The sequence below is a fragment of the Panulirus ornatus genome, chromosome 11, assembly GCF_036320965.1.
Source record: "Panulirus ornatus isolate Po-2019 chromosome 11, ASM3632096v1, whole genome shotgun sequence".
NCBI lineage: Eukaryota > Metazoa > Arthropoda > Malacostraca > Decapoda > Palinuridae > Panulirus > Panulirus ornatus.
This window is the reverse complement of record NC_092234.1, coordinates 5,010,747-5,120,302: the sequence shown is the minus strand read 5'-3', so window position 1 is coordinate 5,120,302 and position 109,556 is coordinate 5,010,747. Positions and strand designations below refer to the sequence as shown.

General features: G+C 39.3%; 1 protein-coding gene across 9 annotated transcripts; it reads right to left on the bottom strand.

Annotated features, from left to right (window-relative positions):
- Positions 1-11,866: 11,866 nt before the first annotated feature.
- bur (GMP synthase burgundy) lies at positions 11,867-85,286 on the bottom strand. Of its 9 annotated transcripts, none has more exons than XM_071666460.1 (17): positions 84,859-84,994; positions 78,206-78,290; positions 77,280-77,507; positions 56,465-56,700; positions 55,613-55,707; positions 52,296-52,413; positions 50,262-50,415; positions 41,474-41,617; positions 38,462-38,627; positions 35,953-36,104; positions 32,196-32,411; positions 27,693-27,872; positions 25,459-25,584; positions 22,859-22,974; positions 18,852-18,966; positions 17,539-17,727; positions 11,867-13,171 (listed from the first exon to the last, which is right to left on the bottom strand). In XM_071666460.1, the coding sequence occupies exons 3-17, from the start codon at positions 77,307-77,309 to the stop codon at positions 13,070-13,072; spliced, it is 2,139 nt and encodes a 712-aa protein (XP_071522561.1). In that variant the 5' UTR covers positions 77,310-77,507; positions 78,206-78,290; positions 84,859-84,994; the 3' UTR covers positions 11,867-13,069. The 9 variants fall into 9 exon arrangements, with proteins under 9 accessions (XP_071522561.1, XP_071522562.1, XP_071522558.1 ...); XM_071666461.1 differs by having other exon boundaries at positions 77,250-77,507; positions 84,859-84,993; XM_071666457.1 differs by lacking the exons at positions 77,280-77,507; positions 84,859-84,994 and adding an exon at positions 85,089-85,286.
- Between the last annotated feature and the right edge of the window lie 24,270 nt (positions 85,287-109,556).

The following is a 109,556-nucleotide window of genomic DNA, read 5'->3' as shown; positions in this document are numbered from 1 at the left end:
TAACAGTTCTATACTTGGGATAAACTCCCTATAAACCACAAAAGCCTTCTCCCATACGCAAAAATGATACACAGAAATAAGCAGCATTAAAAGCACCTCAGACACTGTCTAGATTTAACATGGAAGATAAGTTATATATTTATATATAAAATTAGGAGAGAACAGGTTTTCCATAGCTATTCATCCAAAAATCAAAACAACCTGTTGAAAATGTGGTTACTCAAGCTGAGTCCAACTTGTAAATATCTTTCATAGAAACGTGAAACATGTGCCTGGTCCAAAAACACCATAATGTAGCACAGAAGTAAAAATTAATAACAAGGGTTTTTCGGGGAATAGCCAATGCTGCTGTGTATCTATTAATCTTCACTTTTTTAATATAAACATTTACAAAGGTATATAATACTAAATATCACATTACTCTTAATTCTGTAAAGACTTCAAAGAAGTGTCTCACAGCAAAAAGGAAATCTGAGAGCCAACAGAAGAATTTTTGGATAACTCAAGTACCCTCCCAGGACACTAAATAGTTACTGTCTTAGACATTCCTTAAAATATATAAAAAAGGGGCATGTACTAAAAAACTTGGCATTAAAATCAATAAAAAGATATGGAAGAAAGTAGAGAACTATTTTTTCATTATTTATATATAAGTAGATAATTATTTCTTCTTCATTATTGTAATGATAAACATTACAGTGCAATAAGGCAAACTCCACGGAAAATAAGGCACTTACTTTTCTTAGCAGTTCTGAAAAGATTTAATTCATACTCAGGTGATTTTCAATGAATATCTGACCTTATATCTAATAGGACTCTTATAAAAGGTCTATTTAAGTACTGTATTATACAAATTGTATATCAACATTCTGCAATTAAATTTTTGATTAATGATAAGTGCTTGGATGGAAGAAAATGTCTTACCCAAATTCTAGAGTAATATCCATCTTGTAACTTGATATCAAATTGGGTGTTTCCACAATATGTGGTTCTAAACAGGCGGTAGTGATGCTTTTCCCTGTGGGGTGGGGTAGTGACAAGAATGGATGAAGGTAGGCAAGTATGAATACGTACATTTGTATATATGTCTGTGTGTGAGTATGTATATTTATGTATATGTTGATATGCATATGTGCGTATATGGGCGTTTAAGTATATGTATGTATGTATGTATGTATGTATGTATGTATGTATGTATATATATATATATATATATATATATATATATATATATATATATATATATATATATATATATATATGGTTGTCTAATTTGTTTATGGATGGGGTTGTTAGGAAGGTGAATGCAAGAGTTTTGGAAAGAGGGGCAAGTATGAAGTCTGTTGGGGATGAGAGAGCTTGGGAAGTGAGTCAGTTGTTGTTCGCTGATGATACAGCGCTGGTGGCTGATTCATGTGAGAAACTGCAGAAGCTGATGACTGAGTTTGGTAAAGTGTGTGAAAGAAGAAAGTTAAGAGTAAATGTAAATAAGAGCAAGGTTATTAGGTACAGTAGGGTTGAGGGTCAAGTCAACTGGGAGGTAAGTTTGAATGGAGAAAAACTGGAGGAAGTAAAGTGTTTTAGATATCTGGGAGTGGATCTGGCAGCGGATGGAACCATGGAAGCGGAAGTGAATCATAGGGTGGGGGAGGGGGCAAAAATCCTGGGAGCCTTGAAGAATGTGTGGAAGTCGAGAACATTATCTTGTAAAGCAAAAATGGGTATGTTTGAAGGAATAGTGGTTCCAACAATGTTGTATGGTTGCGAGGTGTGGGCTATGGATAGGGTTGTGCGCAGGAGGATGGATGTGCTGGACATGAGATGTTTGAGGACAATGTGTGGTGTGAGGTGGTTTGATCGAGTAAGTAATGTAAGGGTAAGAGAGATGTGTGGAAATAAAAAGAGCGTGGTTGAGAGAGCAGAAGAGGTTACTTTGAAATGGTTTGGGCACATGGAGAGAATGAGTGAGGAAAGATTGACCAAGAGGATATATGTGTCGGAGGTGGAGGGAACGAGGAGAAGTGGGAGACCAAATTGGAGGTGGAAAGATGGAGTGAAAGAGATTTTGAGTGATCGGGGCCTGAATATGCAGGAGGGTGAAAGGCGAGCAAGGAATAGAGTGAATTGGATCTAAGTGGTATACCGGGGTTGACGTGCTGTCAGAGGATTGAATCAGGGCATGTGAAGTGTCTGGGGTAAACCATGGAAAGTTCTGTGAGGCCTGGATGTGGAAAGTGAGCTATAGTTTCGGTGCAGTACACATGACACCTAGAGAAAGATTAATTGCCACGTACCCCCTGCATGTCATAGAAGGCCACTAAAAAGAGGGGGAGAGAGGGGCTGGAAATCTTCCCCTCCAGTTTTTACTTTTCCAAAACAAAGAACAGAGATGGATTACAAGAAGATTTTTTCCTCTAAGGCTCAATCCTCTGTTCCTGATGCTACCTTGCTAATAATGGAAATGATGATTATGTACGACAAAAAATATATATTTTCATACATATATAAAAGATGATTCCACCATGAATTAGGGTAACAAGTTTAGCCTCAAGGAACAAGGAATAACTGCCATTTTCCAGCCCAAGGACTTGAGGCTGCAAACCTTAGTACTGCAACATAGAACCCCACAATAGTTGCATACCCTACATGTGGTCATTCCACTAAGTGGAATAAGATGTTAATGATAACAGACAGAACTTGATCCTTCCAACCCTAAGACCCCTTTTACTGGGCTCCTGCAGCACTCATGAAGTCTGCCACATCCACCAGCCACGACCACAAGCCATGAAGTGTGGTGAAATGTTTGTCCAGGAATGATAGCTATGTCCTTAGTGCAGGAGTATATGTCTGATGGTCTCATTTTGGAACATGTATCTTGGGCATAAGAAAATCTGTGATACGTTGAATCAATGTTCGAAGTGGCTATGGGACAAACATTCAAGTATGAGTCATGTCTGTCAAGAAAATGCAGTTCCAGATGGATGCATGCCTGGTGGAGTTCAACAAAGGGTTGGGTGGATAGGTGTTCAGTGCCAATGTTTTATCAAGATGGGGTTCACTGGGGTTGGGTAAGATCTGTGAGTACAAGTGATTTTTGTGCGAGGTGGGCTTGTGGGTAATAAATGACTTCAATGGAAAGTGGCTTATGATGTTGCACAAAACTGGTTATCATCCATGTTAGAGGTAAGATTGCACTGGAAGTACTTTTAATCTGTTATGCAGGTGTTGAATGTATGTTGTTGCTCAGCAGCTGATTATTCTACTGAGAAATCTGTAGCTATGTTATACTTGCTTTTGAATGAGTAGGTGAAAAAGGTGAGGAATAACTTAAGAGTGATGGACACAGGGGGATTCTCTTCCCTTGTCCAAAATTAGTGCAAGTAAGTGTTCTGAGGGCATTTACTTTCAAGACTTTGTTAATACTGTGATGTGGGGTTCAAATGTTGCAAGTGATGCCTAGGTGTTCTGTTGAGGGGTAGATCATTCAGGGTGATGAGTGTGTGCAGGTCAGATCCATGTTTATCAGGGGTTAACATGGTGAAAGTGGATACCAGTCAGCATGTGGTCATTCTGATTTGAGAAAGCCAATATTCTCACTACATTATGTAACCTTGCACATTTTCTGTTGCTTGTGCGGTATTAGGTGCTGAAATGAAACTGAGGTCATCTGCATATGAAAGGACTTTCATACTTTGGTTTACAAGGAGCAAAGGGAGATCATTTAAGTAGAGACAACTACTTCCTGAGGGACTCCAATGCAATGCATGAGAGTTTTGGAAATCTTACCTTTGTGGATGACCCCATCATGTCTGCATGTAGTGTAATTCTAGTGTCTAGGCCTGAAACCAGTAGGGTGAGTAAGATTGGGATGTATAATGCAGTTGTGAATAAGTTTTTCAAGGAGTGTGGATACTGATAATAATGCTGATATTGCATGGTAGGAGGAAGAAGAGTTGGGGGCTTGGGGGGCTTCAGGATGGGTATCATATTAACATGTTTCCTAATGTGAGTGATAATGTTGTGTATCTACAAGTGGCTGAATATATAAGTGAGTACTTGGATTGCTACTGTGCTGAAATGTCACATTTGAAAGTTTGATGTGTTGTCAGGGTCTACAGTGGAGGAATTCCTTTCTTTTTTAAATGATTATGAGGAGGAGGAGGGTTAGAGCAGATATGTTAGGAGAATATTTTGTGTAGGTTATTAATTATTGGTAATATCAATGGGGTATAGGAAGTGTGTGGCTGATTTTGAGAACTGCTTTGAGATCATTTTTGTGTGATCTTTGGGAGGTGTGATGGTGTCGTGTTGGATTAACAGTGCTCCATGTGTTGAGGATAGAGTGGTGTGATTTCTTTCTTATCATTCATCAGAGTCAGGTGCTATTAGTTCTGTGGTTCATTGTGTTGATACAGTTTTCAGTAAGTTGATGAAGGTGTTGCTGAGAGTTTGGAATTGCTTGATGTGTGATGTTGGCGTGGTTCTGTATAAAGATAACATCTGGATGCAAGGTGGGTCCTATGATGCAATAATTCTGTTCAAGTATGAAATCTTGAGATATTCAAATATGTACCACTTGATTTTTTACCTTTTCGTTGAAGTATTAGTTCTATTTCTTATCTCTACTTCCCCAGTAATTAATTCAATTTCTGGCAATAAGTTACTGAATAATACAGAAACAAGGAGGCTTTATCATTTCGAGAGGAAATAAAACTGCCCTTCAATTGTAGTCATGCTTTTTTCTTCCATATTCTTAACTCTTTGGCCAGAGAACTGAATTCCAGCTGCATTTCCGAGGAGTGAGAATCTTGAGTAAATTATGAAACTAACTGGTCCTTTCATACTATTTTTTTCTCAATGTAAACTATAAAGGTTCCATTTCTGGCATTGTTATTTCTTACAAACATTCAAGGAACAAAATAATCAAATGGTCTGACACCTGCTGCACAGCATTAACTTCAAGTGAATCAGATTTCTTATTATTATTATCATTTTTTTTTTTTGCCGCTGTCTCCCGCGTTTGCGAGGTAGCGCAAGGAAACAGACGAAAGAAATGGCCCAACCCACCCCCATACACATGTATATACATATGTCAACATACCTACACAGCTTTCCATGGTTTACCCCAGACGCTTCACATGCCCTCATTCAATCCATTGACAGCACGTCAACCCCGGTATACCACATCGATCCAATTCACTCTATTCCTTGCCCTCCTTTCACCCTCCTGCATGTTCAGGCCCCGATCACACAAAATCTTTTTCACTCCATCTATCCACCTCCAATTTGGTCTCCCTCTTCTCCTCGTTCCCTCCACCTCCAACACATATATCCTCTTGGTCAATCTTTCCTCACTCATTCTCTCCATGTGCCCAAACCATTTTAAAACACCCTCTTCTGCTCTCTCAACCACGCTCTTTTTATTTCCACACATCTCTCTTACCCTTACGTTACTTACTCGATCAAACCACCTCACACCACACATTGTCCTCAAACATCTCATTTCCAGCACATCCATCCTCCTGCGCACAACTCTATCCATAGCCCACGCCTCGCAACCATACAACATTGTTGGAACCACTATTCCTTCAAACATACCCATTTTTGCTTTCCGAGATAATGTTCTCGACTTCCACACATTCTTCAAGGCTCCCAGAATTTTCGCCCCCTCCCCCACCCTATGATCCACTTCCGCTTCCATGGTTCCATCCGCTGCCAGTTCCACTCCCAGATATCTAAAACACTTTACTTCCTCCAGTTTTTCTCCATTCAAACTTACCTCCCAATTGACTTGACCCTCAACCCTACTGTACCTAATAACCTTGCTCTTATTCACATTTACTCTTAACTTTCTTCTTTCACACACTTTACCAAACTCAGTCACCAGCTTCTGCAGTTTCTCACATGAATCAGCCACCAGCGCTGTATCATCAGCGAACAACAACTGACTCACTTCCCAAGCTCTCTCATCCACAACAGACTTCATACTTGCTCCTCTTTCCAAAACTCTTGCATTTACCTCCCTGCCAACCCCATCCATAAACAAATTAAACAACCATGGAGACATCACACACCCCTGCCGCAAACCTACATTCACTGAGAACCAATCACTTTCCTCTCTTCCTATACGTACACATGCCATACATCCTCGAAAAAACTCTTCACTGCTTCTAACAACTTGCCTCCCACACCATATATTCTTAATACCTTCCACAGAGCATCTCTATCAACTCTATCATATGCCTTCTCCAGATCCATAAATGCTACATACAAATCCATTTGCTTTTCTAAGTATTTCTCACATACATTCTTCAAAGCAAACACCTGATCCACACATCCTCTACCACTTCTGAAACCACACTGCTCTTCCCCAATCTGATGCTCTGCACATGCCTTCACCCTCTCAATCAATACCCTCCCATATAATTTACCAGGAATACTCAACAAACTTATACCTCTGTAATTTGAGTACTCACTCTTACCCCCTTTGCCTTTGTACAATGGCACTATGCACGCATTCCGCCAATCCTCAGGCACCTCACCATAAGTTATACATACATTAAAAAACTTACCAACCAGTCAATAATACAGTCACCCCCTTTTTTAATAAATTCCACTGCAATACCATCCAAACCTGCTGCCTTGCCGGCTTTCATCTTCCGCAAAGCTTTTACTACCTCTTCTCTGTTTACCAAATCATTTTCCCTAACCCTCTCACTTTGCACACCACCTCGACCAAGACACCCTAAATCTGCCACTCTATCATCAAACACATTCAACAAACCTTCAAAATATATATTTCTTTATATATATATATATATATAAATATAGTGTGTGTGTGTGTTTAATTTTCTCAGCTGGAGGAAAGAGAGAGTCAAAGTGATGCTATGCAGCCCTACATTGCAAACTCATTAGTACATGCCACAAACATTACATAATTATATATCATAATGATGAAAAAACTGTTAAGGGCACAAAAAAATCAAAGTGTTGGCTTCAAAGGATGATAAACAGCCCCATGCTGCCAGCTCATAAACACCCATGAAAAAATATTATCCATCATCCTTATGTATATCTTTCCTTTCACAATATAATACATAATACCAACAGCATTTCTTGACATTATAATGTCCATAATTTACCTAAATATGAGTCAGAATAAAGTTGAAATAGGTAGAATAGATAAAAGTACCAAATAAATAGGTGGCAGTAGTCTGCTAACCACTTCATTGCTCCTATATGAAATTTCAGCCAGCCATCTTCTGGGGGAAGCTCCTTAAAGGACCATCATCATTTCCTGGTTTGGGGAAGTTTAGCAAACTGTGTGAGATGTAATTCTTTTTCCGACAGCTGTAAACTTTGGTTATGGTTGGCTGTTTAGCAATGAGATGGAAGTTGTGTTTTATAACTCTCATCATAATTTGCACCCAAAGCTTTACTCTTTTCATTAAATCAGTCAGCTTATCTTCTAACAATTCCATAAACAATATCATGGGCACTGTGAATAAATTTCAATTAAAATTTGTTTGAGAAGCAGAGGTATTATCACCAAATTAGTTATCTTGAGCAAAAATTTATGGATTGAATGACATTAGGTAAATCTATATGTATCTGTGGCATATAAATGCTTAGCTTTATGTACAAACACTGATCTAACATAAGGCCCATTCTTGCCTTAACATAATTCTTACTATAAATCAAACCAAATTTCTGAGAGTAAATAACAACCTTCTTACTATAAATCAAACCAAATTTCTGAGAGTAAACAATATCAAAAAATCTACTTGAATAAAATGCTAGTGTCACAAAATCAAGAGCAGCCTGTTAGAGAAAGAGGTTTATCATTGCTGAACAGGATAAAAGATTCATGCTAAAATCCAAAAGTGTTACAAAATCATCATGCCCTTACTGATCAGTAAAGTTAAGGAACCACTTTATTCCCATTACTCAAACTATTATGATGTTTTAAGTTAATACCCAATTAACACTATAATATTATGCTATGAAGAACCACTGAATTTTAATCTGAAATACCTAGGTTTGCAATCACACAATTATTACCTAAACTAATCTGGAATAAAATCATCAAAACCATTATCTTCATATATGAAAATAAAGTGAACAACGTAAGCAGATTTAGCATATGACCTTGCCATAAAACCATGTCTTCTTTCTGTAAAAAATGTACTACTGTATAATGTTCTTCACTCTACTTCTCAATCTATAGCACTTCCTCACTACACAGAAAACAGCAAACAAATATGAAAAAAAGAAAAGAACATGGATAACAGAACCCTTGTTCCTTAAAATCTACTCTCCTGTATTCAAGAGAATATCTTCCGACAATCATCAAACAGTGGCTCACATAGAATCATCATGCATGAATGAATACGACGACAACAGACTTTTTCAATACGTACAAAAAAATTTCATAATGTGGTTATCAAATTCATGGTGTACGCTATCAAAGTGAAAAATAATAAAGATTCAACAGGCTAAACAGCTAAGTAACACAGTCTAGCCAAAATAGTTAATCAGCTGACAAACATTTTCTTTTCGTGAGCTCGAGACCCATAGATGAATGAAAAAAACAGCAAGAAAAAGCTTTACTGCGTAAATTCAAAATGCATTTGTGACTGGTAGAATACCGAAGTAAAAAAGATACTAACATCATACAACCAGCTGATTTTGATTTGCAATAATGATCTTAAGAGTAGTAAGATGGTACAAATGGGTGATGAAAAAGCTGTTGTGGCTCTGAAGAGTTTGCATGGAAGCAGTGTGCCTGATGACTGCAAAAGTAATTGTAAAAAAATAGAAATCACTCATTCTCAACAAAAAAGGAAAGGCATATGACAGGACAGTAGCTGAAAAACTGGGTTCCAGAAGTGAATAGCATATGCAGACAATATTTTTACACTTACACATGGGAAAACTAAATAGTAAAAAGAAGCGAAGCAGTATTTATGGATCTAATACATGTATATGATAAAGCATACATGAAAGCTCTCTCTTTATAGGGTGTATGGATGGAAAGCTTTTGAGTGTTGTGAAGAACTTTTATGATGGAAATTGCACTTGTGTAAAAATTAGGGTAATACGAGTAGGTGGTTTGGAATATGTGGAAAAGTATCAAGAATGTGTGATACCAGCTGTTCATTCTATTTCAAACTACTACACTCATATATATTTCCTGTACCAGCCAATCAGCAAGCATACTCTCCACATGACCAGCCCACTTTAAGGCATTCTTTAAAACCCGTCCATAACAATATACCTCATGTCTTTTCTCTCTCTGACATTCCTGATCTCTTAAGCAATTGACCATTTGTTATCCCATCCCATCTACTGGCACTACAAACACCTCATTTCACCAGCCTAATTAAACAACAGTCAGTTTCTTTCAATGTTCATATTTCACAATGTCCTTCAGTCCATTTTGTACACTCACGGTCACATTTTTCCCTTTCATAATTCTTTGTAAGGATTCAATCATCTCCCTCTCTTAGAAAGCTTTCTCCTTTACATCTTCCTTCATTGAGCTTTGAATGCATGTACAGAACAGAACCTAAATATCTAAATTCTCTACCAATCAAAAACATATCTTGTACTTCAGCTCATTCTTTATATGTATTCAGAAAGGCATTGCAGAAGTCTGCATCTTGCCTTTCCCTATTTTCAAAAAACATTCCCTATTTTCAAAAAAACAATCATCTTAACACTACTGGTACTTAACTGCAACTTCCTTCTTTTACACCACATCACAGAAAAATGGTGAAGAATTGGAAATTGTGGATGTGTGAGGGTGCTTTGGAGTTAAATTCAGTAAAGATAGTAATTGAAGAACAAGTTTAGAGGAGATTCTTGCATGGGAGAAAATTCAGAGATGCTCTGAAAGCTATGGGAACTGGAAAAAACTTGAGTGTGCAGAGTGCAGGAAGCTTGTTGGAAAGACTTCTTATTTCAACTCTGATGTGTGGGCATAAAGCTCAAGATCTAAAGTAAAAGCAGCAAAAAGTGTTAGTCTATATAGTTGATTATTTGAATTAAAAGATCAGGGTCCTGATTGGTGTGAGGACGATATGAGAAAAAATTATTAGCGAGACACAAGAATGTTTTTTGGATGGTACAGCTATTTAGCAAATATGACAAGTGATCTGTTGGTCAACAAGATATGTGGTAGTACAGATGAAAGTACAAAGAGAAGAAGAAAGCTGGAGAAATGGATGGATGCAATGAGAAGATAGGCTTGGGCAAGGGATACCCAATTTGAGGATACCAAGGTAATATGGGTCTAAATGATGTCAAAGCATTTTGCGTATAATGGTGTGAAAAGAGACACTAGTCTCACTTGATTATTACACTTATTGTGCAAGTGAAAAAGCACTTGCACACAAGTGTGAAAGTTCATTTTTGCCTTAGAAAACAGGGCATGAGTTACAGTGGTGGCAAAATACAAGAAGGTAGCATTTCAACGAAAAACTGCCATTACAATGCTTTCAGGTGCCTGGGCACACTACTAAAAGAAGATCTAATTATTTTACCATAAGTCTTTAACATATAAGATATGTTCATAGCTTGTGGGTGACTAAAAGCCAAATCTAGGCCCAACACATACTGATTCATGCACAGTCTGACATGATATATGTCTGGCACACTCTTCCTGGGAATAAAAAGTCATCTGCAAAGTCAGCTCACTAAACAATGTAAAAAAAAACAGTTCAAATCCTATGAATAATCTTTAGCTCAATCATAATCTACAGCTTAAAATTTACTGAAAAAGCTGTAATAACATACTTATGTTTTTCACTTTAGCAACTAAAGTGGCATGACTCCAAAACACTGGCAACTTTGCTTGGAATCTTGCAAAATGAGTCCCCAGTTTGCACCAACCACAGAGGACTAAATTTTCAAGTTCTCAGGACCGAACACATACATTTCTTTCTTTCGTACATGTTCACCATTTCACGTATTAGCAAGGTTGTGCCAAAAGCAGACAAGGAAATGGCCTCATTTGCTTAAATCCACTCATAAGCTGTATAATGCACCAGACCAACTCTCCCTATCTATAACCAACGCCCACAGATCTTTCTGTGGTTTCACCTGACTGCTTTACAAGTCCTAACTCACTCCACTGACAGGAAATCACACTCTTGACATCACATCACTCCAATTCAGTCTATCCTGTTTAAGTCTTACAAACTCCTACATACTCAAGCCCTGAGCTTTCAATAACTTTTCACTCAATCCTTCCATATCCAATTTGGTCTTCCCCTTATCCCCTCAACTCTGATGCATATACCCTCTTACCAAGGTTTACCCCTACAGACTCATATGAGCTAGCTCAGTCTACTGACAATGTCACCCCCTGTAAACCAAATCATTCCAATTTGCTTCATCCCTTGCATGCCCTGGGAATACGGGAGAAACAATTTTACTTATTCATCTTCTGTTTGTCATAGAATGTGAATTAAGGGAATTTATACCCTACTCTACTGTATTACTACTTTCTAAATGAAGGAGTGGAGGAGACAGCCAAGCAAACATTTTTTCCTCTAAGGCCAAGCTGTACCTTAAAAATGCTACCTTGCTGAGCCAGAAAATGATAAGCACACATGACAGAATGAATACATAATGTATCTTACCTTACATGCTACTGCACTCCATCAGTAAGTGGTTACACTGCAGATGTGAAGTCACCTTTAGGAAGGCTGTATTATCATCAGCAAATGGAAAAATATACAGTCTCCTCAAGGGACTTCTTGCTCCAAAGAAGTATATAATTTCTGCTCCTATGTGGAAAGCTGCCTAAAAGCTTTACAAGCTCCATAAATGGGTCCTATGGTTGTGTAATAATAGTAAAATCATGTATGAGTAGGTGCATTTGTGCATGCGGTCCAGACATGTGCACAATACATTTTTGATAACATGCTTTCATGGAATAAAAGCTTTTGTATAAAAACTAAAACAGTTGCATTTTCAGTGTATACCATCCCCTTAACTTCTAAGATATCCTTCTGAACACAAGACACAATTATGAATTCTAAACAATAAACATTTTTAAATACTGCCTCTCATCTAAATTACTTTTAACATCAAACTTTATATACATTCCAATGAACATAATGGAAACATATTAATGTTACTTTTCACACAAGAAAAATTCCATATAAAATGGCTGCAGCCATCAACAACCACCAATGTTTTACAGAACACTATATGTGTCCTTTTAGCCTCTTTTGCAACTCTATCAAATATCTTGCAAAGATACATATGTTAAAAATATTTGACATTACCTTGTCAATAAGTTGATATATATCTTGGTAAATCATACACTCTTGATCATTAATTTAATTAAATTTAATATTAATTTCACCCAACTTCATAGTTCACTGCTGTTCCCCCAGCACCTGCTTCATATTTGATGGCAACCGGCCACGTCATCACAGCCATGTTGAGCTACCAGCACTTTCCAACATCACAAGCCAGAGAAAAATTAGACCAACACTCTCCAGTCATCACTTCTGGCCGAACACACATCAAGAGAATCACCAATATAAACTTATTAGCCAAGACATCAAGTCTGTGTGCTGAAAATAATTGGTAGCAGATACTATAAGTCAAGCAGAAACAATGAATTCACTTGTTAGCATGAGGAATCATTTGAGGCTATGGAGAATTAGGGTTCAAATTTGTAAGGTGACCATGGCAATATACTGTTTTGTTTTGGTAATATTCTGCAATATGGGTCACTAAAAATAATGATAGGGAAAAGTTACTTTTCTTGTCTTTTAAACTCCAAATAAAAATCATAGTACTAATATTACTTCACTTTTGGCAGTCATTTACTCAGTGAGGTCATCCCTGCTCTTGCACACTAAGGTTTGGTCAGTCATGCTGGAATAGCTCTGATCCTGACCTGAGTTTAAAATGATTTCACCTTGACCTCTTCCTTCTACTCTATCTTCCATTCTTCCAAGGCAACCAGTGGATTTTGTTACAGAGGCAAAAGTTATGACTGCTTTTCCTCTATCGTCAGCCACAGCTGATAGAAATGGTCCAACACTGGTCACTCCCACTCTGTTGTTCCAGGTGGCTTGGAGGTTAGGTCGTACAATACTCGACTGATGCCTGGAACTCCAAGAATTTCTGCTACCATCTTGTTTACCAGCTGTAAGCAAGACAAAAGTTATATTTAGCATATAAATGAAGGTTTCTCGTAAGTGAAAAATCAGTTAATTCCAGTTTCTCACAGCCTTTTCAAATGCAATTCCTTTCACACATAATCTATGATTTTACAAAATGTAACTAATAAATGGGAGAAACCTTACTAAACTTAGCTAGTATAACACTTAATTTGTTTTCTGGAGCACCTCTTCATTCCTCACTCATAAGTAATAAAAAATTCTAAGGGGGGACTGAACATGGTAAAGTGGTCAATAAACCTGACAATACATATCTACAAGTACATAGAACACTAGTCTCCTTGAAGCTCGGTTACCATGTTGTAATCCCCTCAATGCCTTTCTATACTTAAAACAATATCATCTGCAGTTACACGTATTTTATAATTGTCAACCCTGGGTTGATCCAGCACTTCCTTTACCCTTTCATCGAGACTCGGAAAGTTTCAGTTCTCATTCCATTTGCATTTCTAAACTTAATGGGCAAAACACTAATTAATCTTCATTTTCTTGTTGGGCTCTATATCAATTTTATTCTATGCCATTTCATTATAAAGTTATCATAAATCAACCAGTTTACATTCTTGAAAATCTGTCATTATTTGAGTAACTCAAACCAATTAGTATATATAGTGAGTTATCTAACTCTTATGTATGGTACATCTTTTTTTTTTTTTTTTTTCCGTTGTCTCCCGCGTTTGCAAGGTAGCGCAAGGAAACAGACGAAAGAAATGGCCCAACCCACCCCCATACATATGTATATACATACATCCACACACGCAAATATACATACCTACACAGCTTTCCATAGTTTACCCCAGACGCTTCACATGCCCTCATTCAACCCACTGACAGCACGTCAACCCCGGTATACCACATCGATCCAATTCACTCTATTCCTTGCCCTCCTTTCACCATCCTGCATGTTCAGGCCCCGATCACACAAAATCTTTTTCACTCCATCTTTCCACCTCCAATTTGGTCTCCCACTTCTCCTCGTTCCCTCCACCTCCAACACATATATCCTCTTTGTCAATCTTTCCTCACTCATTCTCTCCATGTGCCCAAACCATTTCAAAACACCCTCTTCTGCTCTCTCAACCACGCTCTTTTTATTTCCACACATCTCTCTTACACTTACGTTACTTACTTGATCAAACCACCACCCACCACACATTGTACTTAAACATCTCATTTCCAGCACATCCATCCTCCTGCGCACAACTCTATCCATAGCCCACGCCTCGCAACCATACAACATTGTTGGAACCACTATTCCTTCAAACATACCCATTTTTGCTTTCCGAGATAATGTTCTCGACTTCCACACATTCTTCAAGGCTCCCAGAATTTTCGCCCCCTCCCCCACCCTATGATCCACTTCCGCTTCCATGGTTCCATCCGCTGCCAGATCCACTCCCAGATATCTAAAACACTTTACTTCCTCCAGTTTTTCTCCATTCAAACTTACCTCCCAATTGACTTGACCCTCAACCCTACTGTACCTAATAACCTTGCTCTTATTCACATTTACTCTTAACTTTCTTCTTTCACACACTTTACCAAACTCAGTCACCAGCTTCTGCAGTTTCTCACATGAATCAGCCACTAGCGCTGTATCATCAGCGAACAACAACTGACTCACTTCCCAAGCTCTCTCATCCACAACAGACTTCATACTTGCCCCTCTTTCCAAAACTCTTCCATTTACCTCCCTAACAACCCCATCCATAAACAAATTAAACAACCATGGAGACATCACACACCCCTGCCGCAAACCTACATTCACTGAGAACCAATCACTTTCCTCTCTTTCTACACGTACACATGCCTTACATCCTCGATAAAAACTTTTCACTGCTTCTAACAACTTGCCTCCCACACCATATTTTCTTAATACCTTCCACAGAGCATCTCTATCAACTCTATCATATGCCTTCTCCAGATCCATAAATGCTACATACAAATCCATTTGCTTTTCTAAGTCTTTCTCACATACATTCTTCAAAGCAAACACCTGATCCACACATCCTCTACCACTTCTGAAACCACACTGCTCTTCCCCAATCTGATGCTCTGTACATGCCTTCACCCTCTCAATCAATACCCTCCCATATAATTTACCAGGAATACTAAACAAACTTATACCTCTGTAATTTGAGCACTCACTCTTATTCCCTTTGCCTTTGTACAATGGCACTATGCATGCATTCCGCCAATCCTCAGGCACCTCACCATGAGTTATACATACATTAAATAACCTTACCAACCAGTCAATAATACAGTCACCCCCTTTTTTAGTAAATTCCACTGCAATACCATCCAAACCTGCTGCCTTGCCGGCTTTCATCTTCCGCAAAGCTTTTACCACCTCTTCTCTGTTTACCAAATTATTTTCCTTAACCCTCTCACTTTGCACACCACCTCGACCAAAACACCCTATATCTGCCACTCTATCATCAAACACATTCAACAAACCTTCAAAATACTCACTCCATCTCCTTCTCACATCACCACTACTTGTTATCACCTCCCCATTTGCGCCCTTCACTGAAGTTCCCATTTGCTCCCTTGTCTTACGCACTTTATTTACCTCCTTCCAGAACAGAGAATGGTACATCTATCTATCTATTTATCTATTGATATATCTGATGCCTGTTCCCCTCTCAAACTCCGACAAGGGGTGGCTATGGCAACAGTCTCCATAACTAGTGAACTCCAGTGCTGCTTCTCAGCCTTTGCTAACCTTAACAGCCTACTGGCAGGGGGTAAGTCTAGCGCAGCATTTGCAGAGGCTACTACCTAATTTTCCTACTGACTATTTCTACCTAAAGGACCGCCTAATGACCCTACCTACTACTTCTACCTAAAGGGCCGCCTAATGACCCTACCTACTACTTCTACCTAATGGTCTTACCTACAACTTCTATCAATTATTCCTACCATTATGCCAAAAAGCAAGGCTAGCACATAATGCTCATCACAGGAAAACCTAGAATTATGAAGAATGAGCTGAGTAAATTAAGTGTTGTCAAGTGTTATGCATGACAAGGACAGACTGCATGTTTGTTGACAGAATGCAAGTAGTTCATGTGTGAGTGAGGCAGAAAGAAAAGACAGCTACCTGGGTTTAAGGAGTGTAACTTGGCAACCAAAGACGTGCTGGCTCACTAAGCAGCCATCACTAACCCTGCCAATACCCAAGCTGGTAGTACTGGTTTTATACCTCCATGATAGCTGGCTGCCTACTAACCACTACCCATTATACATACAAATGACAGATATTGACCTTGCTTGCCTCCATCCATTCCCGGAGCTATCCAAACCCACAGGAAACAGCATCGCTACACCCTGCTTCAGTGAGGTAGTGCCAGGAAAACAGGCAAAAAAGGCCACATTCATTCACACTCAGTCTCTAGCTCAGGTATAATGCACCAAAACCACAGTGCCCTTTCCAGATCAAGGCCCCACGGACCTTTCCATGGTTCATCCCAGACATTTCACATGCACTGGTTCAGTCAACTGACAACATGTTGACCCTGGTATACCACATTGTTCCAATTCACTATATTCCTTGCAAACCCCGAGTGCTCAAAACTTTTTTCACTCCACTCTTCCATCTCCAATGTGTGAAAGGAGAGAACAGTATCTCGGAACAAAAATGGATATGTTTGAAGGAATAGTAGTTCCAAAAATATCATATGGTTGAAAGGCATGGGCTATCAAGAAGATTGTACAGTGGAGCGTGGATGTGTTGGAAATGAAATGTTTGAGGACAATATGTGGTGTAAGGTGGTTTGATCGTGTAAGTAATGAAAGGGTGAGAGAGATGTGTTTAAATAAAAAGAGTGTGGTTGAAAAAGCAGAGAGGGTGTGTTGAAATGGTTTGGACATATGGAGGATGAAAGAGGAAAGGTTGACAAAGAGGATATAAGTATCAGAGGTGGAGGGAGCAAAGAGAAGCAGGAGACCAATTTGGAGTTATTTCTGATGAAAATAAAATCAATAAAATACCTATCATGGCATATGACATGAAACATTACTAGCAATCAATATATTACAATATCACTTACGGCCATAGCAATGGGCATGTCTCAAAAATCTTTCTCTGTGGTGTCGAAGCATTTCAGACAAAAAGTTGTAAGATGTTTTCTTACCGTACGTACATGAAAGTAATATGGAGGTTATACTGCTTATGTGATCAGAGAAAAAGCACAATGAATGAGACAAGGAAAGCTTGCAAAGAAATGAAAGTAAAATATTCATGCTTTCCCCAATGACCATCAGCCTCAGGGGCCACAATGAAGTTGTTAATCAAATACAACCAAATTCTGAATATATCAACATAACAAACCTCTACAGGGATGTGTTTGCTTGGCAATGCAGGTATACCAGTCATAAAGTCGTGAGTGATAAAAGGTCTGAGCACCACCGACCGCTGGCAGGATGGCAAACGTGCTACTGGATCCCGGTCAAAATGAACTGGTATCAACACAACAGGCATTTGTGCCAGCTTCTCAGTGAATCCCGATTCTGCCAGTACCTGATATAAAAAAAATAAAAATTAGAAGAATCTGCAGACCTCTCAAAGACATTTTAACATTCCTGCAGCTTTCTTTATCAACGATGAACACCCAAAAAACAGTTCTTTAAAATAGTATTCTACCTTATCTTTGATATTCCTCTTCATTATTCTTGCAAACCTAGTTTGTATAAAAACTTTGTTTCCTCTGCATCAATTTTAGCTATCTTTCAGTAACAATCAAGACTTTCATCTTTCATCACAATCACCTACTCTCTTCGACAACAATCCTGCAGATGAAAAAGAGCATAGCTCATCAAAGGACCACTCACTCCAAAGGAATCCACCTTTTCTCTGCTTTGTTGTGCAACCTTGAAACTGTAGGAACCCGTGAAGGGCCTCCTGGGGTTATATAAATAATGAAACATTTGCACTATCTATCTACATCTCTGATACCTATTCCATCTGGGAATGCCCTCAAGGGGGTGGAAACAGAAAAAGAGTTCACAGCTGGTGAACTTCAGTGGCATTTTTTAGCCTTTAGTGCCTCACTGTTAACAAGATAATGGTAACAGGGCAACTCTAGCACAGTGTTTCGGAGGCTCCTACGCACTACTTCCACCTAACGTTCTTGTCTAATGTTCTAATTTACTACTCTTACCTACTGCATCCAACTAATGTTCCAACCTACTACTACCTAATGCTCCTTTCCATCTATTGCTCCTACCATTTTGCCAAAGGGCAGGGCTAATGCATGGTAATTACTGAAGGAAAATATAGTTATGAAAAATGAGGTGTGTAAGTTGAATTCTGTTAAGTGGTATGCGCAACAAGAAGAGATTCTAATTCAGTAGACAGAAGGCCAGCATTCCACTACAAGTGAAACAGAAAGAATAAGCAGATACCTGGGTTGAAGGAGTGCAACTTGACAACCAATGAAGTGCTAGCTCACTACACAGCTGTCACTATCCCTTCCCAAACACAAGCAAGTAGTACTGGTAATATAACTCCCTGGTCAGTGGCTGCCTACCAACAACCTCTAACTAACATAACGCTAATCATTTATTCTACAGAAAACTTGATAAAATGTCTCTAAGTTTTATAGTTCAAACTACTACAGCCTTTTGAAAATGATGTCTGCATACCTGATTGGCTAAAAAGTCAGCCTGTCGTAATGTGGATAAAACTCCAGGAGTCAAATTTGTTTGAGTAACATCTTGCACTAAGTCTTTTACAGCACCACCAAATACAAAGCACACCCTGAAAGATGAAGGAATATTTAAAAATACAGGTTCCAAATGATGAAATCCATTTTTCCACTGAAAGAAAATACCATAAGCAACTGAAAATGATGTTTTCATGAAGATTCATACTAATTAACTATAAAAAACACCCAAGACCAGCACACTCTTATTCACAGAACTCGAAACCATACTGCACAGCTACCCCTCCTGACATATGATGGCAAGATATAAATATGTGGAGGTGCAAAGCAACTCTTCACATAAATTCATTCAATGATTGCTGGTGATTAAGCCTCTGACCTGTGACTGTCTGGAATCGAGGTGATTTTTTTGAAGAAGAGAGGGGAAGGAATGGAAGGGAAAATAAATGGATGATCACTGGGGCTCTAGTCATAGTAGAGAAGTGGGTACTCATTCTTCAAAACACATATTTCTGACATTTGTACAGAGCCCTTTGAACATCTGACAACATACTAACATAAAAGCAGGGACTTAAGAAAACTTAAAGAAAACCAAAAAATGGTTCTACCTTAAAACAGCAGCCTTCATCTTATGACTCTTCCTCAGGAAATGGCAGGTGTTATCCAATAGAGTTCTTAATATTTCCTTACTCAGTCAAATTATTCAAACGATTTATTGTATGCTGCCAGGTAAGTATATGAAAAAATGCAGCTTGCTTCAGGTACCCCTATAATCACCATAGTAAGTACACTTCCAGTGACTTCTCAGGTCATGTGTACAGTGACCCCATGGATGAATTATGTGAAAAGGAGGAACAAATTACTCAAGAGCATGTGAAGAGGGTGAAAAATCACATGTGATATGTGAAATAACTGACACAGAAAGTACTTTTAAAAGAGACCCACCATCCTTGCACTTGACTGTGGAAAGAGAGGTTACTATCAGGGAGGGTGAAGATGTACATGTATATGTGTGAAGATACCATAGTCCTGATAGTGTTCTATGGAGGCAAGGCATGGGCTGCAGATGAGAACGTATGGAAGGGGGTGAATACATTAGAAAATAAAAAGACTGAGGACAACATTAAGCATGAGGAGGGTTGAACAAATAAGGAATGCCAGCATAAGAGAGATCTGTGCTAATAAGAGTATGACTGAGAAAACAGAAGAGGGTGTACTGAAATAGTTTGGAAATATGGAGAGAATGCATGAGGAGAAGCTGACAGAGAAGACACATATTTCAGAAGTGAAGGGTGCTCTGTTCTCAACGCTACCTCGCTAATGCGGGAAATGGCGAATAGTGTGAAAGAAGAAAAGAAATATAATATATATTTTTTTTTTTTTTTTGCTTTGTCGCTGTCTCCCGCGTTTGCGAGGTAGCGCAAGGAAACAGACGAAAGAAATGGCCCAACCCACCCCCATACACATGTATATACATATGTCCACACACGCAAATATACATACCTACACAGCTTTCCATGGTTTACCCCAGACGCTTCACATGCCTTGAATCAATCCACTGACAGCACGTCAACCCCGGTATACCACATCGCTCCAATTCACTATATTCCTTGCCCTCCTTTCACCCTCCTGCATGTTCAGGCCCTGATCACACAAAATCTTTTTCACTCCATCTTTCCACCTCCAATCTGGTCTCCCTCTTCTCCTCGTTCCCTCCACCTCCGACACATATATCCTCTTGGTCAATCTTTCCTCACTCATTCTCTCCATGTGACCAAACCATTTCAAAACACCCTCTTCTGCTCTCTCAACCACGCTCTTTTTATTTCCACACATCTCTCTTACCCTTACGTTACTTACTCGATCAAACCACCTCACACCACACATTGTCCTCAAACATCTCATTTCCAGCACATCCATCCTCCTGCGCACAACTCTATCCATAGTCCACGCCTTGCAACCATACAACATTGTTGGAACCACTATTCCTTCAAACATACCCATTTTTGCTTTCCGAGATAATGTTCTCGACTTCCACACATTCTTCAAGGCTCCCAGGTCGCCCCCTCCCCCACCCTATGATCCACTTCCGCTTCCATGGTTCCATCCGCTGCCAGATCCACTTCCAGATATCTAAAACACTTTTCTTCCTCCAGTTTTGCTCCATTCAAACTTACCTCCCAATTGACTTGACCCTCAACCCTACTGTACCTAATAACCTTGCTCTTATTCACATTTACTCTTAACTTTCTTCTTTCACACACTTTACCAAACTCAGTCACCAGCTTCTGCAGTTTCTCACATGAATCAGCCACCAGCGCTGTATCATCAGCGAACAACAACTGACTCACTTCCCAAGCTCTCTCATCCACAACAGACTTCATACTTGCCCCTCTTTCCAAAACTCTTGCATTCACCTCCCTAACAACCCCATCTATAAACAAATTAAACAACCATGGAGACATCACACACCCCTGCCGCAAACCTACATTCACTGAGAACCAATCACTTTCCTCTCTTCCTACACGTACACATGCCATACATCCTCGATAAAAACTTTTCACTGCTTCTAACAATTTGCCTCCCACACTATATATTCTTAATACCTTCCACATAGCATCTCTGTCAACTCTATCATATGCCTTCTCCAGATCCATAAATGCTACATACAAATCCATTTGCTTTTCTAAGTATTTCTCACATACATTCTTCAAAGCAAACACCTGATCCACACATCCTCTACCACTTCTGAAACCACACTGCTCTTCCCCAATCTGATGCTCTGTACATGCCTTCACCCTCTCAATCAATACCCTCCCATATAATTTACCAAGAATACTCAACAAACTTATACCTCTGTAATTTGAGCACTCACTCTTATCCCCTTTGCCTTTGTACAATGGCACTATGCACGCATTCCACCAATCCTCAGGCACCTCACCATGAGTCATACATACATTAAATAACCTTATCAGCCAGTCAACAATACTGTCACCCCCTTTTTTTATAAATTCCACTGCAATACCATCCAAACCTGCTGCCTTGCCGGCTTTCATCTTCCGCAAAGCTTTTACTACCTCTTCTCTGTTTACCAAATCATTTTCCCTAACCCTCTCACTTTGCACACCACCTCGACCAAAACACCCATATCTGCCACTCTATCATCAAACACATTCAACAAACCTTCAAAATACTCACTCCATCTCCTTCTCACATCACCACTACTTGTTATCACCTCCCCATTTGCGCCCTTCACTGAAGTTCCCATTTGCTCCCTTGTCTTACGCACTTTATTTACCTCCTTCCAGAACATCTTTTTATTCTCCCTAAAATTTAATGATACTCTCTCACCCCAACTCTCATTTGCGTTAATGCTTAACGCAACCTTGCTAACGCGGGAAATGGCGAATAGTTTGAAAGAAAAATATATATGTGTGTGTGTATCTTGAGACTGAACTTGCAGGAGGGTGAGAGATGTGCATGAGTTACGAGGGGGCTATGTGCTGTCAATTGACTGATACAAGGAATATGAAGCAGCTGGGGGAAACCATGGGAAGGTCTGAGGGCCTGAATGTGGACAGGAGACTGTGGTTTTGGTACATTATACATGAAAGGCTAAGAAGTGGCACTGGAGTTCTTTAGTTATGGAGCCACCCCTTTAAGCAAGTTCCAATTGGGACAAGCCTTAGAGATATAGATAGATAAGTATATATGGAAGGTAGGACAGTATGTGAGTGCGATCATTTCTTGTTCCTGGTGCTACCTTACTAATGAAGAACAAAGTGAACAAGTATGAATAAATCATCAAATTCCATGCAATTCCTGTACAATATGTGGGTGTAAATTCCCATGATGCAGGTAAAATAAAGAATACTAAGAAATGATAACAGTACCTATAAGCATGAGGGCAATTAAGTGTTGGACAGCTACATCTCTGTCTGTGTTTACAGTGACAATCCTTTTGAAAAAAAAAAAAAATCAACTTACCGATTGATGTTGTGACAAATTTTAGGTATAAGACGAGCCAGTATCACTAAGTCTTCCCATAAAGGATCTGAATCACAAGAGAGAGCAGCAACATAGCTGTAGGTCCTACAGTCTCCCTACGGAAAATAAGAGTTTTTTAACAAAACATTCTCAACCTGCACACCATAGTAGCCTATTTGGAATATTTACAGTGCATCTAAATCATGGCTTTACATTCCTACACTTCTCAACATTTTCTCTCCTTTCACCTACCTACAAGAAGTGAATGTTTTAGCTCACCTAAGATTTTCCTTTCTTTCTATGCCAGCTTATCTATCTCGTTCCTAATTCCATATTCATTCAACTTCAATGTTTCGCAGAGGAACTCTCTTAAAAATTCAAACTCCAGTTCATCAGATCATAATCAACGAGTTAATCTATTCCTCACAGTTATCCTCAAATTGGTAAAGTGGCTATGAATGTTTGATGTTCACCATCTTTACACCACTGATAATTATAATATGTTAATCTTTATCTCCAAACTGGAAAAGGTAATTGAATCAACTGGTTTTCTGAGCAATAATCTTATCATGGTAACAACTTTTCAGTCCAATCAATATAAATTTCATAATAAACCAATACAGGAAAAAAAAATTACATATTTATTGAGACTAAGCAATATGAAGGTTTTGGATTTTCAGGGATTTCATTAGTACATGTATTGTATGCGATACAGATTATGGTCTGAATATCTTGTAACATTATGAGTGTGTCTTGTGTACTTAATGCAGTTTCTAAATACTATTTCTTTATATATCTATATATTCCCTATGTGTTGTAGAAGGTGAATAAATGGGGAGAAAGCGGGGGTCTGGAAATCCTCCCCTCTCATTTTCAATTTTCCAAAAGAAGGAACAAAGAAGGGACTAAGTGAGGATATTCCCTCTAAGGCTTAGTCCTCTGTTCTGAATGCTACCTCGCTAATGCAGGAAAGGGTGAATATGTATGATTCTTTTTTCTAATTATACTTTGTCGCTGTCTCCCGCATTAGTGAGGTAGCACAAGGAAACAGAAGAAAGAATGGCCCAACCCACCTACATAAACATGTATATACATATCTATACATTTCAACGTATACATACACATACATATACATATATACACATGTACATATTCATATACTTCCCAGGCATTCTTCACGTGTCATAGAAGGCAACTAAAGGGGACGGGAGTGAGGGGGCTAGAAACCCTCCCCTCCTTGTATTCTAACTTTCTAAAATGGGAAACAGAAGGAGTCACGCAGGGAGTGCTCATCCTCCTCGGCTCAGATTGGGGTTGTACATGTGCATATATGTATAAGTCTGTGTATGAATATATATATATATATATATATATATATATATATATATATATATATATATATATATATATGTATACACTGAAATGTACAGGTATGTATATGTGCGTGTGTGGACATGTATGTATATACATGTGTATGTGGGTGGGTTGGGCCATTCTTTCGTCTGTTTCCTTGCGCTACCTCGCTAGTGCGAGAGACAGCGACAAAGTATAATAAATAAATAAATACATACTCAAACTTGCTGCCTTTATCCATACCCGTCGCCACCCACCACACATAAAATGGCACCCCCCCTACCCCACGTGTGTGTGAGGTAGTGCTAGGAAATGACAACAAAGGCCACATTCGTTCACACCCAGTCTCTAGCTGTCATGTGTAATTCTCCGAAACCACAGCACCCTTTCCACATCCAGGCCCAAAACCTTCCATGGTTTACCCCAGACGCTTCACATGCCCTGGTTCAATCCATTGACAGCAAGTCAACCCCGATATACCACATCATTTCAATTCACTCTATTCCTTGCATGCCTTTCAACCTCTTGTATGTTCAGGCCCCAATCACTCAAAATCTTTTTCACCCCATCCTTCCACCTCCAATTTGGTCTCCCACTTTTCCTCGTTCCCTCCACCTCCGACACATATATCCTCTTTGTCAATCTTTCCTCACTCATTCTCTCCATGTGACTAAATCATTTCAATACACCTTCTATGACACACAAGGAATACATGGGCAGTATTCTTTCTCCCCTAGCCCAGGGACAATATATATCTATGTAAATATATTATCCCTGGGGACAGGGAAGAAAGAATACTTCCCATGTTTTCCTGCATATTGTTGAAGACAATGGGGGGAGGGGGGCTGGAAATCCTCTCCTTCAGTTTTTACTTCTCTAAAAGAAGAAACAGAGAAGGGGACCAACTGGAGATTTTCCCAATAAGACTCAACCCTCTATTCTTGACACTACCTCGCTACCACAAGAAATGGCAAATATGTATGAAAAAATATATATATATTGCACATAACATTTGACAACTGAAATAATTTCCTAGAAAATCAAGCTCTACACTGGCATTAATCAAGGATGTGCTGGACCATGAATTATGGAAGATTGTGGATTTTAGAAACATATTTCAATATTTTACCTGTTCAAATAAAAACGCGGGAGACAGCGGAAAAAAAAAAAAAAAAACTGAGTAAGCAACTTTCTTAAAAATATGCAACAAACTTGGTATTACTGACTATCAGTTCCATGACACTAACCTGAACTCCAACAGACTTGATTGGTAATAGTGTAGCATACAAAGTCTGACTGAGAGAAATTCTGTGTAATTCCTGACGTTCTTCTTCTGAAGTACAGTTTTCTATTCGATTTAGCAGTGCATGTTTCTGTTGAGGATATTCAAAACAAACCATTCAACTCAATGAGATACAAAAATCACGCAACTTGAATACTTGATATGAAACTGACAAAATAATAAAAACCAGTCTTAGGAATTTTTTTGGGAAACTGCCAAATCAACAAAAATCAGTTGATAAGGAATTCTTTTTTACTATAATTTCCCAAATTAGCAAGGTAGCTCCAAAAACCAATGAACAATGGCATCATTTGCACACATTCAATCTCTAGCTATCATGTATAATGTACTGAAACCAGACCCTTCCATCACAGCCAAGCCTCAGTAAACTAGTCCATGGTTTCCTTTGACTACTGTAAATTGCTCTAATTCAGAGCAGTGACAGCACACAATCTAACTATTTACATCTCTAATGCCTGTTCCCAACAGGAACTCACTCCCTCAAGGGGGAGGCCACAGCAAGTCTCTCCATAACTGGTGAACTCCAGTGCCACTTCTTAGCCTTTAGTGCCTCACCCTCAACAGGCCACTAGCAGAGGGCAACTCTAGTGCAGTGCACAGGCCATCACATTCCACATACAGTCCATTTATTTCATCTAAATGCAAACCTCTTACTTTCCTGAATGTTCAGGCCCCAGTACTTTAAAGCCTCCATCACTCCATTTTCCCACCTCCTTCTTGGTCTCCCTCCACTTCTTACAAAGTTTCTTGGGCTTTCTTTGCTCATACTCTCCATGTGCCCAGACCATTTTAGCATTTCTTACTCTCTATCTATCAACAAGACTATGCTTACATCCATATCTCTCTGGTATTGTCATTCAGTGCATGATCAACCCATGTCCTCTGGCATTTCACTTCTATCAAAACAATCCTAAGACATGCATTCATGTAACAATAATGGGTCTACTATATACTATAATGTTTATGATTCAGTAGACAGTTTATGATTCAGTAGACAGATGAAAGTATTGTAGCAAAGAAACACAAACACAAGCAGGAACTGAAAATTTCATTCTTGGTGTGCTTTGACTGCAGAATCGAAACTTAGAAACCTTGGGGATGCATTCAGAAATTTTCTGGATTTTGGATATCTAAGGAAATATCATGCAAGCTGAAAAAAATTACAACAATAGTGGAATTCCTCTAATATTCAAAAGTTTATCTGTGATTTAAAACACTAAAACCATACTATACACAGTATCTATCAAAAACTCTCGCTTATTTCTGATCCCAAAACATAAGATTAAGAACATTTTGTGGTAAAATGCTGATTCATTATGTAAGCAACAGAAGTGTCAGTAAGAAGTGTAGCAGTGAATATAGTGACTAACTAAGCCAACCATAATCTGAGCTGAAATAGCTGGAAAGACCAATATGATTGTAGAAGGATGGAGTGAAAAATGCTTTAGTAGGACATGAATATGCAGGGGTAAATGGTGTGAACTGCATAAAATGAGATAAGAGTGATGTGGTGGTATATGGGGTACCAAATACAGTCAATAGACTGAACTCAAGCTAATGAAAGTAAATAAAGTGAATCATGGCTTGGCTGTATAAAGCAGTCTCTGGTCTCTGATACATTATATCATACATGACAGCCTAGTTTAGGGGTAAAGGCAGTTACTATAAAATTTGTAAGTACAGTTGTCAATGATATTAAAGATACGATTATTTCAATAAAAGCCTATCTCCCTTCAAACGACAAGTATCAAACATTAAGCTTCTTTTCTAATTCACAAGGACATTCTCATCTTATCTTATTTTCAATTTTCCAAAAGAAGGAACAGAGAAGGGGGCCAGGTGAGGATGTTCCCTCAAAGGCCCATTCCTCTGTTCTTAACGCTACCTCGCTGACGTGGGAAATGGCGAATAGTACGAAAGAAAAAAGAAAAGAAAATTATGAATAACATCTTTAAATCTTTTTCAGTAACTGAGGAATAGAAAAATACACAAATTCTTTTATCTTGAAAAAATACACTAATTCTATTATCTTAGCTTCTGTGGCAAACTCTGTAAACCATAGTAAACATATCTTCTTTACTTAAGAATATTTTCCCAAGTACATTCAATGACTGTTTCCACTTCATACCAAATATATTTTGCAATAATGGATTTAGCTATCATATAAGATTTTCTTACCTTCTGAACACTTGCTGCATAATCTACAACAACCTTTAAGACGACCTGAGTTTCTGAAAAATCCCTCTCCATGAAGGCTTCCTCAGCACATAATACTCGAATGGCTAGGCCAGGGCCTGGAAATGGGTGTCTTTGGACAAATTCTTCCACAAGTCCCAAATCTCTGCCAATTTGCCGGACCTATGGATTTGATAAGGCTCTTAAATACTGACAGATATTTCAAGTTCACAATTCATTTCTAAAAACTCAAAATTCCTGATATCCCATGCATTATTCATAATAAGGTACAAGTACTGGGGATAGGGGAAAAAAATACTTCCCACGCATTCCTGGCATGTCCTAGAAGGCGACTAAAGGGGATGGAAGCAGGGGGATAGAAACCCTCCCCTCCTTGTATTTTAACTTTCTAATAGGGGAGATAGGAGGAGAAAAACTGGAGGAAGTGAAGTGTTTTAGATATCTGGGAATGGATTTAGCAGCGGATGGAACCATGGAAGCAGAAGTGAGTAACAGGGTGGGGGAGAGGGGGAAGGTTCTGGGAGCATTGAAGAATGTGTGGAGGGCAAGAACATTATCTCGGAGCAAAAATGTGTATGTTCGAAGAAATAGTGGTTCCAACAATGTTATATGGTTGTGAAGCATGGGCTATAAATGGGGCTGTGCGGAGGAGGGTGGATGTGTTGGAAATGAAATGTTTGAGTACAATACGTGGCGTGAGGTGGTTTGATCGAGTGAGTAATGAAAGGGTATGAGATATGTGTGGTAATAAAAATAGTGTGGTTGAGAGAGCAGAAGAGGGTGTATTGAAATGGTTTGGTCACATGGAGAGAATGAGTGAGGAAAGATTGACAAAGAGGATATGTAAGTGTCAGGGGCAGTGGGAACAAGGAGAAGTGGGAGACCAAATTGGAAGTGGAAGGATGGAGTGAAAAAGAGTGAAAAAGATTTTAAGCGATTGGGGCCTGAACATACAGGAGGGTGAAGGGCGTGCAAGGAATAGATGGAACGATGTGGCATACCAGGTCGATGTGCTGTCCATAGATTGAACCAGGGTATGTGAAGCATCTGGGGTAAACCATGGAAAGTTTTGTGGGGCCTGGATGTGAAAAGGGAGCCGTGGTTTTGGTGCATTATACATGACAGATAGAGACTGAGTGTGAACGAAAGTGGCCTTTGTTGTCTTTTCCTAGCGCTACCTCACAAACGTGCATGGGGGGAGGGGGGGTGCCATTTCATGTGTGGCGGGGTGGCGACGGGAATGGATGAAGGTAGCAAGTGTGGATGTGTACACGTATATATATATGTATATGTCTGTGGATGTATATGTTGAAATGTATAGGTATGTACATGTGTGTGTGTGGGCGTTTATGTATATATATGTGTATGTGGGTGTTTATGTATATATATGTGTATGTGGGTGATTTGGGCCATTCTTTCGTCCGTTTCCTTGCGCTAACTCGCTAACGTGGGAAACAGCGACTAAGTATAATAAAAAATATACATCTATCATACTTTGTCGCTGTCTCCCGCGTTAGCGAGGTAGCGCAAGGAAACTGACAAAAGAATAGCCCAACCCACCCACATACACATGTATACACACACACACACACACACACACATATATATATATATATATCTATATATATACATATATTTACTCTTAACTTTCTTCTTTCACACACTTTACCAAACTCAGTCACCAGCTTCTGCAGTTTCTCACATGAATCAGCCACCAGCGCTGTATCATCAGTGAACAACAACTGACTCACTTCCCAAGCTCTCTCATCCCCAACAGACTTCATACTTGCCCCTCTTTCCAAAACTCTTCCATTTACCTCCCTAACAACCCCATCCATAAACAAATTAAACAACCATGGAGACATCACACACCCTTGCCGCAAACCTACATTCACTGAGAACCAATCACTTTCCTCTCTTCCTACATGTACACATGCCTTACATCCTCGATAAAAACTTTTCACTGCTTCTAACAATTTGCCTCCCACACCATATATTCTTAATACCTTCCACAGAGCATCTCTATCAACTCTATCATATGCCTTCTCCAGATCCATAAATGCTACATACAAATCCATTTGCTTTTCTAAGTATTTCTCACATACATTCTTCAAAGCAAACACCTGATCCACACATCCTCTACCACTTCTGAAACCACACTGCTCTTCCCCAATCTGATGCTCTGTACATGCCTTCACCTTCTCAATCAATACCCTCCCATATAATTTAACAGGAATACTCAACATACTTATACCTCTGTAATTTGAGCACTCACTCTTATCCCCTTTGCCTTTGTACAATGGCACTATGCACGCATTCTGCCAATCCTCAGGCACCTCACCATGAGTCATACATACATTAAATAACCTTACCAACCAGTCAATGTGAATAAGAGCAAGGTTATTAGGTACAGTAGGGTTGAGGGTCAAGTCAATTGGGAGGTAAGTTTGAATGGAGAAAAACTGGAGGAAGTAAAGTGTTTTAGATATCTGGGAGTGGATCTGGCAGCGGATGGAACCATGGAAGCAGAAGTGGATCATAGGGTGGGGGAGGGGGCGAAAATCCTGGGAGCCTTGAAGAATGTGTGGAAGTCGAGAACATTATCTCGGAAAGCAAAAATGGGTATGTTTGAAGGAATAGTGGTTCCAACAATGTTGTATGGTTGCGAGGCGTGGGCTATGGATAGAGTTGTGCGCAGGAGGATGGATGTGCTGGAAATGAGATGTTTGAGGACAATGTGTGGTGTGAGGTGGTTTGATCGACAAAGTAACGTAAGGGTAAGAGAGATGTGTGGAAATAAAAAGAGCGTGGTTGAGAGAGCAGAAGAGGGTGTTTTGAAATGGTTTGGGCACATGGAGAGAATGAGTGAGGAAAGATTGACCAAGAGGATATATGTGTCGGAGGTGGAGGGAATGAGGAGAAGTGGGAGACCAAATTGGAGGTGGAAAGATGGAGTGAAAAAGATTTTGTGTGATCGGGGCCTGAACATGCAGGAGGGTGAAAGGAGGGCAAGGAATAGAGTGAACTGGATCGATGTGGTATACCGGGGTTGACGTGCTGTCAGTGGATTGAATGAGGGCATGTGAAGCGTCTGGGGTAAACCATGGAAAGCTGTGTAGGTATGTATATTTGCGTGTGTGGACGTATGTATATACATGTGTATGGGGGTGGGTTGGGCCATTTCTTTCGTCTGTTTCCTTGCGCTACCTCGCAAACGCGGGAGACAGAAAAAAAAAAAAAAAAAAAAAAAAAAATTTTTTTTGCTATATTTTATATTGTTATAATTCTTTGTGTATCTAATAACGGAAGATTCAATGATTTTTCTTGTGGTAAAGGAGTTACATTTAATAAATGAATTGGCATTACTCCAGTCAATACAAAGGTTATAATATTTAACATGATTAATCAAAGCAATTTATTCTTGTTCTGTTCTTATACTATATTGATGTTGCTTAAGTCTTACATAAAGATCCTTACTAGTCTGTCCAACGTAAAACATATTACAGTTTTTATAAGGATTTCTGTAAACACAACCCACAGAATTTTCTAGTGAGTGTTTGATTAAGATATTCTTTATAGCATTGTTTTTGCTGAAGGTTACATTTACATAAAAAAATTTCAGCAACTTGGGAAGTAATGTAAAATTATCACTAAAAGAACTAAATTTTTTTTGGTATCAAGGGGAGGTTTGGATCTGACGCTATAAAATGATTTCTTTACTGAATTAAGGGATTTATCAATGAAAGATCTAGGATACTTTAACTTGGACCCGATAGAACATATATTCTCAAACTCATCATAAATAAATTCCACACTGCATATATGTAATGCCTTAAGGCACATAGACTAGAATGATGATAACTAACTCTTGCCATGTTGAGCTGAGTAATAATCAATATATGAATAAACATGGGTGAGTCTTCTGTATATGCTAAACTTAAACATGTTTCTATCCCTAAGGATCATGCAATCTAAAAATGGTAACATACAATCATTTCCATTTCCACAGTAAAGTTGACAGAGGGTACTATATTGTTAAGGGATAAATGCTTGTAAATTTTCGTTTGTTGGCCAAATACAAAGAACATCATCTACATATTATACTTGACAGACGTTTCCCATGTTAGTGAGGTATCACTAGGAAACAGAAAAATATATATATATACTCTAGCCTGAGCCACGTGCCCATTTTATAGACCAACCCCTTGGGGTGAACGAACAGCTGGAATGACTGGACTGACTGCCACAACCAGACTTTGAGCCTTAACACTTGATCCTGGGGGACTACAATGCGTCACATTCAGGAACACTAAACAGCTACACCACGGAGGTGTCGTGTAACTGTGCCCAATGTAAAAATTCTACTGATTAAACAATTTGTATGATTTTCAAATTGGCTATGACTTCCTAATATGGCATTTAACATATTTTAGTACGCCTATGGTATGATGCAGTTGTTAAATGTAAATGCTGGTTCTTCCGTACCTCATCTTTGTGAAAGTCCTTTAGTGGTTCAACTACTCTGCCTTGTGCCCTAAGAAGTCGAACAAGGTCTGTGTCATTGTGATGGGTCTTTATACTCTGAGCATTTCCTGAGACCAGTGATGAGGCAGACTCAATGAGATCTGGCCTTAGTGTGCCCTGACCAAGCATTACCTCTTCTATTCGTAGATTCATCTCTGCAATCACTTCATCTGCAACCTGAGGGCAAATTTTAAAACATAAGTAAAGCTCAATTTCACCAAATGCTGATACTCCTGGAGATTATATCCATACAGACTAATAATACTGTGAGCATGGCAAATGCTTAAAAAGAAAACTAAACACCACATAAAGCAACTGCAATTAATGATTACGAAAAATATACCTAGTGGAGCAAAAGTTACTCCGAACTTCTGCATTGATTTTTATTTATATAAATAAAAAATTCCAAGAAGATAATTATATGCCACACATTAATAATTCATTACTAAACACTTAAGAGTACTCAGGAAGGATGAATGAATTAAAACATGGAAAGAAGAGATGGTCTGAACACAATGCGGAGTGAGCCAAGTCAGGGTGAGAGATTAGTTGGAAAAGAATAGGAGAGAAGACTAAGAAGAGAAGGTGTGGATAGTGATATCAAGAGTGGATAAATAAATAAGCATTATAAAGAGATTGTGGCACTCATAGAAAAAATTCTGCATGAGTTAATCTTAAACCTAACAAAATGTAAGACATACATATCCTAAGACTAAAGACAAAAAATTATCCATTGTTAAGTTTGGAAAATTCTATATTAGAGACAATATATCTAGGTGAATGGCTGAAAATGACCAGAAGATACAATAATTATCAAAAATAATAACAATATAGCAACAATACTCTAATACAGCATTAGGTTACTAAATTCAACATATCTTAAGATAAGAAAAATCATCATCTGAATTTCCAAAAGTAATGGGAGTGATTTTAAGAAGCAATCTAATTAACACATAAGCAGTCCTAAGAAAAGAAAGAGTTAAAGTAATGGCTGATGTATCAATTACTTTACAATTTTGTTTGTAAAAAGATACTAAGCAAATAACTTCTAACTGGACCATATTGACAGTAGCTGTATACTTTTGGAAAGAAGTATCAAGACAACCAAAACTTAGATTTTCCTTTACCTTCCAATTATGACCCATTGGGAGAGCCTGAAGGGAGATCATTGTGTCTGCATGCCCACCCATACTCAATTATATCTAAACTGTGGCTGAAAATACTGTAACCATATCTCAAGTCAAGTTATAACATCTCCTATAATAGATGCTACTGGTCCTTCATAATGAGGAAAAAAGCCACTAACGGCATAATGCCTGAACTAAAATGGCTTATAATGAGTTAAAACAAACTGTTCTGATATCATGAGAAAATGTGTATCTACCCTAAGTATCTGTCCTAATAATAGGTTTCATTTGAACACCATGAATCTATCTAGCCATGGGTGAAGACAACCATCAAACAAAAACCTTCCTTTTGGGGCTTGGAGGATGACATCAGTTTTCATTGTTTGCAGACCACTTAACAATGTAAAGAGGGTTCAGGTATCAGGTTATCAAAGAACTCGGGATAAAAGTGCTTGACACAACTGCAAAGAAACTCTATATACTCAGTATGCAATGTTTAGGCTTGGATCAATGTTATCTGAAAAACACAGCCTGAATAAAATAATGTTATATGACCCTAATATATTCTGCCAAAAAACTTGAGAAAGAGTAAGCTAAGCTCTTCCCAATTAAACCTATTATATAAAGTTAACAAATGAGCAGTCCAATTTACACTGCAAATCAATTGACAGTTAACTACAATTTACTAAACTCAGGACCTACTCTACCAGCAGAACCCTCATCAATACTATAATCACGTCCACGAATCAAAGTTGAAAGTAGTCTTGCAAAAAGGTAAATTCAGAGGTGCACTATAAATTATGAATGAAAGAACGAAAGAATTAAATGTGCAAGAAGAATGCAAAAGGAAGTACTTGTTTAAATTCTAATGTATGGATGTGGAGCCCTAGTACATATTAAGTAGGAATGATAAAAATCAATGGAAGCAAAAGCATTTCACTGAATATATTAAATTATCATTGGAATCATAAGAACATGCCATTAACAGCCTGCACCAGGGCATCTGAAGTGGTTAAGGGAAACAACAAAAAGTTGTGTGGGACCTAGCTGTGGATATGGGGAGCTCTGGTCTCAGTGTAACTCATGAAAGACAGAGTGGATATGTGCAAATATGGCCATTCTTCATCTGTTCCAAGTGCTATCTTGCTACATGAGGGGAGGTGAATGAAGATGTATGAAGGTTACACATTGTGCAAAAAGCATTAGAAAGGCAAAATCAAAGTCTTTAAGATGGTGTAACAATGCAGAATGTATGGTAAAAAACAGGTTCGTTAAGAAGGTACTCAATATTACAGTTCAGGATTTATTCATTTATTTATTATACTTTGTCGCTGTCTCCCGCGTTTGCGAGGTAGCGCAAGGAAACAGACGAAAGAAATGGCCCAACCCCCCCCATACACATGTATATACATACGTCCACACACGCAAATATACATACCTACACAGCTTTCCATGGTTTACCCCAGACGCTTCACATGCCTTGATTCAATCCACTGACAGCACGTCAACCCCAGTATACCACATCGCTCCAATTCACTCTATTCCTTGCCCTCCTTTCACCCTCCTGCATGTTCAGGCCCCGATCACACAAAATCTTTTTCACTCCATCTTTCCACCTCCAATTTGGTCTCCCTCTTCTCCTCGTTCCCTCCACCTCCGACACATATATCCTCTTGGTCAATCTTTCCTCACTCATTCTCTCCATGTGCCCAAACCACTTCAAAACACCCTCTTCTGCTCTCTCAACCACGCTCTTTTTATTTCCACACATCTCTCTTACCCTTACGTTACTTTGTTGATCAAACCACCTCACACCACACATTGTCCTCAAACATCTCATTTCCAGCACATCCATCCTCCTGCGCACAACTCTATCCATAGCCCACGCCTCGCAACCATACAACATTGTTGGAACCACTATTCCTTCAAACATACCCATTTTTGCTTTCTGAGATAATGTTCTCGACTTCCACACATTCTTCAAGGCTCCCAGGATTTTCGCCCCCTCCCCCACCCTATGATCCACTTCCGCTTCCATGGTTCCATCCGCTGCCAGATCCACTCCCAGATATCTAAAACACTTCACTTCCTCCAGTTTTTCTCCATTCAAACTCACCTCCCAATTGACTTGACCCTCAACCCTACTGTACCTAATAACCTTGCTCTTATTCACATTTACTCTTAACTTTCTTCTTCCACACACTTTACCAAACTCAGTCACCAGAGAGAAAAATGCTGAAGGGAAAGATATATGTAATGTGAGAACTGATAACTGATAAGGGTTAGAGATTTTTCATATGATGACAAAAAGTAAAGTGTTTAAACAAACAATGAAGGCTATTACTTCACACTGATATACTGGGTAAATGTTGGGGATTTGTACAAATGAACTGAGAGGCCATTTGCAACTAATCCACAAACTATAAATGAGAATAAATTTATGGACAGGAGACTGATAGACATTTCCTGTCTTCAAACAAAGCATCAAAGATCGTGTAGAGATGATTTTATGCTTAAGAGCTTAAAGGGATTTAATGATTTTGCTAACTAATAGATTACATCTAAAGTAAAAACACAAGTAAAACATTAACCTTTATGAATGTATCTCCTATAATTTTCCGTTTCTCCTCAGGACTAACTGTCATACACAGTAGGTTGGTAACACGCTTCCTACCCATGGGATCACCACTGTCCACAGGTATACTCGTTACTCCATCATAAAACTGATGCTTTGCATTGATCACTGAAAGAAAGAAGTTTTGATACAGTGCTTCCAAAAACTCAGTATATATTATATATTGCATATTATACATAATCACTGTTTCCTAAGTCAGCGAAGTAGTGCCAAGAAAGACGAATAATGGCCTATCCACTCATTCCCTGCGTGTCATAGAAGGCAACTAAAAGGGGAGAGAGGGGGGGGGGCTAGAAATCCTCCCCTCCCATTTTTAATTTTCAAAAAAAAAAAAAAAAAAAAAAAAAACAACAGAAAAGGGGGCCAAGTGAGGAAATTTCCTCTAAGGCTCAGTCCTCTGTTCTTAACACTACCTCACTAATGCTGGAAATGGCGAATAAGTATGAAATATATATATATATTTTTTTTTCATACTATTCGCTATTTCCCGCGATAGCGAGGTAGCGTTAAGAACAGAGGACTGGGCCTTTGAGGGAATATCCTCACCTGGACCTCTTCTCTGTTCCTTCTTTTGGAAAAAAGAAAAAAAAAATATATATAAATACATATATATCTTCTTTCTTTTCTTTCATACTATTCGCCATTTCCCGCATTAGCGAGGTAGCGTTGAGAACAGAGGACTAGGCCCTTGAGGGAATATCCTCACCTGGGCCCCTTCTCTGTTCCCTCTTTTGGAAAATTAAAAAAAAAAGTGAGAGGGGAGGATTTCCAGCCCCCCGCTCCCTCCCCTTTTAGTCGCCTTCTACGACACGCAGGGAATACGTGGGAAGTATTCTTTCTCCCCTATCCCCAGGGATATATATATATATATATATATATATATATATATATATATATATATATATATATATATATATATATATATATATATGTATGTGGCTGGGTTGGGCTATTCTTTCGTCTGTTTCCTTGTGCTACCTCGCTACATGCGGGAGATGGCAACTAAGTATATATATATATATATAAATGCACACATACGCACATATACATACACGTACATTTATTTATTTATTCATTTATCTATATTGCTTTGTCGCTGTCTCCCGCGTTTGCGAGGTAGCACAAGGAAACAGACGAAAGAAATGGCCCAACCCACCCCCATACACATGTATATACATACACGTCCACACACGCAAATATACATACCTATACATCTCAATGTACACATATATATACACACACAGACACATACATATATACCCATGCACACAATTCACACTGTCTGCCTTTATTAATTCCCATCAACACCTCGCCACACATAGTTACAAAAATAACATTATTTTCCCAACTGTTTGCTATTTCCAGCTTTTGCAAGGTAGTGCCAGGAACAGATGAAACTCTCAGTTGCTAACATCAACTCTCTAGCTGTCATGTACAAAGCCACTGAAACCAAAACCCTCTAGATCAAGTCAACCCCACAGAACGTTTTGTGCTTTTCTATAACAAGTTCATAAACCTTGGTTCAGCCTAATGATAGCACAAGGTCCCCTTTATACCACATCACTCTAATTTGTTCCATCTCATTCATGTGCACTGCCCTCCTGAATATTCAAGTACCAATAACTCAAACCCTCTTCCACTCCATCTTTTCATCTCCCATTACCCTTGCTCCCTCCACTTCTGACACAAATACTCTTAGTCAGTTTCTCTTTGCTCATCCTCACCTTATGTCCAAAACATATTTACACACCTTGGTCAGATATCTCAATCATAATCCACTTAACACCACACATCTCTCGTAAGTGTCATTCCTTACATGATCATCAACCTGCCTTATATAACATATCGTCCTCAAGCATTTAATTTCCAGCATGTCCACCCTCTCTTGCTCTTCTGCATTCAGGGATAAATCATTACATCCATATGAAACTGTTGGGACTATTACACCTTCAAACATAACCATCTTTGTTCTACTTCTTCCTAATGCATATACCTAATGCTCCTGCCTAATGTTCCTGCCCACTACTTCTAGGTGTGTATGACACTAGGTACATTGAGTTTATAGCTGGGATACTCATCACAATTAGTTCACATTTGCTGCAACTCATCTGACCCTTTTATAATTCTATCTGACCATTTTATAATTCTATCTTATATACTGATACACCTCCCTGTCTGAATTTGGTTCTACCTATCATGAATGTTTAGAATTGTTCCAAGTTTGCTTCTTTCACTTTTTCATTGCAACAAGTTTCTGAAACATCAATCAGGACTGTCTTGTTATCCTCTGTATACCAAGTGATGCAATGAGAGAGAGAGAGAGAGAGAGAGAGAGAGAGAGAGAGAGAGAGAGAGAGAGAGAGAGAGAGAGAGAGAGAGAGAGAGAGAGAGAGAGAATTATCAATACTGAAACAGCAGAGCTTCAATTACATTATCTTCATGCACAACAGTAGTTCATCACTAACCCCTGAGTTTAAGGCCAAGTTTCCTAAGTGACTGCTCCACTTGCAAGGACTCATTTTTCCTCATGAAACCATTATCAATGTGTACTGCTATCACTTGCTCTTCAGGTAGGGCCTTGTGGAGGAGAGCAGCACATACAGTAGAATCTACACCTCCACTCACCAACATCTGTAACAAGTTGAATATAGATTTCAATTATCACCAATGTACAAAGAGAAGAATGTATATCTCAACTTACTAACATCTATTATTCGAATAAAGAAAATTTATAATGACTACTGAAATACTGAAGGAATCTAAGGAAGGTGAAAAACTGTAGGGACCAATATATAAATAATAATGAAGAGATGGGATATCTCTTTTGTGAATACCATACTTAAAACAACTCCCAAAATTATTCTTAAACTCCTTGCAGCTCTTCATTGTCAAGTGGCTGAGTATCCCTTATTGCTCCAGCATATCACAATGTTCTAACTACCATGGTATTTGATTCAATAATGTCAACAAGTCAAGTACCGCATATTGACACACTTAAAAATATGTGATGTTCTGACTTGTGGAGTTTAATCTTGGAAGGTTGTATCAAGGAAGACCATAGGTTTTTGAGTCTGACTTTTCTTTACCTTCCATAATTTATAAACTTTACTTATATCATTTTTACATGTTCACCATTTCCCACATTCATAAGGTAGCATCAGGAAAAGATAAATATTTATCTATACTTATTATACATTACTGCTGTCTCCCATGTTAGCAAGGTAGCGCAAGGACACAGACGAAGAATGGCCCAACCACCCACATACACATGTATATATATAAATGCTCACACACATATATACATTTCAATGTATACATAACCATACACACAGACATATACATATATATACACATGTACATATCCATACTTGCTGCCTTCATCCATTCCCGTTGCCACCCCACCACACACGAAATAGCATCCCCCTCCAGCGAGGTAGCCCCAGGAACAGACAAAAAAGGTCACATTCTTTCACACTCAGTCTCTAGCTGTCATGTGTAATGCATCGAAACCACAGTAAATGGCTTTATTCACTCACATCCACATTCTAGCTGCCATGTATAATGCACTGAAATGAGCCCTCTAACCACAACTGGGCCTCATGTATTGCCATGGATAATATAGCACATATTGCCATGGATAACGGTGGAAGGGTTTTCATGTGATGTTTATATTCACTTAAAAAGCATGTGAAAAGAGAAAGTTAAGAGTAAATGTGAATAAGAGCAAGGTTATTAGGTACAGTAGGGTTGAGGGTCAAGTCAATTGGGAGGTAAGTTTGAATGGAGAAAAACTGGAGGAAGTAAAGTGTTTTAGATATCTGGGGGTGGATCTGGCAGCGGATGGAACCATGGAAGCGGAAGTGGATCATAGGGGGGGGAGGGGGCGAAAATTCTGGGAGCCTTGAAGAATGTGTGGAAGTCGAGAACATTATCTCGGAAAGCAAAAATGGGTATGTTTGAAGGAATAGTGGTTCCAACAATGTTGTATGGTTGCGAGGCGTGGGCTATGGATAGAGTTGTGCGCAGGAGGATGGATGTGCTGGAAATGAGATGTTTGAGGACAATGTGTGGTGTGAGGTGGTTTGATCGAGTAAGTAACGTAAGGGTAAGAGAGATGTGTGGAAATAAAAAGAGCGTGGTTGAGAGAGCAGAAGAGGGTGTTTTGAAATGGTTTGGGCACATGGAGAGAATGAGTGAGGAAAGATTGACCAAGAGGATATATGTGTCGGAGGTGGAGGGAACGAGGAGAAGAGGGAGACCAAATTGGAGGTGGAAAGATGGAGTGAAAAACATTTTGTGTGATCGGGGCCTGAACATGCAGGAGGGTGAAAGGAGGGCAAGGAATAGAGTGAATTGGAGCGATGTGGTATACCGGGGTTGACGTGCTGTCAGTGGATTGAATCAAGGCATGTGAAGCGTCTGGGTTAAACCATGGAAAGCTGTGTAGGTATGTATATTTGCGTGTGTGGACGTATGTATATACATGTGTATGGGGGGGGGGGGGGTTGGGCCATTTCTTTCGTCTGTTTCCTTGCACTACCTCGCAAACGCGGGAGACAGCGACAAAAAAAAAAAAAAAAAACGAGAGAGAGAGAGAGAGAGAGAGAGAGAGAGAGAGAGAGAGAGAGAGAGAGAGAGAGAGAGAGAGAGAGAGAGAGAGAGAGAGAGAGAGAGAGAGAGAGAGAGAGAGAGAGAGAGAGAGAGAGAGAGAGAGAGAGAGAGAGAGAGAGAGAGAGAGAGAGAGAGAGAGAGAGAGAGAGAGAGAGAGAGAGAGAGAGAGAGAGAGAGAGAGAGAGAGAGAGAGAGAGAGAGAGAGAGAGAGAGAGAGAGAGAGAGAGAGAGAGAGAGAGAGAGAGAGAGAGAGAGAGAGAGAGAGAGAGAGAGAGAGAGAGAGAGAGAGAGAGAGAGAGAGAGAGAGAGAGAGAGAGAGAGAGAGAGAGAGAGAGAGAGAGAGAGAGAGAGAGAGAGAGAGAGAGAGAGAGAGAGAGAGAGAGAGAGAGACTTATAATGAGACTCAACCTATAGGTAGGGCTAGTACCGCTTCGCTCACTGCAGGGAAACCTGGAAGTTATGAGAAACGTTATGTGAGCTTTCTGCTGTCAAGTGTTAAGTATCATGCAAAGGCTGTGTTTGTGGACTGATTGCTAGCTCCCCAATTGTGGGTGAGGCAGAAAATAAAGTCATAAAGTCAGTATCTTGTGCTAAAGAAGTAAAATTTAAAAGCCACTAAAGTGCAAGCTCAATATGCATCTGTCAATAACCCTAATGACAAGAGAGGGGTGGTTTACAGCCATGATGCAATCCCACATTTACTTCTAACCATTCATTCATATCATCACAGTTCAAGAAAACTAATCTTATAAAAAATATTAAACCATACATCTGAAATTCATGGTCTATGAATAAATCTTACAAAACCAAATGACTAAAAGATAAATGTAACTTAGTTATCTCCTCTATTAAAAGTCAACACTTACCAAGACTTTATTGGATCCTACATGTTCTTTAATATAGTTTATACACTGAAGTTCTCTGTTCTGGAGTGTGTAAGTCCCTGACAGCCCACTAATTTCATACAGAAAGTTTCTCATCATTGTCATACCTTGTTCAGTCAGATCAACCTGGAAATATATGTAAAATATTATATATAACAAATATGATATAATATAAAAAACAAAATGGTACAACTGTTCATCAATACTATTTTTTTCATAACTAACTGCCTCTCCTGTTTTTGTAAAGTGGTGTCATGAACAATGGCCTCATATGCACAAATTCACTTTCAAGCTGTCATATACAATGTACTAAAACCAGAGCAGACTTCTTGCTGGTTTAGTACCTTAAACTTGCCAGTAATAATAATTCCCCAGTAACTGACAAGCCACAGATGTGTGATTTTACATTTGGCTCATATAAAGTTTCATTTTTGAAAATTTTCGTGTAAAAAAATGAAAGCTAGATTTCCTCTCAACACAGTTCACTATGTACAATACTTTTATTACAGTCTTATTGATTTATAAACCTTAAGGTGCTTTAAATGACTTAGAGATTTATTTTTGTCTTGATGTGCCAATAGCAATATTGGGGGTGGGGAGTTCCACAAAAGATGTTAAACTACCGACTACTGATGTGCCATTATAGTATGATACACCTCTGGCAGTTGACTGCTTCTGTGCTGTATACAGTAGTCTGGAGCTTTCTATAATCCTGTGTGGTATGTAGGTAAGTGATGCATCAGAAACAATTACTGGCAACTCAAGGTTTCCATATTCCTTGCCCATAACTTTTCCACTCAGCTAATAAGTACTCATCAAATATGCTGTGGAGGACAGTTCAACAACAGGACATCACCAAGGCAACAAAAGCATATCTAATCACTACATGGATTTGCTAAACACCCGTCACCTACAGTACTACAAGAGTCAATCTAATAGTCCTTGTTTTACAGATGATGTGGAGGAATAAAGACAAGAAAAGCATGAACATCATGCTTCATTCAGCAGCTGTGATAATGAGCCCACACTGAGTGAACAAAGCATAATTAGCAGGGGCATGCAGTTTCTTCACCAAGGGATATATGGACATGAGCTGATACCAGCTTCAGACCAATACAACCTAATTCTAATCAAAGGAACTCAGGTCTGTGATGCTTCTAATCTAGCGACTGTCTTAAAAATATTCTACCTATGATTTGATGAAAAAGATTATGACTCAAGCCAATTCATTCTTATGGTTTCTTGAAGTCAACACTGCCAAAACCTTCTCCAAGTCTGAGAAAATTCCAAGACATCATCAGAGAATAAATGTATAGATTTCTGTGTATCATCATCATAATTGCCCAAGATATAATACTGAACCATCAATGAGGTGTTCGAACTGAAATTCACAAGAAAACTTATATCAATACCTAACCTTTAATGACAAAATGAAGCTACTGGTGATGACAAACTTCAGTAAGTAAAACTTATGCCAGACCATCTTCGAAGGAAATTCAAAGAAAAAATTTATGCCATTTCAAAATTTATGCAATACCAAAATCTTATCATAAGGTGAAGAGGGATATTAAGCTTCAAGCAGCACATTTTTTCAAACCAATATACAATTGTATGAATTTTTTTGTACTGTAGTATGTAGAAAGTGACTACATTCAATGCTTTTATAATCTAAATGGAAAGACACAAACAGATTGTGAAGCACAACTTTGTATCTTTGATTTGGTAGTAAAGGCAGTCCTGTCTGGTTATGATGGTTAAGGATATACACAATTTCAGTAATTGGTAAACTAGCCCAAAACTGGTCTGCTATTTACATGAACATAATATTGTTGCAGATGGAACACTGCAAGTGATGCAGAATCGCATATCAGCACGAACGAACACGAGTACTGAAGCAGTGCTGTAGCACAGTAATAAAATTTCATGTGCGAAGAGTCACAAGCACTGCCTTATGCCAACACAGTTTTACGTTCATCAAGACACTGTAAGTAGTGAGTATTTTGGTGACAAAATGAAAAAGCCTGTCTGTATGCAGAGTACAAGAAAAATAAGTACTATAGATAAGTGTCACATGTGCATATGCTATACCACATGTGTGAGAAATACTTCAGTAGACCCTAAAATAGCAATAGCTCTCAAAGTGACATTTTGCAATAAAAACATTTCGGAATCAGTGTATAAATTCTTAGAATAAAACAAAGGCCTCACAAGAGTTACATATTTCGAAAAATTCACACATCTAATCTTTTCTTTTTTTCTTTTAAACTATTCGCTATTTCCCGCGTTAGCGAGGTAGCGTTAAGAACAGAGGACTGGGCCTTTGTGGAATATCCTCACCTGGCCCCCTCTGTTCCTTCTTTTGGAGAGAGAAAAAAAAAAAAAAAAAAAAAAAAAAATCTATCTAATCTACCATTTCAAATATTCTTTTTCATTATTAATGAAACATCTAAACATATTGCAGGCTTTCCAGATATAATGCCTTTGATGCTAGACCTAAATAATATTAGATTTCTACCCACAGGCACAGGAAAAATCTCTGAGTTAGATTAGTTTAACCTCTAACTGGTTTCTCCCGTACTTCTCCCAATAACTCGCACTCCTTCCCTGTATGTACAACCCACACAACTCTCTTTTCTTTTTCACAAGCAACATGGTCTATCTATCTATATCTCTGACCCTCATTCCAACTGAAACTCCCTTAAAGGGGCGGCCACAGCAACAGTCTCCATGACTAAAGAACTCCAGTGCCACTTCTTAGCCTTTAGTGCCTCACCCTTAACAGGCCACTGGCAGGGGGTAAGTCTAGTGCAGTGTTTGGAGAGGCTTCTACCTAATGCTCTAATCTACTACTTCTACCAAAAGCTCTTGCCTAAATGTTCCTACCTACTACGTCCATCTACTGCTTCTAACATTTACCCCTTCCTTACCACCCCACCTCCCTCCAGCATGCTTTACACTTCTCTTACACATGCTAGCATTATTTCCCTAAGTACCTCCCATTCCTCACCCATTCACCAAGCTTCATCTAATCTCACTTTTTTCATTTTTCACTCAACCTCTCCAGGTGTTTCTCTACTCAGATCTCTATTCTTAGCTTACTTTCACCACCCTCTTCTCATTCATATCATTTCCTCTTTCCTGAAAGGCTTCACAAAGTTCATCCTCACCTCCACCAGATAAAGATCCAACATCCCACCAGCTGCACCTTTAAGCACATTCACATGCAAGTCTCTCTTCAGCACGCTTATCAATCAGCGCATAATCCAAGGATATCCACTTACCACTTTTCTTATTTTCTTTTTTTTTTTTTTTTTGCTTTGTCGCTGTCTCCCGCGTTTGCGAGGTAGCGCAAGGAAACAGACGAAAGAAATGGCCCAACCCACCTCCATACACATGTATATACATACGTCCACACACGCAAAGATACATACCTACACAGCTTTCCATGGTTTACCCCAGACGCTTCACATGCCTTGATTCAATCCACTGACAGCACGTCAACCCCGGTATACCACATCGCTCCAAATCACTCTATTCCTTGCCCTCCTTTCACCCTCCTGCATGTTCAGGCCCCGATCACACAAAATCTTTTTCACTCCATCTTTCCACCTCCAATTTGGTCTCCCTCTTCTCGTTCCCTCCACCTCCGACACATATATTCTCTTGGTCAATCTTTCCTCACTCATTCTCTCCATGTGCCCGAACCATTTCAAAACACCCTCTTCTGCTCTCTCAACCACGCTCTTTTTATTTCCACACATCTCTCTTACCCTTACGTTACTTACTCGATCAAACCACCTCACACCACATATTGTCCTCAAACATCTCATTTCCAGCACATCCATCCTCCTGCGCACAACTCTATCCATAGCCCACGCCTCGCAACCATACAACATTGTTGGAACCACTATTCCTTCAAACATACCCATTTTTGCTTTCCGAGATAATGTTCTCGACTTCCACACATTCTTCAAGGCTCCCAGAATTTTCGCCCCCTCCCCCACCCTATGATCCACATCCGCTTCCATGGTTCCATCCGCTGCCAGATCCACTCCCAGATATCTAAAACACTTCACTTCCTCCAGTTTTTCTCCATTCAAACTCACCTCCCAATTGACTTGACCCTCAACCCTACTGTACCTAATAACCTTGCTCTTATTCACATTTACTCTTAACTTTCTTCTTTCACACACTTTACCAAACTCAGTCACCAGCTTCTGCAGTTTCTCACATGAATCAGCCACCAGCGCTGTATCATCAGCGAACAACAACTGACTCACTTCCCAAGCTCTCTCATCCCCAACAGACTTCATACTTGCCCCTCTTTCCAAAACTCTTGCATTCACCTCCCTAACAACCCCATCCATAAACAAATTAAACAACCATGGAGACATCACACACCCCTGCCGCAAACCTACATTCACTGAGAACCAATCACTTTCCTCTCTTCCTACACGTACACATGCCTTACATCCTCGATAAAAACTTTTCACTGCTTCTAACAACTTGCCTCCCACACCATATATTCTTAATACCTTCCACAGAGCATCTCTATCAACTCTATCATATGCCTTCTCCAGATCCATAAATGCTACATACAAATCCTATTTACCCACATATACTTATGCATTGTTGGAACCACTATTCCTTCAAACATACCCATTTTTGCTTTCCGGGATAATGTTCTCAACTTCCACACATTTTTCAAGGCTCCCAAAATTTTCGCCCCCTCCCCCACCCTATGATCCACTTCCGCTTCCATGGTTCCATCCGCTGACAGATCCACTCCCAGATATCTAAAACACTTCACTTCCTCCAGTTTTTCTCCATTCAAACTCACCTCCCAATTGACTTGACCCTCAACCCTACTGTACCTAATAACCTTGCTCTTATTCACATTTACTCTTAACTTTCTTCTTCCACACACTTTACCAAACTCCGTCACCAGCTTCTGCAGTTTCTCATATGAATCCGCCACCAGCGCTGTATCATCAGCGAACAACAACTGACTCACTTCCCAACAATGGTTCCAACAATGTTGTATGGTTGCGAGGCGTGGGCTATGGATAGAGTTGTGCGCAGGAGGATGGATGTGCTGGAAATGAGATGTTTGAGGACAATGTGTGGTGTGAGGTGGTTTGATCGAGTAAGTAACGTAAGGGTAAGAGAGATGTGTGGAAATAAAAAGAGCGTGGTTGAGAGAGCAGAAGAGGGTGTTTTGAAATGGTTTGGGCACATGGAGAGAATGAGTGAGGAAAGATTGACCAAGAGGATATATGTGTCGGAGGTGGAGGGAACGAGGAGAAGAGGGAGACCAAATTGGAGGTGGAAAGATGGAGTAAAAAACATTTTGTGTGATCGGGGCCTGAACATGCAGGAGGGTGAAAGGAGGGCAAGGAATAGAGTGAATTGGAGCGATGTGGTATACAGGGGTTGACGTGCTGTCAGTGGATTGAATCAAGGCATGTGAAGCGTCCGGGGTAAACCATGGAAAGCTGTGTAGGTATGTATATTTGCGTGTGGACGTGTGTATGTACATGTGTATGGGGGGGGTTGGGCCATTTCTTTCGTCTGTTTCCTTGCGCTACCTCGCAAACGCGGGAGACAGCGACAAAGTATAAAAAAAAAAAAAAAAATACTTATGCATGTCCCTCTCTTTAAATCAGGTATTCCCGATCACCAGTACTTTTTCAGCACACAATTCTACAAGCTATTCACCATTTCTATTAACCTTAATGAATACTCCATGCCCCCCAACAATACCCTTAAAAACCACATTATCCACTTTCACTTTCACTAGTACCCAATCTCTCACATCTTGAAAGAATTGCTTCTCTATAATTCTTCTTCTTAAGGCCAGGTGCAAAAGCATTGATAATAACCCACCACTAGAATACACTTTCATTTTCACCCAAATCAAACTGGAGCTCACTACCTTACACCACACATTCCAACTATTCCTCCTTCACCAGAAGAGCACTTCCTTAGCTCTTGCCTTCATTCTCACACTACTAACCCAAGACACTCCCAAACTAATCTTCCTCCTTATCTTTAAGCTTTGTTTCACTTAGAGCTAGAATAAACAAGGTCCTTTCCACAAACATACATTCAATCCTTTCTCCTTATCTTGGTTACATCCAAATACATTCAGACACTTTAGCATGAGCTTTCAAGTAGGATGAGCACTCCTTATTCAGCCCCTTTGGTTCTAACTTTTGGAAACTGAAACACAAGAAGGGGAGGGTATGCAGCCCCTCAGTCCTCTTAGCTGCCATATAAGACACACAGGAAATACACAAGAAGTATTCTTTCTTCCCTATCCCTATCAATAAAAACAGCATATTCATATAATGTAACATATATTACTGGAATTTTGGAAATTATAGCATAATTGCAGGGTGAAATATTTGTATATTACAATGTAAGAAGGGATACAATGCATGGATGGCAGAGTCACAGCCTGCACAATCAGTGACTTAGGAAAATACCAATACATGTAAGTTTTACTGTGTTGTTACATATCTTAGTTATTGAAGAAAATACCTCTTTTGAATATATGACAAAAAATTAATGGAATCTTTTATAATTACTAAAAAGTGCTGCAACTGTACTTGAGGTACAATTAATAATTAGAGAAGACAGTTTGTGGGTTAACATTGATGAAACAAACTTTAACTAAACTATTGTGTAAAATGAATAAAGGCAGGCAGTGTGAATTGTGTGCATGGGTATATATGTATGTGTCTGTGTGTGTATATATATGTGTACATTGAGATGTATAGGTATGTATATTTGCGTGTGTGGACGTGGATGTATATACATGTGTATGGGGGTGGGTTGGGCCATTTCTTTCGTCTGTTTCCTTGTGCTACCTCACAAATGCGGGAGACAGCGACAAAGCAAAATAAAATATAAATATATATATTGTGTAAAACTAATCTTCTCTAAAAAATTTAGCATTTACACATTGGACTATGTTGTGATGCTCTTTAAAATATGTTTAACGAAGAGTGTGCATCAGAACTAGTACTTGTGCTTCCTTGTCTTTTTTACCTCTTCTTAAACATAAAAATATCATATATAAATTGGAAACACGAACTGGTACAGCTTATCCTAAAGATGGGCACTATCCATCCTAATGCTATGACTTATATCATTTTCAAAGTCTGAATCTCTCCTAAATTTCCATAACAAATATAAATCCAACATATCACAAGACCCTTCATGCCCATAATGCAACATTCCACTCTGAAGAAACTGAACACTTACTCCTTAATTGTTCTACACTTATTCCACAAAGAAAAACACATATCACCACCACAATTCTTCACCTGTGGACATAACTAAATCCTGCCGGAGCCCCACAGAAAGAATCCTCAGGCAAGAAGGCCGGGTACAATGACTTTCAAGAGGCAGGCCTCAAAATGTGTCCCTCAAAATGTTTGGCAGGTTTTGAATTTCATCAAGTTTGGATCACATCACTGGTCAAGGTGAAAAATCACCTCAAGACTACACTGCAGCATACATCTCATTTCCTAAAACAGTCTTAATGAAAATTATGGAAATTATGTTTGCTGACATATGTTATAACATGAAGTAAGAGTATCCCTGGGGATAGGGGATTAAGAATACTTCCCACGTATTCCCTGCGTGTCGTAGAAGGCGACTAAAAGGGGAGGGAGCGGGGGGGCTGGAAATCCTCCCCTCTCGTTTTTTTTTTTTTTTTCCAAAAGAAGGAACAGAGGGGGCCAGGTGAGGATATTCCAAAAAAGGCCCAGTCCTCTATTCTTAACGCTACCTCGCTAACGCGGGAAATGGCGAATAGTTTAAAAGAAAAGGAAAAGAAAAGAATATCCGTAATCATTTTGAATCAGAAAAATAATAATTTCTGTGTTACAGGGAAAGTTTCATATCCATTTAGTTAGTTATGTAACCTAGCTGTTGCTTTGCCCTACATGCATAGGTGACATATTAGCAGGTGACATACGTAAGTAGCTGTGGAGTCCTAGGAGGGTTCTCTTTTGTTGGTAATCTCAGTCAGGAGAGGGGTGGATCTGAGGAATGTTCTTGTAGGGACAAAGCCTGGATGCTGGTGAATGGTTTGTGGATCTACAAAGATTGAATCTCTACATATGTGGCCTGTGTGCAACAAGGAAGTTGGAATTTAGATGCATACACATTGACTGTGTGCATATGTTTTCATCAGATATTAATCTAAAACTTAAAAGAACACTTCATTTTTCTCTCAATAGCTCACACAAGATAAAAATAAAACAGTGACTGTGTGCACGGTTTTATAAGATATTACACTTCTACTTGAAATGACCACTTTATTTTTCTCTCGATATCTAATACAAGATACAAATAAACCTGAGACCTGGCAGAACACACTCACTACACTTCTAAACAATACATCACATTATCTTACAATCTAATCATACTTCAATGTAATCCTAATGTTTAAGGAAGACTGCGCACAAACTTCTGGCTTTGCAGTGTCTTTAACAAGATGCAACTACGCAATGGACAATAATGAGAATTGCCAGCTAAGCACAGCTTGACTTGTGAAAGGTTCCATGAATGATGAATGTATCTGTTTTGGTCGATGTGGATGTACAAATGTAAATCCTTTTGCCTCCTTTCCATTTTCTGCAAGGACAGGGAGGTTCATACAACCTGTCTCAAGGCTCAAAAAATCAATGAATTAAGATCTTACTCATACTAACACATCAATTTAAAAGCAAACTTGATGAATCCACTCTATGCTTACCTCTGGATGAAATTGGACACCATACAGGCGAAGTTTATCATTTGCAATGGCTGCAATGATGCTTCCTGATGTGGCTACAACTTTAAACCCATCAGCAACTTTGTCTACACTATCTCCATGAGTAAGCAGAACATTCTGTTTGACCACCATGTATCTGTCAGACGTAAAATAAAAATGAATGAAAAATACAAGATCTAAACAATAAAATGCAGATCCACCTCCATGAGACATTTGTGCTGTTAGAAGGATTAAATCTAGGACAATGCAGAAGAACCATAACCAATCATTTAACAACCATATCTATGCCTCCATGAATTTTAAGATATTAAAGCAATACCTAAGCATGACAACGAAACCTTACCGTTACTTTGAATGTTTTAAGTACAGCAATTGTCCAGTGTTTTCACATATGATATAACAAACTAAAGCATACATAACAAAAAAGTCAGAAAGGAAAAGGACATGTACATGATAATGCCAAGATAAAATTAGAGCTAAAATCTCTGAAGGATGGTACCAAGTGCCATGGCCTAAATACTTATTTACTTTACTGCCCCAGGATCCCATTATGTGAGGCTCTCACAACACTCAGGAAACAGATCATATCAATTGGGTGGGACCACAGGTCAAAAAGTATGATGATGTTTTGTGAATGTCTGAGTGAGGTGAGTGTAGGACAGTGTAAGAACATACATTCAGTATCTTCAGCACAGATGTTAAATGTTGGGCCTATGGAGTCTTGTGACATAGTGAATCAGTGTTTATACAGCTGGAACAAGCAGTTGGAGAGAAAGGAAGTACTATAAACAAAGGTGAGAATGTGAACTACGTATACGTCTGGAAAGCGTAGATTCAGATGGATGGACGTATTGAGAAGTACACTTTCCAACTGGGCTGAGAGGGAGGTCGTTTTGTGCTAATTTTATCAATAATGTGCATATATGTTTTGATGTCACATTTGTTGTGAGAGAAGGGATCTCAGTCCAGACTGCTGAGGTGTGTGTTTTTTTTTTTCTTTTCTATTTGGGATTGGTGGTTGCTTATGAGGTGGTTTGGGTGGGGGGGATCTAGTGGTACTGAAAAGATACTCACGTGAGTGCTAAGCATACTGAAAGATTATACCAGAAGAATCTTTCTTGGGCATGCAAAAAAGGCACTTGCTTCACAGCTGACAACTGTTATGAGAGCCTTACTCTCTGAGTGGTTTGCAGCTTTGATATGTTTGCTTTTGAAACTGTACTTGATTAGGGAGGTGAAGCATAGTTTAGGGTGAAGTGGATGAAATGCTTGCAGGATATACCAAAGGAATCTTTGCTAGTCCAAAACTGATGCTGGTAATTGTTCTGAAGGTGTTTAGTTTGTTTATGGCCTTTCTGTTGATGAATATGGTGTAAAGAGCAGGTGTTGTATTTGATTTACATGACACACAATCTGGCTGGATTTCTGCCAAGTAGAGGTGACTGATCTTTCAAGGCTATGTTAGGATGCAGACTGGATTCGTGTGTGCCTTTAGTCTGATTACCTATCTATCCATATCTCTGACTCCTGCTCCCTCCAGAAACTCTCTCAAGGGGGTGGCCACAGCAAAGGAGTCTCTATAAGTAGTAAATTCCAGTGCTATTTTCTTAGCCTTTGGTCTCTCGCCCTTAACTGGCTTCAGGCAAAAGGAAACTCTAACTCTAGCACAGTGTTTCCAGAGAAGCCTCCCTAATGTTCTTACCAGTCACTCCTACCTAATAAGTCTATTCAATGTTAATGCCTTGTGTTCCAACCTACTACCTCTACTTTGGTCTGAATACAACCAGAGAAAACAATCCATCAATGGAAAAAGAAAATTTCCTTCCTAAAATTGTTTAATTGTATGGGCAATTACCATCAATCAATTTATTACCACCATTCTTAATGTATGATGTCAAATAGTTTCTTGTACATGGATATACATATCATGAAATCAAATCTGAAAATCACATCAACTGTCAGCTTTAGTTACTTCCTATTGTGTAACAATAAAGATAAACCAATAGGACCACTCACTTGAATATATGACAAAACTTATCAACTTCTATTGTATACTGGCCATCTTCTCTTGCTGCTTTTCTTAAGACTGTTCCACCAAACTCTTTGTTTATAAGGTGCATGCCATAACAAATTCCTGCAAAAGAAAATTAATCACGTCGCATACATATCATCATCTCTAACAACAGGATCTTGCATATAAAGAGTACAACCATTCCATCGGTATTTAATGCTCTAATTAATAAATGCCTTTTAGTAAAACAAGTTCATTATCAGGTATTATCATAACACTATCTTTTCCAAGAAATCAGAGAGAGAGAGAGAGAGAGAGAGAGAGAGAGAGAGAGAGAGAGAGAGAGAGAGAGAGAGAGAGAGAGAGACCTACAAGTACTTGGATAATGCTGTTTCTCTCAGCATCCACTCTTCAGGGATAATTATCTATTCTAAACTTCTCTGGCCACAAATGAGATCCTTTAAATGTATTTGGACAACTCCAAGCATGTTTTGTAATTCTCTTGGAATATGACTGAATAACCTTTTAAGTCTCTTTGATGGACATTTGTACATATTTGTCTATATCTTTTTAAAGTGCTCCTAAGAATTACTCCCCAACTCTCATGGTGACCTTAACACATTCTGAAAGGTTCCTCTAACATGTGTCCTTTGTTCCCTTCCACTTACATAGTTCTTCTATCCACCAAAGGAGTCACCATCTTATTCATGCATGGTGCTCCTTTATGTGGAGTCACCAAACCTGAGAGGCATACTCTAGTCTTGGCCTCATGTAAAATGTGAACAGCTTGCTGAACATTTCCTTAGCCATAAAACTGAAAGCAAATCTAATATTGTTGGTCTCCTTAACAATCCTCCTAAGGTGGGGCTGGTGACAGGAAAGGAATGATGATTAGTGTGTTTAATTCAAATCTGTACTGTTTGGGGAGGGGGTTTTTACATTTGTGGGGCTCCATTTCTTGAACATTCTCTATTGAACAACTTCACAAATTTCTGTATGCTATGCCTACACTGTAGCTCTCTAAAAAAAGTTCACTGTCTACATCACTGACCCATTTTAAAAATCTTAAAAGCTGTGATCAGGTCATCCCTCACACTTCTCTTATCTAGGCCTAGTGGGCAATTTAAAGCCTCTAGTCTTTCCCTGTAAATCAGCTCACTAAATTCTGGAAACATCTTTGTTGCTCTTCTCTGGACCTTCTCTATCATCTCTCTGGGCTTTTTTAGATATTGCTGGTATCTAATATTCACAAACAGACAGCTGATTTCCCTTACCATCAACCAAAGGTAAGACTTTGGTGAGAGGTTAAAAAAAAAAAACAAAGTTGATTCCCATATCTTTCTCACATACAGATTCCTAAAGCTTATGTCCTGCTCGATGATAATCATCTCAAAGACTTCTTTTACGCTGATCCATCCTCATAACTCTACATTTACTTGGTATGAACTTCATCAAGAATACGTCAGAGCAACCGTGAAATCTGTCAAGGTCTTACATAAGTTGATGTAATCCTCTATGCTTTTTACTTTCCTCACGACCTTCGCATCTTCTCCAAACATATTTTGGCTGGAGACCACTCACCCTGGCAAGTCAACATAGATCAAGAAAAGTAATGGTCCCAGAAGAGAAACCCGTGGCTATCAAATAGTGACCTCAACCCATTTTGAGATGGTTCCTGTGACAAGTGTCCTTGGTACTCTTCTACTTACATAATCTATTCATCAAAGAAGTATTTCTGCCTAGTGATCCAGCAAATTTATCAGCCTGACATGTAATTTAAGGTCAAATGCTTTTTAGCAGTCCAAATACAAACAATCCACCAAGTCTTCCCTTCTGTCTAATACAGAGCTCTCACTCTTACTGAAACTAAAGGTTTCTTACATATGACCTGCCTTTCCTTAACATTGTGGTCTCTCAGGTCATTTTTCCTATGTGGAGGGTCGACCATATGCTTTCTACATATGTTTTCAAGAACTTTACAAACCACTCATAGGGAGGCCTCTGTTGGCCTCTCTTGTCCTGGCTTGCTTCAAGTTACCACTTTTTTTAAATATTCTATTATCACTATCATATAAGTTTACTGTAAAGAAAATAAAAAAGTACAGCAACAATGCAAAGCAGTCATTTAACTGTACCAGAAGTTTAACTTGTTGCTAAAGTTAAACAGCCAGGGTCATAGGACAATCAAAATTCTGTGAAAATAAATTCTATCCTTCAAGTTAATGACCTGGTTCCTAATTCATAAATAACATTACAGTAAAATTCCAGTAACTAAGCTACAGTCATGAATAGTAAAGGTGTACAGTACAGAATTTGTCAAAAGGGAGATTTTATTGTCAGACAAGATGTAATTCCCATTCTCATAATGGAAACAATATTCTTTTATCCTAGATTCTCTTGAAATACCAACATTTTCCATAACAATGACAGCAAACTTAAGAAAGACCAGCAAAATGAGAACTAACATAATAAACTCAAGGCACTGTGAACAAGGAATGAGTTAGGAACAAGGGAGAATAAAAGGCAATATTGAGAAATGTAACATCAAATATCTATTTTCACTACCTATATATCAATTAGCAAACATATCACAAGATTCACACACATGTTGAACTAACTTCTGCTAATGCTCAGGCAGGGACACTATACTTAGCATATTTGGTAAACATTGCAATAACACAACAAGGGATGGGCTAAGTGAGAAACTTCTTCATGTAGTCTAAATACTTTAAATGGATTCGTTACATATTCATTTTATATTGCAGCAACATAGTACAGGCAAAATCTTACCGCACTCAAGGCCATCTTAGATGACATATACCGGCCATGAGAATAAAAAAGGATACAATAAGAATTAACTTTAGCTCCTCATATGTTTCTACATCTAGCTCTTAAAGGTGGCAAGTTACTAGTAAAGGATGAGGAAAACACTAAAGAAAAAAAGATTACTCCACAGCTTTGCTGAATGAAAAAAAAAAATTTCATATAAGTCAATTACTGCAATGTTGTTGGTCCAGGTTACAGGGATTGGTACACAGGACAGCTCATGAAAGCAGTGGGTGAAATGACACCTTGACAACAGAGAGGGGGAAGTAATGTCAGAACAGATGTAAAAGGAAGGTTGAAGCAATAGCTGGAGAGTTAATAGAGCTCAAAGCTCTTGCTACAACTCTGGTCAACTGATAAGCACAAGAAAACCACACAAGAAATGTAGGCAATAACCCACAATGGGACAAATGAGGCATGTGTAGATATGGAATGACTGTTCACAAGAAAAATAACTACCATATTTATACAACCCTAAGCTTATACACCCACTCACCTAATACAGGTACATTTATTTTGAAAATGTCAGAGTCATAGCGTGGGGCATCTTCTGCATATACAGAACTCGGACCTCCAGATATTATGACAGCTCTGAAAAAATAAATGCACGGAATGTTTTAGATATTCCTCAAACCAACATCTGGTGTAGATTCAGGGTGGGGGAAGGGACAAGGGTTCTGAGAGTAATGAAGAATGTGTGGAAGGAGAGAACATTATCTCGGAGAGCAAAAATGGGTATGTTTGAAGGAATAGTAGTTCCAACAATATCATACGGTTGCAAGGCATGGCATATGGATAGTCTAGTACGGAGGAGGGTGGATGTGTTAGAAATGAAATGTTTGGGGACAATATGTGGTGTGAGGTGGTCTGATCGAGTAAACATACACAAAAAAATATTCATACTTGCTTGCCTTCCATTCCCGGTGTTACCTCATCCCACGAAAACAGAATTGCTACCCTCTGCTTTAGTGTATGTGTTCCTGGCACTACCTTGCTAATGCAGAAAACAGTGATCATATATGAAAAAACAATTTACTTGGTCGCTGTTTCCCGTGTTAGCGAGGTAATGCCAAGAACAGACAAAAAAATAAGCCACAATCGCCCACATCTACTCTCTAGCTGTCATGTGTAAATGCAACAAAACCTAAGCTACCTATCAGCATCCAAGCCCATGCTGACACTAGTAACCCACATTGTTCTAATTCATGTTATTCCACGTATGCCTTTCACGCTCCTTTATGTTCAGGCTCCATGGTTCAAAAATATATTATTGCATAATCTTTAACAAAGACAAATTTCTTATCTCTTCAGTGTTAATTTATATTCCAGAAAATGTACTCACACTCACCTATATCCTTTTTCTTTTAGAGTATATGCTGGTGTGTCTAGAGGAAGGATGTCAGACTCCACATTAAGTTCCCGAACACGTCTGTCAATAACTTTTCCGTACTGGGCACCAGCATCTAAGATAGCAACACGCTCTCCAACAGAACCATTCATGGCGGTGGTTTCCTCGTTGCTATTGTGGCTGCCGTTGCTGCTGCTCCCACTACCCTGCCTACACCCACACCACGCCAGCCGGCACTGCCAAAAAGGAACAAACAAACCTTCAGGTACTTGAATACCACGTAAATTGATTTTGGGTAACCAGATCGGACAAAATCAGTTTCTAAGATTACTATAAACATGTTTCACCATATCTCTATCCATTTACATTCTTAAAACAAATCTATACCAATCAATCAAAATACATTCCTTTATTACAGATCTGAATGTGATATCTAGCTTCTTTTTGTGCTAAAACACCTAAAAACATGTGGTCCTTTCTGAAAGCCAGATAACATTGCAAACAGCAGCAAAAGTAAGAAAGCATTTACCAAGTTGTAGCCTGAGATGCTGCAGGCTGAGTTAGGCATATCTGCATCAATGAAAATACTCTCCTCATACAGAGGGGAACAAAACTACATGCCAATTTACAGTAAAACAAATACCAGTTCTGCTCAATGCTTTGATAGAGATAAGTATGTGCCAAGGAATATACATAGGATGAAGCAAAGGTGCTAACTTACTACCACCACCAAATCTCCATCACTTATGCAGTCTCTACAAGGGATTTTCAATCTTTCTGAAGCCACAGAACCTTTATACATTTATACTGGACTTGGCCTTCTCGAGAATACACCACAATGAAAAGTCACCTCTAGCAAGGCTGTATTACTGATAATACATTCTCATCAAAGAACTTCTCTCTCCAAAAGAATCTATATTTTCCTGCTAATGGAAGCAGTGCAGCCCTGAGCTGAAAGGACCTTTAAAATAGCCCTACGGTAATCATAAATACATAAAAAAAAAATTCTAAATTTTTTTTCATTTCTTGCATCAGCAAATTTTTGCCATGAACAGATAAATAAATGGCCTCATTTGCTCACATCCATTCTCTAGAGGCAGAGCTTTAATGATATTAAGAAAATGGTAATAAAGCAAAATTCATGTTTCATAATTTCATAAACCCAACTTATGAAATTTATATACAAAAGCATTAAGAAAAATACCCATGATATATCAAATCTCTTCCATTACTTAATAATTTTCCATTCTCCATAAGTTGCACTTGTATATCACCTCAAGGAAACACCAACATCAATCTAAAATCTACAGACCCCTCCATTACATCTCCGATCTTCTAATAATCTCCAAAATGGTCTTAACACTTCAAAGCATCCTCTGGTACATCACCATAAATCCTCCTACTGCAATTCAACGTTTCCCCAATCACAATCTAGCATACCTTCATGACTCCAATATAACATTTCAATCCAAATTCAAATCCTCCAAAATAAATGCTTAACAAAACTCTACAGAAAGATGCTCAACATCCTTCTACATTTTCCCTAATTCACCTCTAACGTTCCTTTAGGAATGCTAAAAGACTTTATCCACTAAATCTCCGACGTTTCTTCAACACATCTCTGAATCAAATCTAACTCTTTGATAAAACTTTTTGAACATCCCTCAAAGAAAACAATAACACAAACAATATTACAAATTTCCTTGCTTCACTGTGTACTCACAGTAGCAAATGTTTAATGTCGTTGCTCACATGATAAAATACATTTCAGTAAACTGGACCTTCATGGTAATCCATATACATTTCCCCCCCTCAACACTATGGCTAATCCTAGGTTGCTAAACATACTTTCAAACAAAACTGGCTACTTATCTCAAGTCAAAATCCTTCAGTACATTTCTAAAATTAATATCCATCTGAAAAACATTCACAAAAAAAAAAAAAAAAAAAAAAAAAAAAATATATATATATATATATATATATATATATATATATATATATATATATATATATATGAAGTCTGTTGGGGATGAGAGAGCTTGGGAAGTGAGTCAGTTGTTGTTCGCTGATGATACAGCGCTGGTGGCTGATTCATGTGAGAAACTGCAGAAGCTGGTGACTGAGTTTGGTAAAGTGTGTGGAAGAAGAAAGTTAAGAGTAAATGTGAATAAGAGCAAGGTTATTAGGTACAGTAGGGGTGAGGGTCAAGTCAATTGGGAGGTGAGTTTGAATGGAGAAAAACTGGAGGAAGTGAAGTGTTTTAGATATCTGGGAGTGGATCTGTCAGCAGATGGAACCATGGAAGCGGAAGTGGATCATAGGGTGGGGGAGGGGGCGAAAATTTTGGGAGCCTTGAAAAATGTGTGGAAGTCGAGAACATTATCTCGGAAAGCAAAAATGGGTATGTTTGAAGGAATAGTGGTTCCAACAATGTTGTATGGTTGCGAGGCGTGGGCTATGGATAGAGATGTGCGCAGGAGGATGGATGTGCTGGAAATGAGATGTTTGAGGAAAATGTGTGGTGTGAGGTGGTTTGATCGAGTAAGTAACGTAAGGGTAAGAGAGATGTGTGGAAATAAAAAGAGCGTGGTTGAGAGAGCAGAAGAGGGTGTTTTGAAATGGTTTGGGCACATGGAGAGAATGAGTGAGGAAAGATTGACCAAGAGGATATATGTGTCGGAGGTGGAGGGAACGAGGAGAAGAGGGAGACCAAATTGGAGGTGGAAAGATGGAGTGAAAAAGATTTTGTGTGATCGGGGCCTGAACATGCAGGAGGGTGAAAGGAGGGCAAGGAATAGAGTGAATTGGAGCAATGTGGTATACAGGGGTTGAAGTGCTGTCAGTGGATTGAATCAAGGCATGTGAAGCGTCTGGGGTAAACCATGGAAAGCTGTGTAGGTATGTATATTTGCGTGTGTGGACGTGTGTATGTACATGTGTATGGGGGGGGGGGGTTGGGCCATTTCTTTCGTCTGTTTCCTTGCGCTACCTCGCAAACGCGGGAGACAGCGACAAAGTATAAAAAAAAAAAAAAAAAAAAAAATATATATATATATCTTTTCTTTCATACTATTCGCCATTTCCCATGTTAGCGAGGTAGCGTTAAGAACAGAGGACTGGGCCTTTGAGGGAATATCCTCACCTGGCCCCCTTCTCTGTTCCTTCTTTTGGAAAATTAAAAAAAACGAGAGGGAAGGATATCCTCTTTGTCAATCTTTCCTCACTCATTCTATGTGACCATTTCAAAACACCCTCTCTTCTCTCTCAACCATACTCTTTTTATTACCATACATCTCTCTTACCCTTTCATTACTTACTTGATCAAACCACCTCACACCACATACTGTCCTCAAACATCTCATTTCCAGCATATCCACCATCCTCCGCACAACTCTATCTACAGCCCATGCCTCGCAACCATATAACATTGTTGGAACCACTATTCCTTCAAACATATCCATATTTGCTTTCCAAGATAACGTTCTTGACTTCCATACATTTTTCAACGCTCCTAGAACTTTCGCCCCCTCCCCCACCCTATGATTCACTTCCGCTTCCATGGTTTCATCCACTGCCAAATCCACTCCCAGATATCTAAAACAATTCAAACTTACCCCCAATTGACTTGTCCCTCAACCCTACTGTACCTAATAACCTTGCTCTTATTCACATTTTCTCTCGGCTTTCTTCTTTCACACACTTTACCAAACTCAGTCACCAGCTACTGCAGTTTCTCACCCGAATCAGCCACCAGTGCTGTATCATCAGCGGACAACAACTGACTCACTTCCCAAGCTCTCTCATCCACAACAGACTGCATACTTGCCCCTTTTTCCAAAACTCTTGCATTAACCTCCTTAACAACACCATCCATAAACAAATTAAACAACCATGGAGACATCACGCACCCCTGCCGCAAACCAACATTCACTGAGAGCCAATCACTTTCCTCTTTTCCTACTCGTACACATGCCTTACACCCTTGATAAAAAATTTTCACTGCAGCGGATGGAACCCTGGAAGCGGAAGTGAATCATAGGGTGGGAGAGGGGGCAAAAGTTCTGGGAACGTTGAAAAATGCATGGAAGTTGAGAACATTATCTTGGAAAGCAAAAATGGGTATGTTTGAAGGAATAGTGGTTCCAACAACGCTATATGGTTGCGAGGCGTGGGCTATAGAGTTGTGCAGAGGAGGGTGGATGTGCTGGAAATGAAATGTGTGAGGACAATATGTGGTGTGAGGTGGTTTGATCGAGTAAGTAATGAAAGGGTACGAGAGATGCGTGGTAATGAAACGAGTGTGGTTGAGAGAGCAGATGAGGGTGTTTTGAAATGGTTTGGTCACATGGAGAGAATGAGTGAGGAAAGATTGACAAAGAGGATATGTGTCAGAGGTAGAGGGAACGAGGAGAAGCGGGAGACCAAATTGGAGGTGGAAAGATGGAGTGAAAAAGATTTTGAGCAATCAGGGCCTGAACATGCAGGAGGGTGAAAGGCGTGCAAGGAATAGAGTGCATTGGAACAATGTGGTATACCGGGGTCGATGTGCTGTCAATGGATTAAACCAGGGCATATGAAGCGTCTGGGGTAAACCATGGAAAGTTTTGTGGGGCCTGGATGTGGAAAGGGAGCTGTGGTTTCGGTGCATTATACATGACAGCTAGAGACTGAGTGTGAACATATGTGGCCTTTGTTATCTTTTCCTAGTGCTACCTCATGCACATGCAGGGGGAGGGGGCTGTTATTTCATGTGTGGCAGGGTGGTGACAGGAATGAATAAGGGCAACAGTATGAATTATGTACATGTGTATATATGTATATGTCTGAGGGTCTATATATATGTATACGTTGAGATGTATAGGTATGTATATGTGTGTGTGTGTGTGTGGATGTGTATGTATATACATGTGTATGTGGTGTGGGTTGGGCCATTCTTTCGTCTGTTTCCTTGGGCTACTTCGCTAACGCGGGAGACAGGGACAAAGTATAATAAATAAATATATTATGTATGGAGAAAAAAAAAATGTGTGTGAGAGGATGTCCTTCTTCATCTGTTACCTGGTGCTACCTCGCAAACAGGGGAAACGGTGATCAAGTATGAAAAAATGCGTGCATGCATGTACATACGTGTGTATTTGATGAAGAATACTAAAAAATGAAGAAAAAAGCTATAAATGTATGGAAAGCTACTACGGTGCGATGCAATACTATTGTGGCCACAGAAAATTAATAATGAAAAAACGAAATCATCTAAAAGGTAATGCAAACATAGGTAAGCACAGCCAAACAACCTATTTCTTAGAAAACTGACATGCTCAAGCTGAAATACACTAGAAAAACTATTGGTTTGTCACACTAGTACTGCCAAGATCAAAGTGTGCTGTATATCATGCAAGATGCCACCAAACTGCACATCTTAAATCAACACAAGGGCTTACTACATACTACTATGGCTAAAGCCAAGGACAAAAGCTCAAAGGAGAAACTAATTGCTTTAACAATTATAATAAAAGCATTGTCAATGGAAGTGCTGGTCTTACGAACATGTGAACCCTTTAACTACACCACTGACCTTAAATGGCTCTTTATATTTATATAAAAGAAAAAAGAAAGAAATCTTTTGATCTTTTAAGTCCTCTATACTGAAGTGGTAGAGTTCCGAATGGACCGCAATGAGGCTGGTAAGCGGCCATTGCATGATAACTGTTTTTCCAAAGGGGTGATTTCACATACAATTATTAATAACTAACCAAAGATCAATTTCTATGAAAGAGACCTGTTGTTACCCATGACCTTCCTACAGGTTCCTGCAGTTCATAGCTCCACTACTTCTGGTGGGGAAATGTACATAAATTTGGAGTGAAACATTCTTTGGCAAGACTGCACTCCCAAAGATAAAGCTTCCCCAAAGGTGACTTTTCATTCATGATGTAACCATTAGCAGGCATAGCCCAGTAACATCATTTCACATGTATAAATAAATCTTTATACATCTAAGCAAAGTACAAATTTAATTATTAATTTTAGGGATTATAACAATATTTACGCATACTTTTTAGGGATTACAACAATGTTTATGTAAAGTGTAACACAGGTAATTTTTATATTTAAATTTTTTTTTCATTTTACATAAATAAATGAACATTTGCATAATGTACATCTTTAGAATGAAATATAAGGATGAATGTGACGTGATACATTTTCTGGCTATGGCAGGAGAATGCTAAAAATGTTATTGATCAAGTGGTGAGAATTCAAACGATGGTGGGAACCATTACACTGTCAATTGACAGTATTAGCCATGAACTATACATCATCAAACTAGCAATCATAGCAGTATAAGGGTTAAAACCAGCAAGGAAAATTGAGGCAGAGGTAAAGTAGCAAACAAAAGTACTGGGCTTTCTTGCATTCAATATTAAGAGAATGAAAATGGAAAATCGACTTGGGACTTTTCATGAAGAAAATGTAATACACATTAATCAGGTTCACAATCAGGCTTATCTTAGCAGTACACATTCCAATTCTTCAGGCAGCATTTCCTACAATATCTTCAATAAAACCAGATCACTGAGGCAAAAGACAAACAGAGCTGGGGCAAGGGGATATCTGATCATTGCATAACAGTCACTCTTAATACAACTGGGTTTTTCTGTCCATTAGTTTCAGTATCTTTAGTGTGGGAATATCCATTTTTTTCCAGAAATATGTGATTATAAACATTTCATGTCAGTAACTTATTCCATCATAAATAATATTTTTACTAAGTGTTAAAAATCTTACTGAGATATTTCAAAGGTTATGTTCACCCTGGGATAAGATATGGCCTTTGTGTGTCAATGGCATGATGAGATGGAGCTGGGCTTGCCCTGGTGTTTTCAAGGGTTATGAAAATTCTTTTACAATTGCCTGTTTTACATTTTCAAATTATCAAGATGGACTCACTTTATTTAGTTTTTCATTTCATATAAATTTTTTTCAATTTGCTTCTATCATTTCATGTGGTTTCTTTTCACCTTGTCCTTCTTTACTTGGCGAACTTCCCCACTGATAGGTTTCACAGAGTAAACCCACTTCTTTATCGTACTTGACTGCCATTTCCTGCGACAGTGAGGTAGCACTAGAAACATACGAAGGCCACATCCACTCACATCCATTCTCTAGCTACCATGTGTAATGAACCAACACCAAAGCTCCCTATGCACATCAAGGCTCCACAGACCTTTCAATGGTTTACCCTCGATGCTTCACATGCTCTAGTTCAGTCCAATGAGACCATGGCAACCTTTGTATACCACATCATTCCAATTCACCCTTTCCCATATACATATTTCACCCTCTTGCATGTTCAGGTCACAACTGTTCAAAACATTTTTCATTCCATCCTTTCATCTCCAATTTGGTCTCCCTGTCATTCTTGCTCCCTCGACTTTTGGCACATATATCTTCTATTTGTCAACCTTTCTCAACTCATTCCCTCCTGATGTCCAAACCATTGTAGCACTCTTCTGCTCTCTTAACCACACTCTTTCCACTACCACTCACTCAATCTTATATATTTATCTCTATATATCTTTTTTTATTATACTTGACTGTCGTTTCCTGCATCAGCAAAGTAGCATCAGGAAACAGATGAAGAATGGCCCATCCAATCACATACCTATACAGAAACACCCATACATGTACATACTTATACATATCAGAAGATATACATATATATACATATACATATATACATATTCATATTTGCTTGCCTTCATCCACCTCTGGCACCACCCTGCCCCACAGGAAACAGCATCACAACCTCTTGCCTCAGCCAGGTAGTCCCCACAGACCTTTCTATGATTTACCCCAGATGTTTCACATTCTGGTTCAGTCCACTGACAGCCAATGACCCCGGTATACCACATCATTTGGAACGATATATGGATGGGGTGGTTAAGGAGGTATATGCAAGAGTTTTAGGGAGAGGGGCGAGTATGCAGTCTGTTGGGGATGAGAGGGCTTCGGAAACGAGTCAGTTGTTGTTCACCGATGATACAGAAGCTGGTGACTGAGTTTGGAAAAGTAAGTGAAAGGAGAAAGTTGAGAGTACACGTGAATAGGAGCAAGGTTATTAGGTTCAGTAGGGTTAAGGGACAAGTTAATTGGGAAGTAAGTTTGAATGGAGAAAAACTGGAGGGACTGAAGTGTTTTAGATATCTGGGAGTGGGCTTAGCAGTGGATGGAACCATGGAAGTAGAAGGGAGTCACAGGGTTGAGGAGGGGGCGAAGGTTTTAGGAGTGATGAAGAATGTGTGGAAGGAGAGAATGTTATCTTGGAGAGCAAAAAATGGGTATGCTTGAAGGAACAGTAGTTCATATAATGTTATATGGTTGCAAGGCATGGGATATGGACTGAATTGTAAGGAGGAGGGTGGAAGTATTGGAAATGAAATGTTTGAGGACACTATTTGGTGTGAGGTGGTATTTCCTAACCTAACCTCAACCTGAATAGAATGCCTGCATCTCCACAGAAGTCTTATATCACTTTTTCAACCCAGAGAAACAAAAATCTAGCTCACATCCTCAACTCACCTTGAATGGTCACAATATACATTAAACCAACCATTCTTGGCATCGTATACGAAACACACAAGATTCACTCATAACATCAATAACACCACCACAAAAGCACCACATAAACCAATGCCCTTAGAACACTAACTGGCATTATATTTGGGCAAGAAAAAGAATCCCTTAACATCTCATTCAAACAATTCATCCACTCCACTTCCAACTATGCCTCACCTGTCTGACATTCCAACCCATCATAGCAGTTATAACAAAGATGCAAACTCAAAAAATAGAGCACTCAAAATAATCAACAGCTACCAAGCAACCATAACACTCAACAAATTCACAATGAAACAAGGATACTTCCAAGACCTTCATACCTCATTTCTATGGAACAACACAAGACCTCTTCCATCTACCACCAACCCCCAAGTAGAAATAAAAAGTTTAACCCCGTCTTCCAATTCAGTAACCTCTACTAACACATCATCCCCACCCACACCAAATATATCACTGACAAAATGCATACACACTAAAATAATCTAATACTAAACAACTCCAACCCACCAGTTATAAACCCATCAGAAACCACAATATCCAGACAAACACAAGGAACACTCTCTAGCTTATGCTTACGACATCATCCCTCACTACCACTCTACAAACATCGTTTCAACACATCTCAACACAATAACCCTGATGCAACTATCATAAGGAAGTCACCAGGAACTTTCTGCTCAAATGCCTACATTTGTTACTCATAGATGCATACACCAAATCACAACACTTTATGACCTGTGGTCCTGATTCGTGGACATGGCCATCTTCCAGTGTGCTGCAGGAGCTTCATAAGGATAGAAGGAACTCCTGGGGCAGGAGGTAAACAAATAGTATATATCAGTCAACAATAGACTATACACAAAGGCATGGCCTATACACACCATAGGTACAACATGAGTGAAAAACAAAATAGGAAACAAAGCACAATATTAACTTGCGTGCTTCTAAATAAAACTAAAATTCAAGTTTTCAAAACCCATGTACCTACGAAACACAAAAGGAGACATAATAAATCCACTAAAAAGTATACAACCAAGAAACTGTGAAAGTGCTAGTTATTTCTTTTTTCACTAATAGTAACTCATATTTGAAATAAACTCTTGAAATGGTCCAAACAAATAAACTTTACTATAAATATACAAATGCATCAAACACTGCTTTTTCACAATTTTAAAATAATATGAGGAAGTACTCCCAAAGAAAACCACTATCTTAGATCACTGAAAGATGCTAGCCAGTTCAAGACTGCCTAGTAATACAACAAATCTACCCACAATATCTCGTTACATCAGAGGAAGGCTTCATGACAATTTACCTAAAAGCATTAAAATATCCAAAAAACTGAAAGTGAAGCTGCAGATGAGTTGCTGTAAACCCTTGGCAACAATGCAAACCACTCAGTCAATTTAATGTAAATCGAATTTACTGGCCAGGAGCTCTTTAAGTAAAAGGGATTAAGAAACATACATGACAAATTTTATTGCAGAGCTGAGGGGACCAAGTGGAATCCAAACTTCCCAAAGCCTTGTGGAACAATCTTTACCTATACAATTACTCATTTCCATATCGGACAAAAATGCACACAGAATCCCATGCTTCATATACAACCTGATATCATAGAAAGTATGACTCTGCCAGATACACAAAAACTAAAGGCAGAAATCAGACACATATTCCAATGAGCCACAACATGGCAATTAAGTGAAAAGTAAACACCTTTGCCAAAAGAAAATTTCACATACTAAGACATCTGCTCAAGACCTGGAATGACTGCATATGACAATTGTACATTCAGAGATAATAACAATGCAATTACTGTCTCTGTAAAGATAGTAAGCTGGATTCTGCAAACCTTCAAGTGAGGTAAAACCAGTAATAATACTCTCTGAAGAACTTATACTGTCTAAACTAGAACAATATCGTGAATCAAAAACACCCTACCTGGCAGACATATAAGCCATCACAAAAATAAGGAAAATCAATCCTGGCACAAATACCAGAAGCAACTGTAATCAAGAAATACTTACTTGGATGCATAGAAGAAATATACTGCAATAAAATATACCAAAAATATACATGAGTAATACTGGGTGCCCAATCTAAACTTAGAAATAATTCACTACTGGAGTGAAAAGCATGGAAGATCACAATGTAAAATCAAAGAAAAGTACAGACACCTAATATAATGGAAAACAGCATCAAGGTCTGAGGCCAAAGACTAGTCAACTCACTAAATGCAAACAAAAGTGCATATTATTCCTAATCTGAGCTCTAGATAATAAAAACAAGCCCATAAAACTGGCATAAAGTTACCTCATGCCACTATATCTACACATTCATATACAAAAAGACCAAGAACAATCACAGCTTTGGTTATAGTCATATAACACATAAGTAAACACTTGAGGAAAAAAAATGCATATGACAATAATTCTACAAAACAGTCATTTCAAAATCATATATAGTACTCACTAGTGTGCTAATGTGAAAAAAATCAACATATCTATCAAATCTATGCCTTATATAGAGATTCCAGTGACATCCTCCTCCAACAATCTTATCTCAAACAATTATCCATTTTCCAAAAATAAGCTAAAATTATTTACTTTTAGTCCATTGTTTTCAGGACTCAGTTATAGCTCGAACTAGATTTGTAACTAACATTCACTGGTTTCTAATTGATAAGCAAGGACATTGCCAGTGATAGCTCCAAACCCTGTTATTTTCCAGACTAATGAGAAATAAGCTTAACAAATTTATTGAGATCACAAACCAAATGTCATGCAAAGCACCAAATAAGCTTTCAAGGATAACACAAAATACTTTCCAGTGTGAATGAAGAACTAGAATCGACTTTTTCTTCAACTAACCCTTACTAACTAAGGGATAAGGTAGCAATACAGTCAGATGTGTGACTGTCAAGTGATTGCCGAGATATGTTCTGAATGTAAAAATATTAAAATATGTCTAAAAGGTTATGAGGCAATTATCAGTGAAAGAAAAAAATATCCCTAGAGGAGTTCTATCTAAATCTGGCTATATATATATATATATATATATATATATATATATATATATATATATATATATATATATATATATATACTGCTAGTATATATATATATATATATATATATATATATATATATATATATATATATATATATATACTAGCAGTTTAGCAACATCAATATATTCTTTACTTCAGGAGCAACCTTAAGGAACTTCAGTATTACATGTTTTCCACCCTGCCAGCAATCAACAGACAGTGTAAACGGGTTTCCAATACTGAATGCCCCTGTGCGAAAATGCTGCATTAGAAAATATGAATGAAAAACTAAAGGATTTCTCAACAGCACCTACAACAAGTTCATAGTGTTACCTACACAGAGAGTTTTGAAGCACCTGTGAAGTCTTCTCTTTCCCATTCCCAAATGAAACTTGACTCAGGTACATCACATCAGGGCCAATGATTGTAGCATGAAGGTATCTTGTACATAAGCTCTGGTTTACTTCAACGTACAAGCTTTCCTGGGTTCTCAATCACAACACTGCTGGCAGGACTTCCCACTTACTGCCTTCACAAACAATAATAGTTTGCCATCAGTTCCTCATCTTTCTTGAATTCTCACTAATTGCCTCAATCGTTACACTTTCTTATGCAAGTAACTTGTTCATTGGCAGGAATATGTTACCCATTCTATTACTGTAAATCAGAACAATAAATTTCAAAACAAAACCAGTGAATATCTCAAACCAGGTAATTTGGAAAGTCATTCATAATGTGACTCACGACCATCAACACCAAACTCTGAATACTTTGGAGTGAAAGTACTAAGACCAGAAAGGAGAAATCATGTCTAATGAGAAACTGACTTAGCTGCAGGGTATAATCACAACCAAGGAAAATAAGTAATGAGAGAGCACAATTTGAAAGTTGAAAGATTTTCAAGATATGAGTTAGGTAAAATATCAGTGACTGTAGAAGCAGGTATGACAGTAATGATGCAAATGACCATGTCATGAAAGACAACTCAAGAGGCATGAGAAATCAAATAAGGTGGTTGCTGTACTAAAATGAGTAATAGAAGACATTAATGATACAATGAACTGCCAAAGTGCTTTGAGGGAGTGTGTGACTGCATGGAAGGAGAGTAATGTGAAGATTGAAGAGGTTAATGTTCATATCACTATATAAATGTGTTGAGAATGAACATGAAATATTGGGGAACTGCTTCAGAAATGCCAGATGTCAAGGTAAGACTTAAAATTTTTACATGTGGTATACTCAAACACAAACCATGATGATTTATTGAAGGATATTCTCGAGGATCACAATTCCCACTAAAAGGATGTTATACACTATAGATGTTATACACTATAAACTCAAAAAAGAATACATAGAAAGTATTTACTGAAACTGAAAAAAACTTACAGTTCTGTTCTTGGGAAACAGTACGCTGGAATGCAAGAAAGTTACTATAGGCAATAAAAATAATCTAAAAAAAAAAGGCATCCCAAGCATTCAAAAATAAATAGGCTGACAAGTTTACAACCAAAGTTTTATAAAACTGAAAGCATCATGATACCATGGTTGTTTCATATAAAGAGGTTATAAATGAGGTGCTGGTAAAGACAAATGAAAAATCTAAGTTTCGGAGGATAATGGAAGATGAGGATGTGATTAATACAGCCATAAGTTACGAGCAGAGGTCATAGCATGAAGATATGTACTGACAAAGAGGAAACAGAATAAGACAGCAAATAAAGGGAAGTGGTGATAATGAAAGAAGGTTCCATGTGATACATAGCTGAATAGACAGAAGCTTAAGAAAGAGATGTGGTTTCAGAAGTGGTAGAGGATGTGTTGATCAGGTGTTTGCTTTGAAGAATGTGTGAGAGAAATATGCAGAAAAACTGATGGATTTGTATGTAGCATTGACAGATCTGGAGAAGGTAAATGAAAGGGTTGATAAGAGATGCTTTGTGGAATGTCTTAAGAGTATATGGTGTGGGAGGTAAGCTGCTAGAAGCAGTGAAAAGTTTTTACCAAGGATGTACGGCATGTATATGAGTAGTTAGAGAGGAGAGTAACTGGTTCCCAGTGAAGGTCAGTCTATGGTAGGGGAGTGTGATGTCCCCATGGTTGTTTAATTTGTCTATGGATGAGGTGGGTAGAGAGGTAAATGCAGGAGTTTTGGAAAGAGGGGCGAGTATGCAATCTGTTGGGGATGAGAGGGTCTGGGAAGTGAGTCAGTTGTTGTTCGCCAATGATACAGCTCTGGTGGCTGATTAAAGTGAGAAACTGCAGAAGTTGGTGACTGAGTTTGGAAAAGTGTGTCAAAGAAGAAAGTTGAGAGTAAATGTGAATAAGAACAAGGTTATCAGGTTCAGTAGGGTTGAGGGACAAATTACTTGGGATGTAGGTTTGAATGGAGAAAATTTGGGGGAAGTGAAGTGTTTAAGATATCTGGGAGAGGGCTTAGCAGCAAATGGAACCATGGAAGCAGAAGTGGGTCACAGGGTGGAGAGGGGTGAAGGTTCTGGGAGCGATGAAGAATAAGTGGAAGGACAGAACATCATCTTGGGAGCAATAATGGGTATGTTTGAAGGAATAGTAGTTCCAATAACACTATATGGTTGCGAAGCACAGGCTATATATAGGGTTGTATGGGGAAGGGTGGATGTGTTGGAATTGAAATGTTTGCGGACAATATGCGGTGCGAGGTAGTTTGATCAAGTCAATAATGAAAGGGTAAGTGAGATGTGTGGAAATAAAAAAAAAAGAGTGTGGTTGAGAGAGCAGAAGAGGGTGTGTTGAAATGGTTTGGACATTTGAAGAGAATTAGTGAGGAGCGATTGACAAAGAGGATATAAGTATCAGAGGTGGAGGGAATAAGGAGAAGCAGGAGACCAAACTAGAGGTGGAAGGATAGAGTGAAAAAGATTGTTAGCGATTGGGGCCTGAACATACAGGAGGGTGAAAGGTGTGCAAGGAATAGAGAATAGAAACGAGGTGGTATATCAGGGTCAACATGCTGTCAATGGACTGAAACAAGGCATGTGAAATGTCTGGGATAAACCATGGAAAGGTCTATGGGGCCTGAATGTGGAATGGGAGCTGTGGTTTTGGTGCATTACACATGACAGCTAGAGACTGAGTGTGAACAAATGTGGCCTTTTTTGCCTGTTTTCCTGGCGCTACTTCACTGAAGCAGGGGGTAGCAATGCTGTTTCCTGTGGGATGGGGTAGTGCCAGGAATGGATGAAGGCAAGCAAGTATGAATATGTGCACGTGTACAAATGAATGTGCCAGTGTATATGCTGATATGGCATTTATGTACATATATGTGTATATTAGTGGATGGGCCATTCTTCATCTGTTTCCTGGTGCTCAAGTATAATAAATAAATGAATTCAATATTTATTCAATTCATCTATTATACTTTGTCGCTGTCTCCCGCGTTAGCGAGGTAGCGCAAGGAAACAGATGAAAGAAAGACCCAACCCACCCACATATACATACACGTCCACACACGCACATATACATACCTATCCATTTCAACGTATACATACATATATATACATACACAGACATATCCATGTATACACATGTACATAATTCATACTTGCTGCCTTTATTCATTCCCGTAGCCACCCCGCCACACATAATGACACCTCCCTTCCCACGCATGAGGTAGTCCTAGGAAAAGACAACAAAGGCCACATTTGTTCACACTCAGTCTCTAGCTGTCATGTATAATGCACCAAAACCACAGCTCCCTTTCCACATCCAGGCCCTACAAAACTTTCCATGGTTTACCCAGACTCTTCACATAACCTGGTTCAATCCACTGATAGCACATCAACCCCAGTATACCACATCATTCCAATTCACTCTACTCCTTGCATGCCTTTCACCCTCCTGCATGTTCAGGCCCCGATCGCTCAAAATCTTTTTCACTCCATCCTTCCACCTCCATTTTGGTCTCCCACCTCTCCCATGAAATTACTTAAATTCTTGTCTTTTAATCTCATGCATTTATCTTAAGCCATATATTAAATCCTAGTAGAGGTTCCTCTGGTTCAATGGTTTTAAGTGTATAGGCTGTCCTCTCTTCTTCTCCCTTTTAATGTTCTTTGGGTAACATTCATGCTGCCACACAATTACAAGGCCTAACACTTTCCTTCAAAGACAGCTAATTTCCACTTTACCTTTTACTATTTCTTTACTGTTACTCTCCTGTACCTTTCCTTGCTTCTCATTTACTAACCTGCAACTGCACACATGCTAAATTACCTTTCAAACTTCATAAGCATATTTTCTGATTTCTCATGCTGCAGTAAGTTTACCAAATGTTTACACCATGGCTAAACCAGCATGCAAAATTCTCCAGCATAAAATTTCAATTGCTTCTATCTGGCCCTTGGCATTTAAAAATATGGAGATGGCCAATATATTTGGAGATTGGTTAAGATTTCACATGTACTGCCCTGCTCACAAAAAACCAATTGGCAAATGCAGTACAGAATATCTCAAAGTGGGCTAACTTAAGCAGAAAGATGTTAAGCTTTATAAGACATTACACATGACTCTGCAAGCACAGTCAATCATATACACAATTAAGTCAGCGATTCCACAACACCTAGAAGTCAGTTACAATAAAAGAAAAAGCAAAGCATTTTTCCTTTTAATCATGCATTTTCATTTGGCAATCATAATGGTACAATTCAAAATTTGTATCTTTTCAAGGTACTACTATGTAAAGTTTCTTACTTTCATTTCTATGCTATAATATAGCAATAATAAAACAGAAATGTAAAATTTTCCTCTTCTAAATGTTTCTAAAATAACTATCACTAGTTAATCCACAATCTACAGATCAGAGGAAGCTATGGAAGAATATACATTTTCAAAATGAAGTAGTGTCAAAGATGTGTTTCACTGTGATACTTTTAACTTCTATACTAAATAATCTTAAGCAGAAGTATACGCTGATCTGGCATAATGTTCCCCACTACACAGTACTTCAAAAAAAGAAAAGGAAAATGTACTCTAGCACTTTACACAAGTTTTAAATGGCAGTAAGAGGGGCCCATCACATTGGAATTTCTGAGATCCTGGTTGGACCAGTGCTATGCTGCAACTGTTGGCTCTGTGATCTCCTAAACCCCTCAGGAGGTTAATTATAGAACCTCCCTCCCTTCCTCCACCCAGTATTCACAATTTCACCTCGTACTACAAACTGTTGTTCTAATGTATAACCCATTTATGCCAATTCACCTTTTACCCCAGATTCAAATAATGTTAACAATACAACAAATAACAGTGTTGATGCTTCAATATATCCAATAGCTTACCTTACTCTATAAATGTTCTTACTTTGCATATGCTAATACTATAATAATGAATAAAAGATTTCTGCTACAATTGCTTCTTATTAATTCAAGCAACAGTACATAAATCTTAGGAGTAGAGTATTAAGAGTAAAACATAGACTGAGAATAGAAAAAATATTATATACTAATGGAAAATCAAATACTGTAAACCTAACACTATCATTCTTAAATCACTGCAAGTGAATCTGGCTGTTACTTAGTGACAACAACAAAGAAAATGTATTAACCATAAATATGAATGCTAGACAAACAGGCCACAAATTACTTGCAAAACTGCAAAGATGACAAATAATAATAATAATAAATAATAATAATAATAATAAAAAAATCTGGTATACCAAAATGAATGCAACCAGTGTGATAATTTTATCTGAGAAAGTAGTAAAAGAAACTTATCACAAATTATTTTTTATTCATAACTTTCTAGTTGAAGGGGATACACAGTCACCTCTGTAGAGAGTTCTTTGACAAGACTGTACTCCCACTGATACAGCCCACCATGAGCGACTTTTCACTCATGGTATAACCTTATGCAGGCAAGTAATGTAACACTTTCTCCTACATCTTAATGATTCACTTAACAGTGCTTCACATTTTTCAAACATGTTCTTAAAAAAAAAAATCATTTAACTACTTAACTCTTCTAGATGGATACTTGTGGGACATGGACAATTACTTTTGTTGCAAATTTATATACTGAATATCATGCCTCTACTTCATAGCTGCCCTCTGAGCCCAAGTAGCTGCCAAAATGGCAGTGTAATAATTATGTTATCTGAAAGACATTAGTAAAAGATACTTATCGGTGATTATCTTTTATTCACAACTGAATAAGAATACCTTTGAAATCATTTCAACTGTTTTTCATAAACAACTTGAAAGCTGTGATTCACAGGGTTGGAAAGGAAACCTAACTCAGGAGTTGAGGGGTTAATTTTTTTTTCAAATGTCTTCATGTTCTTGAAGACCACAAAGAGTATTCAAGTCTTGATGAAGTACTCAGCATTCCCTGATACATGCTAGCTACAAATCAAATATACAAAATGGCAATGTCCTTAAATTTTCAGCAAATCACAATTCCACCTTGATGGTAAAAGTTCCAGGATGATTTAATTAAATGTTTCACCAATCTACACAGACAAAAAATGTACAACAAACGACCAGGCTGAGGAACAAGGGCAATTCTGATATTCAAGGCCCATAAAAAGAATTTGCCAAGCATTACTTTTCACTCAACTAAACATCTATGTGCAATGACTAATGGGATAACACAATAAAAATAATACAAATTATCTCCATCGAACACCTAGAAAGAGAAAGTACAATGTCTATCAATACTGTAGAAATCAGCAGTCCTTGGCTATTTAATAGAAAGGTTTTCTGTCCCTAAAAATAACTGATATCACAATCTTTTTTTTTTTTTTAAGAGGCTAACAATCAATGAAACGCAAAGCTATCTTGAAAATACAATGAAATAACATCTTCGAAAAAGACATTTATCACATGTATTAGACAAATATCAAGTATGAACAGTATCATCATTCCACTTAAGGAAACAAATCTTTTAAGCACATCCAATGGCAAGCAAAAAGGACTGCACCTGAAGTAAGGGAGCTTTGATACAGCAGTCATAAAAGTACGTGGACACACACTGACATACAGTACTCCCATAACTGTTACGACAGCAAATTAGTTACAGTATCGTATCCCATACTTATGAATCCAGGCCAAAATTAGCGAATACAAAATGAAGAAAACCTCTTACTCATATCAAGGAAGCCTCCTAGTGCAACTGAGTACTGGTAATGAAACTTCAAACACCTTATGGAAACATAAGGTTACAGCAACTGAAATCTACTGAAAACACAAAATTCTTTTGGTTTCCATTGGTGTTGCCATATATACAATAGATAACTTAATTAGTCTTGTACCATTGAACCCATGAGAAAAAGAAAAAAAAGACAGTACATGGATAAAAATAATAAATATCAGAGACACTCAAAGCTGCATCACAGTTTACCAAAAAGAATGAGTTTTAAGCATTGTTACTAAAAGTGCTGAACGACAACAATTTTAGATGTGGTCGCGAAGACTTAAAATCATGATCATGAGGATACTATAAACTGCTAAAGAGAAAAAAGAAGCATAAAGTGACAAGAAGCAACAAGACAGTTTTAACAGACAGCAAAATGAGATTGTGGTTGAACTGAAAAGGTCCTCAACATAATAGTACAGCAGAATATTTTATTACTATATTGTTGAAAACTGTGACAACAGCCCACAAAATAACACGATCTGCCTTAGCTATAACCAAGTAAATTACGGTCCCATTAGACTGTCGGTCAAAATAAACATACATATGCATACACCTGCACATTCCAATAATGTGTCAAATGTACACTTTTTATTTATGATACAGCAGTCATAAAAGTACATGGACAAAAGTCTACATCAAGGCCGAGCCATAATTGAAATATTGAGAGCATTCTAAAAGGGAAAAGGAAGAGACATAGGAAAGTATTTGCAAATCTTGGAGGAAGTGACAAACCTGACTTTTAAACTGTGCCAAGTCACAGTTACTAGGAAAAACATGAGAAGGTAGAGAGCTCCAAAGCTTCGGGGAGTACGGAAAGAAAGTTATCAAATGACCCACCCTTGAGTTGCCAACAGCCACACAGTAATCATATGAAGTTCATAAATTTTATATATTTCTGGAGTTGTGTTTTTGGAACAACAGGAAAGAGCACCTTGTTTGGAAAAATGCTTTATTTCATCAGAAAAGTTAACAGTATATAAATAAACCAGAGGTAACCATATCTATTCACTACATATACAAAGCAGACCACTTGCTTTGTACACTAGCATACTCTTCCAGCTTAAATTATTACAAAAGGAAGTACATTCATTTCCCTGCCTGAAGGAGATATACTTCTGTTGTTTCATATTGCCATAAACATGAAGAGCAAAATGTGAATTTTCTGAATGTCTATATTGTGTGAGAATGGGATATCTTTTTAAAAATGCCAAAGGTCATCCCTACTACAACATAAACATAACAGTGCTAATATCCTTTATCCCATTCTACATTTCTGAATACTGGTAGTCTCCCAAGCAAGTCAAATAAGTTTGTTCATGAAATATGATGAGACACCAACACAGCATACATAACAAGAGTATAGTGCCCTCCGGTCTTGCATAGCTGAAGGGTTAAACCCATGTAATATGGGTTACGAAAAAAGAAAACAAATCTAATTTATCCCTATGGTAACCAAATGAACGTTCAACAAGAGCTTCCATCTATTCATATGAATTCAGCGAAATCATGAAATTAGGAACGCTCCCATATGATAACTGGTATTACAATACTACACTTCACCAGTTCCCTATCCCAAACACATACAGCTCTAAGAAATGGCCATTACATTTCTTATGAATATCTATTACCTAAACCTTTACAAGTTCATCAAGAAAGACACGAAAGCTCTTTGTCACAATCAATAAATTCACACAGTCTGACACAGTGATATTATCCCAACAAAATGGGCAGGGCCTTGGTGATGAGGGAAACTGTGAGGGGTTTGGGAAAATCTGTATTTGAAAACAGCCTAACGAAACAAAGAACTGATTCAGTTAAGGGAAACCGAACTTGACCTGAGCTAACCTGAACTGACCTAGCACGAACCTAACCTAACCTAATCTAGGTTTCATTAGGTTAGGTTAGGTCACTGTAGTTCTTACACTTCAAAAAATAAAAAAAAATACCACTAACCTAATCTGTCATAGGACTGATGCGATGTACCTGTTGCGATGTACAATGAATCGCTGCCATCAGACACACTGGAACCACAAACTCTGTGCATCTATTTCCAGAGTGGAGTTACACTTGGGACAGAGCCTTGTTTTACGAAGGATATTGTGCCTTATACACAGTTCTAACAGCTTCTTGGGGTCTTTCGTAGCATAACAGATGCCTTTGTAGGTAAAGCTGCAGGACGTGCACCTGTCTCCACACATGCCTGGCAGAATTCTAGAAAAAAATACGGAATATAACTATCTGTCATGTAAATCGAAACAGAACATCGCAACTGAGTCCAGACTGCACTAACCTTAGACAAACCGGTTCGAATACTTTACAACTAAAAAAGAGGACTAGCCAATCATGAGTCGTTCCATCGCTTAAACATTATTCAATTGAATGGCGCAAACAGCAGATTCGTTGTCTAATGTATTAAACGTAAATAACGAAAAAGACTAATATCCCATATTCTAACAAACGATACTGTAATTTTAAGAGGCAAACAGATTCAAATGCATCCTTGTTACTACTATGTAACTGTGTGTTTCTATTTGTTAGTAATTTACCCCACAATTTCCCTCTCCTTCCAAGCCTTGCCCTACTTGTCAGAAAGATCTGGTAAGTGCATAACATGCTTAAGCCGGTGAACATGTCTTTCAAAGTTATCAATTCTTTACCCGTGGCTTCTGGTATTGGATGTCATTATCATTCTATGGGCAGTTTAACTATATGAGACATTTCTTTTGTACTTAAAAGTATGAACTTAATTGCATGAAGTGGGCTTTCAAGCTGAGGGAAAATGTGGGAATGAAAATAGCTATAACAAACGGGGAAAAGAAAGTACTGTTTAATTTCTGAGCAAAGCCAAAATAGTATTCAAAACGGGGAAAAATTCGTAAAAAACGCATAAACATATGAAGATAACGTACCTTCAGACGCTGCTGCTCTTTTGTCTGTATTTTGGCGCAACGCATTGTAGGAGTATTCCTGAACATTCACCAAGGACGACAGCCACTGTGAAGATGTGATTACTCATTTCAGGATCTCTGTAAACTTGTAAAACTTCGACAAAAGGACTGGAACTATGTTTTGCCCATATATCTATAGCATAAAAAAAGCTGTATGAAAAACTGTGCATCAATGAAGATCAACGGCAACAAATTTCAGTTGAAATGTAAAATCATCGAAACACCACCGGACGAATCATGAAAAACGTGTAAGATTTCACACTTCGTTCTTGCTCTTTCTGCCTTGTGTCTTCCAATATAGGTAAACAACCTAAAATTTATAAATGCATTCAGTATGTATGACAGTATTTCACATCTTTCTGTCAGTTCCCATTAACAATGGTTGGATCAAGTGTACACAGCTTCTAAGCATACTGTGATCACACATAGTGACTAATATAATGCTTCCTATGTCATGACACTGTAGATGCCTGTTAATCATGGAAACCTAACTTACCTTACTCTAAGTCAGGTTATTCAGAGCTGATCATATTTCCAAAGATTTCGGTGGATGAGTTCACTTTTGCGGTATATCATCATTCTGTTTAACCCCACTGAAGTATTTCCCTCACACTCAGAGCCCTGCCCACTTTTTTAATCATTTACTCTTGAAAATAAAGCCTTCTTTTTTTCCTGATACCGAGATAATCATATCATTTGTATAACAGAGAAATACTGTACAATATATATTTTGGAAGACTCCACACATTTGTGTAGATTTAATGTAGAAAAACAAAATTTTTCTTCAGAATGAAACCTGCAAACGTTTATCAGATATCAAACAAGCTACCAATATATGTGTTTATATCACACATCATGATAACAAAGTTGTCATCATACAGTAAACCCACAAAGCAACTATACTTCATGGAAGTATTGCACAGTGGCAAAGATCATTTGAAGCAATTTGTGACTACTATTCAGAAAACAATGTTTAAGATCTGAGGTGAATTACTACTGCTATTCTGAAAAATTTGGTAGTTTTATGAATTAAACATAGGACTGGTCATGGGTTGCATTCATTCGTCACCTTTGAAACATAACGTTAGGAAAATAAGTAACAAATACTGTGCTAAGTTTATTATAAAAAAAACTCAAATTCTCTCTCTTATAAAAGAGATGGTCTGAAGTTTTGGTATGTTTAAGGGCAAATATGCTGTGAGGTGTTATACAGGAACACAAAACATCTGAAGTAAATCTTTGGTAACTGGTTTGCTTTTCCTCAGGGAAACAATCATCCATTTTCCATATTTTAGTATGGCAAACTAAATATAACCTATGACATTGCCAAAGCATATTTCACCATGTTTGAGTGATAGCGACTTATTCTATTTAGATTATATGGAGCTTTTCAACATTTGAAACAGGGCATGAAAAATCAGCGCCACTTAATAAACATAGAATAACATGTTTCATGATAAATTTGAGGATTCTGTTAAAGCACACACATGAAAACACAAAAGGGAGAAAAAATAGCGAGCAACAAGGTACCTAGCACCTAAATTACATAACACTAACTACCAGAGGAGAAATTTCTCTTTTTCTTGATTTTGTAATTGCAAACTCATATCTTCCCATGGAAGTTTAGACTGTCAAATTTTGTTCAAACTTGCAATTCTTTAACTTAGTCTGTCTCACATTTCCTTAACCTAGTTACTAATTAAGGTTAGATTTATTTCAGCTCTGACATATATATATATATATATATATATATATATATATATATACATATATATATATATATATATATTCTTTTCTTTCATACTATTCGCCATTTCCCGCGATAGCGAGGTAGCGTTAAGAACAGAGGACTGGGCCTTTGAGGGATATATATATATATATATATATATATATATATATATATATATATATATATATATATATATATGGTAGGTATAATATAAAGTATAATAAAAAAAATAAAAAAATAATAAAATATATATATATATATATTTTATCTTTTTTATATTTATTATACTTTGTCGCTGTCTCCCGCGTTTGCGAGGTAGCGCAAGGAAACAGACGAAAGAAATGGCCCAACCCACCCCCATACACATGTATATACATACGTCCACACACGCAAATATACATACCTACACAGCTTTCCATGGTTTACCCCAGACGCTTCACATGCCCTCATTCAATCCACTGACAGCACGTCAACCCCGGTATACCACATCGATCCAATTTACTCTATTCCTTTCCCTCCTTTCACCCTCCTGCATGTTCAGGCCCCGATCACTCAAAATCTTTTTCACTCCCATCTTTCCACCTCCAATTTGGTCTCCCACTTCTCCTCGTTCCCTCCACCTCCGACACATATATCCTCTTGGTCAATCTTTCCTCACTCATTCTCTCCATGTGCCCAAACCATTTCAAAACACCCTCTTCTGCTCTCTCAACCACGCTCTTTTTATTTTCACACATCTCTCTTACCCTTACGTTACTTACTCGATCAAACCACCTCACACCACACATTGTCCTCAAACATCTCCTTTCCAGCACATCCATCCTCCTGCGCACAACTCTATCCATAGCCCACACCTCGCAACCATACAAGAGAAGAGGTAGTAAAAGCTTTGCGGAAAATGAAAGCCGGCAAGGCAGCAGGTTTGGATGGTATTGCAGTGGAATTTATTAAAAAAGGGGGTGACTGTATTATTGACTGGTTGGTAAGGTTATTTAATGTATGTATGACTCATGGTGAGGTGCCTGAGGATAGGTGGAATGCGTGCATAGTGCCATTGTACAAAGGCAAAGGGGATAAGAGTGAGTGCTCAAAGTACAGAGGTATAAGTTTGTTGAGTATTCCTGGTAAATTATATGGGAGGGTATTGATTGAGAGGGTGAAGGCATGTACAGAGCATCAGATTGGGGAAGAGCAGTGTGGTTTCAGAAGTGGTAGAGGATGTGTGGATCAGGTGTTTGCTTTGAAGAATGTATGTGAGAAATACTTAGAAAAGCAAATGGATTTGTATGTAGCATTTATGGATCTGGAGAAGGCATATGATAGAGTTGATAGAGATGCTCTGTGGAAGGTATTAAGAATATATGGTGTGGGAGGCAAGTTGTTAGAATCAGTGAAAAGTTTTTATCGAGGATGTAAGGCATGTGTACGTGTAGGAAGAGAGGAAAGCGATTGGTTCTCAGTGAATGTAGGTTTGCGGCAGGGGTGTGTGATGTCTCCATGGTTGTTTAATTTGTTTATGGATGGGGTTGTTACGGAGGTGAATGCAAGAGTTTTGGAAAGAGGGGCAAGTATGAAGTCTGTTGGGGATGAGAGAGCTTGGGAAGTGAGTCAGTTGTTGTTCGCTGATGATACAGCGCTGGTGGCTGATTCATGTGAGAAACTGCAGAAGCTGGTGACTGAGTTTGGTAAAGTGTGTGAAAGAAGAAAGTTAAGGGTAAATGTGAATAAGAGCAAGGTTATTAAGTACAGTAGGGTTGAGGGTCAAGTAAATTGGGAGGTAAGTTTGAATGGAGAAAAACTGGAAGAAGTAAAGTGTTTTAGATATCTGGGAGTGGATCTGGCAGCGGATGGAACCATGGAAGCGGAAGTGGATCATAGGGTGGGGGAGGGGGCGAAAATTCTGGGAGCCTTGAAGAATGTGTGGAAGTCGAGAACATTATCTCGGAAAGCAAAAATGGGTATGTTTGAAGGAATAGTGGTTCCAACAATGTTATATGGTTGCGAGGCGTGGGCTATGGATAGAGTTGTGCGCAGGAGGATGGATGTGCTGGAAATGAGATGTTTGAGGAAAATGTGTGGTGTGAGGTGGTTTGATCGAGTAAGTAACGTAAGGGTAAGAGAGATGTGTGGAAATAAAAAGAGCGTGGTTGAGAGAGCAGAAGAGGGTGTTTTGAAATGGTTTGGGCACATGGAGAGAATGAGTGAGGAAAGATTGACCAAGAGGATATATGTGTTGGAGGTGGAGGGAACGAGGAGAAGTGGGAGACCAAATTGGAGGTGGAAAGATGGAGTGAAAAAGATTTTGTGCGATCGGGGCCTGAACATGCAGGAGGGTGAATGGAGGGCAAGGAATAGAGTGAATTGGATTGATGTGGTATACCGGGGTTGACGTGCTGTCAGTGGATTGAATCAGGGCATGTGAAGCGTCTGGGGTAAACCATGGAAAGCTGTGTAGGTATGTATATTTGTGTGTGTGGACGTATGTATATACATGTGTATGGGGGTGGGTTGGGCCATTTCTTTCGTCTGTTTCCTTGCGCTACCTCGCAAACGCGGGAGACAGCGGCAAATATATATATATATATATATATATATATATATATATATATATATATATATATATATATAAAGGACATTTGATCATCTATGAAGCTTTGCTTTATTTGGTTGCTTTTGTCTTCTGTCTCAGGTAAAATTTTTCTTATAAAATTTTCTTCTCTCCAAGTCCTGCCCTCATTCGATGAATTCTTGCCATTAACAAGCTACCATTTCAAATATATCAATGTATAAGGAGTGGTTATTTTGTCAAAATATCAGCACCAGTAGGTCAAATGTCTTTATGTGGATATTGATTCCTTCATGTGCCAATCTATTACTGTAGTTATCTACTCTTCCAAGTGATTTTTTTTGTAAATGTTTACATTTAAACAAACAAACATCAACTTTGACGAGTGGAAAAAATTAATTTCCTCAACTCCTAAAAGTTATTATCCACTGCCAGACTACCTCATACAGATCATTAAGGATCATGAAGTGATAATTCATGTAATAAAGTGGAACAAGGATAGGAAACAATAGATTCTGACTCAGTGGTGACAATGTACCTGTTACTGCTGTTGGTAAAATAACCACTTTATAATACATCTGACATCTCAATCAAACCTCTTTGTACCACCGACAACCTTAATTTCCCTCATTTCTTCATACAGTTAATAAAAGTGCATCCCTAATCTCAACCATTAGGTTCTGCCTGTTATAAGCAAGTCCAGTGTTTGGTTTGGAGATAGCACAGAACTAAGTTAGGGATTTGAAGGAAATACACATCAAGGACTCCTTACTTATACATTATTTAAAATTTAATGATGCTGATGATATAATGAAATCAATCAATCTAACAATACTAAAAATCATGATAGTGGACACTGGCAATGGGGGACACCCCCTTAAATCACAAGTTTCCTTTATTGCCTTATTGTGTTACCTAAATTACAGTAATAAGTGAAGTTATACAGATGAAATTATGTAATATATATATATATATATATATATATATATATATATATATATATATATATATATATATATATATATATATATATAATGGCACTTTAAAATTTACCTTAAACTTACATCTAAGTATGCATACATAACTGTGTGCCCTTCATTTTCTCTGTTGCAGCCAATCCCTCCCCCAACAGAAAGGACCATGTTGTTGGAAGGGCAATGAATTCCAAATACGTGGGATTAATAACTATACACGAAAAATACTTGTAGAAATTAGGGAACCCATGAAAACCACCTACCTTCCCAAACAGACTTTTTTTGAAAAATTACATTATGTAGTGTTCACAGTGTTTTTTTTATCTGTGTGTGTGTACAGCTAGATTTTGTACAATATGTGTGTTTGCTTCATGTCAACAAACACAACCACTTCTAGTTACCACTATATATTATGAGACAAGACCCAAGAAACACTGATTACCATGTTTTGATAATCATATCACAATCAGTGTGAAACTTGTCTGGTATGGGGAGATAAGTTATAACAGGTTCTGTTAACTTCTTTTAAGTAATTTACCTACATTTACATCATCCCAACATTTTCCCTGATCTTCACGGTACTCACAACAGTATTCTTTTCAAAGCAGGATTGTACTAGTCATTACATCTTTTCAGCATCATTCAAAATTACTTGTAGCAAGTGTAGAGAGCTCCATGATATGGATTTCCCCCAAACACACTAGTATTTCTGTACTTTCCCATAATCAAATGCATAATCACAGCTAATTAAAGAACTCAAAGCAAGTTTTCTTTACAGATCAGTCACCAGCAAGCCATCCTACATGAACGAGAGCTGTCATCGTGATACTTGCCTTGAAAGCTGTAAATGATGTCAACCGCTACGCACACAAGCCACACACGCGCGTCACAAGCCACTGGTACTTTAACTAGGAGCACGGGAGATGTAAACACGTAACTATCCTTCAAACTAGAGAGAGCTGACACCGACTATCCACCACAGAGACCTGCGAAGCTGTCAGTGGCTCCCAATCTAATGCCACCTCTGGAGCCACAGGCGAAAGCGAGTCATCCTCATTCATAACATGGTAGTTCCGCCAACCACACACTTGGGACTCCTCATTACCAAGTCTTGCCAGGCACATACCGATTCATCGACCCGTACAGTGCTAGATGAACAACCATAACCAGATTGTGAGGATTTACAGATAAAATCAATCATTTTACCTAGATCCTGACAACCCCAGATTGTAATACATCACCGTAGCCATAGAGGAACGCCCTAGGACTACAACGCCGTCCTTGTTACACTTCACTGCCACATTGTACTTATCCAGTGGCTTTACGGGGCACTCAAGGAGCTTACCAGAAAGAGTGGGATTTTGTAGTATCAAAAATGCCACGTTCTCCACATAAAGGTATACTGGTACAGGTGGTCTGGAAGCATTCCGAGCCGATGCAACAACAAATCCTACTCAGGCTACGTCTCTTCCACAACCTTATCTCCACTCTATTCCTCACCAACACCTTTCAAAATCAATCATCTCCCAACTCTTAGCAACAAACTATATCTTTGCAATCAAATTCACCACTTACCTTAAAAAAATCAGCTGGGAATACCACGATTTCTATAATTTTGGTGCCACTATTAGTGTAAAAACAGACGTACTCCAGCCAAACGTCTCGTCTTCAAAACAGAGATGAGGAACGAGAAGCGCCCGGCAGACGACTATCTCCCCGGCTCCGATTCCACTATATACCATGACTCGCCTTACTCTTCTTTATTCTCAACCTCCATGACTAAAGAATTTTCTGGTACGCGCCTGAAATGAATCACAAGGACTTAGTGGGTCATATGATGCTCCCTAACGGATTTGTTGTAGATAATGTACATGACATCGTGCGTGTCATTACCCTATTGCGAAATCGTGTTAGGTTGTCGTTTATTGAAGCTTATCTATTGAATACGAGCAAGCAGCAAGGCCACTGCCCAGAGTGAACTCTACACCATATATTATATTACACAACAGTGAACTGAATCTGCTGGTTTCAAATATCTTAAGAATATGCCATTCGGAACCCTCTTACCATCCATATAATAAAATATCTTTCAATGCAGACAACATATCTCTATGGAGGAAACTTGAAGCAGAGATCAAACCTTTGACTGTTAATATGAATAGAAAGAATAAAAAATAATTTTGCTTTCTGGATTTTTTCGGAATTAAATATCAATAATACGACTGAACTGGAAAGTAATCTTGCCTTAGGCATCTACGCCACGGCGTACCTAGCGTAAATGCGTGGCAAGGCCTTGTGCGTATATATACATTCATACATATACACACACACACACACATATATATATATATATATATATATATATATATATATATATATATATATATATTTATTTATTTTGCTTTGTCGCTGTCTCCCGCGTTTACGAGGTAGCGCAAGGAAACAGAAGAAAGAAAAGGCCCAACCCACCCCCATACACATGGATATACACACACGTCCACACACGCAAATATACATACCTATACATCTCAATGTACACACATATATACACACACAGACACATACATATATACCCATGCACACAATTCACACTGCCTTTATTCACTCCCACCGCCACCTCGCCACACATGGAATACCATCCCCCTCCCCCTCATGTGTGCGGGGTAGCGCTAGGAAAAGACAACAAAGGCCTCATTCGTTCACACTCAGTCTCTAGCTGTCATGCAATAATGCCCGAAACCACAGCTCCCTTTCCACATCCAGGCACCACACAGCTTTCCATGGTTTACCCCAGACGCTTCACATGCCCTGATTCAATCCACCGACAGCACGTCAACCCCGGTACGCCACACCGATCCAATTCACTCTATTCCTTGCCCGCCTTTCACCCTCCTGCATGTTCAGTCCCCGATCACTCAAAATCTTTTTCACTCCATCTTTCCACCTCCAATTTGGTCTCCCACTTCTCCTCGTTCCCTCCACCTCCGACACATATATCCTCTTGGTCAATCTTTCCTCACTCATTCTCTCCATGTGCCCAAACCATTTCAAAACACCCTCTTCTGCTCTCTCAACCACGCTCTTTTTATTTCCACACATCTCTCTTACCCTTACATTACTTACTCGATCAAACCACCTCACACCACATTGTCCTCAAACATCTCATTTCCAGCACATCCATCCTCCTGCGCACAACTCTATCCATAGCCCACGCCTCGCAACCATACAACATTGTTGGAACCACTATTCCTTCAAACATACCCATTTTTGCTTTCCGAGATAATGTTCTCGACTTCCACACATTCTTCAAGGCTCCCAGGATTTTCGCCCCCTCCCCCACCCTATGATTCACTTCCGCTTCCATCCGCTGCCAGATCCACTCCCAGATATCTGAAACACTTTACTTCCTCCAGTTACCAGCTTCTGCAGTTTCTCACATGAAACTCTCTCTCTCTCTCTCTCTATAATATATATATATATATATATATATATATATATATATGAGAGAGAGAGAGAGAGAGAGAGAGAGAGAGAGAGAGAGAGAGAGAGAGAGAGAGAGAGAGAGAGAGAGAGAGAGAGAGAGAGAGAGAGAGTACTTACGGCTGTATTCTTAAAAAAGAGGTGGGGGGGTTCCTAGCGCTTTCTGTAAAGTACATCGCAAGAAAATGTTTCGAAGATCGCGTCATGTATTGTCAGTGTTATGTGTGAGATGTTACTTGATGTTATATATGTGTGTGGACTGGAAGCCAGCTGCCCACGTGCGGGTACAGCAGAAAGAAAAGGCGGCAACCTAGGCCAAAGGAGTGAAACATGATAGTCAATGAAGTGCTGTCTCACTGTGCAGCCATGCTGACTCTCCCCACATCGTGTAATCGTACCGATGATAAGAAAGATAAAAGGGAGGATGTTAAACTGTCGTGCTTAAAGCAGATGAATGCCGAGTACATAAGGAAATTCATGACTGCACGAGAGGAAGCGGAGGTTGAGGTGTGGGCACACCAGTGTGAAAATTCCTCCTCTCTATCTGTTAAGCACTTCCCGCTTACCACTGGAAAAATCAAGTTACGAAGAATGTGTGAGTTAAGTGTTGTCAAACGTTGTGTTGCCAAGCGCTGTGTGTGACAACGAGAAACTGTATATTCGTGGACAGAATGCCAGCTGTCCACGTGTGGGTAAGGCAGAAAAATATAAGAGTGCAACTGGACAATCACTGAAGCGCTTACTTATTACGCAGCCACCCTGACACCCAGGCGGGTGGGTAGTGCCTCCCTGCTCGGTGGCTGCCAGCCAACTACTACCAACCTTAATATGTACAAAATGGGGGCAAAACAGGAGACTGTCATTGTGAATACAGCCCAGACTTTACAAAACCTGGAGATATACACAGGTAATAAACACAAGCACACTAAATGTTGAAACCGTTATTAATGCTGATGGCATATAGTTTATATACTATGACAGTTGAAAATGTTCAAGAGATGGGGACCGATGTGTAGTTTTCCCTCCGGTGCAATACAGGTAGATAATGAAACGACACGGTGTATAATAAATTTGCCAAGGTTACCGACACAAATCAATAACAGCTTTCGATATTCTCATAATATACATCAGGATATATATTGATAGTTCGTATAAAGAATGTACACATATTCTAAATATCACCTTGGTACGATCTATCGTAGTTGAACAGCATTGTCGTAAATTGAGGTTTCAGCTTGATATAATAGTACAGTACCATCTATTCGTAGCAGACTTGAATGCATGCATTCACAAAACATTAAAAAACGATAATCATTATAGTACACGTAGATCATGTGACCCCAGAGAGTCCAGTTACGATGACGGACAAGAACTTTGTCGAGTCAGGGTTCGAAATGTGACATGCCAGCCACGTGACTAGATAGTAAAGAAGTGCTGTCAAATCCCTTTTGTCTCCAGATAACACCAGCTGCTTAGGGTGTGGACAACATGACTAGCAACATGTTTCACGGATTTCTAAACTTACTAAATGATGTCTGCGAAGTTTGTCTACATTTTTTGGGCTAAATCAACTTTTCATAATGCTCCCCATTCAGATAGTTTTCTTGGTACAACAATAGAGAAAGACTTTTAATAATCAAGTTGTTAAGGTGACCATATAAATTACGTTTTACTTCATAAGTTTTAAAGAAATGTGAAATGTCTAAGTAGGGCCATGTATGCAGTAATTGTGTTTATGTTCTGTGAGTTATCTAACACCTGAGGGTTGACTGATAATTTGGTTATATCAGCTTCAACAGCAATACCTAATGGTGTTAAATATTTTATCAATAAAGTTATAACGTAGACGGCTTTAATGACCCTGGCAATATTAAAGCAGCTCACCAACCACCAACCAAACAAGATGGTTTACGTTATCTGTAGCACACATTATTTTCATTGGTTGTTATGATTATAACAGCATAATCCATTCAACCATAATAACCTAATAAACCATTTGTACAGTAAGCAAGAGTTCTAAACTAGTGGGGCCCCATCTCTAACTTTTGCTGATAGCATACAACTTTTTAAACATGTATCGGAGTCATAACCTTCCCAAGATACAAAATCTTTAAGTAATTTCCTTTCCTATACTTGAACATAAATATATAATAACTGCTCCTCATATTTCCTGTACTTTATCTGATCAATCAAGTGAATCTTCTGGTAAAAACTTGTGCTTGATGGCAAGGCAATATATGTGTGAAGTGTGGGAACATATTGCATTCATTTGCAGCCGTGTATAAAGTTGAAAATATGCCACATTACTCACGTACACAATATATTTATCAAACATACATACTGTTATTAGGGAACTTTTCTGTCCTGGAAGCTGTTATAATGATAATGAGAACTTTCTGCTAGGCAAGAAAATAAAGCTTTAATATTACTATATTTTACACTAACTAGGCAAGAAATTAAGCTTGAACATTACTGTATTTTACACTTCAAGATAACGATAAATATGAAAAGGAATATACATCTTACAGATTACTGACTACGATCAATGATACTGCAAACGATGCCTTAAGAAATCATGAACACTGAAAACAAGAACTTACTGCAATCAATGAGATAAGAATTCTTTCAAATCCGAGGTCGCCCTGAGGTTCCTGCCTGCTGTCACTCCTCGAGATCACAAAACAGGCTCATCACACTACTGTCCTATAAGACCCAATATCTGGGAAAATTGTTTTCTTCTTGTTGCAAGAAACTGGATAGTCTAACATCAATATTCTGGTCTAGAAACGCCCATTATGCCAAGATATGGTCATTTCTCTCCATATTTCGTACATTAAGAGAAATCTTTCATTTTTTTTTTTTTTTTTGCATGAAACGTCACTCCTACATCAAAATTATGATCAGAACTTTATCAATTATCCACTGAAAGAACTTACATACTCGTCGACATACATCATACGGTGTGCTGCTACATGCATTACAACAGTCACCACAGCTACATAGCACTACCCCTTACTATTTCAGGCCTGAAAATTGATAAAGACCGAGCATTTAGTCAAAGACACACAAGACAAACATACCTTAGACATTTGAGAATTCACATATACAGCCACAAGACATTCTCAAAAGTGTCCTTGCCAGAACAGGCAATTCATGTTCTTTTCACTATATCATACCTAGATGGGGGTGGTTTTCAAACTTTGAGATGCAGGACCCACCTGTCAGCTCACTTACTTGCTATAAAAGAAATTCAATGACTGTGTCTCTTCTTTAACTATTTCTGTATTCCAGATAAAAGTATTATCAACTTTGCCGTGATAAACCATTGACTAAGATTATGTCCACGGTTCCAAATATATAAATTACTTATAATGCAAACTTACATGGGCAACATGAATGACTCGGTATACATTTTATAATGATCATGAAGCAGTTCCTACGCTACCAACCACTTCTGTGCAACTTGCTGAACAATGTAGTGCAACATACCTGGAAAGTAATGTTTTATAATTTCAAAATCTCAAGCAGCAGATATCAACCAAGAAAAGTTACTCATGAAAGCTAATATCTGAAACACAATTTCTATCGTCTTTAGTGTCACCAAGAAAACAGAAACTAGCTTTTTTTTTTGTTTACAGTGAAAGTTTGTTTTGCACATTTAAAGAAAAATATCACTCAAAATATAAGCGTTTCAAAAGCATCTAAATCTGTTCGTTACAAACTCTCAGTTTTAAAAAGATGATATTCTGTTATGTTTCGATAATGATTTTGCCGTAAAAGTAAATGCACCAAACCTCTTTAATTAACAAGGAGGCGACATCATCACCTTGAGGTATGTTAACACAGTTTTGTGTTTAGCTGTTACCATCATCTTACAAATAAGCTCAATCTACACGTTTCTTCTTTATACTTGTGCAAATTAAGGCGCATATAACTTTTTTTTGGTTGTTTTATTACAATTACATGTTCTTTCATTGCAAAAGACAAATAATCAGACATAATGCAAATGTGAAGTATGGGCTACCGATTTGGTGTGAACGCAAATTCATCCACTTCAGTTTGGAAGATAAGGGCATTAAGAGACAATCCCCACGTTTGGTCAGATCACTGAGCAAGAGTCTGTGAAGAGACCATACTGTTTTGAAATTGATGCGTTGATAAAGATTCTAACAAATGTTGTCATAATCTTCACACTATTAATCACAGAATAAACTTATCTTTTTTATATTTATAAATTGTACCATATGTGGACTGGAGTTATTATCAGCTGATTCAAAGACAGGTTCAACATGTTTCAGAAGATTCACTCAAATTTATACAAAAGCGCTCTCCAAAACTTGCTATGTTTACCTTAGAAATTACTTAAATACATTTTCTACCATGACCTTTTCTTTTAAAGAAAACGTAAATTTAGGCACAGACTTACTTTGATTTTTACTGGCTGCCAAAAACTTGTGTAAATCATTTTAACATTATGTTAAACATGATATTTTTGAAAACTTTAAAAGGTCATCCTTCAGTGCGTTAGGTCAGGTTAGGTTCCACAGAGATCACTGGCTGGTAACGCTAAAACAATCGTCTTGTTTTTCAGGGAGATTACATATGTGCGTCATTATCATCCACTATTTCAGCTGGAGAACTCCCATGCTATCAGTTAGTTACATTTGATGTCATATGAAATGCCTCTGCCATTATGTGCACCATCTGATTCTCGTCAAGCCACAACCTTATATGACTCGTGTGTGGTGGCCCCTCGCAGCTCAGGGGTGGTCCGTTGTGACAACTGTTTCTTTCCCTACACCGCTAACCTTTAGAACTAATTATCTATCTATCTCACAGATAGATTGATAGATAGTCTGCTGTCTGCAGTAGCAAAATTCTCCAGACAAACCACAAGTAACCAACTCGCTCCTGAAAAAGTAAACATACTCCCTGGACGTGTATGGTGGTGTATACCTATGAAGAACAAATCATTAATACACAAATCTGTTCTCTTACTATAAAACAACTACATCACATTTTGTCTATACCTTTTCTTTATTTTATCAAAATTCCCGACCACAAAATCCCTATGTAAATTTCTTGGCTTAACATGCAAGGGGATTCACATTTATAAATTAGCTTCTGATTCCAATAACAAGAGAAGCGTGTTTCTGAACTCGTGTTTGTACACCGGCAGAAAATATATCATTTGAGACAAAAGGACAAATCATTACTATACAACTGGTTTGAATTATGATAATGAGACGTGTTCAATTTACGCGCAGAATATTCCTCAGATTGATATATAAATTCCCTTATCAAAGAAGATAACTGATATTCAGCGCTGGAAACAGTGACTGAGAAAGAAACAGATGGCATACTTCTGTTGCCGTGGCGGAAGAATGTTTACACAGGGAGCTGCTTCCCTGGATCCTGGGATTACTGAGGCGATTGACCGCGGATTTCACGGCTGACCTGCGGATTACCAGATGTCCAAGGGTGCGCCCGTGTGGGTGGGGGCGTGTGTCACATACCACGTGCCCCATATATATATATATATATATATATATATATATATATATATATATATATATATATATATATATATATATATATATATATATATATATATATATATATATATATATATTTTTTTTTTTTTTTTTTTTTTTTTCTTTCATACTATTCGCCATTTCCCGCGTTAGCGAGGTAGCGTTAAGAACAGAGGACTGGGCCTTTGAGGGAATATCCTCATCTGGCCCCTTTCTCTGTTCCTTCTTTGAGAAAAACAAAAAAAAACAAGAGGGGAGGATTTCCAGCTCCCCGCTCCCTTCCCTTTTAGTCGCCTTCTACGACACGCAGGGAATACGTGGGAAGTATTCTTTCTCCCCTATCCCAAGGGATAATACATACATATATATATATATATATATATATATATATATATATATATATATATATATATATATATATATATATTTTCTTTCAAACTATTCGCCATTTCCCGCGTTAGCGAGGCAGCGCTAAGAACAGAGAACCGGGCCCCTGAGGGAACATCCCCACCTGGCCCCCTTCTCTGTTCCTTCCTTTGGAAAAATAAAAAAAAAATATATATATATATATATATATATATATATATATATATATATATATATATATATATATATATATATATATAGGCATTGCCTCTAGACACCATAAACAGGACACAGACACATACACACACACACACACACACACCGTCGATATATGAGGGACTGGCTTCTTGAAGGTGGTGCTATTAATGTTCTTCCCATCAAAACACATGTAGCCTTTTCGTAAATCTATTATCATCAATTTCTGTTTTCAAAGAAGACGGGTAGACGTTAGGGGGGGGAGAAAAAAGAAACCGCACAACTCTTCATATTTGCATAATGCCTTGGTGAATAATTCATTTCAATTTGAAATTTAGAATCATTTCTATACCAGGGGTACAGAACTTTTTTTTTTTTTTTACCACATGCGGGTAGGAATATGTATGTAATGGTCCGGAAGAACCATGTACAAAATATGTGCTGTGCGGCGGCAGGCAAGCTGGAGAAGCTGACCCGCTGAGATTTGATTAACTACATTTTGGGTCGACGTGAAAAATATGTGCGAAAAACGGAGAGACTCGGTACGAGGGCAAATGATTCTGAAAGAATCCTATTACGGTATTATGATAAACTTGCCATGATTTTTACTGGCCATCAGTTACTATACCTAATTTGGTATTTAAAAAAATGACAGCTTTACATAGCATTTTTTTTTCTAAACCAATCCCATACTGTGCAAACCCAGATTTTGTGGTATTTCTGAATGTACATCAAAGTTCTCCATGCGTGACATTTCATTTCACACTTTAATCCCCTGAAGTAGTTTTTGGCACACTGGATTATTACCGCGTGCGGCAGTTGCGGCCAAGCACGGATTACGTGGTAGTAAATTAGCCGACCAGTTCATGAATGTTGCGGACGCCTGATCTAACTGAAGAACAGAATTGCAAAAGGACCATTTATTGCCGAGAGAGAGAGAGAGAGAGAGAGAGAGAGAGAGAGAGAGAGAGAGAGAGAGAGAGAGAGAGAGAGAGGGGGGGGGGGGCAGTGTGGCTTTCGAAGAGATATATCTCAATCGTTTGAAAACATTCAATATTTCTCGATTACTGGCCCTAACCTGACAATCACGGTCTTATTGACCCTGGCAGATATGGCTCAGATAACCCAGCAAAATAATGATAAAATTCTGTATAATGGTTTACTACGTTCTTGTATTAAATCTGGCTCACGGCACGACTTTGTTTAATAAGGCTGTTATGAATCAGGAAAGTTCTTGCTACTTGCTTGATAAATAGACATGCTAAGCTAATCATAATGATCTATTCTTCCTGCTTCTCTCCTCTCCTTTATCATTCCATCATTCTCACTCTCATATAAACTTATTCTTCATGAAACTCATTTCAAAACATTTTTCTCCATCTTTCTTTTTTTCTCCTTCAATGACTTAACCTAACCTACCCTAACCGTACACAACAGCCGTCTTCCCGACTCCCCTTCATCTCTATCCTCCTCTCTCTCTCTCTCTCTCTCGCCTATCCTCTTTCATCTCTCACTATCCTCCACTCTCCCACTTGATTCCCTGCTCCTTCCCGTAGGCCTCAGGTTATAGGCTAATTAGCAAGCAGTGTTTACCCCGGGTGGGTCCGACACCTACAGCCTAGCTCCGAACCCGACCGTTATCCCAACTCGATCGCTTCTCAGGTTCAACTTGGCGAGGGTATCAATAACAACTGTCAATCATTTTACCTGGTATACGGCTTCATCATTATGAACAGTGAAAACTGAACAGTTGTATAATCTTATATATTCTGTTCCATTCAGCTCTGTAAAGTAAATTCTGCCAGCGTACATTTTCACGGAGGAAGCTGGAAATGTCGTATGGGTTATAATAGCCTTCATACTGAATGAAAACACGTTAATCATCTTGTGCCTTCACTGGGAAGATCCTAATCAACCGAACATCTCCATATGATCTTATAAGATCTCTTAAGTAACAAGGTTTGGTGTCCTTCCTGGGGAAAATACCGTTCTCGTGTGTTACACATGCGGGGTCGAGACTGTGACTTTAAGGGTGGAAGGTGTTTGTACACCTGCTGGCTCTCTCTTCCTTACTCCTCCTCTCCCTCACTTGCTACCCATGCCTCATAACAGAATCTCATCAGATAAAAATCTCTCTCTCTCCACCTGCTCTTTAATCACATTATCATCATCATCCATCAGGTATATTCTACATTCTTCGTTCGTTCTTGAAACTATTATATCATGTTCATCCGCTCTCTTCGACTTTGTGGGGTGGTGTGCTGGGAACACTACTCTTTCATTACGCACGTTTCTACATATTTCTACATGTACGGTCAAATGTCCGTATGTGTGTGTGTGTGTGTGCTTTTCCCCAAGTGTATAAGAACAATTATTCATATGCCTTCCCTTCCGTCAGCTAGAAGTGTGTGTACAGCGGTGGTCGACATTCTACCCATGTTCTCCAGCGGGAGGCCCTCATTTGTATTCAAATATATTATTCCTCACGACCCAGGGAGGGTGTGGCTGTGGTGCTGGTGGCCAGGATTTTAACAAATAGTGGGAACTTTCTTGGTGGTAACATCTCTTCACTTAGTAACCTGCCCGCGTGACGCTTGACTTCCCGTTTACATAATACATCATCGCCATTCCAATGAAAATTATTTGACACAAGTTCAGCCGTGACGTACCTCATAAATCGTATACACATCTGTTACTCATTCTAAGTTACTCTTATAACATCCATCTGTTTCACGCCCTCTCTTTCTATTTTATCTTCTAGTCTCTTAAATTGTTCAGCTTACCTTTTTATTTTTAACATACCCTCAAGTTTGCCAAATGAAGTAAATAATCTCAACTCACCAAGTCTCAGTTACGATAATCAACATCTTAAAGATTGTGGATCATTAAATAACCGTTATGACCATTAGATCTGATAACACACTTCAAAAGCCTGATGGTCGTCGAGTTTGACCTCTCACGTGAAACTATCGTTAATCTTGGAAGTGTTATCATGTATCATTTCAAACATTCTGTGGACTTCAGTATCTCCTTTTTGACTCAGGTATCGCAGGGTTCCCTCAACCCGTGCACTACGGTACACCGGGCCTCTGGTTGAGCACAACAGTTGGCATTGCTGAGGCTTGGGAAAGGTGCGGGCAAGCATGCAAGCAGGGAAGCAAGGCCGTCTAGCGTGGCATACCTCAGGAGGGCGAGGTGCTGGGGGGTGACACATTGGTCAAAGGTTCCTGAGGTCTGAATGTACGTGGGCATGACCCACCACCACCACTATGCCAGGCCATCCTCCACCGTCTCGCAGATGTAATCGAAGTCAAGACACGTATATCATAAACAAATTTAAAAGTTTTATAAATCATATATTTCTCTTATTTACCTCTTCTTTCTAGTCCTAGATTTGTATACCACATCCGTACTGCTATATCCTTGCAAGCCTTATATGTCTTCCTACCATAATCCCAAGTAGGATCGTGCATAATGCTTCATCTACACTACACATGGTACCACCAAGGTTCACCTCGAACTCGTTTTTAAATATTATGCTCAGTCAAGACCTGTGCCACATGGAATTCAACTGATATTTTCATCTAGAAAATTTGGTTAAGTCCCTCGAACGCAATGTATATATATATATATATATATATATATATATATATATATATATATATATATATATATATATATATTTGTATATATATATATGTGTGTGTGTGTGTGTGTGTGTGTGTGTGTGTGTGTGTGTCAACAGTGAGACCCATGGATAAAGCTGCGGATTACAATCTTTAGAGATTTCCACAGTATAAGGTTCAGTCCCTAGGATATAGGTAGGCTGTGACACATATTTGGACGTCCATGATTACCTTTTATTAGGTTCAGTGATCTGAGCCACGAGAGGAGGCGCTCGCGATAAAGCAGAACAACTCATTATGACGCGTCGGTAGGAGCCACCGGGAACAGACCCACATGCGGCCGCTGTTTACCCACTGGATCGGATCCTGGCAGTCAAGTCCTGATCTCAGGGACGCGGAGGTTAGGATGTCACGACGGGGTCCCCTGAGGTGAGAGAGAGAGAGAGAGAGAGAGAGAGAGAGAGAGAGAGAGAGAGAGAGAGAGAGAGAGAGAGAGAGAGAGAGAGAGAGAGAGAGAGAGAGAGAGAGAGGTGAAGTACACCATGGTCGAGGGTAGGAAGAGGATGGATGACCCCTCCCTCTCCCCCCCCCCCCCCTTCACATACACTCCACCCAAGGTCCCGTAGTTGAGGGTGTGGACTCCACCCAGGGAGCTGGCCTCCCCTGCCTACCACCACCACCACGCACAGCACCCCATCACCACTCAGCACCCCATTACCGCCACCACTCACAGCTCCCCATCACCACCAACACTCACAACTCCCCATCACCATCGCCACTCACAGCATCCCATCACCACCACAACTCACAGCACCCCATCAACACCATTCACAGCATCCCATCACCACCACCACTCACAGCACCCCATCAATACCACCATTCACAGCACCCCATCACCACCACCACTCACAGCTCACCATCACCACCACCAGCACTTACAGCTCCCTACCACCACCCACAGCTCCCCAACCTCTACCGGGAAGACCATTATTTCTTTAGGGGGGTTATTTGGTCTGCCCTCCCCAGCGACCCATTTTCTCCCGGTGTTATTGTGTCTTCTCCTGTGTCTCAAGTGTTGACTGTTCTGTCTCTGGTTTTCATGTCTGTTTCCGTTCGGCTGCATGTTTTCCTCTACTTAAGTTGTTAAAAGTCTAGCTCAGCTGCACATGACCATGAGTGAAAATGAGGAGTTAGTTCAAGCAAAGGTAGATAATACCTTTAAAAAACAATCAACGAAACCCCTAAAAACCTCACCTAACCTTCCTGGCAACACTGATGTCTTAATATTTCACCACAGCCAGCGGCCATGTATATGAACCCCAGTCAGAGAATTATATGTTCGAGTACTTTATTCGAGTACTTCATCTGTCATACAGAACAAAAGGTGAGATTTCCGTAGGTTGTGTTAATTTTCTGCAGGTAACTATTTTCACCTTAACCCAACATCTTTATTTCTGATATGCACAGCCCTCACTACTGTCATGTGTAATGAAACCACAGCGCCCTATCTACATCCAGGACCCACACATCTTTCCATGGTTTACCCCAATATTCTCTAAATACTACACTAAAGGTGGAGAAAAAACAATATCCAAAGCTAACAGCGATGCGGAGCTAAAATGGTAAAATTCTATTTTTTCCCCTGACTGTTTTTCTCTTATTTTTCTTTTCAGACTGGATAACTAATCTCCCTGTCTTACTTTTTGTTCGCCGGGTTAGTCTCCCTCCCTCCCTCTCCCATTGGTATAGAAAAACCATCAAATAGGGAGAAGGGGCGTCACTTACGCCCTCTATGGCTGCGCCTCCACCTACCACACCTACCGACCCCGGGGGACTGTGACACTGATGGCCTTATCACCACACACCCACACCCCCCTGCGCCCTGTCCAGGCCCCACCGTCACACCTCTACCAGAAAAGCACCACGGTACGTCCAGAAAACCATCGCCAACACCACCAAAAAACCACAGCAACGTCACCACAGTCACCACCAAAGGCCACAGCAACGTCACCCATAGTCACCACTAAAAGCCACAGCAACGTCACCACAGTCAATATAAAAGGGCCACAGCAAAACCGACTCACCATCGAAGCGCCATCATCACATGACCACTACATCATCATGGAGCACCTCAGTGAGAGATATGACTGAAAATTTCATACTACATAGTCAATTTGACGTTTAATATAGACGCTATGATACCAGAGCAAGACGGTTTGATCCTTCATTCTGATGGACTGAACTCTTTGTATGTGTTATTTAGTTACGATAACCAGATATCTCAACAATTAATAAACAATCTCACGTAAACAAACACAAACACGCACACATACCTATAAACACACACGCACACACACGATCACAACACAATCCTATACAAAGATACACACGAATACACCTACAGCCTTAACCACCCACACCCTGGCCACCACAAAAAGCACTTCCATACATAGCAACAAAAGAGGAGAAGGAGAGACTGATTTATTTTTCATTAAATGTTAGGGAAAACCTCCTTTCCCATCCATTGTGACCTTTCTCCCTCCTATGCCTGATAAGGACCCCATAAAAGCCTTATCTCATATCTTTTTTCACAAATCTGATGATCTACTATCTATTAAACATGCTATTGGCTTTGAAGTTACAATCGTAAATATATGCACGGAAATTCACCCGTTCTTAATTTGTAACATAGGCAACAGACTTTTAAACGATCATTTTCTGATAAGAATTATTCCTGACAATTCTTAAAAAAAAAACACCAAAATGAAATATACGAGTCGAATGTCATATCGTTCATTGGAATATATATATATATATATATATATATATATATATATATATATATATATATATATATATATATAACGGAAACAAAGATCATATTGACTGGTAATGAAAGCCACAGAAAACGAGCGTGGCGGGGCGGGTTGGTGGGGCGTGGTGGACAGTGAGCCACGTAGGCGTGGTCATGTCCTCTGCTGCTCGCCATATGGTGGGCGTCACCCCCACTCTTCCCTACCTTGGCCCACCTGCACCTCTGACCTCACGCCCGTTCTGAACGCAGGCCCTAAACACAGGCATGGCTGGGGTAAATATAATCTTAAATTATTGAAGCTTACTATCCAAGGGGATAGATTTATGGCTGAAGATGGGTCCATAATGTGTCATAATGATCATTGTTTTACTTAAATATAAATCATTTTGGGGAAAAGATTACAAAATTTAATACACATAATGCGTAATCTTTAAGACTTCATATACATAAACAATGTATAGTTAAAAAAAAAAAAAAAATATATATATATATATATATATATATATATATATATATATATATATATATATATATATATATATTTTTTTTTTTTTTTTTTTTTTTTTTTTTTTTATACTTTGTCGCTGTCTCCCGCGTTTGCGAGGTAGCGCAAGGAAACAGACGAAAGAAATGGCCCAACCCCCCCCCCATACACATGTACATACACACGTCCACACACGCAAATATACATACCTACACAGCTTTCCATGGTTTACCCCAGACGCTTCACATGCCTTGATTCAATCCACTGACAGCACGTCAACCCCTGTATACCACATGACTCCAATTCACTCTATTCCTTGCCCTCCTTTCACCCTCCTGCATGTTCAGGCCCCGATCACACAAAATCTTTTTCACTCCATCTTTCCACCTCCAATTTGGTCTCCCTCTTCTCCTCGTTCCCTCCACCTCCGACACATATATCCTCTTGGTCAATCTCTCCTCACTCATTCTCTCCATGTGCCCAAACCATTTCAAAACACCCTCTTCTGCTCTCTCAACCACGCTCTTTTTATTTCCACACATCTCTCTTACCCTTACGTTACTTACTCGATCAAACCACCTCACACCACACATTGTCCTCAAACATCTCATTTCCAGCACATCCATCCTCCTGCGCACATCTCTATCCATAGCCCACGCCTCGCAACCATACAACATTGTTGGAACCACTATTCCCTCAAACATACCCATTTTCGCTTTCCGAGATAATGTTCTCGACTTCCACACATTTTTCAAGGCTCCCAAAATTTTCGCCCCCTCCCCCACCCTATGATCCACTTCCGCTTCCATGGTTCCATCCGCTGACAGATCCACTCCCAGATATCTAAAACACTTCACTTCCTCCAGTTTTTCTCCATTCAAACTCACCTCCCAATTGACTTGACCCTCACCCCTACTGTACCTAATAACCTTGCTCTTATTCACATTTACTCTCAACTTTCTTCTTCCACACACTTTACCAAACTCAGTCACCAGCTTCTGCAGTTTCTCACATGAATCAGCCACCAGCGCTGTATCATCAGCGAACAACAACTGACTCACTTCCCAAGCTCTCTCATCCCCAACAGACTTCATACTTGCCCCTCTTTCCAGGACTCTTGCATTTACCTCCCTTACAACCCCATCCATAAACAAATTAAACAACCATGGAGACATCACACACCCCTGCCGCAAACCTACATTCACTGAGAACCAATCACTTTCCTCTCTTCCTACACGTACACATGCCTTACATCCTCGATAGAAACTTTTCACTGCTTCTAACAACTTGCCTCCCACACCATATATTCTTAATACCTTCCACAGAGCATCTCTATCAACTCTATCATATGCCTTCTCCAGATCCATAAATGCTACATACAAATCCATTTGCTTTTCTAAGTATTTCTCACATACATTCTTCAAAGCAAACACCTGATCCACACATCCTCTACCACTTCTGAAACCACACTGCTCTTCCCCAATCTGATGCTCTGTACATGCCTTCACCCTCTCAATCAATACCCTCCCATATAATTTACCAGGAATACTCAACAAACTTATACCTCTGTAATTTGAGCACTCACTCTTATCCCCTTTGCCTTTGTACAATGGCACTATGCACGCATTCCGCCAATCCTCAGGCACCTCACCATGAGTCATACATACATTAAATAACCTTACCAACCAGTCAACAATACAGTCACCCCCTTTTTTAATAAATTCCACTGCAATACCATCTCCCTAAAATTTAATGATACTCTCACCCCAACTCTCATTTGCCCTCTTTTTCACCTCTTGCACCTTTCTCTTGACCTCCTGTCTCTTTCTTTTATACATCTCCCACTCAATTGCATTTTTTCCCTGCAAAATCGTCCAAATGCCTCTCTCTTCTCTTTCACTAATAATCTTACTTTTTCATCCCACCACTCACTACCCTTTCTGATCAACCCACCTCCGACGCTTCTCATGCCACAAGCATCTTTTGCGCACTCTATCACTGATTCCCTAAATACCTCCCATTCCTCCCCCACTCCCCTTACTTCCATATATATATATATTATCCCTGGGGACAGGGGATAAAGAATACTTCCCACGTATTCCCTGCGTGTCGTAGAAGGCGACTAAAAGGGGAGGGAGCGAGGGGCTGGAAATCCTTCCCTCTCGTTTTTTTTTCTTAATTTTCCAAAAGAAGGAACAGAGAAGGGGGCCAAGTGAGGATGTTCCCTCAAAGGCCCAGTCCTCTGTTCTTAACGCTACCTCGCTACCGCGGGAAATGGCGAATAGTTTGGAAAAAAAAATATATATACATTGAAAAAAGTATAAGAAAAATACATTAAACTGTCAAAATGAGAACATGGTGCTCCATATCAGAATAAGTCGGAGAAAAACAATAAGATTTCGCCACAGATGACAAGGTCGATGCAACAGCATCCCCGCCGAACACAAGATCCACCCCGACGCCCCGCCCATGTGTACGACGCTCACATACATGAGTACGTCCCAGCCTTCGGAATAGCGTCGTCTCCCATCTGCTATCTTATGTGGTGTATGGTATGCACGTATGTACCATATATATATATATATATATATATATATATATATATATATATATATATATATATATATATATATATATATATATATATCATATCCTTGAATGAAAACAACTATTTTTTCCTATATTTTTATATATTCAGAATGTTTTCTACTGAGGTTCCTTCTTGATCTAATTCACAAGACAAAAGACAACGAAAACTGGAGAAGTTTAGAGTTTTTCTCTTTATTCTAGTGATGCTGGCGATTCTTTTTTTTTTTTTTTCCTCCTCGAACTAGACTCCACTTTATAATTTCACTCTGGATTTATCTCGGTCTACCCTCATAGTTTTCAGAGTATCCTGATCTATCAAGGCAGCCTCGGCTGACTTTCTGGTGGACATCAGTGCGTTGCAATATCTTGTTGTGTGTGACTGGACGTAACGCATCGCCCGCACAACACACACTCAAGCACGAGTCCGACCCGCCAGGCCGGTCGCTCAACGAAGATCAAGAAGACAAATGGTTTCCAGGACGGAGAGGCGCCTGGCCACACCTCAGGCGACCACACAACCCATTCCGAGGAACCTCCTCCTCCTCCGATGTGTGTGTGTGTGTGTGTGTGTGTGTGTGTGTGTGTGTGTGTGTGTTGTTTACACCAGAGGGGGAGCCCAGCTGGTGATCACAATCTCAACTCCCGAGCATAGCAGCCTCGCCTCCTGTCATGGCGTTTGTTTTGCGATAATCTTCCCACAGCTCCATTAATCTAAATGCTCCTCCCCACTACGATAGGACAATACACCTCACCACTGCGATAAGACAGCGACCCTTCCCGCTATGATAAGGCAGTGGCCCGCCACCACCACTGTAACAGGGGCTATGAGAAAATACTCACAAAAAACAGAATTTCCCATAACCCCACAATTTTCTTTTCGCGCCTCATTTATTCTTTCGTCTCACATTTTGTTCCTCTTTAATGATATACTTCCTCATCTTCTTCCCTCAAACTTCTCTCCATCCTTATGCTTTTCTCCACATATTTTTCTCCCTCCCTTATATATTTTTTCTATCCTCCGTCCTCATATTTTGTTCACCCTCTCATACACTTTCACTTCCCTCATAATCTCCCTCACTTCCCGTTTTTTCTCTCCCTCATGTCTCTCTCTCACCTCACACTTTTCCCTCATAGGATGTTATTTGCCCTCAACTTTCCTCTCAACCTTTCCCTTCTCTTCACGCACATAACTAAAATCACCCTATCAAACATTTCCTGATCTACCCCATCAGCTACCCCTTCCTCTCCCTTCAACTATCCCATCCTCTCCCCTTAACCACCCTCATCCTATCCTTTCAAACAACCCCATCATCTCCCTTTAACTAGCCCATCCTCTACCCTTAACTACCCTCATCCTATCCTTTCAACTACCCCATCATCTCCCTTCAACTACCCCAATCCTCTCCCCTTAACTACCCTCATCCTATCCTTTCAAACAACCCCATCATCTCCCTTTAACTAGCCCATCCTCTACCCTTAACTACCCTCATCCTATCCTTTCAACTACCCCATCATCTCCCTTCAACTACCCCAATCCTCTCCCCTTAACTACCCTCATCCTATCCTTTCAACTACCCCATCATCTCCCTTCAACTACCCCAATCCTCTCCCCTTAACTACCCTCATCCTATCCTTTCAAACAACCCCATCATCTCCCTTTAACTAGCCCATCCTCTACCCTTAACTACCCTCATCCTATCCTTTCAACTACCCCATCATCTCCCTTCAACTACCCCAATCCTCTCCCCTTAACTACCCTCATCCTATCCTTTCAACTACCCCATCCTCTCCCTTCAACTACCCCAATCCTCTCCCCTTAACTACCCTCATCCTATCCTTTCAACTACCCCATCCTCTCCCTCAACTACCCCATCCTCTCCCCTCAACTAGCCTCTCCATCTCCCCTCACGAGGGTAGCGGAAGGGTCCACGTGAGGGGGATTGACTATCACACTCACCATCTCGTCAAAAGCCAATTACCCTCCCGCCGTCCTTACTGTTCGTCCGCACGGACAGGCACGTGTCGTGGCCCCCGTATGTGTGTGTGTGTGTGTGTGTGTGTGTGTGTGTGTGTGTGTGTTGTGGGGGGAGATTTACCAGCTGGCGTCAGGTCCAGGCGGACATTTGTAATCCGTAATCTGAATGTTGATCTGGATTATTGCAGTGTGTGTGTGTGTGTGTGTGTGTGTGTGTGTGTGTGTGTATGTGTGTGTGTGCGTACTGAGGAGGTCCATGGAGGGAGTAGATGTGTGAGGCAGAGGAAGAGATGGGTATTTGGTGTCATGAGGTGGTTATCAGGTGTTGCGTGGTGTCATGAGGTGGTTATCAGGTGTTGCGTGGTGTCATGAGGTGGTTGTCAGGTGTTGCGAGGTGTCATGAGGTGGTTATCAGGTGTTGCGTGGTGTCACGAGGCGGTTATCAGGTGTTGCGTGGTGTCACGAGGTGGTTATCAGGTGTTGCGTGGTGTCATGAGATGGTTATCAGGTGTTGCGTGGTGTCATGAGGTGGTTATCAGGTGTTGCGTGGTGTCATGAGATGGTTATCAGGTGTTGCGTGGTGTCACGAAGTGGTTATCAGGTGTTGCGTGGTGTCATGAGATGGTTATCAGGTGTTGCGTGGTGTCATGAGATGGTTATCAGGTGTTGCGTGGTATCATGAGGTGGTTATCAGGTGTTGCGTGGTGTCATGAGGCGGGTATGTGGTGTCATCAGGAGGGTATATGGTGCATGGCGTGTTTCAGATGGTATGCGGCAGGTATGTGGTGGGGACCAGGTGTCATGAAACGGATGGTATGTGGTGTCATGAGATGGGTAACTGGTGTCATAATGATGGCTCTCAAATGTCATAAGGTGGTTATGTGGTGGGCAGATGTTGTGACGGGGGAGGTGGTGTTACGAAGGAGAGAGAGAGAGAGAGAGAGAGAGAGAGAGAGAGAGAGAGAGAGAGAGAGAGAGAGAGAGAGAGAGAGAGAGAGAGGGCACGTGTGAAGAGTCAGTAACGCGTGACACCGGTAACACACGAACTGTTATCTCCAGCTGTTACCTGGGCCCCCCAGCAGGACCCGACCCCCAGGAGAGTGATGGAGCCGAGAAGGGAATCTCGTCCCATCCCACGCCAACCCTTCGATACCGTGAAATAAACAGTTGTATCAGTTCAAGTCAGACAGGATGATGCATCAATGGCGGGGGAAAAAGAAATCATAATCTATGATTTATGGATTATCTTAGATAAAGGCACTATAATACAATAGGATATTTTTCGGTACAGATCAGCAGTTTTATATATATATATATATATATATATATATATATATATATATATATATATATATATATATATATATATATATATATATATGAATAAGTACTCTGGCTTATGGAAATACATTTTCCTTCATAACATTCGCTATAAAATGTTATTTTGTGACTACATCTCTGATTCCTTCTGTCCTCTAGGGGACGCAACATAAAGTCAACTCCCTTCTTGCTTCGCTTCCACTTTTATCAACTTTCCGAGTCAACGGTCTCGAAAACTGACACCCATGAACCGCCCTCCAGTCCCTCCACCCGTGCATATCTTTCAGTCTCTTTCCTTGCCTTTCGTTCGTCTGTGGCTCCGTCCGTCCGTCCGTGTGTGTGTGTGTGTGTGTGTCTGTCCACCACCTCACGCCCCGTAGCCATTAAGCGATAAGTAGCAAGACAGCAGATGTCTCACACGTGGTGGAGCGGCCCAGCCTCTACAGTGGATAAAGTACTGGACGCGTCCTCCCCTCTCCATACACCCTTCACCACACCACACCACACCACCATACCCCCTCGCCACACATAGCTAATCCTATGCTAAATCCTGATTACTGAGCACCACAAAGTCCGGATGAATCCCGATAATCTAACGGAGTTAAATCCTGTTTGAGTCTGGATTACAACGCGTGAGGCTACAACTAATCCACGGGGATTACAACCTTCATCATACATGATCAGATTTAGGGTCCCTAAAGTCACACGAGCCATTACATAATGAAGTTGTTCCCTGATTAGTTAATGTTTCCCTGAACAACCATCATAAATCGTCATAACCATCATCACAACAACAATTATCCCCATAATAACCATAATCACATTAACATCCAACGTTCTAAAAACCAACCATCGCTATAACAACCACTACCACCTTAACAACCATCCCTATAAGAACAACTTACACCTTAAAAACCATCACTGTATTAGCTAGTACATTAACAAGCATCACTATAACAACCATAGGACCTTAACAACCCTCGTTATGACAACTAGTCCCTTAAAAACCATCACTATCACCACCACACAACCATAACTTTGACCATCGATCATAACTAGACAAAACGACGTCCCACAACATTACAATGCAAACACCGTCACATCAACAACCACTAAAGTACAACAGGCACGACTCCCATCCACAGCTGTATCAACATCATAACATTAGTACGATACAAAATATCGAGAAGCATATCACGTTCTGAGACACATATTGCATGTGTTGATTTCACCACATTTATGCAGAGTAATTCCTCTCGTCAGCACAGAGCGTCACCTCCATGGATGGGAGATACTGTGGTAGAACGCCAGACGGAAACAGGTGTGATGCGATTGCTTGTTATATTTTTCCCGCCATAAAATCATCAAGCGAACTTGGTGGAAGTGTTCATATCCCACCGCAGTCCTCAGGTGGCCGGAGTATGTGTGGGTCGCAATTTCCCGCAAACACTAACTCGTAAGCCAGTGCAACCCATGTATCTAAGACCAAGACGTGAACAAAGATTTTTTTCCCGCCATAATTCTCGCTTTTTTTTCTTTATGTAGTTGTTTAAACACCCGTCACCAGCGAATGTATTAGGAAATCAGGTCATGAGCCAGTAATATGCGTCAATGTCATGTATGACCTAGCTTAGCGGCCATATCCCGCCATGTACCAACTCATCCTCCGAAAAAAGAAGTGTAAACAACCTCACCCGCCAAAAATATTACCAGGCCGGAGTATGTGTGTGTGACCCCAGGGGATATCAAGCTACCTTTCCCAGCTCCATCTAATTAGCCATGATACTTTAAATGGCGTTTTTTTTTTTCTTATTCTAAACAGCCGGGTATTCCACCGCCAGCGTTACCCAAGTACGCTTGACAGACGCTGACGTCACTCGTGCACGTCACACGACGACCACACGGCTGGAATGACGGATGTCTGGGAACTGTGTAAATTGCCTGGGAGAATCGGATGGAGAAGCACATGAAGTAAATCAAGTGGACGACGTATTGCAGTCTGCAAGTTCACATTCTCTCTCTCTCTCTCTCTCTCTCTCTCTCTCTCTCTCTCTCTCTCTCTCTCTCTGGATACTAATCTTGAAAAGTACACATTATCATAGTCTAGTACGATGTTGCAAGACTTTCTTCCGACGTAACGTAACGTTAGTTGAAGGAACTATTTGAGTCACTGAGGATAGGCTATATATGGAGAGAGAGAGAGAGAGAGAGAGAGAGAGAGAGAGAGAGAGAGAGAGAGAGAGAGAGAGAGAGAGAGAGAGAGAGAGAGAGAGCACCATGGTCTTAAATCTATACTGAACACCTGAAGATGATCTAGATTTTACAACTTTTGGTCCATTATCTGGCCGGCCTTAACGACCCTGGCAGGCAATTAGGCCTATAGCCCCAAATAACCAACCGCTCACTGTGATTCACAGTAATTTATGTTACGTATCCTGTCTTGATATCTCTAACTACTGCAAGCCATTAATCTACCACTGGAGCGCGAGGTAACGACCCTCGGGTAAGGCGGTACAATCCTCGTGTATGATGGCCTGGACTAACAATCTGCTGATCCTTATTGGCCAGGTCAGAGGTCGAACCATCTTGAGGAGGCTATGATGTCGACCGTGTGTTCTGATTACCTCAAAGCGACAGTTTTGGTCTGATCGCCGTTGCCCGCGTTAACGAGTTGCGCCTGGAACAGACGAAGAAAGCCTTCATCCAATCACATCCATTCTCTAGCTGCCATGTGTAATGCACCGAAACCACAGCTCCCTATCCACATGCAGGCATCACAGGCCATTCCATGGTTTACCCCGGACGCTTCACATGCCCTAGTTTAGTCCAGTGACAGAGCGTCGACCCCAGTATACCACATCGTTCCATGTCACTCTATCCAGTGCATGACTTTCACCCTCCTGCGCGTTCAGGCCCCGAAACTGGTGAGGTAGCATCAGTTGAAACAGAGTACAGTGTCGTGGAAGAACATTTCTCCTCAAGAGAGTCCATCCTGATCCTGCTACTGATTGCAGCGTAGACTTTGAGCTTAAGATATCCCCAGGAGAAGCGTCCTGGGTAAAGCCCGGACCGTTTCAGAGAGAGACGTTGGGGTAAATACATATATAAATAGATTTATTAACCCAGTACATTTAATAACTAAGTTGATCTGGAAATTAAATTAAAAAAAAAAATTTTTCCCCTTGATTTATGTTTGTACACGTCAGGGTACATCCAATATTGTACGCTCGGGCTCGCTCTGTTATTGCTTGTATCTCTTTTCTGACCGAGTGTAGCACGTGGTCATGACGGCCAGGTGTCACTGGTGAGTGAGGTGGTGGCAGGTGAGAGGTGCTGGGGCCCACCTACACAGGGCCATACTCCCGCTCCTCCTAGTTATTCAAAGCCTCGTTCCTGTCCGCGGGGTGTAATTAACGGTAAATGCCGACCGTAATTTACGGCTTCCGACGATGGCGCTAGTGTCCATATCGTATTATTTACTTATTTCCAAGTCAACATTGGAAGGAGCGAAGGGGGTTTATCTGTGTGATATGCAAATGAGCCCTCGCTAGGGTACGGGTGACGTGAGCAAAATGTTTTAACCAGTGCATATTTGATGACTTGCTGCTGAGGGTTGTGCAATAAACGTTACAGATCTGGGATATATATATATATATATA

What these genes read in the sequence shown, in the direction of transcription:
- bur (XM_071666457.1), bottom strand. Translation starts at nt 78,271, where the DNA reads ATGTTCAGGAATACTCCTACAATGCGTTGCGCCAAAATACAGACAAAA. An exon ending in TCAAGTCTGTTGGAGTTCAG is followed by an intron (nt 22,975 to 25,458) that starts GTTAGTGTCATG and finishes TATTTTCCGTAG; the next exon opens with GGAGACTGTAGGACCTACAG. An exon ending in CTGACTTTTTAGCCAATCAG is followed by an intron (nt 17,728 to 18,851) that starts GTATGCAGACAT and finishes TTTTTATATCAG; the next exon opens with GTACTGGCAGAATCGGGATT.